General features: G+C 41.5%; 2 protein-coding genes and 1 pseudogene across 3 annotated transcripts; all 3 read left to right on the plus strand.

Moving 5' to 3' along the window:
- The first annotated feature begins 15682 nt into the window (after positions 1 to 15682).
- TMEM35A (transmembrane protein 35A) lies at positions 15683 to 28509 on the plus strand. The gene is made up of 2 exons (XM_081114983.1): positions 15683 to 15979; positions 26861 to 28509. The coding sequence occupies exons 1-2, from the start codon at positions 15860 to 15862 to the stop codon at positions 27263 to 27265; spliced, it is 525 nt and encodes a 174-aa protein (XP_080971109.1). The 5' UTR covers positions 15683 to 15859; the 3' UTR covers positions 27266 to 28509.
- Positions 28510 to 30051: 1542 nt separating this feature from the next.
- CENPI (centromere protein I) lies at positions 30052 to 107037 on the plus strand. The gene is made up of 21 exons (XM_081115025.1): positions 30052 to 30137; positions 31843 to 32081; positions 34380 to 34517; positions 41501 to 41619; positions 42117 to 42224; positions 56203 to 56251; positions 56529 to 56575; positions 70240 to 70326; positions 70890 to 71018; positions 71246 to 71413; positions 71531 to 71651; positions 73528 to 73619; positions 75488 to 75605; positions 75693 to 75757; positions 88249 to 88343; positions 93745 to 93880; positions 94757 to 94881; positions 96383 to 96431; positions 96566 to 96784; positions 105235 to 105276; positions 105891 to 107037. Exons 2-21 carry the CDS (start codon positions 31856 to 31858, stop codon positions 105990 to 105992), a joined length of 2235 nt encoding a protein of 744 aa, XP_080971151.1. The 5' UTR covers positions 30052 to 30137; positions 31843 to 31855; the 3' UTR covers positions 105993 to 107037.
- Positions 72591 to 73140, plus strand: LOC308510873 (large ribosomal subunit protein uL22-like; annotated as a pseudogene). The gene has a single exon. The product of its transcript is annotated as a large ribosomal subunit protein uL22-like (transcript).
- Positions 107038 to 144179: the final 37142 nt, after the last annotated feature.

Below are 144179 nucleotides of genomic sequence, written 5' to 3' on the forward strand. Positions count from 1 at the left end.
CATAAAAATCCCTGGAGGGCTTGTTAAAACAGACTGCTGGGTCCTATCTCCAGAGTTTCTGATTTAGTGGGTCTGGGGCAGGGCCTGAGAATTGGCATTTCTAACAAGTTTCTAGGTGATGCTGATGTTTCTGGAGTAGAGGACCTTCACTCTGTACTCCATGGCCTCCAGTCAAGGGCAAAAAAGACTACAGGTACAATGAAACAAAGCAGGCTTGCTCTCTCCTCATGGCTCAGTGCTCAGGGATCCTGGCAAAGATCTGACGTTTGGGTTTCAGTTGCTGCCTCTGCCTCTCCAGGAAGACCAGACAACTGGCTAGAAACTCCACCATGGGAGAGAACACAGCACATAGGCAGTGCTCACAGAACATAATATATCTAGAAAGGGCTGGACATATCTGGGTTAGGCTCAGATTCCAACATAGTCCTGACAGCTACAAAAAGCTGATGCATGTACAATATGATCTTGTTTTTCTTTTGGAAGCAACTCAAAGAGTTAAAGTAGAAGAACAGTATTTTCCTAGTATAGCTGCTTGTCAGTTGGGATTATGATACAACTGACACATTCAGTCTGATGCCATGTAGGGTCTGAATTAGCACTACCTGTGAAGCTGCGGAAAGAGCCATTGCCGTGCAAACTCTCCTCAGATAGTGTTATTCAGACTTACCTTATAAAGAACATATGTTGCCTTCATCAGACAGAGAGAGGCATAAGTAGAGCATAAAACTCACCCCACCATAAACTTGTTTCTCTCACTTTTCACTCATTTCCCAGCATGTACCTTGTATTTCCCTGAGATACAGCTGAGGTCGCTGAGTTTTGAGGCAACAAAGCAGATTGCAGTGTTCATTAGTGTGGCTGCACATTAGAATCACTTGGAAAGCTTTTAAAAAATATAAGTGCTGGTCACCCTACCCCAGACCAATTAAATCAGAATCTCTGTAGATAGGCCTACTTATATGCATTGAAAACAAATTTGCAGGTGATTCTGTCAGGCAAGGTTAAGAATCAATAATGGTACAAAAAATAGGCTCTGCTGTTGTGCACTCATTTTCTACCTCTGCCCCTAATGAGAAGATGACATTGGGCAAATGGCCTACCCTCTCAAAGCCTCAATTTTCCCATGGGTAAAAATAGGCATAATAATAGAACCCATTTGACTTGTTTCATATTGCTGTCTTTGAGGATTGAATGGGCTGGTGTATGTAATGCATTATAATTGTACAATGCCTAGCACAGAATGATCACTCACTAGATGGTAGCTAGTGATAAAATTAAAGCATCCCACTTTAGCCTACATAGATCTCACAATCTTTCGGTTAGATTTTAGAATCACTATGATAAGGTAAATGACTCTGCAGAACATCTACCTTGCAAACCTCTCCCATAACAAATGTGAAAAATGATGCTTCTTTGGATAAGACAACAAGTAAAAGCAAACCAAAAACAAAGTAACCCTAATACTCTAAGAGACCAACCCACAAAGTGCCTCAAGGAAATAACAGACCACTTGGGATCCTCAGACCACATTTTGACAACCACTGAAGAATGCAAGATGGTCTGCACTGTAACTGGCGGCCTCATTAGCTGTCACCAAGAATTTCTAGAGTATTCAGGGGTCACAATACAAAAAAAAAAAAACCCTTAATATCTGTTGCCTATTACCTTACAGGATTTACATGTTTATATTAACTCTTTACCTTCTGGTGGCATGTGAGTTTGTGACGCCTGGTACAGAAACCACCCAGAGACCTTTACAGTTGAAGCAAAAACCTACAAATATCTAAGTGGTAGAAAGGATTTAAGGAGAGAGATGTATCAAGAACAGAATTTCTGCCCTGGCCCGGTAACTCAATTGGTTAGAGCATCATCCTGATACACCAAAGTTGCAGGTTCAATCCCCAATGAATGCATAAATAAGTGAAACAACAAATCTCTCTCTCTCCCTCTCTCTCTCTAAATATCAATAAAAATTTAAAAGAAAAGAAAAACAAAGAACAGAATTTGTCAGGACCTAAGAGACATCAAAGAGGGCTACCTCTTTGAGGGACCAGATATTAGATCTCAGTATAGTTTCAAGTTAAGTTTAAAAATCTAGTATTCTATCTTACCTCCAGAGCCAAATAAAGATAAAATTGCAATCTCATGGTGAGTCTCTGCTAGTAGCCAGAGATAAGGCACATGAGAGTCACATTCATTACATCCTGGGCAGTATCTTTCAAAGGAAATCTAGTTTATGTCTATAAGCGTAATTCTTTAATGTGATAATAAAATGGTCCAGGGTGAATGTAGAGCCTCCAGTTGAGGGAAGTGCAGAGGGGAAATGAAAGGAGGCTGCCGGAGAAAGGACAAGGCACTCACTTCCATCCCCAGCTGCTTGTTGAATGGGATTCCCTTCTGTTCTTATAGAACAAAGGCAGCTGTACAGATCTCCACCCAATACAGGACCCCCCCTGCATTCCCCCCATATCCTCCCACCCCTCCATTCTTGTCCCAGCATGTGGTCTGAGCCTGGTGGCTATAAACAAAAGCATCAATAGCACCAGGGCCACACCATCTGTCACCTCCCTCACACATGCACACACCACTTGGATGCAAGGAACTGCAGGATCCAGGGGTGAGCCCTGAAGACCCCAAAGCACCAAGGGTTTACCTTTACCCAGGTAGAATTTTTTTTAAAAAAATTATTTGTTATTTATTTATTTTCATTACCATTTATCCCCTCTTCCGCCTCCACCTACCCCTCCCTGCCCCCTGCAATTACCACACTGTTATCTCTTGCCCTATGTACTTGAAACAAAAGGCCATGAAGGTTTGTGAGTTATGCTGCTGCTGAGGTCAGACACTGCTTTGATATGCAGGGAGAATTTGAGAAGTGCTTAGTAAGAGAAAATAAATTGATTTGTCAAGTTCTTTCTCTCTCAATAGCGATAAATTCTTCCATAATATTGTTTCCCAGTACTAACAAGCATTGGCTTTCTTGCTTCTCTTTGTGTTTTAAGTCATGGTTCCTTGACAATATGGTAAGTGGGCCTCCATTTTTCACTCTTGCCCCAGGCCAAGCACATGTTAGAAGCTGGCCTGTAGCTAACACAGTAAGATGTGAGAAAAGGAATGTGGTATAACTATTGGAAGGGAGACAAAATCATCATTATTTGCAGCCGATTCAGTTGCCTATACAGAGAACACCCAAGGGAACCAACTGAAACACTCATAGATTTAACAAGAGAGTTCAGAAGATATAGCAAAGTGGCTGAATACCAGTCAATAATTTTCCTGTAAGCCAGCAGCAACCAGTTAGAGATATAATAGATAAAAAATCCATTCATGATTTTAAAAAATAGCATAAAGTCCCTAGGAATAACTTTTTTAAAATGAATAGACTACAAAGAAAAAACAAGGATATTTGTACATCTCTCAGCAACCAAGCTTTAAATAAATGAAAATTGATACCATAATTCTGGATGGGAAAACTGTATTTTATAAGAGAGCAACTTTTAAAAAATTACATGTTTAATTCAAGCTAGTCAAAATTCAATGTTATTTTACCTTGATAAAGTGATTCTAAAGTTCACCTAAAAGAATAAATAGGAGAGAATGGCAAATAATTTTTGAAAAAGAATAATAATGATGGAAGACTTGGATAGTAAAAGGTATACTAGGCAAGATAGTACAATGTATACATAGTTGTAATGTCTAAAACATATTAGTGCTGTAACAAGAATCAAAAAAGAAATAAGCCCTAACCGGTTTGGCTCAGTGGATAGAGCATTAGCCTGAGGACTCAAGGGTCCCAGGTTCGATTCCAGTCAAGGGCATGTACCTTGGTTGCAGGCACATCTCCGGTGGGAGGTGTGCAGGAGGCAGCTGATCGATGTTTCTCTCTAATCAATGTTTCTGACTATCTCTCTCCCTTCCTCTCTGTAAAAAATAAATAAAATATATTTTTTAAAAAAAGAAAGAAAGAAGTTGGACAAAAAAAAAGTCTTTGGATTGATCTACTAAAAAGATAAGAACCTGATATACAATAACCGAAGTATCACAAACCAATGAGGACTGAATTAGTCATCAGTATTAAATGTAAAAAAAAAAAAACACAAAAAAACCCCCACATAAGACAACTTTAATGAAATATAGGCAAATGTTTAATCCTGAGACTGGGAAAACCTTTCTAAGCATAAAAACAATGGAAAAAATCATAAAAGCATTGCTAGAGTTGACACCATCAAATATATTGGCAAACACAAATGGAAAAATATTAAAAGCATGATTGATGTTAGTATACTAGAAAGAGCTCTTATGAATCAATCAAAACCACCAATACAAAAATGGAAAAGGACATAAACAGAAGAGATACATATAACTAATAAGTATATGAAAAATATTCTAACACACTAATATTTTATGAAATAAAAATTTTTTTTAATCATAATTTATTTATTTATTATTATTTTTTTATTTATTGTTTAAATATTACAAAGGGTATTACATATGTGTCCATTTTATCCCCCCGACCTAGACAGTCCCCTAGCCTCCCCTATCCCCCAGTGTCTTATGTCCATCGGTTATGCTTATATGCATGCATACAAGTCCTTCAGTTGATCTCTTACCCCGCTATCTCCTGCCCCCCAACCCTCCCCGGCCTTCCCGCTGCAGTTTGACAATCTGTTTGAGGCAGCTAGAGCTGTCCATAGTATTTTTTAACAATCATTTGTATTTCTGTGGGGTCTGTTGTTATTTCGTCTCTATCGTTTCTGATTTTGTTTATTTGGGTCCTCTCTCTTTGCTTCTTGGTGAGTCTGGCTAGAGGTTTGTCAATCTTGTTTATCCTTTCAAAGAACCAGCTCTTGGTTTCATTGATTTTCTGTATTGTTTTTTTGGTCTCTATGTCATTTATTTCTGCTCTAATCTTTATTATCTCCTTCCTTCAGCTCACTCTGGGGTTTTCTTGTTGCTCTCTTTCTAATTCTTTGAGTTGTAGAGTTAGATGATTTACTACCATTTTTTCTTGTTTTTTGAGATAGGCCTGTAGAGCTATAAACTTCCCTCTCAGGACTGCTTTCATTGTGTCCCATAGGTTTTGGATTGTTGTGTTTTCATTGTCATTAGTTTCCAGGATGTTTCGAATTTCTTCTTTGATTTCATTGGTAACCCAATCAATATTTAATAGCATGCTATTCAGCTTCCAGGTGTTTGAGTATTTTGGGTTGTTTTTATTGTAGTTTATTTCTAATATTATACCATCGTGGTCTGCGAAGACGCTTTTTATGATTTCAATCTTCTTGAATTTGGGGATACTTTGCTTGTGACCCAATATATGGTCTATTTTTGAATATGTCTTATGAGCATTTGAGTAGAAGGTTTATTCCGTGGCATTGGGGTGAAGTGTTCTGAAGATGTCTATTAAGTCCATCTGATCTAGTGAGTCATTTAGGATTGCTGTATCTTTGCTGATTGTTTGTCTAGAGGACTTATCCAGTGCTGTCAGTGGTGTATTAAAGTCCCCTACTATGATTGTATTGTTGTCGATCTCTCCTTTGATATCTTCCAGGAGTTTTTTTATGAATTTGGGTGCTCCTGCATTGGGTGCATATATGTTTACCAGGGTTATATCTTCTTGTTGTATTGATCCCTTTAGTATTATGAAGTGGCCTTCCTTATCTCTTGTTATGGCCTTCACTTTGAGGTCTATTTTGTCCGATATAAGTATTGCTACCCCAGCTTTCTTTTCCTTTCCATTTGCTGAAAGATATTTTTCCATCCTTTCACTTTCAGTCCGTGTGAGTCCCTTCTAATGAGGTGGGTCTCTTGTAGACAGCAGATGTATGGGTCATGTTTTTTTATCCATTCAGCCACTCGATGTCCTTTGGTTGGTGCATTTAGTCCGTTTACATTTAAAGCTATTATTGAAAGGTACTTGTTTGTAGCCATTTCTTTTTGTGTGTGGCTGTTTTCTTTCTGAGCTTTTAATTCCTTCTTTTTATACTAGTCCCTTTAGCATTCCTTGCATTGCTGGCTTGGTGGTGATAAACTCCCTTAGCCTTTTTTTGTCTGTGAAGCTTCTTATTTCCCCTTCAAGTTTGAATGCTAGCCTTGCTGGATAGAGTATTCTTGGATTCAGTCCTTTGCTTTGCATCACTTTGTAAATTTCTGTCCATTCTTTTCTGGCCTGATGTGTTTCTGTTAAGAAGTCATTTGACAATCTAATGGGAGATCCCTTGTATGTAACTTTCCGTCTCTCTCTTGCAGCCTGTAAGATTCTCTCTTTGTCCTGAACATTTGCCATGGTAATTATGATGTGTCTTGGTGTGGGTCTTTTCGGGTTCACCTTGTTTGGGACTCTCTGGGCTTGTGTGACTTTTTTCTTCCCCACCTCAGGGAAGTTTTCTGATATTATTTCTTCTAATAGGCTTTCTAATCCTTGTTCATCCTTCTGTTGTTCTGGTACCCCTATTATTCGTATGTTGTTTCATTTCATGTTGTCCCAAAGCTCCCTTAGGCTCTCCTCCTGTCTTTTAATTTTTTTCTCCAATTGCAGTACATTTTGGGTGTGTTTTGCTTCCTTGTCTTCTAATTCACTAATTCGGTCCTCCGCTTCTCCTAGTCTACTGTTGATACTTTCAATGGAGTTTTTCATTGCAGCTATATCACTCTTCATTTCTTCTTGGGTCTTACTTAAGTTGTTGATTTTTTCATCTGTTTCTTCTAGCTTCTTCCATATGTTATTGATTTTTTCATCTTTTTCTTCTTGCTTCTTGCAGAGGTTATCGATTTTTTCCTCCATCCGGTTTATGCACTCTAGGACCCTTATTCTGAATTCTTTTTCTGTCATGTTGCATGCCTCTGTATTACTTAGCTGCTTTTCTGGAGAGTCCTCCTTCTCTTTCCTTTGGGGGTTTCTTTGTCTACCCATGTTTGATCTCACTGACATATCTAGACGTTGAGTCATTCAGTGGTTGCTCCCTTGGTGGCAGTGACTCCTTGGTCTGTGGTTGCTCTTCGAGCGGTTGCGGTAGCAGCTGCTCTTCAGTTGGCAGCAGCTCCTCTGGTGGGTGCTGTTCACAGCTGTGGTGGCTCTTCTGGCTGGTGGGGCTAGGTTTCACGTACAGGTGCTGTTCCTCAGCAGAAGGTGTGGTGCTCAGGAGGTTGCTGTTGCTTGGATCTGCTGCGTTGATTTAAAGGCACAAAATACAACACAGCAAGGCACCACGTACCAGGCACTATACACAAATATATTCACAATATTAATAACCCCAAATAAAGGTGACCACTCGAATTAAGAGAATTGGGGGATAAGGAAGAAGGAAGAGAAAAAGATAAAAGAGAAAAAAGAAAAGAAAAGTAGGAACCAAAAAAAGGAGTGCAAAAAAGAAATTGGGAAAAAGGAGGGGGGAAAATAAAAGCGAGAAAAGAAAAGAAAAAAAAAAAGAGCGAAAATAGAGAATGAAGTGGAAGAGGGGAAGAGACTTTTTATATGAGGAGAATACTCCTATAGAACAGCCACTAATCCCAACAAATTCCAGCAACAGCTCCCTGGAGATGAATGCAAACTAGAAACAACCAATAATATAACGATGAAAATAGAATGGAGAACACTAATCCCAAAATAAAATAAAGAGAAAATAAAATGGCACTTTAGAAAATGGTAAAATGGTAGCAGTAATAATACTGGTTAAAAATAAGAAGGTAGTAATTAAAAGGGTAAAATCAGGTGATGGGAAAAGAAGAAAAAAAAAAGAAAGAAAAAAAGAAGAAGAAAAAAAATTGGTTTCTTAGTTAAAAGGTGAAAAAAGAAAAAAAAATTGCAGTAGTGAAGGTCCTTCGGTTCTTCTATTCTTCAGTGTGGCTCGCCTTAGACCTGCCAGGTATTCAGGAGAGTGTTGAGTTTCCCTGCGATACACTGTTCCTCTGTGTTGTAAACCACAGTCCTTATTTTAAAGCAAGCCGCATTTGTTTCCCAGACTGCCTTATTATGTGTTTAGCAAAGAGTCAGTTTGTGGGTCAGCCTCTGGGTGGCAGTGTTCTGGGGTTGGCCTCTGCGGCTATAGGGCCTCTCTGTCCAGTGGAAGTTCACTGCCCAGAGCTGGCTGCGTAATAGTTAGTTACCGGGGCTGTGTTGTTGCTGGGATTGAAAATCCCTCTATAGGCCAGACCCTGTTAACTCCCAGGGACTGATCAGGTTATTTTAATCCTTGATCTCATACAGGGTGGAATCTGGGTGTAGCTGTGCTCCTTGCCTGGGGGCTGGTGGGAGGAGTCTCACTCTCTGGAGAGAATGGCTGCCCCAGTCCTGGGCTCAGGGGTGTCTCAGCACTCAATTAGCTGCCACCTCTCCCGGCCCCCCTTCTTTCCTCAGTCTCTCCCCAGATTCCACTCCTCTGCACACTGTCCCTCTCTTCAGCACAGGTGAGTGTCTGTATCCGAAATGTCCCATGAACAGGATTCCGTGAAAACAAACAAACAAACAAACGCCGGCCGTGGAAACGGGGAAGGCTTGATTTCTGTAAGCTTCTTCTCTTACCGGGACTGCATGGTCTGGTCAGCTCTTCAGGCTGCCCCCTTTAGGCTCAATCCTCTTTCCAGAGGAGTTCTGCTCTTCCCGGCTGCAAACCGTCTCACCAGCTGAGCAATTTCGCCATTTCGGTGTGGGTGTTATTAGTTTCAGCTGCTCACTCCATTTGCTCCGGGACACGACCTGGGACGCGTCTGCCTATATCGCCACCATCTTCTGTCCTCTGCAGAAGACAAAATCCACCATAAGATTTAAATGAATGCTAAAGATTAAAGTGTTGCCTGGATGATGCAGTTCAGTGGTTGAGTGTTAACTCATGAACTAGGAGGTCATGGTTAGATTCCGGGTCAGGGCATATCCCTGGGTTTTGGCCTCAATCCTCTGGTAAAGGGCATGCAGGAGGCAACCCATCAATGATCTCTCTCATCATTGATGTTTCTATCCCTCTCTCCCTCTCCATTCCTCTCTCTGAATTCCATAAAAACATATTTTAAAAAATATTAAAGTGTTACCACTTCCAGGGATATTTGCATTTAAATTCATCAATTTTTCTAACAAAGATTAATTAAGATGTGGCACACAAAAGGTGTTGCTCTAGGTACTATGGGGGATATATAGAAGTTATTCCTACCTATTAAATGGCTGTAATCTAAACTAATTGTGGAGTAGATTTGAAAGGCAGAAGAAGCAAGAGGAGAACTACACTGAGTGGCCACATTATTATGACCACCCCATCAGTACTTCATTGGGCCACCTTTTGCCTTCAATACTGAGGTGATTCTTCCTGGCATTGACTCCACGAGATGTTGAAAGGTGATGTGAAGACTCTGACACCATGCCTGATGAATAGCACTGTCCAGTTGTGTGAAATTTGATGGTTGTGGAACCAGTTACCTGATGGCTCTTTTAACTTAGTCCCACAAATGCTCAACTGGATTGAGATCTGGTGATTGTGGGGGCCACCTAAGCAAGGTAAAGTATCCCTCATGTTCTTGAAACCACTCCTGCACAATACGAGCACCATGGCATGGCGCATTGTCTTGTTGGAAGAAGCCATCTCCATTGGGATATACCATCAACATGATAGGATGAACTTGGTCAGCAACGATACTTAGGTATGTTGTGCTATTCAGACATTGTTCCACATGAATTAAAGGGCCCAAATCATGCCAGGAAAACATGCCCCAAACCATAACACTGCCCCCACCAGCTTGAAGGGTTGTACTCATGCATGTGGGGTACATGCTTTCATGCTGTTTCTGCCAAATTCTCACTCTGCCATCTGCATGATGCAACTGGAAATGTGATTCATCAGACCACATGACTTTTTTTCCAATACTCAACTGTCCAATCCTTGTGTTCCTGTGTGAATTGGAGATGTTTTATCTTGGTAACTGCAGACAGCAAAGGTGTTCGAACAGGCCTTCGGCTGTTTTGCTGATACTCGCTCCATGGCTCTGAGTGCCAACAATCATCCCATGTTCAAAGGCTGTTAAATCACGTTGTTTACCCATGTCTTCAGAAAAAAAATCACTTCTGCTATCGTGGTAAACAACCTGCTTCCCTATTTATAATGGTCTGGCCTTCTAGCAACTTCAGTGCAAAATTATAGCTAATTTGCCTACAAACGTCAGGTGGTCATAATAATCTGGCCACTCAGTGTATATCCATCAAGGAATCACATGTTAGACACTTGCTAGGCAATTGACTTACATGTATGAAATTCTTACAAAAAGCCTTTGAGGCAGAATTTTTCCCCATCCTATCTAATAATAGACAAAAATGGTAATTAACCATACCTCCGACATTCTTACCATTGGCTAATCAGGGCGATATGCAAATTAACTGCCAACCAAGATGGCGGCCGGCAGCCAGGCAGCTGAAGCGAACAGGAGGCTTGCTTGCTCCAGTGATGGAGGAAGCCAAGGTTCCATGCCTGCCGCTGCCAGCCCCTGAGCTGCAGTCTAAGCAACTATGTTGCAATTATAGAAGCTAAACAATCTCCAGAAACCTGCTTTCAGCCAGCTGGGCCTCAGAGCTGGAGTTGCAACAGTGTTTCAATTATAGAAGCCAAACAAACCGAGGTCTCAGAGCTGGAGCCGAGCCTCAGAGCTAAAGCTGGCTCTCAGCTCCAGTGACAGCCATAGAGGGTAAATAAATCCCAGAATAAAAAAATAAATAAAAAAAAGGAGAGGTTGGGAGTTTCAGTCACCTGCCAGCCTGAAAACAGCCCTCAGCCCCTCTCCCAGACTGGCCAGGCACCCCAATGGGGACCCCCACCCTGAAGGGGGTGTGACCAGCTGCAAACAGCCATCAGCCCATCATCCAGGCTGGCCAGGCACCCCAGTGGGGACCCCCACCCTGAAGGGGGTGTGACCAGCTGCAAACAGCCATCATCCCCTCATCCAGGCTGGCCAGGCACCCAAGCAGGACCCCCACCCTGATCCAGGACACCCTTCAGGGCAAACCAGCTGGCCCCCATCCATGCACCAGGCCTCTATCCTATATAGTAAAAGGGTAATATGCAAACTGACCCTAACAGCAGAAGGACTGGGAAAGACTGTTCGCTATGACACACACTCACCACCAGGGGGCAGATGCTCAATGCAGGAGCTGCCCGCTGGTGGTCAGGGCGCTCTCACATGGGAGGAGCTCTGCTCAGCCACAAGCCAGACTGATGTCTGCCAGTACAGTGGTGCTGGTGGGAGCCTCTCCTGCCTCCTCAGCAGCGCTAAGGATGTCTGACTGCAGTTTAGGCCTGCTCCCCGCTGGCAAGTGGACATCCCCTGAGGGATGCTGGGCTGCCAGAGGGATGTCTGATTGCCATCTTAGGCCCAATCCCCGGGGGAGCGGGCCTAAGCCAGCAGGTGGTCATCCCCTGAAGGGTCCCAGACTGTGAGAGGGCACCAGCCAGGCTGAGGGACCCCCCTTCCCCCCCGAGTGCACAAATTTTAGTGCACCGGGCCTCTAGTCTATATATATAAAAGCCTTAGCAACTGGCTAATCAGCTGACCAGTCAATTGGCCAGTGGCTACGACACCCAATGACCACCAGAGGGCAGACGCTCAATGAAGGAGCAAGAAACCACAGGCATGGAAACATGGAACAGACTGATGAATCTCAGAGGGAAGGGAGGAGGGGGTTAGATATTAACCAAACATCTTATATGCATACTATAGGCCTGGTGCACGGATTCGTGCACTGGTAGGGTCACTTGGCCTGGCCTGCCGGGATCAGGCCAAAACTGACTCTCCCACATCCCTGAGGGGTCCCAGATTGCGAGAGGGCACAGGCCAGGTCGAGGGACTCCACCAGTGCACAAATCCATGCACCAGGCCTCTACTCCTATCTAATAAAAGAGAAACATGGTAATTAGCCATACCTCCACTACCCTTCCCATTGGCTAATCAGGGCGATATGCAAATTAATTGCCAGCCAAGATGGCAGCCAGCAGCCAGGAAGCTTTAAGAGAACATGAGGCTTGCTTGCTTCAGTGACAGAGGACTCCAACGTTCCCCGCCTGCCACTGCCGGCCTCTAAGCTTGCAGTTTGAAACATTGTTACAAATATCGAAGCTAAACAAAACCCCAGAAACCTGCTTTCAGCCAGCTGGGATCTCAGAGCTGGAGTTGAAACAGTGTTGTGATTATAGAACCCAAACAAACCAGATACCTGCTTTAAGCAGCGGAAGCCTAAGAGCTGGAGCCAAGTCTCAGAGCTAAAGCTGGCCAAGAATAAAAAAAAAAAAAAAAGAAAAAAGGAGCAGTTGGGAGCTTCAGTCACCCGCCAGCCTGAAAACAGTCCTCAGCCCCTCACCCAGACTGACCAGGCACCCCAATGGGGACCCCTACTCTGAAGGGTGTGTGACCAGCTGCAAACAGCCATCATCCCCTCACCCAGGCTGGCCAGGCACTCCAGTGGGGACCCCCACCCTAATCCAGGACACCCTTCAGGGCAAAACAGCCAGCCCCCACCCATGCACCAGGCCTCTATCCTATAGAGTAAAAGGGTAATATGCCTCCCAGCACCGGGATCAGTGGAGCCACGAGGCCTCCTGGCACCAGGATCAGCGTGACAGGGGGCAGCACCCAACCCCCCCCCCCCCCCCGATGGCCCTGCGGCTCTGTGTGTGGCAAAGGGCGGGGCCACAACCTCCCTATCCGCCCTTCTCTGTTCGTGACAGGGGAAGGCGCCCCAACGCCCTGATCAGCCCTTCTCTGTGCCTGATAGGGGGAAGCTCCCCACACCCCTGATCGCCCTGCGGCTCTGTATGTGACAGGCTGCAGTGCCCCAACCCCCTGATCTGTCCTGCTCTGTGTGTGACAGGGTGCGGCGCCCCAACTCCCCCCCCCCCAATGGGTCCTGCTCTGTGTGACGGGATACAGCCATAACCTCCCCATTGGCCCTGCCCTGAGTGTGAGAGTGGCGGTGCCCCAACCCCCTGATCGGCCCTGCTCTGTGGGTGATAGAGGGCGGCACCCCAACTGCCCCCCATGGGCCCTGCTCTGTGTGTGATGGGGTAGAGCCATAACCTCCCCATGGGCCCTGCCCTGAGTGTGACAGGGTGCGGTGCCCCAACCCCCTGATCCTCCCTGCTCTGTGTGTGACAGGGGCGGTGCCCCAACTCCCCTATCGGCCCTACTCTGTGAGTGACGGGGGGGGGGAGCTCCTCAACCCCCTGATCGGCCCTGCTCTGTGCATGACAGGGGGGAGCTCCCCAACCCCCTGATCAATCCTGCTCTGTGCATGACAGGGTACGGAGCCCCAACCCCCCTGATGGGCCCTGCTCTGTGAGTGACAGGGGGCAGCGCCCCAACCCCCTGATTGGCCCTCCTCTGTGCCTCACAGGGGGTGGCGCCGCAACCTCCCCATCGACCCTGCCTTGAGTGTGACAGGGGGCGGTGCCCCAACCCCCCAATCGGCCCTACACTGAGCATGACTGAGGGTGGCATCGCAACCTCCCAATCTGCCCTGCTCTGTGCATGACAGGGGGTGGCGCCCCCACTCCCCAATCAGCCCTGCTCTGAGCCTGACCAGGGGCTGCACCTAGGGATTGGGCCTGCCCTCTACTACCCGGGAGCCGGTCTAAGCCAGCAGGTCATTTTCTCCTGAGGGTTCCCAGACTGCGAGAGGGCACAGTTTTGGCTGAGGGACTCCCTCCCCGCCCCACCGAGTGCACAAATTTTTGTGCACAGGGCCTCTAGTCTTATATAATAAAAGGGTAATATGCAAATAGACCAAACGGTAGAACAACCTACCAAAGCATAATATGGTAATGATATGCTAAGGCCATTCAATTGCTCGCTATGACATACACTGACCACCAGGGGGCAGATGCTCCGACCAGTTGGTTAGCTTGCTGCTGGGGTCCAGCCAAGATGGGTCAAACATGCCCTAGAGCCCTCCCGCAGTCCATCCCTTGCCCGATCATGCACCAGTGGGGTCCCTCAGCCTGACCTGTGCCCTCTCGCAATCCAGAACCCCTCGGGGAATGTTAGGGAACTGGTTTCAGCCTGATCCTGCAGGCCACTCGCCTTGGGAGGGTGCCAGACACAGGGCTCAAGCCTGTCAAGCACTGCTGCAGCAGCGTGAGCCTCTCCCAATCAGGACTGATTGGGTATGTGCCTGTGGCAGGCACAGTGGGGCCAGGATGAGCGGGAGCTGCAGGTAGGAGCTGCAGGCGGCGTTGGACTGCGGGTTTCAGCCAAATCCCTGCAGGCCACCTAGAGGGACCTCACCTGTGCATTATTTGTGCACCAGGCCTCTAGTATTTTATAAATGTGGAAATGGCCCAGCTGGAATTGCTCAGTGGTTGAGCATTGACCAATGAATCTGGAGGTCATGGTTCAATTCCCGGTCAGGGCACATGACTGGGTTTCAGGCTTAATCCCCAGTGTGGGGTGTGCAAGAGGCAGCCTATCAATGATTGTCTCTCATCATTGATGTTTCTATCTCTCTCTCCCTTTCCCTTCCTCTCTGAAATCAATAAAAATATATTTTTAAAAATGTAGAAATCAAGGCTCAGATAAGTTATCTGTCACAGAGTTAATGGCAGACCTGGGATTTAAAACCTTGACCTTTTAGGTCTGACTCCAGACTGCTGACTCTGGAACACTGCCTATCAAATAGGGTGTGTGTGTGTGTGTGTGTGTGTGTGTGTGTAATTACAGTGCTAAGCAATATCAAGTAAGTGCCATACTGATTATGTAAATTATTATATGGAGAGGCAGTAGAGCAATGGTTAAGAACTCAGGCTCTGGAAATAGCTGCCTAGGTTGGAATTCTGGCTCTCCATTTACTAGCATATACTCTTGGGCAAGTTACTTAACTTCCTTATCCTTCAATATTTCATACATAAAATGGGAGCTCATACCTAGCTCATGTTATTGCTGTAAAGATAACTTAGTTAATACAAGTAAAGGGTAGTGTCTAGCACTTTCAATAAATAAACAGAAAACAGCCAATAAATATTGGTTATTATAGGAAATCAGAGGAGAAAGAAATAAAAATCCAGCTGAGAATGGATCAGGGAAGTCTTTATGAATGAGGTGACATTGAAGAAAAGATTGAATGTTAGTGAAGAGTGAGGGAGTAGTGAAAGGGAATGTAGTGGAGATTGGAAAGCTCAGGTGGTATGGGGCCACGAGTAGAGAGGAGATGAAGGGTGGCACCTGGCAGTGGGAGCTATTGGAAGATAAGCCAAGGATCTTGAATGAAAAGCTTAAAATTCTGGAGTTAAACCACTGGGCAATGGGAGCCATGAAAGGTTTTAGAGGAAGATAAAGAGAAAGTCTTCTTTGGCAGTAATCAAATGTGACAACTTTGCAGTTTTATCCTTGAGTGTTACCAACTGCAGAAAACAGCAACTCTGGGGACTGATGATTTGACTGAGAGAAAGGAAAGGGGAGAAAATGAGAGAGGTTGAAAAAATGAATGACAGAGGACTATAGAGAAGAAAAGTGCGCCTGGTGGGACGTGGTAGAAATGAGGTCATTCCTAATCCTCAGTCTAGAGGCAGCTCAGGAACTGAGTTTGAAGCCTAACCTACTTTTCCCCCATTTAAGACTTCAAGTTTCCATCTCAGTTTAGGGCTTCTTTTAACTTTGAGACTGTGCTTTTGGCCAGTGAGGAGCTGACGTAGGGCATTAGGACCCAGCAATTGTTGTAGTGAGAGAGGTAGAATCTGGATCTCAGTTTTTCTCTCCAGCTCCCTCCTCTCCCTTTGTCATTCTAGCTGCCTGCTGCCTCTGCAGCGTCCCTCTTGTTTTCTCTGTGTTAACTGCCAGCGCTTTAGACACACAGGGTGCGCAAAGCAGAGGATTAGTTGGGACCAGCCTTGGTGACTCCATGGCATCCCCCAGAACCGTAACTGTCGTGGCCCTCTCAGTGGCCCTGGGACTCTTCTTTGTTTTTATGGGGACTATCAAGTTGACCCCCAGGCTCAGCAAGGATGCCTACAATGAGATGGTAAGTGAAGCAAATGGGAGATGAAGAGCCCACCCGCAAGGGATAGCGAATTCCTCTCCGGGTATTTTCTTCCTAGTCCTCAGTTCCATCCCCATAACCCCCACCCCACCCGGACCCTCCCGTCTTCCCAACAACTTTACAGCTTGGAAGAAGCAGCTGGTCAGCAGAGATTTTATTTGTGGGCTAAGCTGAGAGCAACTGCTCTTCAGCCACTGAATGCCTGTTGGGGGAGGGGTTACCCAGTGAGTACCCCTCAATCCCCAAGCAATCCAGAAGACTGAGACCTGCCTAACACCTGTCACCAGCAGGAACCCTTCCCTTCTTCCAGCACACCCAAAGTCGGGCAACCAGTCTGCAAGTCTGATTCCTCCCCTCGGAGCTAAGAGTTTAGCAAGCAGGAGAGTTTATCTTTGGGAAGAACAAAGGGGAAGAAGGGAAAGAGCTGGGAGAGAATGGGCTACTAAAACAAAATTTTAGGGGCGGGAAAGGTATTCCTCATTGCTAGCAGAGAGCTGATAGTATTCCCCTAGCAGCCTGGGCGTGTGTCTGTATCCTTGAGACAAAGCAGTCTTGGCCCAAATAAAGGTCACCAAGAGCTTGCTTCTTCACCTTCTCTCAGGGGAGAGCTGGATGTTTTGTTTTATTTTGTTATGTTTGTGGGCTAATCTGCACAATCTGCGAAGTCTGCCTTTTCTCTCCTGCAATAGTCCTTAATCCCCACCTTGCCTCCCTTGGATGCCCAGAGCCAGGCCCTCTGAAGGTTTTCCCCTCTGCAGAGTTGGAATCACAGAAGGTGACTGGCCAAAACATCTCTGCAACCTGGGGGCTGGGCTCGCCAGTTCGCATGAAGAGGACTTGTTCTTCTGCCTTAGAGAAGGAGGAGATGGCAGGGGATGTTTCCAGCACTTTCAGTTTCTGGCCTCTCCCCCTGTCACTTTGACTCTTTATTTCCCAGCCTCAGCTGAAGAGAAGCTGGTTCTCACTTTTTCTTTTTGCCAGACTGCCAGAAATAAGAGGGATCCCATTACTGGGTTCTCAAGGTCAAGAAGGAAAGGAGCTTAGAGAAGGAATAAGGAGAGAGAGAGAGAGAGAGAGAGAGAGAGAGAGAGAGAGAGAAGAGAGGCAAGAGGGACTCCTCTTTAGGGCTGTGGCAAGGAGGAATAGCCCCACAACTTGATAGGAATACATAGCAATCCTGGAGTCCACTGTGGAATCTTCCAGGGCCCCTCAGCGCAAGCTGCATGTGGATGGAGACTGGCAAATAAATTGTAGATGCTCAGAAAATGTTTGCAGGTAGCTCTGGCTTCTGTCTCAGGGTTAGAGCTGGTGCTTTCCATGTCTCCCTCACCACAGGATCACCCTGGGATGGGGAAGGGTAGCTGGTACTCAAGGGCCTGGGTCTAGCCCCAGTGGCAAATTCTAATAAGTTTCTCCTTCTTCCTTCCCCTCCTCCCAACATGTTTGACCAGATTAAATTAAAATCAGGTCAGAGTATCCAAGGCAGCCTGCAGAGGAGAGATGAGGTAGCAAAAGCCACTAAAGGCAAAGGAACTGGGTGGAGGGGGAATGCCACTACATTTTTGTCTTGGCAGTAGTAGTGTAGTGTTAGATCACAAATAAATGAATATGCTCTTGTTTTTCTTTACTTTGCATATATTTATATGTTTTTGTGCACCTTAGGTATTTTAAGCTTTCCCTTTCCTTGGGGACACAGTACCCTTCTTCAGTATACTCCCTCTCTCCCAGACCCTGCTCAGCTGCTTTCCAGCCCCCCACTCCCTAAGTTGCACTCTACGTACAGTGTTAGGTTCTTCAGGCAATCCAACTAAAATGGAGTCACCAGGAAGCTTTCTACCAGCTTGGCAGGAGCTCATGAGGAGGAGCAGCCACAAATGGGTTTACAGTAGGTTTCTTCCTAGGGAGTGGAGCCGTCTATTGCAATCTAATGAAAGGCAGAAGAAACAAATGTGAAGATTTCAAAGGAACATATTCAAATAGATATAATTTAATACAGCAGTACAGAACCATTGTGTGTGTGTGTGTGTGTGTGTGTGTGTGTGTGTGTGTGTGTTTACACATAATTCTGTGCTTCTGTGCTCAGGGGTACCTGGAGCGAATGGAAGAACTATATCTAAATTAGCTGGAAGATAGACTTCACAATAGTATTAAGCTTGGGAGGGATTTTTAGATTGTCCTTTTTCAGAGCCCCCTCCTGCATTGAGCACTGGGCCCCAAGCTGGAGATGGCTGTCTGAGGTAGGGCCCACTGAATAGTGCCTGGACTGACCTAGCTTTATTCTTGAACCCATAGGAAATGGGGGAAATTCAGTTATAGTACAAAGAAGGTGCTTAATTTATATTTGTTGAATGGATGGATGAATGAATGAATCACTGTAGCACTGTCTTGGCTAGTTACCATCCTTCAGATTTCTCTCTGATTCTCAATTATACCGTTTAAGAGCTATTTCCTGATTCTTAGAAGGGAGCTACAGCCCCTCAGGACCCCAACCTTAGATCAGCTGAGATGATTATTTGGGATTTTTTGTTTTCAATTTAGAAATGATTCCTCTGCATCAATGGAGTTAGTCTTATATTGACAGTGGTGGCCTTTATTGATAAGATCTCAAAATATTGTTGCTGCTGTTGTTTTAATATTATTTGTTCTTTAAAACAACTCTGAAATGTTTTAATATTTATTATTATTTTCATTATTATTATTTATTCTTATTTTACTGATGGATAACTGATCCAAGATCATAGGGTAAGCAGATTCCGTGATTCAGTACTCTCAATAGAGGAGTCATTAAATGGATTCTCTCTCCTTTTTCTGTATAAATTTGCATAAATTCAACTGCCACAATTCATACCTTGGGGTTTCATTTCACTTTGAAATCAATTTTTCAAATTCAGATTTTTTTCTTTTCTGCCAACTTCTTTTTATTGTTCTAAAGTCATTAGTGCAATGCTTAGGTGTTATCACCTCTCTGAAGAATCACTGCTAAAAACCAAACAGACAAATGACTATGAACTTCCTTCCTGTCTCTACTAGGGAAGCCAGGAGAAATTAGTGGAAAGAGTATAAGTTTTGAGTCATATAGTTTAAATCCTGAGTTAGTGCCCCAATTTCCTGATCTATAAAATGAGGATAATAATACCTACCTCAGAAGATTGTTGTAAATATTAACTGAGATTACATATGGAAGCATCTGGTACAGTATTGGGATATGATAGGTGTTCCAAAAATGTTCTGAGTGAGCTGATATTGATAATTGATTCTATTTAATGCAGTGATTTCCTCAATTGAGGAATTCCTAAATCGAGGGGTTAAAATCAGGCATATAGAAGAGCAAGATGTTATTTTCATTTGCCCTGGTGAATAGACTTTAAGCAATCAGCTAATATTGAAAAGTCCACACTTGCTGTTGGGTAATGCACAGTGGATCCCATGCAGAATTTCCAGGTGCCTTTCTTGAATAGCCCATGTTGTGCATGTTGTCCTATACCTCCTCCAGATTTAGGAAGTTGTCATTATGAAGTATTCTAAATCCCATGGGAATTTAACATGACCAACCACTCCTCTGACCAAATGCCTTTATTAATTCACTTGAAATTGGAGAGCGCACTCACAAATGCTGCTAAGCAGCTATCTGTGTAGGGATGAGGAAAATATGAATGGTTGACTTGCTGTACATTCAGCTCCTTATAGCAGAGGTTCCATCCTGTAAGCACAAGGGGCCACATAAGAAATAGTAAAAGAAACACCAAAAATCCTTTCACAATGAAGCCACGGGATTTTGGCCTTTAGGAAGACAGGGCAAGTCTCTGCTTCTTTACATCCTCTCATAGGGAAGATTTGTTGATTTGAGTTATATGCTTATCTATAGTTAAGTGCTCTCCTATTTGTGTAACCCTGGGCAAACACTCCAGATATGTTTGGGCAGTTTATTTAATGTCCATAGGTAATCTTTTATGCTTCCAATCACTGCCATTCATTGCTTTCTAACTAAGCAATAAGACAGTAATTCACTGATGTGACTGCTCTCTGAAGTGGCACAGTACGTTTATTCCCTCAGAGAGGAAGGTGACCCTGAGCTGTAAAATGACTTTGCTTAGTTCCATAGCTAGCCATCCCAAGCTAAACTACAATGGAGCTTATGCCAGGGAGCTTGTAACCTCTCAGTGGCCAACAATTGTGCTTGTTTCAGAGTGACTTTTGACTGAGAGTAGAAATCAGACTCTTTTGCCCTAAAATGCAATCAGGGAAGGATCCACCTTTGTTAGTAGGACTAGGGTTCCCAGCTTCCTCTTTAGGTGAGCATTCTATGAAGTGGTTATCTTATTTAATAATAGACAAACATGGTAATTGACCATACCTTTGCTACTCCTCCCATTGGTTAATCAGCGAGATATGCAAATTAACTGCCAACAAAGATGGCGGTTAATTTGCATATGTAGGCGCGAAGTGGTGGAGCGAAGACTGAAGGCAGCTCCGGCTGGAGCAGCGAAGGCTTGAAGGAGGCTCCGGCCAGAGCGAAGGCCTGGGTCCCGGGTGCCAGAGGAAAACCAGTGCTGGCAGCCAGGGGAAGGGAAGGCCTATTGCATGAATCTTTTCATGCAACAGGCCTCTAGTATATTATATTTATTATATATTATATTTTATATGTAGTGCTTAAAATGTGTTTATCCTTCATGTGGATATTTGGCAATTAAACATATAATGGCTTTTTATTGCATTTAAGAAATGATCTGTGATCCACATGTGGCATTTTCTCCTACAGGGATTTAGGTAAATCATATTTGAGTCAGTAAATTTTGCAGCATTTATATAGGCATTATGGTGTAAGATAGCAACCAGACTGAGATTTCTTTTTAATTAATGAGCTTTATTTTGGGGAGGGTTGTAGGTTACAGAAAAATTAAGCAGAAAGTACAGAGTCTCCATATATCCCCTTTCCCTTACTTTCCCTATTATTAACATTTGTATTAGTGTGCTACATTTGATACCATTGATGAGCCAATATTTATACATAATGATTAATGTCTATAGTCTTCATCAGGTTCACTCTTTGTGGTGTACATAGCATGGGCTTTGACAAGTATTTTTGTCAGTATCCTCGTCTGCTTTCATATAGTTTCTTCCCTGTATATTTTATTGAAGTATAACATACATACTAAAATGTACACATTAAGTGCAAGGAATTTTTACTCCTATGTAACCAGCACCCACATCAAGAAACAGAACATAACCAGCACCTCAGAAACTGCCCCTCATGGCCCTTTCTAGTTATTACCTCCCCAAGGGCAATTGGTATACTAACTTCTAACAATATAAATTAGTTTTACCTGCTTTTGACCTTTATATAAATGGGATAATGCAGTATATCAGCCAAATTATTTTTTCTTTTACTTAATTGGCATTGGTGAACTAAAGTGGACCAAAACACTTGCTCCATATTCCTATTTTATCCTAGTATCTGGCTTGGATCTGTTGTTAATTGTAATTAAAGATGGATATTATTAGACATTTTTGAGCTGTTCAAATTTAATGTCATTAATATGAGATCATGGACTGTGAAATACTGTGAAGAATAAATGACAAAAAAAGGTATGACTAAAGGAAAACTACATAGGCTTTTGATTCATAACTGAGTCATATCTCCCCATATGACAAGAATGGATCTGCTTGATTCAACACTATTATTATTAAAATAATTACTGTGGTTTGTAAATTTACGGATTTCTAATGGTGTAGTTCATTAATGTGTACCTATGGCCCTTGGTTGATGCTATGATGCTATGATTCTTTGACTAAATCTCCAAAATGCTTATTTAATTTACAAAATGGGAAACTGAGGTAATAAAATACTTAGCAATTTTCTCCAAGCAATCTAGGGACAAAAGGGAAATTGGAATTTAGCTTATCTTAAGAATCCTGGTCCAAGGATATTGCTGAATGATTGCCTTTGATTACGGGATTTGAAACATTCTCTTTCTTGCTCCCTTTCCCTAATAGGAAACTGTGATTACAGTGTCTGGGTCATTGCAATGGAGAGAAAATGGACCTAACACAGTGAATTGCAAGAGTCTTTTGGGAGAGTCACTCAGTCAAGCCTCTTTATTCCTACAACAACCCTCTTTATGATTAATGTTAGAACTGAGGTGGCCTGGACTAAACATTGATGGGACTGGCAATCTTTTGATATCTCCATCCTATTCCACAGAAAAAAAGAATAAAACGCTTCCTATTATATCAAGACCCTATCTAAGTTTAGTTCTATTTCTAACAAATTAAGTACTCCTGTCTGGAGTCTTGGAGAATAGATGCTGTCTGTACCTATTCAGCTTTGAACTAATGATTTGATGACATAACTTACCCAAATACAGTTTCTTCTTGAGAAAAGGAGGAAAGAAAGAGACAACAGCTGCATAAAAATATCTACAGTTGCAGTTTAAGAGGTTAGATAAACAACTGAAAAAGTAATATGGAGTTACGCCAAGTAGAGAGAAAAAAAATCACTGAAGTCACAGGAACTTGATTTAAAGGCCTGGAATTTGGCCCTAGGATACAGATTCCACTATAGTGTAGATCAGAATCTATTCTTGAATAATGGGTGGTTAGCCCTAACCAAAAAAGGAGCGCTTTGCAGAAGCCACTCAGCCAGCATCTGGAAGGTTTGATTCTAAAATGATGGTAAGAAATTCTTCTTCGCTACCGTGTTCATCATGCCAGAAGCTTACACTTAGGAATTAGTAATTGCCTCCTGGAAAGCTTTGTGTTACTAATAGAAATAGTCTTATTTAAAAGTGTTAAGCAAACCTCTTCGGTCTAGATTTCTTTCCCTAATGTACCCCTACTACAGTCACCAGAATGCAGAGGGGGAGAGAGTGGGCAGGTGGCATCTAGATTAATAGTGAGGGGAAATGGGCAGGTTTCTCCTCACCACTAGGTGACCTAACCCTCAGCTCTGCTCTGTTCCATGTGGGTCTGGCTCAGTTCAGCCCAGGGTTTTACTCTCCTACAGGTCAACCTCTCTCCTAATTTTTCTCTGAAAATCTCCAATTTAAACTAAAATGGAAAGAGGTAGGAAGACTAACACCTTGTATTTTCTTATATGCTCAGGAGCAGAGTAGGGACTACGGTACGGTGAAATTTTAAATAAAGACAGGATCATACAGGAATGGGATTAGGAAGAGGTGAGTGAGGCAGGGTTGTGCAAATGTAGAGTTGCATCCTGCCTTTATTTAAAATTTTGACTTTTTTGTTATGGATATTATTTACCTTAATCAATTAGTATTTTTGGTACTCTCTTAAAATTTTTACTCAAGGTAAATAGCCTCACTTACTTAACCTTAGTCACAGCCCTACTAAGAAAGATGAGGCTCAGAGAGTTCAAATAATTTGCCTATGGACACACAACTAGAAAGAGGCAGGGATGGGATTTGAACCCAAGCCTGTTTGAATCCAAACCCATGCTTTTTTAACTATGCCATCTGTCTTTTAACAGTCCTCATAGGGGGTTATCTTGTACCACTCATGGTAATTCATGAAATAAGGGTGCATTCACTTGTCCAGAAGTGAGAGAAATGACTTAACATTTGTTTGAAACCTAGAGAGTATGAACACTATTCTAAGTGCCAGATGCTTCTGAGAGGTCAAGTTGGCTTTCTGCCGAATTCTTATAATACTTGTCTTGCATCTGGTGCTTTTGACTATCATCTTCCTTTTTCTATTTTAATTTTTAAATTATTAAAGTATTGTTGGCATACAATATTATATTAATTTTAGGTGTACAATATAGTGATTCTACATTTTATACCTTATAATTTATCAGCACAATAAGTCTAGTAACCATCTCTCACTGTACAAAATTATTAACAATATTATTGTCTATATTCTTTGTTCTAGACACTATATTCCCATGGCTTATTTATTTTTTAACTGGAAGTTTGTACCTCTTATTCCCCTTCTCCTTTTTTCAACCATCCCCCTCAACCTCCCCCTGGCAACAATCAGTTTGTTCTCCATATCTATGAGTCTGTTTCTGTTCCACATATAAGTGAAATCATATGGTATTTGTCTTTCTCTGTCTTACTTATTTCACTTAGCATAATAGCCTCTAGCTGCTAGCATAAAAGCATAGTATCCCAAATGGCAAGATTTCATTCTTTCATATTGCTGAGTAATATTCCGGGGGTGGGGGTGGGGGAGAGAGAGAGAGAGAGAGAGAGAGAGAGAGAGAGAGAGAGAGAATGTGACATCTTATCCATTTATTTATTGATGGACACATAGGTTGCTTCCATAACTTGGCTATTGTACATGAACTTAGGGGTGCATATACCTTTTCAAATTAGTGTTTTTATTTTGCTGATAAAGGTGGAGAATAGGGGACCCTTATTCACTGTTGGTGGGATTGTAAATTGGTTCAGCCACTATGGAAAACAGTATGGAAGTTGATAAAAAATTAAAATAGAACTGCCATATGACCCAACAATTCCACTTCTGAATGTTTATTTGACTAGTCTTTTCTTAAAACTCCTCTTGGCCCCCATGACCCTGTCTCTGCTAGTTTTCCTCATACTTTTCTGACTATAGTTTCTTCTGTCTACTTTGTGGACACTTTTCCTCTCCCCATTTCTTAAATGTGTGTCACACAACTTTTCCCACTGTATACATTCTACCTGGACACACTGACGACTATCCATTCTTTATTTTTACTGCAGACCTTTCTTACTGACTGCTTTATCAAATGTCTCCACTTAGATGTCTTAGAGATACTTCATCTCAGAAAAACCCAAATTAAATTCCTCACTCCTTCTTGCCCTCTGCCACTCCCAACCAGTTCCTCTATGTTCATTCCCAAACTTCTATCCAGGCACCCAAGCCAGAGATCAGAGAATCTTTCTTGAGTTATCTTTCCCTCAGTGTCCACATCCAATAAGACATCAAATTCTGTTGATTTTGCATCCGAAGTATCCTTGACTCTGTTCCCTTCCCTCTATCTTTACTGTCATTACTCTAGTCCAGGTCTCTACCTGGTTTCCTTGCTTCCAGGCGTACCTCTTGTATCCATCCTCCACATTATTTCCAGAGGCAGCTTCCTTACAAGCAAATTATATTACTCCCCTTGGATTATAGGATAATGTCTAACTCCACAACACAACATATGTGATCTGATTCATATCTATCTCCCCAACTTCATGTCTCCCCTCCATCCACCAACCTATGCTGAACTGGGGAAGTATGCACAATACACCAGTCTAATTTGTTTTTCAGGGCCTTTGCTCATCCAGCTTCCCCTGCCTGCAATACACTTTCTTTATTGATCTTACAAACAATTGTTCTTTTAAGATTCTACTCTAGCTTTTCTCAGTCCTCATCTAGGAAGACTTGACCATTCCCTCAGGTGTACCTCCACTGTACCCACTTACATAATTTTATTCAGCACCCATAATACTTTTTAAAAAAATATTTTCATTGCTTTTTTAGAGATAGAGGAAGGGAGAGGAAGACAGAAAGATAGAAACATTGATGAGATCATCTGCCTCCTGCATTCCTCCTACTGGGGATCGAGCCTGCAACCTGGGCATGTGCCCCGAGTGGGAATCAAACCAATAACCTCTGGGTTCATGGATCAATGCTCAACCATTGAGCCACATCAGCCAGACTCACCCATAATACTTTATTGCACTTATGTATTTGCATAACTATTCTTTGTCTTATAAACTCAAGCTTCAGGAAGGGAGGGCCTTTGAATAATTAATATCTCTATCCAGAGTACCTAGTCCTGTGCCTAGCATAAGGAAACAATAAATATTGAATGAACTAATGGATACTTAATGAAAACAAAGCAGTGGGCAACCCCAATGAGACACAATAAAATCTTATCAATTTACTCTGAGGATCAGGCCACTATGAATAGTGAAAAATATGATTATCTATTAGGCTAAGGTCAATATAATTATATTACTTTGTAATATATCCAGTGACTCCCTCCTCTGTCCTATAATGTCTCCTTTTGGGCTACAATTAGACATTGTGCAGACCTCTGTTATATACCACTAACCATGCTGCTTTATAATGCTCTTTATGTATCTCTTTCCCCCCACTAGACCAAGAGCTTCTTGACCCTGTCTTATTCATCTGTATATCTCCATCGAATAATCCATAGTAGGTGTTCAATAAGTATTTGTTGAATTAAAATTAATGAAGTTGGACCAAGCTAATCAAAGGAGTGTCTTGTAAAGGCCTGGGGATTTATCTCAATGACCATGAGAATAATTTTAGTCTTACTATATTTTAAAGATACACAAGGGACTGACATTTACAGACATTTAAATTTTCTACTTGCTTTAGCACAGACACATTTTTTTTTTTTTACCAATGTCACAAATATAAACTCCAGCTCAGCTGAAGTTTCTGAATTATCATAGATTTCAAATTAGGAAGTCCAAATTAGTGAGGCTTTACTATACTGTGCCTTGCCTTGTTTCATTTTTGTTGCTATTCATATGCATCTGGGTTTGGACAAGGCAGGCACTTGTGGATGTGACTAATCTGTACCAGTTTTTATGGACCTGATGAATTTTCTTTTAAATTCTTAATGTTGTTTATGATTTATAATTAGAAAAAAAATTAAACTATAAAGCCAAATTCTCTTACTTTCCATGCTGTTACTACAGTTTAAATCATTTAAATTACAGGGATCTCAGCAGATCGCTTGCTTTTCTTCTTATCTTAATTACAAAGCTTTTGTCTTGGGGAACAGTAAAAAAACATGGGATACCCTTGGCTGGTGTGGAAAGGGAATGGTGGGGAAGGAGGACCTTTCTTGTGTTAACTTCATAGGTAATGCGGTGATTTCCTTATGGTATTCCACTTTAGAAACGTGCTTACAAGACCTATGTCCGAGCACTTCCTCTGCTGAAGAAAATGGGAATCAATTCCATTCTCCTCCGTAAAAGCATTGGTGCTCTTGAGGTGGCCTGTGGCATTGTCATGACCCTTGTGCCTGGACGTCCCAAAGATGTGGCCAACTTCTTCCTGCTTTTGCTGGTGTTGGTTGTGCTCTTCTTCCATCAGCTAGTCGGTGATCCTCTCAAACGCTATGCCCATGCCCTGGTGTTTGGAATCCTACTCACCTGCCGCCTGCTGATTGCCCGAAAGCCTGAAGACCGGTCTTCTGAGAAGAAGTTCTCACCCCAAGGAAACATAGGAAATGCGGGGAAAGCAGAGGAGCAGCCCTCCTTATATGAGAAGGCCCCTCAGGGCAAAATGAAGTTGTCATAGAAAAGTGGAAGTGCAAAAAGTGGACCTTCCAGGCAGTTGCCTCCATGACACCCAGGAAGATGTCACTGTGTGTTTTTCATTTGCTTTATTTATCTGGGGGGGGGGAAGGGAAAATATAATCTACAAGTTAATGGCCCTGTTAGTTTGTGTACACCTATACCCTAAAATGACCTCCCCACATAGACAGACATATGTGCACCATCTTTAATCACTCTGGGGAACTCTCACATCTTGCTGCATGTACATGTATATGGCTAACTACTGAAGTGTTTTTGTGAGATGGACTCCAGCAAGCATGTGACTGTGAGACTGTATGTGTGGGAAAATGTATTTACTGTGTGTGTGCATGCACATGCGGAGGAAAAGGCTCTGATCTTGAACTAATCCTGCATAGGTATCCTTCCCTTTATAAACCCAGTTTAGTGAAGACAGAATAACATAAATCTCCTATAAAGAGAATCTACTTTTGGTATCAAACAAATGATGTATTCCCATGGGATGGAGGAATCCCTTGATAAATTAAACTGAAAACTTAAACCTACCACTTAAAGAAAAAGGTCGTTCAATTTAAGGCACTGAGTTATATGTAAAATTAATTTGCCTCTACTTTTAACAGTTGTTTAAATTTTAAATACTCCATATTGAGTTTAATTAAAATAAGGAATATATGCAGTCAATAGATAATCTAGTTCTTCAAGTGATGAAATTGGAAGTATTATTCTCAGCAGCTAACCAGGATTTGACAGCTTCTCCACTGTTGTGGCTGAGGGAGCAGGGATTAGTCCTGTTAGAAGTCTGTGAATCTCAAACTGTTCTCTGAAATCATGTGAAATTTGACCAAAGAGTTGTACCCAGTGTTTTCCTGACAAATAGATTCACTACTCCTATTGAATTTTCATTGAACTTTGCTAGTGTAAGCAGAGATCTAAGTTACCCCCAATGTTGTCGCCTCTGCACTTCTTTATTATTCCAGTAGGTGGAGTTTAGTTGAGGGAAGGACATTTGATATGGGTTAGTTGGATCCAGCAGTATGAAAATTTGCTTTCTTCATTACATACTGATGTTTCCTCTTGTTAGATGTGCTTTGATGGTTTTGATATTATTGTGCCAGGAATGGGAAAAGGGGTGGGGGTGTTTTGTGTGTGTGGAGTAAATTATTGTATTTCTTCAATGTCATTGTTCTTATTAATTGATAACTCTCTGTCTTATTTCTCCCATTCTTTCAAAATAAAAAAATTGAAATGTGGAGGAAACCGTTGGGACAAATATTGAAAATCTGGAAAGTAAGGGTAATATCAAGGGATTTGGGCTCTTTTTTTGCCTGGATAAGGGAGAAGAAAGAGAAGGGGATGTATAGTCACTTAATATATTAAGATTACCAATTTTCCAATCTCATTAAGTTCCTCCACACCTCTGTGATCGAAAGCTATAAAATTAGGATCTCAATGCAATTTCCAGATTTGGGGAATTCTGCTTCATTAGGTGACGTCAGGGGAAAGTAGAAGAATGATTTCAGAGAAAATTGCAGGTATATTAAATAAAGATGAACCAGTTTCTCTCACTATATGTGTCCACGAAGTGGCACAAGTTCCAGTGCCACAGACTTGTCACATTAACCAAGTTATTTCCTCACTCAAGGCCCCAGTTTCATCATCTACAAAAAAGAAGGGGGATTGAAAGCTTAAAAGCCCTTTCAGTTTACAACTGAGCCTATGAATTGATTAAAATGACTCTTGAGAAATGTTCAGTTTTAGTAGAAAAGGAAGAATAGCTACCATGGAAATATTGGACACTCATTTCTCATGCATTATTAAATGAGTTCATTAAAGTGCTCTGAAAAACCATACAAATATAAAATGTGACAAACAGTCATTTCTGCTGTAATCTCCCAAATACATCAACTTAACTTCCTTCTACAGTTTTACCTACAGTTTGTAGATATGTTTTGGCTTCAAAAAAATCAGCGACAGTTTATATCTGTTAAGTTTATATCTTTCCTCTCTGATTCCTAGTCTAGTAATAGATTAAACCAGGGACTACGCTCAGGTCTCACACTAAGCCTTTGTTGCTATTTTAGCCAATTTCTTTAAGGTCCATCACTCCTCAAAGTTAGGAATTTTTATGTGTAGACTTGGCTGGTTATGTGCAAGGTGCCACATCTGGCCCAGGACACGTTTTTAGCAAACCCTTGAAGGTATGGGTACCCATCCTCGGTAAAAGGAGGGTAGACCCAGCCTCCCCCGCCTTCCTTTCCACCTCCTAGTTTCACATGGGGAAAATGATAGCTATAGCGGTCACAGACCCTTTAACCTAAGTCTCTTGCCCAGCATAGGAGAGGCAGTCTTTACTGCAAAGTTTGCAGTTTCATATTTTCCCGCCAAGTCGCGACGTTTGGGGTCAATCTGGGCAAAGCCATCGCTATAATTAATCTTGTTAAGTTCAAGAATTCAGATGCTGATCTGTTTTAGGCAAAATAAAAGAATGTGAACATTATTAGGACAGCGGAAACGCCAGCCAATCAGTTTGCTCCTGTCCCCACGGCCCACTCACCACAAGTACCAGGGACCTAGTGGGTGGGGCGAGCGACGCACCGAATTGGGTCAGCGTCAGCGTCAGCGTCAGCGTCAGCGTCAGCGTCAGCGTCAGCGTCAGCGTCAGCGTCAGCGTCAGCGTCAGCGTCAGCCCCAGCGCGCGCGCCGCCTTGCGCTGTAGAGCTGAAACCCAACCAATCAGACTTCAGCAGAGCGCAGCCGCTCCGCCGGGTCGCCGCCTGCGTCTGCGCGGAAGACTGTGCGCAAGGCGGGGCTCGCTCATTTGAATCCTGGAGGGGATGTTTGAACTCCGGAGGTTCGGGGACAAAAGAGTGTATTAGGTAAGGTACTTTTAAATACCGCGTGAAAGGGGGATTCCGAGATCAGAGAAGCTCCTTGACTTCTGAGCAGGACTATCCTGCAAGATGTGGCTGGGGTAGGGTTTTCCCCGAGCCTGGGAAGCGGGCGGTGGGGGGTGGGGAGGCGCCGGGGAAGCCTTGGGAAGATACGGGATCGGTCAACCGGGTGGGGTCTGAAGCTGTTCGCTTGCCTTTCTTTGAAAGGCACATAGGAAACAACTCGGAACTTGGACTCTCCCACAGGTTTAGACACGCATATTGCTCTCCTGCTCTGGTCTCATCTGCTCTAGGGACGTGGGGTTGAGTGTCATTCCGACCATTCCCTTAGTTTTTGTCATTTGAAGCCAAAAATTCAGAAGTCTTCTGGGTTCCTCTCTTTCCTTCTCCCTACATCCAGTATTTTATCATGATCTTGCCCAGCCTATTTCCAACACTTATCACGAACACAATTATTTTCTACCTTTTCCACCGCTGTACATTAGACCTAGTTCAGGCTACAGTTACATCTCTTCAGGACTTCTGCAAGACTCTTTTAATTGCCCTGTTTCCACTCCTTGACCCCTAGCATTCTATTTTTCACACTGCAGCTAAAGTGGCCTTAAAACATAAATCAGATGGCATCATTCCCCTCTCTAACACTTCTCCCTACCCGATAGTTGCCACTTAAAAATCCAAACTCCTTACTCTAGCATACACGTCCCAGTATGGTAGTCCCTGGCTGCCTTTCTGACCTCATCTCCCACTACCCTCTGCCTCTTTCATATCACTACCCCTCCCTTCCCAACTGGTATTGCTACTGTTTTCCTAACAGACAAAGCTCTTGCTTCAAGGACTTAGCAAGTCTTAGTTTTGCTTTTCCATGAAATACTCTTCTAGCACATCTTCACAAAGCTGTTTCCTTTCTGGCATACAAAAGTCAGTTTAAAGGTCAATCAGGGAGGCTTTCTGTGAACACTTATTCCAAAGTAGCTTCTCACTTCCACCTCATTTCTATCACATCACTGTGTATTATGTTCACTATTAGCTATATACTTATTTATTGACTCTCACACCACCACCCCCATAAGTTTCATGAGAGCAGAGACCTTGACTATTATATGATCTTGTCCCTGGTAGCTAGAACTGTGCTTGGAATATAGATGATGTTCAGTAATTACCTATTGAATAAGTGAGTTAATTAATGGGGAATTTTTCTGTTCTGATAATCCTTAGTTTGCACACCAGTTTGACTTTTGAACTATGCAATTTTAACTTAGCACTGATAAAGTAGGGAGCATAAAAGAGGAAAAGTAAAATTAAGGAGAGGTGGAGAAAAATAGAAGTGATTGGAGAAAGTAAGATTGAGTTCATAAGATGGCTTAATTTTGGACACACTTATGTGATATAGCCATTTGAAGAAAATTGCTATGTTACCCGTATTCTTTTCCTCCAGGAAGGCCAGTTCAGCTGGTCAATGTTAACTTGGAGAGTTGTTTCTCTCTGTTCCTATTTAGGTCAAGGACTTTCTGAGAAAGCTAACCTGTAAGTTTTGTTGCCCAGATTTTTGTCAGTTTTTTATGGTATACTTGTTGTATGTTAGGTAGTATGTACTAAATGTTTAGAATACATTCAGATGTGGTTCTTGTCTTTGTGGAGTAGAAAGGGACAGTTTGGTTGGTTAATGGTATTGACACTTGTTTCTGCATAGAACATGTGCAGTAATGTCAGCTCGAAAGAGAGTTAAGAGCTCTCTGGCACCAAGAACTTCACAACATAGAAATAGTTATCAGACTAATCTCTTGGCTTGGAAACTTAAAGAGGACCTAAGCAACTCAAGGAGCACCTCGAAACATGGACAAAACAGTCCAGTGGAAGATTCTGAACAAGCTGATGCTGATGAGCAAGCAGAAGATGCTCTGCAGATAGCAGTAAGATACTTTGAGAAAGGTAAGACAGATGGTTTTTCCTTATGAAAGTTCTATTTCTATCAAAATATTCTAGACTTCTTTGTTGAGGAATTATAAAGGAGAGCATATTTTTGCTCATTAATGTTTTTCTCTGCTTAATAGACATTTATTGAGCTCTTACTACATATGGGTATGCTAGGTACTAGTATACAACAGCAAAGCACTTTCCTGGCAGAGCGGTTTCCAAACTGCTGCACATTGGAGTCACCCGAAAATCTTTAAAACACACTGATGCCTGGCATCTATTCTTAGTTTGATTTTATTGGTATGGGATGCAACCTGGGCATTGGGACTTTTTAAAGGCTCCTAACATGATTTCAAAGTTTGGGAATCATGCCCTAGTACTGGAACAACTTATAGTCTAAAATCAGTGCTTTTAGTTTAGAGCAGAGATGCCAAGGCATGATTTAGTTTTCCTTACTGAAGGTGCTGTTGCTGTTAAATATTCTAGAGTTTGATCCCTTAGGCCACTGCCACCACCATGCAAATACAAGTAGGATATAAGGGAGCGAATGCCTGGGTGGAATGGATTAAATATTCTGTACGCGCCCTAAATAAAAGCGACTGTTACGCTTGCGTGGCAGGAAGGCTAGAGGCCCAAGTGGTCCCATTTTCATTCGGATGGACCTCAGACCGTAACCAGATGGAATGTGTGCTTGCCCTGTGTCAGGAGGAAACCACTTGGGAAACGCTTCCTGTAAAACTCTCTCCTTGTTGAGGTAAAGAGCAAGGGTCCCCAAAACAATCTGGTCCCCATTCTCTGATGTAAACTATAGCTCCTGCCTCTCAAGGTGTGGGGGGAACAGTACTTGGAGTTTATGGGAAATTTATCCAGATGTGTAAATGGCTGAGTATCCTCAGAAGCCAGTCATGGTGCACTGTCAATACCCTGTGCTGATGTCTGGTGGTGTTATGGGGGACCTTGACTTGGGCCTTGCCCAGCAAATGGAGTGGAACTTGCGCTCTGATACAATTGGGTATCCCTTCCACTTTGGCATATCGTAAACCTTTTTCAATGGACAGACAGAGTAGGAAGAAGAGAGAGAGTCCAAGGGCTTCTTTGATCCCCATGTACACACAGATCAGATTGCTGCAGGGTTAGAATCTGTCCTGTTCTGGTGGCCCACTGTAAACAAGAATGTGGATTGGATTAATTATATTTACTGTAACCAGCAAAGGCTTGTTAACTATACTCGAGATGCAGTTAAAGGGATAGTGAACAGCTAGATGTCACCCACAGGGTGACATGGGAGAATAGGTTGGCATTAATATGTGTAATTTTGGGGGTTAATGTTATACATTCATCTCTGACAACACAGCCAAACAGAACCGTCACTGAGGCCCCACAGGGATTGCCAGCTTTGAGTTAGCTGAGAATTCTTAAATTGAGGATGCTTTCTCCAATTTAGCAATGGTTCAGAGAATGGAAGGGAATGATAGAGGTGGGATGTTATATTATCTCTCATGTATGAGAGGTCTTATCTAAAGGTTAATTGAAACCTCATTGACCAAACAGCAAAATAATCTTCTAGACATTGCAGAGCATGAAAATCAATGAATATTAGCCAAGTTTGAAGAAAAGAGTTAAATAAGAAAAGGGGGAATTGTGAGAATAAACAAGTAATCTTTTCTGTCAAAGAAGGGAGTTTAGGCAGCCACCACTTTAGCTTCAGTGGCTTGCAGCTCCTCTGGAGGCCACCATTTTGAAACGGCAAAGGTCAACCCCTTCCTTTAAATTAGCCCATCATGCAAGACTGGGTGCCTAAGCTCTTCCAATCAAGAGTGAAGGACAGGAACAAAAGCCTTAGCAGACACCTGCTCAGTGTGCATGTGCTCCCATACCATGTGTGTGTACATCCTCCTGCAGGAGTAAAGATATTTGCCTTGCAAAAAAAAATATTCTAGAGTTTGAAAAGCTTTGAAGGACTTTTAGGAAGATACTTTATGCATAAAGCTATTCCTTTAAAGCAGCGGTTCTCAACCTGTGGGTCGCGACCCTTTGGGCGTTGAACGACCCTTTCACAGGGGTCGCCTAAGACCATCGGAAAACACATATATAATTACATGTTGTTTTTGTGATTAATCACTATGCTTTAATTATGTTCAATTTGTAACAATGAAATTGGGGGTCACCACAACATGAGGAACTGTATTAAAGGGTCGCGGCATTAGGAAGGTTGAGAACCACTGCTTTAAAGTATCCCAAATTGTAATTGTTGAGGCTAGAGACTGAAAGAATTTTAAAGGCCCCACTATTTAATATGGTTCCTTTTTCTAGGTCCCTTTAAAACTTCCCGGAGTAAAGATAAAACCTTGGAAAAACACTTGAAAACTGTGGAAAGTGTGGCTTGGAAGAATGGGTTAGCTCCAGAAGAAATTGACGTCCTATTAAATGTGGCACTCAGTGGCAAATTTGGTATGTCAAGAGGATAAATGAGTTTGCTGTTAGTTTTGCCTCCCAGACTTTGAATTAGGTTGTTCTTTGGAATCAGTTGCAGTTCTTTTTTTTTTTTTTTTTTTTTTACTATTCTCTTCATAAAATAAAAATTGTAATTTCTTACATTCCAATAACTTTATGAACCAAAAGTTTCTATGTAAATATGTTGAAATGCCTAGTTATCACATAACTTGACAAGTAAAATGTATATACTCTTCTTAACCAAATACATGGGAGCCATTTTCAGTATTTCTCTTAAGAAGAATACATATATGCCCTAACTGGTTTGGCTCAGTGGATAGAGCATCAGCCTGCGGACTCAAGAAGAATACATATAATTTAAATGTTGCTGGAAGGCACCTTAAAAGATAATATGGTCTACTTTATTGCCTTTGGGTTCACTTATCTATGACAAGTCCCTGTTGATGCTATTTCCATTCCAGCATCTATGACCTTAGCAGTCAAGATGCTTTTTTTTTTATTTTTTATAAATGCTTCCTTTCCTGTTCTAAGTTCATTTGGAATGGACGTGGGAGTGGGGTTCTTAGAAAGAAATAGCATCTTCCCAGTATTCTTTTTATTTGAGAAAAATGTTTTAACCTACTCTCATTTACATTTAGACTTGGAAGGTATTTTAGACCCTGTACATCTTCATTTTAAAGGTGAGGAAATTGAGGCCCAGAGTCATTATAGAGATTTGCGTAAATGTCAGAGCTATCACTGGAGAATTCAGACCTCCTAACTTACCTTCTAGGGTTATTGCTATCGGTTTTTCTACCTGTTTTTTCTTGTTTTTGAGAATTAAGACCACTATCCAAACTGGATACTTTTTTTTCTATTTCCTGGCCCTTGCATATTGTAGTCCTTTGTGTATACACTAGCATCATGCTTACAAGGGTGTGTGTATATGTGTATTGTAAAGCAACAACATATTACTAGCTGAATTCAATATATGACTCCCAGGTATTTCAGTTCTTGGCTTTTACTTGATTAGTTCTCTGTGTTTTCCTAGAAAGTTAAATTTGACCTAATAAAATTGTCTCTTAGCCCAGCTGGTGTGGCTCAGTGTTTGAGCGTCAACCTATGAACCAGGAGGTCATGGTTCAATTCCTGGTTAGGGTACATGCCCGGTGGCGGGCTCGGTCCCCCGTGGGGAGCATGCAGGAGGCAGCCAATTGGTGATTCTCTCTCATCACTGATGTTTCTATCTCTTCTATCTCTCTCTCCCTCTCCCTTCCTCTCTGAAATCCATAAAAATATATATTAAAAATATCTCTTTAAAAAAAGATTTTGAAAAAATAAATTGGCTCTTTTTCTCGTAAGTGGCTTCAGATTGTTGTTTCTAATATCTTTTCATGAATCTGTGGTTAACTGATTAGTGTCAAGAAAAAATCTCTCTCTACCTTCTGCCCTTAAAACATATATAGAATGTACAGATATTTTCTATTTTGAAATTTCTCTTTTCTTTTTTGATATATCAGAAATTAATGCTTAGAAGGCTTTTATGACATTTGCCAGGCCTTATGGCAGATGCATGCCTCTTTCAAAATGCATGCCACAGACTTAGAAACTTTTATATATTATTTATTTTTTTAAATATATTTTTACTGATTTCAGAGAGGAAGAGAGAGAGAGAAATATCGATGAGAGAATCATTGATTGGCTGCCTCCTCCACACTAGTGATCAAGCCTGCAACCTGGGCATGTGCCCTGATGGGGAATAGAACTGTGACCTCCTAGTTCATAGGTTGACGCTCAACCACTGAGCCGCACCGGCTGGGCTATATATGATTGGAAAAAACAATCTCTAGCTTCTTAGTCTAACTTTTTTTTGTTAACCTGGAATTTTGTGATGTCAAATGTGGCTTCCTTAACTGCTTTTTCCCTTTTTAGTTATATCTATGATATCCCCCATCACTATTAGATCTTTACATGTAGCTCTTTTGCTCAGTTGTAATGTGTATTCAGGGACAGGTGTGATACAAATGCCATAATTTGGTGCAAAGAGACTTTAATTTTAGACTCTAGAAATTAATTTCAAAGTCATTGGGATGTCAGAATAGTCTGTAATGAATAACCCCTTTGAATTTGGTACATGTGTAAAGTGTTAGTGGTTAGACTGTTTTAAATTTTAGAAGGGTTAGGGGATGGGAGTGAGGGAAAAAAGAGAAATAAAAACAAGGAAACACAGAGTGGAAAGCAGGTTTTTATTCTTGTGATTCATTATCTGCTATTACTGCTTTCTTCTCCACAGAATGATGTGGTAGAAATTGATAGAAATGTATTATTGCAGTTAGGATGAATAAATCTAGAAATCTAATGTACTACATGATGACTATCCTATATAATAAAGAGGTAATATGCAAATTAACCATGCTCTCACAAGTTGACTGCCTATGACCAGGCTAGCTGGGGGGTTAGTGAGGGATGAACAAACAACTGAACAAGCAGGCTGTGTGGGGTGACCAGGCCAGCAGGGGGGGGGCAGTTGGGGGTGATTAGGCTGGCAGGGGGAGCAGTGAGGGGCAACCAGGCTGGCAAAGGGAGCAGTGAGGGGCAACCAAGCAGGCAGGCAGGTGTGCGATTAGAAACCAGCGGTCCAGGATTGTGAGAGGGATGTCTGACAGTTGGGCATCCCCCGAGGGGTCCTGGATTGGAGATGGTGCAGGCTAGGCTGAGGGGACCCCCCTGCCCATGCACAAATTTTGTGCACTGGGCCTCTAGTAGTTAATAACACTTGAAATTTGTTAAGAGTAGATTTTAGGTGCTCTTACCACACACAAACAAATGGTAGTTGTGTGAGGAGATAATATGTTAATTAGCCTGACTAGTTGTTATTTCACTATGTATATATATCATATCATCATGTCATACATATTAAATATATACAATTTTTATTTAAAAAAATAGAGGTCTTCACCCTCGGAAAAAAAGACACGTGCATAAGATGTTTCTGAGAATGCTACTTGCAAGTGAAGTAAAGAACAGCCTTATTTCAGTGAATGGATGTGATCACCATGCTATAATGCATATAAAATTGTTTAAAGACATATGTAAGATATTTCTAAGAATGCTACTTGTGGGAGAAGATGAGAACAGTGTTATTATAGTGAATGAAGGTGATTGCCACACTTTAAGGCATTTAAAACAGTGGTTAAAGACACATGCATCCAAGATGTTTTTGAGAATTCTACTTGCATGAGAAGTTGAGAACAGTGTTTTTTCACTGAATGATTATGCTCACCACACAAGAATGTGAATAAAACAGTGTTTAAATACAAAAGAAGAAATTAATGAGATACCTATTTAATTCTTAAAGCCTTAATAAGCAGAATTTAATATAGGGTGTATACAAAGCTTTTTGCAAAATCACTTATCTTGCCAGATGGGAGGATATCGTGGAAGCCAGAGAGTATTATGGAAAAATTGGACCAGTTTAGAATATTACTGCCATCTAATTCCAAGGATAGCTGTTCATTCTGCTGTCCTCTCCACTTTTTTTGGGGGGGGGCGGGTGGGGAGTGGAGTATACAAATATATTTATTTATTCTTAAATGTAGCAGCCCATGTAAGATGCCTGTCAGTAGCTTTAACACTAGATTGCCCAAGGAAGTCATTTTGACTGCTTTTTAATTTCAATTAGAAAAACAATTATGTATATAAGGACACAATGTCTTAGAATTTTGTGACTTTTTGTACAACATATAAATGCGTTTATTAATAATTGTAGTTACCTCCATCCTCCGTCATTTCCGGTATATATATATATATGTGTTATACCTATATTGCCCAAAAGCAGTCATTTTGACTGCTTGGGGAAATTTTAAATAATCAAATGACTCTTATTATTGAATTGAGTAAATTTCTTATATGACCAGTTCGGCTCTGTATTGAAATAACAGTTTTCATTTTTTTTCGATTACCGTCACATGATAACATACAAGTACATGATAAATTGTCGATACTTGATAAGTTGCAGTTGCTCAATAAGCTCAACTAGTACTTGTTATTCGAATCTTTATGCAATGATACTTGTTCTAATAAGTTGTTTATTTTATTTCTTTTGCGCCCTAAATTCATGAAAGCAATGTCGAATAGAAGTGAGTCATTGGAAAAGCTAAGGAACATAAGTGAAGAGTGCTCCGATATTATTCTTTCACAATGCAGTCATTTTGACTGCTTTTGGGCAATATAGGTATATACTAAGTTTCAGTCTTTCTAGTGTTAAATAAACCAGAGTCTATTGTGTCATTAAAAATAATAACAAAAGAATAATCATTGAAATTCTCTGCTGAGTACTTCTTTGAGATATAATTCACATACCATAAAATTCACACTTTTGAAGCATCCAATTCCTGGTGGTGGTTGTTTTTTTTTAAAAAAAAACAAAAAGAACAAAACCCACATTCACAGGTTTGTGCAACCATCACCACTCTCTCTAATTGCCAAACATATCGTCACCCCCAAAAGAAACCCTGAACTCATCCTCCCTTTTCAAATAGAAACATTAGAGCCAAAGAATTTGCTTTATAATCTACTTATATAAAAACCATGGGTGGTGTTCATCACATACAGATGAACAGCCGTGACTGAGCAGGAGGAAGTCTGTCCTACAGGGGTTGTCTTGGCAACGGCTGTACCCTCCCACAAGCTGTTTCCTGGAGCTGTTTCCTGTAAGGGCGGGGTTTGAGGCAGGAACCCGCCCTGGGAGCATGGAGGCAGATCTTTTTAAAGTGTGCTGCATGCCAGCATGGCCAGGGGTGAACCTGAGTGGGGGCGGCTGAAAGGCTTAGAAAAGACAGACAAGAGAATGAAAACTGGGTCTTGGTGGGCTGCTGCTTCTCTGAGAGACAGAGACCATGCCCACAGCCACACCTTTATTTTTATTATTTTTTTTAAAATATATTTTATTGATTTTTTACAGAGAGGAAGGGAGAGAGATAGAGAGTTAGAAACATCGATGAGAGAGAAACATCGATCAGCTGCCTCCTGCACATCTCCCACTGGGGATGTGCCCGCAACCCAGGTACATGCCCTTGACCGGAATAGAACCTGGGACCTTCCAGTCCCCAGGCTGACGCTCTATCCACTGAGCCAAACTGGCTTCGGCCCCACCTTTATTTTATAGCAGATGCTACGAGGCAAAGTAAGGGCGTGACCAAGATATTTACAAACATTCTCCTGGTTTTCAATCCTACTCAACTACATGCACCTGAACTCTATCAAGCCCACATCACTCAGGCACGTGGGGCCACGTGTTCGGACCAAAGGTTCAAGCTTACAACTACAGCTGTTGGCTGTAATTGTGCTGGGAGGGCCCTGCCCTCCAAGCTGGGACTTGCACGTGGTAATGAGAGGACTGTGCCCTCTCATCAGACCAAGGCTTGAACCTGTCCAAAACACTGTAGCGGCTCCCCACAATAACGTTTTAATTCTGACCCTAACTGGTTTGGCTCAGTGGATAGAGCGTCAGCCTGCAGACTGAAGGGTCCCAGGTTCGATTCCGGTCAAGGGCATGTACCTTGGTTGTGGGCACATCCCCAGTGGGGGGTGTGCAGGAGGCAGCTGATCGATGTTTCTCTGTCATCGATGTTTCTAACTCTCTATTCCTCTCCTTTCCTCTCTATAAAAAAAATCAATAAAATATATATAAAAATTATTAAAAAAAGTTTTAATTCTGTTTCTTTGTTACTGATGTTGTGGCCCCACCCCATAACAAAGAAACAAAGGAAAATTTTCCCATCGAATTTCTTAATAGTATTACTCCTTTGGGAATGCCGTGTCATAAATTAAAATTGAAAGTGGGTGCAATCATCATGCTATTGAGAAATCTCAATGGTAAATGGGGTCTTTGTAATGGTACCAGATTTATTATCAAAAGATTACGACCTAACATTATCGAAGCTGAAGTATTAACAGGATCTGCAGAGGGAGAGGCTGTTCTGATTCCAAGAATTAATTTGTCCCCATCTGACACTGGCCTCCCATTTAAATTGATTCGACGACGGTTTCCCGTGATGCCACCATTTGTGATGACTATTAATAAATCACAAGGACAAACTCTAGACAGAGTAGGCATGTTCCTACCTGCTCCCATTTTTGCACATGGTCAGTTATATGTTGCTTTCTCTTGAGTTTGAAGAGCATGTAATGTTACAGTTAAAGTTCTAAGTACTTCATCACAAGGGAAATTAGTCAAGCACTCTGAAAGTGTTTTCACTCTTAATGTGATGTACAGGAGATATTAGAATAAGTTTAATCACTTTATCAGTCATTGTTTGCATCACTTGTTTTTATATCATGTTTTTGTTGTTTTCATATCATGTTTTTGTCGTTTTTATATCATGCCTCTGTTGTTATATCCTTTTGTTACTGTTTATTTATTAATAAATTTATATATTATTTTCATATACATTTTACTAATTTCCTTTCATCTCTCACATTTCTATTATAGAGAAAGGGCAAATAGCAATGTTAAAATATATCTGCTAATTAATTCCCCTTTTAAAAAGATATATTTTATTGATTTTTTTACAGAGAGGAAGGGAGAGGGATAGAGAGTTAGAAACATCGATGAGAGAGAAACATCGATCAGCTGCCTCCTGCACACTTCCCACTGGGGATCTGCCCACAACCAAGGTACAGTTGTAGAACATAGGCAGTGACCCGAATTGAACCCAGGACCCTTGAGTCCTCAGGCCGATGCTCTATCCACTGAGCCAAACCAGTTAGGGCAATTAATTCCCTTTTAATGTGCGCGAATTTCGTGCACTGGGCTATATATTAGAAGGTATAGGTACATTTTTTTTAACTGTATTTTATAATGATAATAAGAGATGTCAAATATTATTCATGTTTTTTATTGTGTTCATTATAAAGTGAGATTTTTAGGACCAAGAGTGAGTAAGTAAAGTATCAAGATACTAAAATGAAATTTAATTTAGAGTTTGTCTGCTTTCCAGGGAGTGCTGTAAACTCTCGGATATTGAGATGCATGATTCCAGCAACTCTAATATCAGAGGATTCTGTGGTTAAGGCGGTCTCCTGGCTTTGCGTTGGCAAGTGTTGCGGTAGCACCAAGGTAATCTTTTTAATCACTTTGAAAATAAGTCCTTCAGAACCACTTAAGGCAGTGGTTCTCAACCTTGGCTGCACATTAGAATCACCTGGGAATCTTTTTAAAATCCTGATTTCTGGGCCTCATCCTCCGGAAATTCTGTTTCTTTGTTATGGGGTAGGGCCACAACATTAGTAACAAAGAAACAGAATTTCCAGAGGATGAGGCCTAGAAATCAGGATTTTAAAAAGATTCCCAGGTGATTCTAATGTGCAGCCAAGGTAAGGGTTGGCAAGGACGAGCCACTTATGGAGTAATGGTACTGGCCTTTTGTGCAAAGCCTATGGTTTTGGAACAATATAGCTTGATGCAAGGACGCTGTTCAAACAGAAATTTTTACTGAGGGATAAAATCTACCAACTGGCTTTGTGCTAGAGGCTTCTAAAACAGCCCTGAGGGGGGAATTAAGTTCTTCTGTGCCACTTATATTTCTCTAAAGATAAGCATTTGTCTTTCAATAGGTACTTTTTTATCGTTGGCTGGTTGCAGTGTTTGACTTCATTGATCACAAGGAGAAAATTAACTTGCTCTATGGCTTCTTTTTTGCTTCATTGCAAGATGATGCACTGGTAAGTAAAAATTGAAGAGCATCATGCATCAATCAAATGGCATGTGCTTGTATATTGACGTACCACATGTGCTTCAAAGTGCCACACAATGTGTTTTTCCTTATTTGAAAAGATAGCAAACATAGAAAAGTATAAAGAATAACATTACACCCTTGCACCTGTCTCAGAGTAACAAGTATAATTTTTTTTACTGTATTTGCTTTATATCTTCTTTTAAGGGAATACAACGTTACAAATATAATTAACTCCGCATTGGAGTCTCTTTGCTGACCGAGAGCAGTGATTGCTATCTTTTCCTTTTTAAACCACTTACATGGTGTCCTTTGGGTCATTTATTCTACATTTTCTTGATTAGCACTGCAAAATCTTCATCAGAATTAATGAGAAGGAGAGGGTTGCTTTTCATGAGATGCCAGTAGACTGATTTTGTTTAAATAGCATAATTACTCCCATTGAAAACATGAATAATTCTAAGAAAACAATCTACTGTCCACCTGGAAGACTTCAAAGACCATGTGAACCATTCATCTAACCAAATTCCTCTAATTTTTAAAAATTGACATTTCTACTGTGTTCATTGCATTGAACTAGGCAGTGCAGAAGATTCAAAGTTTAGCAGATGGTTTCTGTATTCCAGGGATTTATAATTCATTCGGGGGATTAAGGAAAGCACATAAAGTTAAATAACTCAAGAACTAAATTATCAAAGACAGTATATAATAGTGTGAAGAGAATAATTGATGCGATATTTCCTGGAAGGCAGAGAAAACTATACCAAAGTGATTAGACAAAGTATTATAAAGGGTTTGGGTATTGAGCTGTGCCTTGAAGATTGAATAGGATTTGAGATTTGATAAAAAGAAATGATGTTTGACAGGACTATTCCAAGCAAAGTTGTGAGATGTGTAGATTGTGTCTAAGATAGGAGACCTTAAGTAGACTGACTGATTTACACTTGGTGTGAGGCGGTGGTGGGTTGTAAGGCTTGAAAAGTTGAGTGAGGAGAGATTGTAGAGATTTCTGAATGTGATGCTAAGGAATTGAACTTTATCCTCTATCCAGTGGGGAAATCATTGAAAAAGTTTGGGCAGAACATGTTGAAAGGAACATTGTAGGAAGCTGTATCTAGTTATGCCAAACAGTATGAATTAGGAGGGAGGTTAGAGTTAGGAAAACTATTTAGGGGACTAATGTGGTAATCCAGGTACAACATGACGAAGTTGTAGACTGGCAATTCTTAAATGTTTTGTGGTCTCTTTGAGGCTCCCTGAGACCTTTCAGACCTCCTGAAAATTATTTTCATAGCAATATCAAGATGTTATGTGCTATTTTCACTGTGTTTGCATTTGCACTGATGGTGCTAAAGCAATGGTGGTTAAAACTGCTGGTGCCTTAGTCCAAATCAGGACAATGGAGCCAAGCTCTGCTAGTGGTCATGGTATTCTTCACTGCAGAAAAAAACAAGAATGCTAGTTTCACTTAAGCATGTCCCAAATGAAGTAGTAAAAATTAACTCATTAGTTTTATTAAATTTCAACCTTTAAAATATGTCTTCAATATTCTGTGTGATGAAATGGAAAGCACAAATAAACCTCTTCTGCATACTAAAGTACAATAGGTGTTTTGAGGAGAAGCACTTGTATGATTGAGTTGTGAGCTAAACTATTAGCCTTTTTTCATGAAATACCATTTTAAATTGAAAGAATGACTGACATATAAACTATGGTTATTTAGTCATGGGCATTTGGACAGATGGTGAGACTGTCATTTCAAAGAAAACAAATGGCAATATTTGTTGCCAGTGGTAAAATTTGAGCTTTCAAGTAAAAATTATAAGTTTAGAAAATTTGTATCTGCCATTGTAAACTTTACAACTTACATAAAGACTTAGAGAGCCCTAGCTGGTTTGGTTCAGTGAATAGAGCATCAGCCTGCGGACTGAAGGGTCACGGGTTTGATTCCAGTTAAGAGCACATGCCCATGTTGTGGGCTCAACCCCCAGTAGGGGGCGTGCAAGAGGCAGGTAATCAATGATTCTCTGTCATCATTGATGTTTCTGTCTCCCTCTCTGAAATCAATAAAAATGTATTTTAGCCAGAACCGGTTTGGCTCAGTGGATAGAGCGTCGGCCTGCGGACTGAAAGGTCCCAGGTTTGATTCCGGTCAAGGGCATGTACCTTGGTTGCGGGCACATCCCCAGTAGGGGGCGTGCAGGAGGCAGCTGATCGATATTTCTCTCTCATCGATGTTTCTGGCTCTCTATCCCTCTCTCCCTTCCTCTCTGTAAAAAATCAATAAAATGTATTTTTAAAAAAAAAAAAAAGTACCCACCTTTAAAAAAAAGAAAAAAAAGAAAAAAAAAGTATTTTAAAAAAGACTTAAAGACGTTTCAGATGAGATTGGTAGTTGCAGTATTAATGAATGTGATTTTTATTTGTTAAGCATTTTTGTTGTTGTTAATCCTCACCTAAGGGTATTTTTTTCATTGATTTTTGTTTTTTTAGAGAGAGTGGAAGAGAGGGAAGGGGAGGAGAGAGAGAAATATTGATGTGAGTGAGACAGACCGATTGGTTTCCTCTTGTGCCACCCGGCTGGGGTTCGAACCTGCGACCATTCGGTGTGTTAGTCAATGGTTTAACCACTTAGCAACACCAGCCAGGACATGAATATGATTTTTATTTTTTTTAACTTTAAATTTGATTTTATTGTTGATAGTATTACAGATATCTCCCATTTCTCCCCTCCTTTCCCCCTTCCTTCAGCCCTCACACCCCGCCCCAGGTCTTCACTACCCTGTTGCCCGTGTCCATGGGCTATGCATATAAGTAAATAAATTCTCTTCTCATCCTCCCAACCCCACACTGAGATATGTCAGTTAGATATTGTGTAATTAAATATGTCAATATCTGGAACTCAGTGAACCAATGTATTCTAGATGATATAAAATCATGCATGTATAAAAAGTTCATTCAAAATGCAAGATATATCAATGAATTTTAATGGAACAGAGTAAATGTTCATTGATAAGGTTTCAGAATCCACATAGCCACTAACCTTTAAGAAACTACTTTTTTTTTTAAAATATATTTTATTGATTTTTTACAGAGAGGAAGGGAGAGAGATAGAGAGTCAGAAACATCGATGAGAGAGAAACATCGATCAGCTGCCTCCTGCACACCTCCTACTGGGGATGTGCCCGCAACCCAGGTACATGCCCTTGACCGGAATCGAACCCGGGACCCTTCAGTCCGCAGGCCGACGCTCTATCCACTGAGCCAAACCGGTTTCGGCAAGAAACTACTTCTTAATCAAGTTTTTGTATAGTACCAAAGACTAATATTCACGATTTTCTGAAAAGGCTATTAAAATACTCCTTTCTTTTCTAACTACATATCTGTGTGAGGCTAGGTTTTCTTCATGTACTTCAATCAGAACAACATGGCTTTTTTAACTTTAATAATTTTTTATTTTTCAATTACAGATGACATACAATGTTTTATATGTTACTAAGTGATCACACCAATAAATCTAGTACACATCTGACACCATACATAGTTATTACAATATTATTGACTATATTCCCTATGCTGTACTTCACATCTTCATGACTGTTCTGTAACTACCAATTTGTACTTCTAAATCCCTTCACCTTGTTCACCCATCTCCCTGACCCCCTCTTATCTGGCAATAGTCAAAATAGAACAGCATATCTTAACATGTTCAAGGAAGAAGCAGAGAATCTAACTGTATTCTATTAAGGCAGAAACAGTGAAGGAATTTGTAGAAATGTAAGTCTGTGCCACTCTAGTCAATTTTTTGTTGGGAAAATATAGTTATTTTTCACAAAATGTCATTTATGTTAGCATGTATTGGGTTTATTATTTTTCATGAATAATAAACATTTTAAAGTTTCTAATATAATGAATATTGATAGATATCCATATAAATGAAAGCTTTTGGGGAAGGGGGTCTCTAATTTTTTAAGAATATAAATATGAGACCAAAAAGTTTGAGACTCACTGTCCTAGACCAAGGTGGTGGCAGTGAGAATAAAAAATGAAAGGATGTATTTTAGGGGAAATTATAATGGAAGAATTGACATGAGCTGGTACTTAAATTGGATTAAGGGAAGGGTCAAGAAATAAAGATCTGTGTTTTTTAAGTTAGCATGACTCAACGATGGTACCTTTGATACTAAAAGGAAATTTCTGAGAAGGGGATAGTTTGGAAGGAATATATTAAATATAAACTATGTCAGGTATTTAACTAGTATTGCAAATACAAATATAAATAAGACATAATAGTTAACTCATGTGAGGATTATATGCCAGGCACTAGGTGATTTATATGTAGATACAGTATTTCATGAACTCTAAGATACCTTCAGTTGTAAGATGCATCATTATCTTACGGACCACTATGAAAGAATTCTACCATTAATATTGTCACATAACATTGATGACAGAATTAGTCCTATTTTCAGAGATGTTAAAATGTAAAAGAAAGAAATGTTAGAAGACTATGTAAAGTATTTCTTTCTGGTTCTGAGAGTCTGAAACTTCTTTTTTTCCCTTACTTCAATATTCTTATTTTACTTGATTTTGAGACAGAGAGAAAGACATCAGTTTGTTGTTCCACTTACTTATGCACTCATTGGTTGATTCTTGTATGTGCCCATGGCATATTGGGACAGTGCTCTAACCAACTAAGCTACCTGGCCAGGGCCTTACTTCAATATTTTTTTTGTTTTTAAATATATTTTTATTAATTTCAGAGAGGAAAGGAGAGGGAGAGAGAGAGATAGAAATGTCAATGATGAGAGAGATCAGCTGCCTCCTGCACGCTCTCCAGTAGAGGTGGAGTCTGCTACCCAGGCATGTGCCCTCACCAGGAATTGAACTGTGACCTCCTGGTTCATAGGTCGATGCTCAACCACTGAGCCACACAGGCCGGGCTTACTTCAGTATTCTTGGGGGCAAAACATTTATTGAGTACCTGCAATTTTTGTACTTCTGCTGTCCAATACAATAGCCACTGACATAATATGATTAGTGAGCACTGGAAATGTGGCTAGGCCAAACTGAAATGTGCTGTAAGTGTGCAATACATACCACTTTTATTCCCATTTTAGAGATGAGGAATCTGAGGCACAGAAAAGTCAAATAATTACGTAGGGTCACATGACTAGAGCAAGGATTTATGGAAAATTATATCATTTCCATTTTAGAGATGAGACAACTGAGTCCTGGAAAGTTAGGTAGCTTTGCTAAGGAAAGCCACTAGTATGAGGCTGAGCCTAGAAGGTCTTTACATTTAGTAAGGGAAAAGATAAGTACAGCATGATGAATCCTGTGATAGTACCCATAGGGTTCTATGGGGGTTTGAGGAGAGGTATCAGAATAAGACTAGGGATCAGGGTTAGAGTTACAGAAATTTGTTTTCAACAGGGAGAGAGATACCTCTCCTGACAATAAGCAAAAAGGATAGGTGTTGGTGCTAACAAATTTGTGGGTTAGTAAGTGACACGAAGGAATTCCTGACTGGTGACCTTGGTGATTTTTCAGTCAAGTAAGAGGCAAGGTCTTCTGTTGAGAGTGAAGAGGGGGAAATAGAATATAATATTTAAGGAGAGAGTGTAAATTTTGAAATAGCTCCTGATGGAAATGGGCATAGTAGATGATTAGAGATGCAGAAATTTTGAAGGACCAGATGAGGTTACAGAGTACAAATTTGTAATGTTACTAATATGCAAGGGTAGATAATTTGTCCAAGGTCAGACAAGGAGGCAAGAGAGTGATTGAGCTGATGGACTAGGGGGTCTAGAGAAAAAAGGGGAAGACGGTAAAGACAGAAGACTGCAGATAGGGAGCCCACACAGCTAAGGTTCATGATACCTTAGTGACATTCAAAACGTGTATTGGGATTAAAAACTGGAATCATAGGAAGTATCATTGGAGTTGAAGATTTCAGCCTGGCCCGTGTCGCTCAGTGGTTGAGTGTCGACCTATGATCCAGGAGGTCACAGTTCGATTTCTGGTCAGGGCACATGCCCAGGTTTTGGGCTCAATCCCCAGTGTGGGGCGTGCAAGAGGCAGCTTATCGGTGATTCTCTGTCATCATTGATGTTTCTCTCTCCCTCTTCCTTCCTCTCTGAAATCAATAAAAATATATTTTAAAAAAAGATTTCAGGAGGAGGTGGTTCACTGTGTTGACCAGACTCAGAGTTATCATGGGATGAGTTGCTGAAGTAGAGTGAAGGAATGGAGTTTTTTGAATTGGAATTTGTTGTCGTTACCCATCTGTCAATTACTGAATAAGGTTATGGTAAAAATCTCCCAGTATGAAGGCAAAATTGTCAGTTTTTCCTTAAAGTTCTGCCAATTTTTGCTATATGTATTTTTAGTCTATTAGGTGTATGCACAATTATAGTTTTCATATTGTCCTGTTGAATCTAACCTTTTATCATGAAGTAACCCTTTGTTGTAAGAAATGCTTTTTGTTTTAGTTTATTTTGTCTGATATTGACACTGCTATTCTGACTTTATTTTGGCTGGTAGTTGCTTGGTTTATTTCTATCTTTTGGTTTTTTAAAAATCCTTTTTTCCCCCACATGCCTTAGATGCCTCTTTTAATATCTTTATGTTTTTTTTATTGATTTCAGAGAGAGGAAGGGAGAGGGAGAGAGAGAAATATCAATGATGAGAGAATATCATTGATTGGCTGCCTCATGCATGCTTTCCACTGGGGATCGAGCCCACAAGCCAGGCATGTGCCCTGACCAGGAATCGAACCTCGATATCCTGGTTTATAGGTTGACACTCAACCTCTGAGCCACACTGGCCAGGCTTTAGCTGCCTGTTTTAAATAGCATATAACTAACTAGGATTTATTTTTAAATCCTTTTTGATGATTTTTTGCTTTTACCTAGATAATTAGTTTATTTACCTTTGTAGTGATTATTGATATAATAGAAATAAGTTCAAATATCTTATTTTTAACTTTCAAAATTACCTATGATTTTCTGATTATTTCCCTCTGACTCTCTTATTTTGGATTGATTATGGTGTTCCTATTTATGTTTGGACATTAATACATTCTGTGTGTGTTCTCTAGGTGTTATTGTACCTTTATTAACATGCATATATAATGTAAAATGTAAAACAGTCTCAATCTTTTACTATTTTTTCTTTTTTGGAATATATTTCCTAAAATACATCAGTTTGCATATAATAGATTTATTATTTTTAAATATGTTTTGACTTTAGAGATTGAGGAAGGGAGAGGGATAGAGAGAAACAGCAATGAAAGAGAAACATCATCAATTGGCTGCCTCCTGCATGCCCCCTTCTGGGAATTGAGCCTGCAACTCGGGCATGTGCCTGACCTGGAATCAAACCATGACCTCTGCCCTAACCGGTTTGGCTCAGTGGATAGAGCATCCGCCTGCGGACTCAAGGGTCCCAGGTTCGATTCCGGTCAAAGGCATGTACCTTGGTTGCGGGCACATCCCCAGTGGGGATTGTGCAGGAGGCAGCTGATCGGTGTTTCTCTCTCATCGATGTTTCTAACTCTATCCCTCTCCCTTCCTCTCTGTAAAAAATCAATAAAATATATTAAAAAAAACCAAAAAAACCGTGACCTCTTAGTTCCTAGGTTGACTCAACCACTGAGCCACACTGGCCAGGTGGGTTTATTTTTTTAATGAATTAAACATTTTAAATGTTTCTAAACTTTAATTTTTAATGTTTTTTCCCTTTTTAAAAAAGATATTTTTATTGATTTCAGAGAGGAAGGGAGAGGGAAAGAGAGAGAGAGAAACATCAATGATGAGAGAGAATCATTGATTGGCTGCCTCCTGCACATCCCCTACTGGGGATCAAGCCTGCAACCAAAGCATGTGCCCTTGGCTGGAATCAAATATGGGACACTTCAGTCCACAGGCTGACGCTCTATCCACTGAGCCAAACCAGGTAGGGCGTGTTTTTTATTTTTCCTTAAAGTTTAAAGCCGGGGTCCTCAAACTTTTTAAACAGCGGGCCAGTTCACTGTCCCTCAGACCGTTGGAGGGCCGGACTATAGTTTTAAAAAAAAAAACTATGAACAAATTCGTATGCACACTGCACATATCTTATTTTGAAGTGAAAAACCAAAACGGGAACAAATACAGTATTTGTATTTGCATGTGGCCCGCGGGCTGTAGTTTGAGGACCCCTGGCCTAAAGGTAACCATTATCTATACCTTCATCTTGAGTGCTACCAGGACCTTAAAATGCTTTAACGCTGATTATACTCCTCTCAGATTACATGTTATTGTCTGGTTTTAGTTCTAGTTCATTTTTCTCCATCCTCTTCATATACACAAAAGTAGACATTATTCTTATCTTCATAGTTGATATTTGTTTAGATTTGTCTACACATTTACCAATATCTTTGCATCACAGACCTCTTAAATAGCATATATGATTCTAGATCATTTTCCTTTTTCTCAAAAGTATATCCTTTAGACTATTCTTTCAATGAGAACATTTTGATGCTAAACTTTCTGTCTTTGTTAGAAAATGTCTTTTACTATGCCCTTGTTCTTGAAAATTGGTTTTGGTGTGTGTAGAACTCTAGCATTAAACTCTTTCAGAACATTGACAATAGTATTCCATGGACTCCTTTCCATTCTTTTTGAATCAGTCTAATTGTAATCTGTGTTCCTTTTCTCTCACGATACTTAAAAAAAATCTTTATTGAGGTATAATTCACATACAATACAATCCATCCTCTTAAAGTAAGGATGCTTTTTAATATGTTCACAGATATGTGCAACCATGAGTATAGAAAATTTTAAAACATTTTCATTACCCCGGAAAAACCTATTACCTTTAGCTATCACCCCCACCTCCCTATTTAGGGGTTCCTAACAACTCTTGTCTATTTTTTGTCTTTAGAGATTTTCCTATTCTGGAAATTTCATAGAAATGGAATCATTTACAATCTTTTTGACTAACTTATTTTACTTCGCATAATGTTTTCAAGGTTTATCCATGTTGTAGCATGTATCAACACTTCATTTTTTAACCTGTTATATTTTACTAGAGGCCCAGTGTGTGAAATTTGTGCACTGGGCTGGGAGCAGCCCTCAGCCTGGCCTGTACCCTCTCACATTCTGGGAGCCCCACAATCAATTGCCCCCAAAGAGGTAGGCCCCACCCACCTGGCCAGGGCTCATGGGTTGGTGGCCTGGGCCTCCCTCTTTGGGGCGATCATGGAATCCCCCAATTGATTGCCCTGCTGGCCAACGGCCTGGGCCTCCTTCTGCAGGTCTATCTGGCTATTGATTACACCCCAGCAGAGGGAGGCCCCGCCCACCCACTGCAGCCCGCTGGTCGGTGGCCTGGACCTCCCTCTTTGGGGTGATGGTGGAGGCCCCCCCCCCAATTGATCGATTGCCCCTCCCACTGGTGGCCTGGGCCTCCCTCTGCAGGGTGATCATGGGGCAATGGCCGGGCCCCCAACCAATTGCATAACACCCTCCTTGGTTGGCCTGGCACCAGTAGGTATCATAGCGTGGTCATCCGGAAGGTTGTCCGGGCGGTCATTCTCCTGTTCGGTTGTTTGGTCAATTTGCATATTATATTTTTATTATTATAGACTAAAGGCCTGGTGCGTGAAATTCATGCACTCTGTGGAGAGGCATCCCTCAGCCTGGCTTGTGCCCTCTTGGAGTCTGGGAGCCCTCGGGGGATGTCCAACAGATGGCTTAGGCCCGCTCCCCACGGGGAACGGGCCTAAGCTGTCAGACATCCTTAGTGCTGCTGCAGAGGCGGGAGAGGCTCCTGGCCGTGAGCTTGGCTTCTGGCTGAGTGGTCCTTCCCCTGTGGGAGCGCACTGACCACTAGGGGGCAGCGCCTGCATTGAGCATCTGCCCCCTGGTGGTCAGTGCGTGTCATAGCGACTGGTTGTTTCACCATTCGGTTGATTTGCATAATTGCCTTTTATTATATAGGATAACAACAGTTTTTTAAAAATATATATTTTTATTGATTTCAGAGAGGAAGGGAGAGAGAGAGAAACATCAATGATGGGAAAGAATCATTGATCGACTGCCTCCTGCATGCCCCCCACCAGAGATCAAGCCCACAACCCAGGCATGTGCCTGGACTAGGAATTGAACCATGACCTCCTGGTTCATATAGGTCAACGCTCAACCACTGAGCCATACCAGCTGGGCCTATGATAGTTTTGAGTATTCTTAAATATATAATTCTTTAGTTTCAGTTATATTCACAGTGTTGTATAATATCACTACTATTTCCAGAGCTATTTCATTACCCTAAGCCAGTGATGGCAAACCTTTTGAGCTCAGCGTGTCAGCATTTTGAAAAACCCTAACTTAACTCTGGTGCCATGTCACATATAGAAATTTTTTGATATTTGCAACCATAGTAAAACAAAGATTTATATTTTTGATATTTATATTATATATTTAAATGCCATTTAACAAAGAAAAATCAACCAAAAAAATGAGTTCACGTGTCACCTCTGACACGCGTGTCATAGGTTCGCCATCACTGCCCTAAGCAGTAACTTTCCATTTATCCTCCCTCCAGCCCCTGATAACCACTAATCTACTTTCTTTCTCTGTGAATTTGCCTATTCTAGTTACCTCTTATAAATGAAACCATATGATATTTGTTCTTTTGTGTTTGGCTTCTTTCACTTACCATAATGTCTTCAAGGTTCATCCATGTTTTAGCGTTTGCCAGAACTTTATGGCTGAATAATGTTCCATTGCATGTATCTGCCACATTTTGCTTATCCATTCATCTCTTGATAGATTCTTGAGTTGTTTCCACTTTTCAGCTAACATCAACAATGCTGCAATGAACATTGGTATACAAGTTTATGTTCAAGTCCCTGCTTTCAGTTGTTTTGGATACATACCTAGGAATGGAATTACTGTATCTCTTATGTTTAGAATTTTGATAAACCACCATACTGTTTTACACAGTGGCTACACCATTCTACCTTCCCACCAGTAGTGTACCATGGTTCCAATTTCATCACATCTTCACCAATATTTATTTATCTGACTTTTTGATACATCCCTCCGAGTGGGTATACAGTGATATCTCATTGTGGTTTTTATTTGCATTTCTCTAATGATTAGTGATGTTGACCGTCTTTTCATGTACTTCTTGGCTATTTATATATCTTTGGAGAAATGTCTATTCAGATCCTTTGCCTATTTTTAAATTGAGTTACTTGTCTTTTTATTATTGGGTCATAAGTGTTCTTTCTATATTTTACATAGAAGTCCCTTATCAGATACCTGATTTGTCTGGGAGGTATAACTAAGCTAGAATCACTTTAAATTCTTTGCTTGAGGTTTTCTTGGTCATATCAATAGTGTAAATTCAAACTGCAGACCTACATAGGGCCCAGCTCATGGTTATAAATTCTTGGGAGAGGCTTGTCCTGTGGTATGTAAGAGTGGATGAATGATGATTAGTATGTTTGACTCTCCCTTACTTTTGACATCATGTTGGTTTTGTTCATAAACTGAACTAATTGCAATATGAATGAATTTTTACACATACTTTGTAAAAAATGGGAAATAATAAAGCATGTTTTCCCCTTTCTTATAATAATTCAATAGACTTGAGTTCCAGGCAGGAACTGAACCTTTTATAACCCAAGTATTCGGTAACACAACATGGCACATAGATTGTGAACTTCATAAGAACAGACCTTTTTGTCTGTTTTATTCACTGCTCAATAAATATTTGTTGCATGAGTGAATTAATAAATAGGAGGAACTACTCATAAATGTTTGTCAAATCAATTGTGATATACTTGAGTAGTTTTTATGATTCTGACTAGAGAGTTTCTTGCTCAGCTGGAGGGAGGGAAGGTGGCCTACTTTTTTTCTTTTTCTTCTATATTCAAAAAAATATTGTCCTAGCCCTAACCGGTTTGGCTCAGTGGATAGAGCGTTGGCCTGCGGACTGAAAGGTCCCAGGTTCTATTCCGGTCAAGGACATGTACCTTGGTTGCAGGCACATCCCCAGTGGGGGGTGTGCAGGAGGCAGCTGATCGATGTTTCTCTCTCATGTTTCTAACTCTATCCCTCTCCCTTCCTCTCTGTAAAAAATCAATAAAACATAAAGAAAAAAAATATTGTCCTAGCCAGTTTGACTCAGTGGATAGAGCGTTGGCCCGTGGACTGAAGGGTCACGGTTCGATTCTGGTAAAGGGCACATACCTCGGTTGCAGGCTTGATCTCTAGCCCTGGGGTACGTGCAGAAGGTAACTGATCTATGTGTCTCTTTCACATTGGTGTTTCTCTCTCTATGTCTCTCCCCTTCCCTTCCACTTTCTCTAAGAATCAGTGGAAAAAATATCCTTGGGTGAGGATTAAAAAAAAAAAAAGAAACTTACAAAATAGAAAAAAAATTTATTGGAGTACAATTACATATAGAAAATTGCCTGTATCATAAGTGATTAGCTCAATAAATTTTTATAAACCAAATGCATTTGTGCAAATATCACCCTGATTAAGAAATCAGGAGCCTAACTTTTAAAAGCATTACTTCAGAAAAGTCATTTTCATGTAATTTGGTGGGAGCCTGACTCTGGAGTGACTCAGATGGTGGTTAGGTATTTGCCAGAAAGGCAGTTGTAAAGTCCTAGGTACATCTAAGTTTTTCCTTTCTAGATGGGATGAAGGGAGTATGTCAGATGTCAGGTTTCCTATGCTGTTTGTGCCTAGGGCAAGTGATTGTGTGACACTTGCTTCTGTTTCATACCCAATATGATAGTGTTACTAATGTATCATATTTTAGGGGTGTGAGATAATGAGGGTTTTTTTTTTACTGGAAGTTATATTTTGTCGAATATGGCATATGTGATCATAATATGTATTCTTCCCTTAAAAAAAGGATCCTATATCTAAATTCATTCTTCTTACAGGTATGTCCAGAGTCTTTCTGAATCCATTGCTAAGAGGCAATATGTAATGTCATATTTTATTTATGTTTTTTTTTAAATTTCTTTATTGATTAAGTTATTACATTTGTGTCCTTATCACCACATTCCCCCCCATCCCCTCCACTCATGCCCTCACCGCCCTGTTGACTGTGTCCATTGGTTAGGCCTATATGCTTGCATATAAGTCCTTTGGTTGATCTCTTCCCCTTCCCCCCACCCGCCTCTACCTTCCCTCTGAGGTATGACAGTCTGATTGATGCTTCTCTGTGTAATGCCATACTTTAGACTTTACACTTTAGAGTTATGACTACAAAAATACAAGTTTGTTTTTAAAAAGTTTGTTTTTGTTACCTTCCTCAGTCCCATTTAATAATTTATTTTTCAATTTCCTAATGGAGTGTGGCTCCGTTCCAATAAAGTTGATTTACAAAAGCAGGTGCACTAGAGTTTGCTGACCCTTCATCTAGAATAAAACCTCAAAAAGTGGACACTCAAAGGGAAATGGTATAAGGGAACCAGTCATTGAGTAATTTAAGTAATAAATTTATTGAGTGTGTGCTATTTGACAAACTTTGGACTAAATGGTAAATTAAATTATGGTATTATATCCACTCACTGGAATATTAAGATCATTGAAAATGATCATTTTGAATATCAAATAACATGAGAATTCAGGATAAAATTTTTGTATCTTAATAAATATTGGCTTTTAGAAGGAATATATGAATTTTTGTTAGGTAGAAGGAGTTTTTCTATTTTTCAGACTGCCTGCAGTGTTTTTATATACCAAAAATAATTTTTTTAAATGGCATCATGAGATACAACTTAAAACTGTTGTCTTTAATCACTACTGTATAGTATGATAAAGAGAAGCTTTATTGTTCAGTGATGTCCTTTTTACTTAATTAGTATAAGATCTATGTTTGAGGAGACTGTATTGCTGTCCTGTTCAAGATGCATTGTCATTTCTCTCTTTTTAAAAGTTTTTTTCTTTTAACAGTGCCCTTATGTCTGCCATTTCTTATATTTACTTACCAAAAAAGAGAATGGTGAGTATTTTTATTACAGTTATATTACATTCACTCTGTGGAATTAGCATTTGTATTGGTCTTTATAAAGTTAACTGTTAGCATTAGTTCTACGACATGATTTTGTGGGAATTGCTTTTTAGTACTTTTATCTAAGAGCATCTGCTTAATGGCTTAACTGAACAGGGTGTTTATATTCTTGATGTGTTGTAAGAAGAAGCTATATATATGAGCCACATGGGTCCTGTTTATTCTGAACCACATACATAATATTTCTTTTTTTTTTAACCTTTACTAGTCAAACCATTTCGTGTGCGAAAACTGCTTGATCTTCAGGCAAAAATGGTGAGTACCAAAAAGACCCAAAACTAGCCAGTGTATTCTGTGATAGGTATTGGGCTAGGCTTTGGGGATATAAAATGGAATGAGTTATTACCTTCAAGGAGCTTTTTGCCTAGGCAACTCAGTCAACAAATAAAACTGGGGTCAAGGAGGAGTGGTGATACTTGAGAGAAATTTTAATGGATGAATAGTATTTAACTAGGCCAAGAAGGAAGAGCAGGACACTCCTGACAAAAGGAACAGCATGAGCAAAGATGTAAAATAGCAGAAACTGTTTAGGGAACTGGGTTGGTATGGCTGGAAAATAAGTGTCAGGGAGTAGTAAGAAACAGCTACTTTATTAGTTTACTTTTTGTATGGATGTGATCTAGGAAAAAGCATTCTTTTCTGGATACTTAAACTTCAGTATATTCTCTGACCATTATCTTTTGTCCTTACAGCCCTCTTGCATTGTTATTTCCACTATACCTTCCAGGTAACAGAAATCTGTAAAGTTTTGGGTATAACACAATAGGAAGTTGTAGTGCCTATGCCTAACTGCTACAACCTGCATGACCTACCCGAGGGCATTCAAATTTAATGAAAAACACAAACACATGTGCACATTCATGCTTCTCTAGTGTGAGGTTTCCTATTAGTACAATTCAATGATTGTTCTTGTTTTATAGTTTCCAGTTTTGCTTCTGTGGGTAAAATATCTTCTCTTAGCTCTGTGAGGATATTAATGACAGTGTTTTTTGTCCAAATCACATTTCACTTCACATTAAAGAAATTGTGAAGATGTACTTTTTCCATGTCAGCAGCAAAACATTTCAACAGAATAACAAGATTCTTACCATTAAAATCTTGGTGATTTGAATTAATTGAAATGGTTTATGGTCAAGTGTATGATTTAGTACATGATTGTCTAAAATTTTTAAAAAAACATTAATTGTATGGCTTCATTATTAGCATTCTATACAGTATATTACTAAGTTATTCCATTATCAATGCCCATTTATAAGGATGCATTCATAAAATTGTTTTGATTAGCTGGATTTTGGTAAATTTGTTCAAGTCCAATAATATGAAGCCTAGAAGACATAGCCATGCTCACATGTAGCCAAACATATACGCAGAATGATAATAGCCATAATTAGCACATGAGAACAAATACATTGGATATGTAAATTTCTTGAATTTCTAGTTCCTATAAAGACCTATATCCCTTCTATATCCACCCATGCCCCATAACTCCTGATCCACAGAGGAAGCAAAATGCAGAAATAGTCTTTCTGGTGGCAAGCATGAATGGTGGGATTTGGAGCAGGCCTGTTGTTATTTTTTTTTCTTTTAATTAAATCTTTATTGTTCAGATTATTACATTTGTTCCTCTTTTTTTCCCCCCATAACTCCCCTCCTCCCAGTTCCCGCCCCACCCTCCGCCCTCACTCCCCACCCACTGTCCTCATCCATAGGTGCACGATTTTTGTCCAGTCTCTTCCTGCATCTCCCACACCCCTTTCCCCCCCAAGAATAGTCAGTCCATTCCCTTTCTATGCCCCTGATCCTATGATAATCACCGGTTTATTCTGTTCATCAGATTATTTATTCATTTGATTCTTAGATTCACTTGTTGATAGATGCATATTTGTTGTTCATAATTTGTATCTTTACCTTTTTCTTCCTCTTCCTCTTCTTAAAGGATACCTTTCAGCATTTCATATAATCCTGGTTTGGTGGTGATGAACTCCTTTAGCTTTTCCTTATCTGTGAAGCTCTTTATCTGACCTTCAATTCTGAATGATAGCTTTGCTGGATAAAGTAATCTTGGTTGTAGGTTCTTGGTATTCATCACTTTGAATATTTCTTGCCACTCCCTTCTGGCCTGCAAAGTTTCTGTTGAGAAATCAGCTGACAGTCCTATGGGTATTCCCTTGTAGGTAACTGAGTTTCTTTCTCTTGCTGTTTTTAAGATTCTCTCTTTATCTTTTGCTCTTGGCATTTTAATGATGATGTGTCTTGGTGTGGTCCTCTTTGGATTCCTTTTGTTTGGGGTTCTCCACGCTTCTTGGACCTGTAAGTCCATTTCTTTCACCAGGTGGGGGAAGTTTTCTGTCATTATTTCTTCCAATAGGTTTTCAATATCTTGCTCTCTCTCATCTTCTGGCACCCCTATAATTCTGATGTTGGTACGCTTGAAGCTGTCCCAGAGGCTCCTTACACTATCCTCGCATTTTTGGATTCTTTTTTCATTTTGCTTTTCCGGTTGGGTGTTTTTTGCTTCCTCGCATTTCAAATCATTGACTTGATTCTTGCGCTCCTCTGGTCTGCTGTCGGGAGTCTGTATAATATTCGTTATTTCAGTCCGTGTATGCTTAATTTCTAGTTGGTTCCCCAATATAAGATCGAGGGTCTCATTAGTTTTCTTGTAGATCTCATTAAGTTTATCGGCGGCTTCTAAACAGTTCTTGAGAGACCTTAAAAGTGTGGTTCTGAACTCTATATCTTCCATTGACAATTTTGTCCTGTTTCTTTGTCTCCGCATTTTGTTATGCTTCCTTAGTGCACCCCCTAGTGGTCTTTGTGCGCAGTCTTATAAACCTTGATTGTTGTAGCTAATACCAGGGAGGGTTTGACCTCCAGGCCAAGTGGCTATGAGAATCAGCTGTGTCTGCAGTGAGAGAACTTCTGTCCTCTAGTGTGGTGCTAATCTAGCCTTTGCCTGAGGCTATCCGGCAAATGCCTCTGTGCAGGGCTTGGGCGGGGCGGGTCGCACAGGATCAACAGGGTGGGCCGGAGAGAGCAGTTATGGCAGCTCTCAGTCCTGTCCCCAGGGGCTCTGCCTCTCTGAGTCCCAGCACCCGCTGCAAACCTCGGAGAGAAAGCTGCACTCGCTCTGACTGAAGCTAGACAGTCCCGCTTCTCCCGTTTGAGTGTGGGTCCCTAAAGACTTGCCCGTATCTGGAGCTCAGAGTCTGCGACTCCCTCCCGATTGAAAACGCCAACCGCGCCCTCCACCGCCAGCCCGCTCCGCGCACTCCGCACCTCAGAATTTGACTTCAGCACTGCGCCTCCTCTGAGTGTCCATATGCGTTTCTCTTTCCTCCTAGTTGTAGGACTTCCACTCAGCCAGCTTTCCTGTGGTTCTGGGTGATGTCCCTTCTGTTTTTTGGTTTCACTTTTGAAGTAGTTGTTCAAAGCAGCAAACTCCGGCGTTAACCTATGCCGCCATCTTGGTTCTCAGGCCTGTTGTTATTTTAAAAGTACAAGGACCACCCAGCCAGTGTGGCTCAGTGGTTGAGTGTTGACCTATAAACCAGGAGGTCATGGTTTGATTCCCAGTCAAGGCACATGCCCAGGTTGTGGGCTTAATCCCCAGTGTGGGGTGTGCAGGAGGAGCCAATCAATGATGATGTTTCTCTCTCTCTCCCTCTCTTTTCTTCTCTGAAATCAACAAAAAAAAATAATATTTTAAAAAAAGCACGTGTGCCTGTTGAGAATGATCTTTGAAACAGGAAGGGGGAGTTAAGTCTCATCTTAAGGATTGGTGAGAATGGTTTCTGGGATTCTTCCTCTATCATGCATGAGCTTGTGTGACTGAGGTTGTTTTTTTTTTTTAAATATTCTCAGATTTGTTTCCTTAGAGTTTCTTTCTTTAGTTTTTTTCATGGTAGAGGCTTTTCTCTAATGCCTGGTAAATGATGTTTATTCATTGGTAATAATAAAGCACTAAAATGGTGATTGGAAACTTGTGTGTGTGAGCAGGATTTGTTCATTGTCAGATATTGATGTTTCTCTTATTGGGGAGCCCCGTAGATGACTGTGTCATTTTTCCCAGAGAGGAATTCTATCTTTCCTGCCTATGGGGTGTACTAGGCCTCTCCAGAGAAACAAAACCAATATGATATGCATACGGGGTGGGGCAAAAGTAGGTTTACAGTTGTTTGTATTGAAAACAATGCAGTAATTAATAAATAATGCAAGAATAAACTGTGTATTGCATACTCACAACTGTAAACCTACTTTAGCCCCACCCTATATATATATATATATATGTGTATGTATATATTTAAATAGATTTCTTATAAGGAATTGACTCACATGATTATGGAGGCTCACAAGTTCAAAATCTGCAGAGTAGGCCAGAAGGCTGAAGACTGATGTTCTAGTTTGAGTCCAAAGGAAGACTGCTGGAGAATTCTCTCTCTTGTTTCAGGGAGGTTGGTCCTTTTATTTTATACTAGGAGCCCAGTGCATAAATTCGTGCACTTTGAAAGGAACTGTGGGCCACGAGGCTGCAGTGGGCACAGGGGCGGGTCTGGCCCATCCTCCGTGCCCCTGCCTGGCCCCTCCTGCCATGGCACCCGGTCCCCTGCCTGCTGGCAGCCCCACTCCCACCACCACCGCTCCCATGTGCTAACGGTGCAGAGTGATTGGGGCCGGCACTGGCAGCGGGTGCAAGCGGGGCTGGTGCTAGCAGCAGGTGTGAGTACTTGTCAGGACCACGGCACGCGGGAGCAAAGAATTTTCAGTAACCACCAGAGGCTCGCTCTGATGACAGCGACTAGCACCTCTGCTCACCTGCTCCACCATCCTGCCATGGCTGACGCCCATGATGTTTCATGTGCTCCCCCTGGTGGTCAGCACATATCATAGTGACCGGTTGTTTGGTTGTTCTGCCATTTGGTCTATTTGCATATTAGACTTTTATTATATACTAGAGGCCCGGTGCACAAAAATTTGTGCACTCGGGGGGTAAGGGGTCCCTCAGCCTGGCCTGTGCCGTCTCGCAGTCTGGGACCCCTCGGGAGATAACGACCTGATGGCTTAGGCCTGCTCCCGGTGGCAGAGGGCAGGCCCAATCCCTAGGTGCAGCCCTGGTTGGGCTCAGTGCAGGGCCGATTGGGGAGTTGGGGCGCCGCCCCCTGTCATGCACAGAGCATGACAGGGCGATCGAGAGGTTGTGATGCCACCCGCAGTCACGCTCAGGGTAGGGCCGATTGGGGGGTTGGGGCACCGCCCCCTGTCACACTCAAGGCAGGGTCAGTGGGGAGGGTGTGGCGCCACCCCCTGTCACGCACAGAGCAGGGCCCATCAGGGGGGTTGGGGCTCCGGACCCTGTCATGCACAGAGCAGGGCTGATCAGGGGGTTGGGGCGCTGCCCCCTGTCACGCACAGAGCAGGGCCCATCAGGGGCTTGGGGAGCTCCCTCCTGTCATGCACAGAGCAGGGCCGATACGGGAGTTGGGGCACCGCCCCCTGTCACACTCAGGGCGGGGTGGATCAGGGGGTTGGGGCGCCGCCCTCTATCACCCACAGAGCAGGGCCGATCAGGGGGTTGGGGCGCCGCCACTCTCACACTCAGGGCAGGGCCGATGGGGAGGTTATGGCTCTACCCCGTCACACACATAGCAGGGCCCCTGGGGGGCAGGGGGTTTGGGGCGCCGCACCCTGTCACACACAAAGCAGGGCGGATAGGGAGGTTGTGGCCCCGCCCCCTGTCACACACAGAGCTGCAGGGCCATCAGGGGGTTTGGGCGCTGCCCCCTGTCACGCTGATCCCGGTGCCGGGAGGCCTCGCTGCTCCGCTGATCCCGGTGCTGGCAGGCATATTACCCTTTTACTATATAGGATGGAGGCCTGGTGCACATGTGGGGGCCAGCTGGTTTGCCCTGAAGGGTGTCCTGGATCAGGGTGGGGGTCCCCACTGGGGTGCCTGGCCAGTCTGGGTGAGGGGCTGAGGGCTGTTTTCAGGCCGGGACTGAAGCTCCCAACTGCTTCATTTTTTCTTTTTTTTTAATTCTGGGACAGCTTTAGCTCTGAGGCTCCAGCTCTTAGGCCTCCGCTCCTGAAACCAGGTATCTGGTTTTTTTCGGTTCTATAATCGAAACTCTGTATCAACTCCAGCTCTGAGATACCAGCGGCTGAAAGCTGGTTTCTGGGGTTTTGTTTAGCTTCTATATTTGTAACAATGTTTCAAACTGCAGGCTCAGGGGCCGGCAAGGCAGGCGGGGAACGTTGCAGTCCTCCGTCACTGAAGCAAGCAAGCCTCATGTTAGTTTCAAGCTGCCTGGCTGCCGGCCGCCAACTTGGCTTGCAGTTAATTTGCATATCTCGCTGATTAGCCAATGGGAAGGGTAGCGGTCGTATGCCAATTACCATGTTTCTCTTTTGTTAGATAGGACTAGAGGCCCGGTGCATGAAATTCGTGCACAGGGGTGGGGGGGGGGGTTTCTTCAGCCTAGCCTGCACCCTCTCCAATCCAGGACCCCTTGAGGAATGTCCAGCTGCCGGTTTAGGCCTGATCCTGGAAATCAGACATCCCTCTCACAATCTAGGACCGCTGGCTCCTAACTGCTCACCTGCCTGCCTGATCACTCCTAACTGCCCCCTCTGCCAACCTGGTCACCCCCAACTGCCCCACTGCCATCCTGGTCATCCCTAACTGCCCCCACCCCGCTAGCATAGTCACCCCTTACTGCCCCCACCTCCGCCGGCCTGTTCGCCCCCAACAGCCCCCCTCTGCCAGCCTGGTTGCTCCCAAATGCCCCCCTGCCAGCCTGTTTGCCCCCAACTGCCCCCCTGCTGGCCTGGTCACTCCCAACTGCCCCGCTCTGCCAGCCTGGTTGCCCCTGCAGTCTGCCGTTCAGCTGTTCGGTTGCCCCTCAGTGCCCCCCTTGCTGGCCTGGTCGCGCCAGGCAGCCTGCTGTTCAGTCGTTTGGTCGTTCCTCACTAACCCCCCTGCCAGCCTGGTCGCAACACACAGCCTGCTGTTCAGTCGTTTGGTCGCCCCTCACTGCCCTCTGTGCTGGCCTGGTCACCCCACGCAGCCTGCTGCTCAGTCATTTGGTCATCCCTCACTAACCCCCCTGCTGGCCTTGTTGACCCACTCACCCTGTTTGGTCATCCGTTTGGTTGTTTTGGATGTGAGGGCCGCTGGTCTTTATATATATACTAGAGGCCTGGTGCACAAAAATTTGTGCACTCGGGGGGGAGGAGAGGGTCCCTCAGCCCGGCCTGTGCCCTCTCGCAGTCTGGAACCCCTCGGGAGTTAACAACCTGCTGGCTTAGGCCTGCTCCCGGGTGGCAGAGGGCAGGCCCAATTCCTAGGTGCAGCCCCTGGTTGGGCTCAGAGCAGGGCTCATTGGGGCGTTGGGGCGCCGACCCCTGTCATGCACAGAGTAGGGCAGATCAGGGGGTTGGGGCGCCGTCCTTTATCACCCACAGAGCAGGGCCAGACAGGGGGTTGGGGCGCCGCCACTGTCACACTCAGGGCAGAGCCAATGGGGAGGTTATGGCTCTACCCCATCACACACAGAGCAGGGCCAGTGGGGGGGGGAGTTGGGGCGCCCCCCTCTATCACGCACAGAGCAGGGCCGATCAGGGGGTTGGGGCGCCACTGCTGTCATACTCAGGGCAGGGCCGATGAGGGGGTTATGGCTCTACCCCGTCACACACAGAGCAGGGCACATGGGGGGGGGGAGTTGGGGCGTCGCACCCTGTCACACACAGAGCAGGGCCGATCAGGGGATTGTGGCGCCACACGCTGTCACACAGAGAGCCGCAGAGCGATCAGGGGCTTGGGGAGCTCCTCCCATCAGGCACAGAGCAGGGCTGATCAGAGGGTTGGGGCGCCTTCCCTTGTCACGAACAGAGCAGGGCGGATAGGGAAGTTGTGGCCCCGCCCCCTGTCACACACAGAGCTACAGGGCCATCGGGGGGTTTGGGCACTGCCCCCTCTCACGCTGATCCCAGTGTCAGGAAGCCTCGAAGCTCCGCTGATCCCGGTGCTGGGAGGCATATTACCCTTTTACTGTATAGGATATAGGGCTGGTGCACGGGTGGGGGCCGGCTGGTTTGCCCTGAAGGGTGTCCTGGATCAGGGTGGGGGTCCCCACTGGGGTGCCTGGCCAGTCTGGATGAGGGACTGATGGCTGTTTGCAGCTGGTCACACACCTTTCAGGGTGGGGGTCCCCACTGGGGTGCCTGGCTAGCCTGGGTGAGGGGATGATGGCTGTTTGTAGCTGGTCACACACCCTTCAGGGTGGGGGTCCCCACTGGGGTGCCTGGCCAGTCTGGGTGAGGGGCTGAGTTCAGGCTGGCAGTTGACTGAAGCTCCCAACTGCTCCTTTTTTCTTTTCTTTTTTTATTCTGGGCCAGCTTTAGCTCTGACTCCAGCTCTGAGGCCTCTGCTGCTGAAAGCAGGTATCTGGTTTGTTTGTGTTCTCTAATCGAAACACTGTATCAACTCCAGCTCTGAGATCCTGGCTTGCTGAAAGCAGGTTTCTGGGGTTTTGTTTAGCTTCTATATTTGTAACTATGTTTCAAACTGCAAGCTCAGAGGCTGGCAGGGCAGGCGGGGAATGTTGGTTTCCTCCGTCACTGAAGCAAGCAAGCCTCATGTTAGTTTCAAGGGGCCTGGCTGCCTGCTGCCATCTTGGCTGGCAGTCAATTTGCATATCACCCTGATTAGCCAATGGGAAGGGTAGCGGAGGTACAGCTAATTACCATGTTTCTCTTTTATTAGATAGGATATATAGACTAGGGCCCCGGTGCACAAAATTCGTGCACTGGTGGTGGGGGGTTCCCTCAGCCCAGCCTGACCCCTCTCACATACTCGGAGCTCTCAGGGGATGTCCTACTGATAGCTTAGGCCTGCCCCCTGCTCCCCTTGGGGATAGGGCGTAAGCCACAGTCTGGCCTCCCTTTGTGAGAGGTGACCGGGCTGATCAGGGGAAGGAACCACCCCCATCACCCCGCTGCTGCAGCCACTGCCAGTCACATAGCCACCAAGGTGTTTTCATCAACACGGACTCCAGTCCCGTCACCATGAAAAAATGACAACTTTCTTTATGCATTTTCAAGATGTGTCTTTCATATAATAATAATTTCTTTATTATTTTTTTTAATCCTCATCTGAGGATATGTTTCCATTGATTTTTAGAGAATGTGGAAGAGAAAGGGAAAGACAGAGGGAAACATCAAAATGAGAGGAACACTTTGATTGGTTGCCTCCTGCATGAGCCCTGACCTGGGCCCAGACCAGGGAGGAGCCTGCAACCTAGGTACATGCCCTTGGTCAGAATTGAACCCAGACCCTGCCATCGGCAGGCCAAGGCATTATCCATTGAGCCAAACCGGCTAGGGCAGGATATGACATTTCTTAGCCCCTCCAGCAGCCAACCTTCATTTTTTTTTTCCAGGAGTGTGGTGAAAAACCCTAGATCACCTTCTTGTATTCTTATTACCCAAGTTACTAAGAATATTACCAGTGGCCTACAGGGAGCTTAGCCAATGAGCGGTCTGAAAAGGTATTTCCTCTGTAGCTCACACCAATCCCTGGCTCGGCCCCTGCTCAGGCCTAAAGCCTTAGGCCAGGTGTTAAGCCTGGGCAGGGAACCCCCAGCCCTGTGGTATCACAGGCTCCACCCCTGCCTAGGCCTCAGGAATCTGACTGGGGCCTTAGGCCTGGAAAGGGGACCCCCAGCCCGCTCTGATCGCCTGCCCAGGCCTAAGACCTCTGGCCAGGGCATTAGGCCTGGACAGGGGACTCCACCCTGCTCCGATCGCCTACCCAGGCCTCAGGCCTGTAGCTGGGGCGTTAGGCCTGGCAGGGGACCCTCAGCCCACTCTGATTGCAGGCTTTGACCCTGCCCAGGCAGAGGAGTGTTAGGCCTGTGCAGGGGACCCCTAGGCCGCTCTGAGCACCTGCCCTGGCTTAAGGCCTCTGGCCTGGGCCTTAGGCCTGGGCAGCGGACCCCCAGCCCACTCCGATCGCAGGCTCCGCCCCTGCTCAGGCCTCTGGCTGGGGCATTAGGCCTGAGCAGGGGAACCCCAGCCCGCTCTGATGGCCCACTCCACCCATGTCCAGGCCTCAGGCTTCTGGCCAGGGCGATTGCTGGCCTCCCTGGTTCCTGATCTGCGGCCTGGATCCCGCAGGTGGCATCTGGCACTGCCCGCCCCACCTGCAGTATGCAAATTTAACGGCCATCTTTGTTGGGTTAATTTGCATACTCTTCTGATTGGCTGGTGGGCGTAGCAAAGGCACGGTCAATTAGCATCTTTGTCTTTTATTAGTGTAGATAGGATAAGTTTCTGATTGAATGAGCTTACCTACATTATGGAGGACAATCTGCTTTACTCAAAACCCATTGATTTAAAAGTAGATCATCCAAAATACATTCACAGAAACACCCAGAATAATGTTTCACCAATTACCTGGGTACCCCATGGCCAAGCCAAGTTGACACAAAATCAACAATCATAGTGATGGTAACCTGGCTGCTAGAACTCTGGGGCATAAACTGTGGAAAGGGGTGGATAGAGGTCCTGGTTACACCCTCCCTCTGTTGTGCCTGCTATCTGAGTCCAGTTTCATCTTCAGAGAGTAAAACCCTGATGTTTGCCTAAAAGTGTAGTGAAGGAATTTGGGGTCTACCTGCTTCTCATGTAGGCTTTCAGCCAATCCTGTTTCTTTCCCCTTTTGCAGTTCCACTTTTCAGAGATAATCTGGATTCACAAATTCCTGAGTCTTTCTGGGGGTTCTCAAGCATGAATATTTTGAGGCATTTTTCTGTTGTTGCCTTAGGCTTCATTTTCTCTGTTCTGTTAAGTTGGTTACTATTTTTTCATCTTCATTCTAGGTTTCAAAATCTTGTTGAGATCTCTGATTTCCTGTTGTCTCCTCTCTTGTTCTCTTTGAACTTGTGCTTTAAGCCTTTTTCATTCCTTTACTTTTTAGTAAATGGGGCTTTGGGAGGACCCAGGGTTAAACACATATGTTCAATATGCCATGTTTAACTGAAAGTTTCTTTTTTTTTGGAGAAGAAAGTGTTAACTTTTTAACAACAAAGATAGGTTTAGTTAAGTAGGCAATAAATTCTAAAGTTCTCCCTACTAAATATTTGCTCTATCAAAAAATATTTAAGCTGAAAGCAAACGCTCTGATACTAATTGATATGAGTACATGCACGGAGATCAGAAGATATTTCAGCATAGAAAAACTGGGCCATTTCAGTTTTGTTAAAATAAATTTAATTTGAAGAAGCTGTTATAAAATAGGAATACTGTATTCCTAAGCCCCATTTTCTGCCTCCCTTATTTTATACAGTATTTGATTCAATAAAATTATACTATGATAAAGCATTTTGGTTATTTCCTTGGAATTCATTTTAGTGGTATGCTAGCTCTGGGTAGTCAGATATATCTAACACGTGTATCCAGCAGTAATGACTCCTATCATTGTAAAACTAATGGTTTTGTTAGGACTTAGTTCAGTTATAGGAAGCAGCTTGGCTGCTGCATACCAATTGTTAGATTTCCTAATCAGTTTTTTTAGGAATTATGATAATCCTATCTAATAAAAGAGAAACATGGTAATTAGCTGTACCTCCGCTACCCTTCCCATTGGCTAATCAGGGCGATATGCAAATTAACTGCCAGCCAAGATGGCGGTTGGCAGCCAGGCAGCTTGAAGCGAACATGAGGCTTGCTTGCTTCAGTGACGGAGGACTCCAACGTTCCCCACCTGCTGCTGCCGGCCTCTGAGCTTGCAGTTTGAAACATTGTTACTAATATAGAAGCTAAACAAAACCCCAGAAACCTGCTTCCAGCCAGACGGGATCTCAGAGCTGGAGTTGAAACAGTGTTGTGATTATAGAACCCAAACAAACCAGATACCTGCTTTCGGCAGTGGAGGCCTAAGAGCTGGAGCCAAGTCTCAGAGCTAAAGCTGGCCCAGAATAAAAAGAAAAAGAAAAAAAGGAGCAGTTGGGAGCTTTAGTCACCCGCCAGCCTGAAAACAGTCCTCAGCCCCTCACCCAGACTGGCCAGGCACCCCAGTGGGGACCCCCACCCTGAAGGGTGTGTGACCAGCTGCAAACAGCCATCAGCCCCTCATCCAGGCTGGCCAGGTACCCCAGTGGGGACCCCCACCCTGAAAGGTGTGTGACCAGCTGCAAATAGCCATCAGCCCCTTACCCAGACTGGCCAGGCATCCCAGTGGGGACCCCCACCCTGATCCAGGACACCCTTCAGGGCAAACCAGCCGGCCCCCACCCATGCAGCAGGCCTCTATCCTATATAGTAAAAGGGTAATATGCCTCCCAGCACCGGGATCAGCGGAGCAGCGAGGCCTCCTGGCACCGGGATCAGCGTGACAGGGGGCAGCGCCCAAACCCCCTGATGGCCCTGCAGCTCTGTGTGTGACAGGGGGCGGGGCCACAACTTCCCTATCCGCCCTGCTCTGTTCGTGACAGGGGAAGGCGCCCCAACCCCCTGATCAGCCCTGCTCTGTGCCTGATAGGGGGGAGCTCCCCAACCCCCTGATCGCTCTGCAGCTCTATGTGTGACAGGATGCGGCGCCCCAACCCCCCCCTCCCCATGTGCCCTGCTCTGTGTGTGATTGGGTAGAGCCATAACCTCCCCATCGGCCCTGCCCTGAGTGTGACAGTGGCGGCACCCCAACCCCCTGATCTGCCCTGCTCTGTGGGTGATTGAGGGCGGCGCCCCACCCACCCCCCATGGGCCCTGCTCTGTGTGTGACGGGGTAGAGCCATAACCTCCCCATTGGCTCTGCCCTGAGTGTGACAGGGTGCAGCGCCCCAACCCCCTGATCCGCCCTGCTCTGTGTGTGACAGGGGGCGGTGCCCCAACTCCCCTATCCACCCAACTCTGTGAGTGACAGCGGGGAGCTCCTCAACCCCCTGCTCAGCCCTGCTAAGTACGTGACAGAGGGTGCTCCCCAACCCCCTGATGGACCCTGCTCTGTGCGTGACGGGGGGAGCTCCCCAACCCCCTGATTGACCCTGCTCTGTGCATGTCAGGGTATGGAGCCCTCACCCCCCTGATGGGCCCTGCTTTGTGAGTGACAGGGGGCATCGCCCCAACCCCCTGATTGGCCCTGCTCTGTGCGTGACAGGGGGTGGCGCTGCACCCTCCCCACTGACCCTGCCTTGAGTGTGACAGGGGGCGGTGCCCCAACCCCCCAATCGGCCATACCCTGAGCGTGACTGAGGGTGGCATCGCAACCTCCCGCTCCGCCCTGGTCTGTGCATGACAGCGGGCGGCGCCCCAACTCCCCAATCAGCCCTGCTCTGAGCCAAACCAGGGGCTGCACCTAAGGATTGGGTCTGCCCTCTGCCACCGGGGAGCAGGCCTAAGCCAGCAGGTCGTTATCTCCCAAGGGGTCCCAGACTGCGCGAGGGCACAGGCTGGGCTGAGGGACCCCCCTCCCCCCCAGTGCACAAATTTGTGTGCACCGGGCCTCTAGTGTATTAATATTTCCTTTGCTCTATTTTCTTGGCTTTCCTTCTTGTCTTCCGTCTTCTTGTTCAAATCAAGAGTGAGTAAACTTTGAGTCATGAATATGCTACCCCTGAGAGTAAGCTGTGCTAGCAGGCATCACTGGTAAGCTTAAGGCATGGGCAAAGAAGAAGAGAGAAAATATAAGGAAGAACTAAAATAGCAGGATAAGTCATAAAAGAGAAGACAACAGGTTGGCGAGGGTTGTTTTATGACAGTTGATTTAAATTCCTGGTTATTCATTTCTTGATTTTCTATAGCATCTTCATGTAGCATACATAGTAAAATTAGTATCTGAATATATGCCCAATCTGTTTATTTTATTGTTACTCTTTTTTCTTACCACAGAATTGAAAATTGAAAACTCTTTTATTTTATTTCAGGGAAGGCAGCCTTATCTCCATGCTTTGTTGTCGCTGTATAAGTTCTTTGTTCCCACTTTGATTTCTGTATCATTGCCTTTGAAGAAGGTAAGGGATTAAGGAGTGATAAATCATATTGAGATTGAAATATTTTTTTTATTAATCTACAGATTTGGACTTAAATGTTTACAGCATACTGTTTTTTAAATTTATTTTTAAAATATTTTTTATTTTTATTTTTTACAAACACATTTTTATTGATTTGAGAGATGAGAAGAGGGAGAGAGAGAAACATAGGTCAGCTACCATCTATATGCCCCCTACTGGTGATTGAGCCTGCAATCTGGGCTTGTCCCCTGACCAGGAATGGAACCGGTTACCTTTTGGTGAACAGGATGATGCCCAACCAGTTGAGTCACACTGGCCAGGGCAGCATACTGTTTAAGATCTAGTATTATAGTGTTTCTGTGAAGTATTTTTAGGGATTGGCACTTCAATCCCATTTGATGTATTTGATAGATTCTTGATAAGTAAAAAATCTTTTAAGTGGATTTGCATGGGTGCAAAATATTTTACAATCAATCTACTTTAAATTAATGAAGAGTTTTAGATTTTATGTTGCTTCAACTTATGGGTACTTACTCTTATTTACTTTACATCCAAATTTATAGATCTATTTTAAGAATTCAGAGAATCTGTGGAAGACAGCTCTAGTTGCTGTGAGGCAAAGGAATCAGGAACCTTCTCCAGAACCTCTGAAGCTGATGTTAGGTCCAGCTACTATCCATCCTAGAAAAAGAGTAAGTATCAAAGACCTCAAATGATTTTTTGAAGACTTCTTTTATTAAATCCACAAATAACCATTCAGATGTTGGAAGAGATTATAGATATTTAAATATGTTTTCATTACCCAGGATTCTATGCAAATCACATTCAAACTCCATTCATTGAACCACCTTAACTACTTTTACATTTATAGTTTGTAGTCTGCTTAGCTCATTGATATTTTATTGTCTTTCTTCTTTAGAAATGGAATTCTCATTCACTTATACCAGTGCTAAATTCCAGTAGCCACAATAAAGAATATGGAAAAAAAGGGATGCGTCTTTCTGATTATCTCAGTAGGAATAGAGCATTTTCAGGAGAACAGCTTAAAAGCTTCCCTCAACTCTTACAGAACATTCATTGCTTAGAGGTATGTGACTGGACCATGTGCTGATCTTTTTGTTATGTATTTCTTATCTGATGATTTACTTGTTGCCCTGACCTACTTTTTACATACTTAAGTTGACTGATTGCTCTGTCTTTGCAGCTGCCTTCTCAGATGGGTGCAGTGCTAAACAACTCTCTGCTACTTCACTATATTAACTGTGTCAGAGATGAATCACTTTTACTGAGGCTCTATCATTGGTTGAGTCAAACATTACAAGAAGGTAAAAATTGATGCTTAAAAGTTGGATGATTAAGGAAGGAACACGATAGTTTACAAATGGGTTTCTTTTATAAGGGTGCCAGATTCTCGACAGGGGAAACCTTCATCTGCTATCATTATTTCTTGGATATTAATCATATTCACAGCCTGAATGCCTCCATTTTTGTAATTTTAAGGGCAGTAAGAAAGGAGGTATGTTGTTAAGGAAATACTCCCTGGTGGCCACCAAAATCCATTGAGTGGCTCCACTTTGATGACCATTACAGTGCAAGGCCTCTGCATCTTTGTATGTTCAGAAACTTGCCTTTAAGTCCCCAAAACGTACAGATCAGTGCTAATAAAATCCAGAGGAGACTTTTGCCTTATTATTTCCTACTAGAAGTGATTCTGGTGACCAAAATGTTCATTTTTGCCAACTAGAGTATCTCCTCTCTGTTATGAGTATACATTGGAGCAAAATTAGTCATTAGATTTCTTAATTATAGAATTGAAGGAAAGGGCAATGAGGTAGTTTTTCATATCGGCCATAGTAAATCCTGATAATTTGATTCCTCCAAGTGAGTCTATTTCTCTAGAGATAATACTTTGTTTGCTAGATTGTTTTTTTTCCTGAATAGGCAACTCCTGACTCTTCAAGTCTTTAAAAGTCCATTTTAGTTGGTTCCAAGTTAACACACCTTGCTCTACTTGGAATTTTTCTTTAGGTAGGGCATGATACAGTTATTAGATTTATATGTACTAAAGTTCAGCTCACCCTAATTGAAGTTTAGGGCATTCATAAATTTACTTATTTAGTTATTTATTTGAACAAGTGTTTTAATGTTTTAGATAATACTTGGAACTGTGGTTGCTTAATAAATAGAAGTTTTCATATAAAAAATAATACTAAGAATTTTAAATTTTTACTCTTCCCAAAAGCAGCCAGGGGTGACCTCTGAAAATGGTTCTCTATTCATTTGACCCAGAAAACCCCACAAAATCATGCAAATTGAGAGGTTCAAATCTTCGTGTTCACTTTGAAACACTCATGAAACTGCCCAGGCCACCAAGGGTATGCATATTTGAAAAGCCACCAAGTATGTGAGGGTGCCAGTTTACAGAAGCAATGTGTGCCATTCCATCGTTATAATGGTGGCGTTCATAGGTGTGCCCAGGCCAAACAGTGGGGTTGGACACAGGGTCAGTGGCCCAAAAGGAGTGCTGAATTTTTGCTGCACATGCTTACAAATGCAGAGAGTAATGCTAAACTTAAAGAGTTAGATGCAGATTCTCTAGTCATTAAGCGCATCTAGGTGAACAAAGCTCCGAAGATGCAACACAGAACTTACAGAGCTCATGGGCGGATTAACTCATACATGAGCTCTCCCTGCCACATGGAGATGCTCCTTACTGAAGAAGAGCAGGTTGTTCCTAAACCAGAAGAGGTCGCACAGAAGGAAAAGATGCCCCAGACGAAACTGAAGAAACAAAAACTTATGGCCCAGGAGTAAATTCAGCATGAAATAAATACTAATAAAGTAAAAGCAGAACAAAAAGAATTTTTAAATTTTGAAAGGGTTTAAATAATTAGTAACCAGTCATGGTTTTAAAATTCAAACAATAGAAAAATGAGAGTATCTTAGATCATTATGTGACATAAAAGCTAATCACATTCATATATGTGAATTTTTTCACTATAGGCTTTCCCCCTGTATTAGTGAAGAACATCTCACTATCACCTCTACATAACTGTTGCAATCTACAGCTGTGTAGAGGTGTATGAGACTGATTGCTTGTGTATATTTGTCATTTATTTATTTTAGAGTTATGGTAATTATGTTTTATGTAGTTTTTATTGCTGTACAGCCTGATGCTTATGTTTAATATTTCTGCTGCAGAATGTATTTGGTACCAGGTGAATAATTATGAATGTGAAAAAGAATTTACCAACTTCCTGGACACTATTATCAAGGCAGAGTGCTTCTTACAAGTAAGATTCCACTTGTATACACTCCACCGCTTCTTACTAAAATATATTTGGTTATCTATTGAACACATTTCACAATATTTGCTCAATTCAAAACTCATTATAAATGTGGCCGAGTGACATTTGTCTTTGTACTGTTTGATTTGAAGAAAATTATTTGTTAAATTATGCAAATAAGAGAACAAACTGAAGATGTAATTGGATGTGTTCAATTAATTGAATTAGCTGGTAAGATAAATCTCTTAGCATCACTACTTGTATTATAATCAACAAACGTTTTTATTTATTTATTAAATATATTTTATTGATTTTTTTTACAGAGAGAAAGAGAGAGGGATAGAGAATTAGAAACATCGATGAGAGAGAAACATCGATCAGCTGCCTCCTACACACCTCCCACTGGGGATGTGCCCGCAACCAAGGTACATGCCCTTGACTGGAATCGAACCTGGGACCTTTCAGGCCGCAAGCTGATGCTCTATCCACTGAGCCAAACCGGCCAGGGCATCAACAAATGTTTTTAAAATGTCGAATATATTCCACCAATTCTTTGGCCTGGATAGTCCTGAATTATACTTTAAGCTGCAACTCAGGTGTCTTTGGGAAACCTTTACCTAACACTAGTTTAAATGTTTGCTCTATGTGCTCCCTTAGCTCTCTTGTGTTTACTTGTATCATGGCACTTTCAGCATCTATTTTGCTACACATTATGAGCACCCAGTGAGTTGGAACCATGTCTAAATTTTTTTCATGTACAGGTTTTCAGGTTAGTACCTGATACAAAAGAGATGCTCAATAAACGTTGAATACATCTTAAGGATTTGGCGTGAAACAATGGAATTGGAAATTGGGTTTGGATACTGGTGAAGATAAGGGATAAATTTAGGTTGACTTTAGGTTTCCTGCTTGAAAGGATGATGATGGCATTCAGGGAGAAAGGGAATACAGGAGGAGCAGGTTTTGAAGGAAAGATAAATTTGATTTAAAAGATGCCTGTGGGACATGTAAGAGGTCATAAATAGTAGGCAGTTAGATAAGAATTCTAGAACTCAGGAATGAGACTTGGGATAGAGGTACAGATTAGGACTCCTCATGGCATAGATGGTGGTTTTAGCTATGTTATGGATAAGGTTGTCCAGAGAATTCATGTTATCAAAAGAAGGTCGAGAATGGAGTTCTAGTGCACACTGCTATTTTTTAAAATATGTTTTTATTGACTTTAGAGAGAGGAAGGGAGAGATAGAAACATCAATGAGAGAGAATCATTGATTAGCTGCCTCCTGCACACCACCTATTGAGGATTAAGCCCCAAACCTGGTCATGTGCCCTGACTGGGAATTGAACCATGACCTCCTGGTTCATGGTTTGATGCTCAGCCACTGAGCCACATCGGCGGGGCTGGTGTATACCACTATTTAAGGCTCAAGGTGACAAATGGAAAAAGGAAAGCCTTGGCTACTCATCTTGGTGGAAACGTAAACAGCCTAGATGGAGCTGCCTAGAGTTTGGATTTGCTCTCTGATCTCTAATGAAATTCCAGCCTTGTATACATTTGGTTGACTGCTTAAGTGGCTGCACTTCAAAATAATACAATTTTATTTTTTAAAATATTCTGTAACTTTTTACCTTCTGTCCAATCGATGAAGTTTATATTTGAAAACGATGTTGATAAAGATGGCAGTATATCCAAATATTCATCATCTGATCCTTTTTATGGGGAAGTTTGGCTTTTAATTATATTGATGACAAAATTAATCTAAGGGTAAAATAAATATATCACAGAATAAACTGGTTGCTTAGAGAGCACTTTAGACTGAAGAGTTCCATAAAAGAGTTCCATAAGAGTTATTTATTATCAACTTGTGTTACAGGAGGGATTTGATTCCTGTGAAGCATTCCTGTATAAGAGCCTTCCTCTCTGGGATGGCTTCTGTTGTCAATCACAGTTCCTTCAACTTATGAGCTGGTTTCCTTTTAGCAGCTTCTCTGGTATGTATTATGAAAACTTGGAATAATATGTAATTCAATGTAATATTAATGAAAAGGATTCTGAATACTTTTTTTTTTAATTCCTAGAGGTGAAACCATTTATTTTTGACTATCTGGCACAGCTCTTCTTTACATCAACCATTTATTTCAAGGTAAAAACCCCCACTATCTTGACTAGATTGAGTAAGGAATATTATCCTATGGCCAGTGGTATGATTCCAAGCTCACATTATGGTAATGGTTTTCTAACAGGATTCTGTTGGACCTGGACTTGAGGTTCTACATTACTGAAATAAAAGTTAATGCATAATTTTCTGTTTTTAAGATTTTGGTTGCATACAGTTTTCTTAAACTGTTTCTTCTTATAGCAGAAAATAAAGTGAATGAACAGGTTGCAAATAAGTATTAATAAAAAACAAACTGGGAAATACTTAAGCGTATTTAGTTTGATTGTTGTCTTCAATATTTTTGTAGATACACTTACTCATTTCACCATTACTTATTGAGCATCCACTATGTGCTAGACATCCTTTTTGGTACTGGGAAAACTGTAGTGACCAAAGCAAACAAAACTCCCTGTGACACTCATACTATATATTTATAATATTGTCGTTTTCTGCTAATAAAATTGTAACAACCTTATATGATAACTTGTGTTACTCGTTTGGAGTCTCCAAAAGGACTACTGTGGCTTCCAGGAGTTTTACCTGAGTTTGAGAGCCACATTCTTATAGAATGGTTATTCCTGTTCCAGAAGAGTGACAACATAAATAATATTTCTTTTATAACTTTTCTTCAACTTAGTTCACCCACTGTTGGCCACATTTACAGGAAAAATATGTTATCCTAGAATTTGTTATAATCAAATGGCATTTTATTAATTACCTATTACATTAATTTGGATTTGAAATTTATTTGTATTATTTATAATTTATTACTAGACCAATATCATTTATATGACAATACACACCACTTCCAGCTAATGTATTTTCAGGAACTTCATTTTACAGCTTTTTGTGATTCTCTTCTGACCTTCTAATTTGGTTATTTATTTCTTCTCTTATTCCACCAGTCTAGAGAGCTACTTATCTATAAATATTAGGTTGAACCATTATTTTATATGAGGGATATATTTGTATTTGAGAGTGGGAGATGAGGAGAGGAAAGGATTGAGAAAGGGAAATAGGCAGTGGGCTAAGGATAGAATTCAGATATACTTATTTAATTCTTAGCTAAAAAGGAGAGTCTATGAGGGAACCTTTTCAAGAAGCATTAAAATATAATGTTATTAACCAATGTTGTAAATTTAATTTGTAAAAAATATGAAAAGAATCCGGAAAACAATAGTGCCAAGAAAATAAACAATACAGGATATCAAGGAATGAAATAATAATATTGCCATTATCCCAGGAAGGTCCAGAAAGATAAGGACGAAAAAATTGCGGGTGGGGGGGAGGGTTGATAATTCAGAGATTTTAGCTATCTTTGTGAACAGTTTCATTGGAGTGTGGTAGAAGCCAGATTGTAGAAATTGAGGAGTCAATGAGAAGCAAAAATAAGACAATAAGTATAGCTATGTTTCCAAAAGTTTAGCTGAAAAGAAGAGGTAGAAAGATAGCTATAGTAGGACTTTGAATCAAGGGAATATTGTGGTGGATTATTTTGCTTTTTGTCTCCAGAATGAGAGAAACCTGAGCATGTTTATAGTTAGAATAGAAGGAGCTAGTTAAGAAAAGGGAGAGGTGGAAAATGGAGGGAGGATGGGAAATAATTGATGATGCAGGGTTTCAGATGAAACATGAAGGTACTGATTTAAGACTATATAAAGGGATTTGCTTGAGTGGATGTTGAGGGTTGGCATGTACTACTTATTCTTTAAGACTGGGACAAGGATATACACACACACACACACACACACACACACACATATATATACATACACACACAGTTGGAAGAAAGGACAAGAAATTGAAATACTTTGTGACTAAACATGTTAAATTTCTCAAAATAAGTGCGTTGTAGAGAATAGAAATGAATAGGGGGGTTCAGTGCCTAGAACAGCCACTGACAAAAATAAGAGACAGAGCTAATTGAAGAGAAATAAAAGGATTATTGAGCTTCATTTGGGTCCCAGATGAAATTGGAGACCATAAATTTGGAGTGGTGCCAATCTGTATAGTTGTGTGTTTTTCTTTAGCTTAGATGTAGGAGTAAAGTGAGTGATGGGGTTGAATCAATTAGGATGTTGCTGGTGGAATGGAGTGAAAGAGACTTTTGAATTATCAACAGTGTGGTCTACTGTAGATAGGTAGGTGAGGCTAAGAGAAGGCGAAAAAGAATAAAAAGTAACATTAAAAAGGAAGAATCAAGGGATTGAATGTCTCTGAAGTTAAAGAGCAAGAATAACTAGTTGGAGTTGGTGTGAGAAAACTAGAAGAATAGGAGGTCATAACAAAGAAAGAATAATAGATTTTGGTTGTGGTTCAGTTCAGGTTATGGTAAAGTTTAATGTGTGGCTGTGAGTAGGTAACTAAGGTAGAGTGAAGGTGAAAATTACTTGGTTTGAGGTCAAGGAACTGTGAAGCTAAAGTATTAGGTTGACCATCTTCATGGACACTGACATGACTGAGGTGTTGATGGCAGGACTTGAGGCAGAGGGTGCTAAGGTTCTCAATGAATGTAGATTAGTTTCCAGGAGGTAGATAGGAGAGATACAGAAAAATAATAAGTAAAGGTAGTGTACAACAAAAGAGAAAGGTTTTTTATGTAAGAAAGGTGGAGTAATAGTTTGGAAATAGTGTTGAAGATAGATAGCTTTTGAGTTGGGTTAAAAAAAACAAAGAGTAATCAAATTCATGAGAAAAACTGACTACAGCAAAGTGAAATCTGAAATATAGGGTCTTTGATCTTAGCCTAACAAATTCAGCTAATGTTACTGCTAATGAGGTTCTGTAGCTCAGCAAACATTTGTAAATATTCTAAAGCTAGGCAATTTTTTCCCCCCTGTGGTACCTGATTAAATAGAACATCCATTTGTTTTCGTTCTTTTTTTTTTTTTGTATGTGCCTCAGGCATGAAACAGCTCTGGCCACCAACACAGGCATCAAGCTAGGATGAACTAAGGACTGTACATCTGCTTTGCCCCTGATTGATATAAGGGCAACAACACCGATCAGGTGTCTCCTTGTCCATTACCAGGGGGTCATTTGTTTTCTTTATATCTTTTTAAAGCTCCCTTTTTAAAGGGAGATTTATTTCTGATTTCATATTTACATTCTAAAAGAAGGGGTTTACATTCTGTTCCCATTATTAGCAGTGAGGAGCTGGGGCCATGTTACCTCCAAGTGTTGAAGTGGAATAGGGAAATGTATTTAAAGGAAATAGTACCTTGGCTGGGAGGAGAGGGAGAGCCAAGATTTGATGAGTGTAAGAAGACAGAGAAAGCATATTTTGAAGGTATAGGTTTAGATTACCATGGAATAGAGCAGGGGTCCTCAAACTATGGCCCGCAGGCCACATGAAAATACAAATATTGTATTTGTTCCGGTTTTGTTTTTTTACTTCAAAATAAGATATGTGCAGTGTGCATAGGAATTTGTTCAGTTTTTTTTTTAAACTATAGTCCGGCCCTCCAATGGTCTGAGGGACAGTGAACTGGCCCCCTGTTTAAAAAGTTTGAGGACCCCTGGAATAGAGGTTCTGGAAACTGCAGTTGAAAGATTTGGGAAGGAAGGTGTCAATGAAAGGGCAAAAGAAGCACAGAGAAGTATAGAGTACAAGAAAAGATAGTTGACTACTAAAGGGGCTTTTATTTATACCTGAAAGTAAGGTGTCAATTTCTTCTTTTTAAGGTGTCAATTTCTTACTGAAAGTTTCAAACTTGTAGAGAATTTTTTTTTTAATATATTTTATTGATTTTTTAACAGAGAGGAAGGGAGAGGGATAGAGAGTTACAAACATCGATGAGAAAGAAACATCGATCAGCTGCCTCCTGCACACTCCCCACTGGGGATGTGCCCACAACCAAGGTACATGCCCTTGACCAGAATCGAACCTGGGACCCTTGACTCTGCAGGCTGACGCTCTATCCACTGAGCCAAACCGGCCAGGGCTGTAGAGAATTTTTTTAAAATATATTTTGATTTTTTACAGAGAGGAAGGGAGAAGGATAGAGAGTTAGAAACATCGATGAGAGAGAAACATCGATCAGCTGCCTCCTGCACACTCTCCACTGGGGATGTGCCCGCAACCAAGGTACATGCCCTTGACCGGAATCAAACCTGGGACCCTTGAGTCCGAAGGCCAACGCTCTATCCACTGAGCCAAACCGGTCAGGGTGAACTTGTAGAGAATTTTTGTAAAAGTTTATTTGAGCCAAACTAATGACAAGATCTCAAATGCTGCAGAGAATAACAGTTTTGCAGTTTCTTTTATGCATTGGAATTCAGGAAGGTTATATGAAAACTAGAAGCCCAGTGCATGAATTCGTGCACATTGAAAAGAAGTATTTTAGAGGCCAGGGAGGGACTGCAGGAGGTTGGCTCTAGGGCGTGTCCAGTCCATCACACCCAGTCCCCATCGCGGCTGATCAGGGCCAGCTGGCTGGGGAAGGACCACAGGAGGGCTCCACGGCATGTCTGGCCCATCTCTCCCAGTTCCAATCAGCCAGACCCCAGCAGCAAGCTAACCTACTGGTCAGAGCATCTGCCCCCTGGTTGTCAGTGCGCATCATAGTGACTGGTTGAGTAGTTGACCAAACGGTCGAACACTTAGCATATTAGGCTTTTATATTTATAGATGGGAGAAAGCAAGACAGGATTGTACCTCAGGATAGTTGACAAGATTATGAGCTCCCTTAAAGGTGGTCTGGAAAGATTACTTTTGGCATTTCAAAGGAGTAACATAGATGCACAAGAATAATGGACAGTACTTGCTGAGAAACCTTTTTTTTCCTATTGCTTAAAGTATTACAAAAAGTATTACATATGTCTCCTTCCCCCCCCCCCCCCCCGCCCTTGACAATCCCCTGGCCTACCCTACCCCCAAGTGTCTAATGTCCATTGGTTATGCTTATATGCATGCATACAAGTCCTTTGGTTGATCTCTTACCCACGCCCCTCCTGCCCTCCCACCCTCCCCAGCCTTCCTGCTGTAGTTTGACAGTCTGTTCGAGGCAGCTCTGCCTCTGTATCTATTTTTGTTCATCAGTTTATGTTGTTCATTATATTCCACAAATGAGTGAGATCATGTGATATTTATCTTTCTCTGACTGGCTTATATCACTTAGCATAATGCTCTCCAGCTCCATCCATGGTGTTGCAAATGGTAAGAGTTCCTTCCTTTTTAGAGCAGCATAGTATTCCATCGTGTAGATGTACCACAGTTTTCTAATCCATTCATCTACAGATGGGCACTTAGGCTGTTTCCAGATCTTAGCTATGGTGAATTGTGCTGCTATGAACATAGGGTTGCATATATCCTTTCTGACTGGTGTTTCTGTTCTTTTGGTATATATTCCAAGAAGTGGGATCACAGGGTCAAATGGGAGTTCCATTTGTAGTTTTTTGAGGAAACTCCATACTGTCTTCCATAGTGGCTGCACCAGTCTGCATTCCCACCAGCAGTGCACAAGTGTTCCTTTTTCTCCACATCCTCTCCAGCACTTGTCGTTTGTTGATTTGTTGATGATAGCCAGTCTGACAGGTGTGAGATGGTACCTCATTGTTGTTTTGATTTGCATCTCTCGGATGATTAGTGACTTTGAGCATGTTTTCATATGTCTCTTGGCTTTCTGAATGTCCTCTTTTGAAAGGTGTCTATTTAGATCCTTTACCCATTTTTTGATTGGATTGTTTATCTTCCTTTTGTTAAGTTGTATGAGTTCCCTATAAATTTTGGAGATTAGGCCCTTATCAGATATGACATTGGCAAATATGTTTTCCCACACAGTGGGTTTTCTCGTTGTTTTGTTGATGGTTTCTTTTGCTGTGCAGAAGCTTTTTATTTTGATGTAGTCCCATTTGTTTATTTTCTCTTTAGTTTCCAATGCCCTAGGAGCTGTATCGGTGAAGAAATTGCTTCGGCATATGTCTGAGATTTTGTTGCCTTTGGATTCTTCTAGTATTTGTATGGTTTCCCGTCGTATATTTAAGTCCTTTATCCATTTTGAGTTTATTTTTGTATATGGTGTAAGTTGGTGGTCTAGTTTCATTTTCTTTCATGTATCTGACCAATTTTCCCAACACCATTTATTGAAGAGAATATCTTGACTCCATTGTATGTTCTTGCCTCCTTTGTCAAATATTAATTGAGTGTATTGGTTGGGGCTGATTTCTGGGCTCTCTATTCTATTCCATTGATCTATATGTCTGTTCTTGTGCCAGTACCAGGCAGTTTTGAGAACAGTGGCTTTGTAATACAGCTTGATATCTGGTATTGAGATCCCACCTACTTTGTTCTTTCTCAGGATCGCTGCAGCTATTTGGGGTCGTTTTTTGTTCCAGATGAATTTTTGGAGAGCACGTTCTAGGTCTGTGAAATATGCCATTGGTATTTTAATGGGAAGTGCGTTGAATTTATAGATTGCTTTGGGCAGTATGGACATTTTAATGATGTTGATTCTACCAATCCAAGAACATGGTATGTTCTTCCATCTCTTTATGTATTCCTCTATCTCTTTTTTCAACGTCCTGTACTTTTCTGAGTAGAGGACTTTTACCTCTTTAGTTAAGTTTATTCCTAGGTAGCTTAATTTTTTTGGTGCGATGGTAAATGGGATTGCTTATTTAGTCTCTCTTTCTGCACATTCACTATTGGTGTATAGAAATGCCATAGATTTCTTGGCGTTAATTTTGTATCCTGCTACATTGCCGAATTCTTTTATTAAGTCTAATAGTCTATTGATGGAGTCTTTAGGGTTTTTTAAGTATAATATCATGTCATCTGCAAATGAGGACAGTTTTACTTCCTCTTTTCCAATTTGGATGCCTTTTATTTCTTCTTCTTGTCTAATTGCAATGGCTAATACTTCCAGTACTATGTCGAACAGGAGTGGTGAGAGTGGGCATCCCTGTCTTGTTCCTGTTCTTAGGGGAAATGGTGTTAGTTTTTGTCCATTGAGTATGATGTTGGCTGTGGGCCTGTCATATATGGCTTTTATTATGTTGAGGTATGATCCTTCTACTCCCACCTTGCTGAGAGCTTTTATCAAAAATGGGTGTTGAATTTTGTCAAATGCTTTTTCTGCATTAATTGATATGACTATGTGGTTTTTTTCTTTCAATTTGTTTATGTGATGTATCACGTTTATTGATTTGCGGATATTGTACCATCCTTGCATCCCTGGGAAAAATCCTACTTGGTCGTGGTGTATGATCTTTCTGATGTACTGCTGGATCCGATTTGCTAAGATTGTGTTGAGGATTTTGGCATCTATGTTCATGAGGGATATTGGCCTGTAATTCTCTTTCATTGTGTTGTCTTTACCTGGTTTTGATATTAGGGTGATGCTGGCTTCGTAGAATGAGCTTGGAAGTGTTGGTTCCTCTTGGATTTTTTGTAGTAGTCTGAGGAGGATAGGTTTTAGTTCTTCCTTGAATGTTTGGTAAAACTCCCCTGTGAAGCCGTCTGGTCCTGAGCTTTTGTTTGATGGAAGCTTTTTGATGACTGTTTCAATTTCTTCCATAGTTATTGAGATTTTTAGATTCTTCCTGATTAAGTTTGGGAATGTTGTATTTTTCTAGGAATTTGTCCATTTCCTCCAGGTTGTCTAGTTTGTTGGAGTAGAGTTGTCCATAGTATTTTTTAACAATCATTTGTATTTCTGTGGGATCTGTTGTTATTTCGCCTCTATCATTTCTGATTTTGTTGATTTGGGTCCTTTCACTTTGCTTCTTGGTGAGCCTGGCTAGAGGTTTGTCAATCTTGTTTATCCTTTCAAAGAACCAGCTCTTTGTTTCATTGATTTTCTTTATTGTTTTTTTGGTCTCTATGTCATTTATTTCTGCTCTAATCTTTATTATCTCCTTCCTTCTGCTCACTCTGGAGTTTTCTTGTTCCTCTCTTTCTAATTCATTGAGCTGTAGATTTAGATGATTTACTACCATTTTTTCTTGTTTGTTGAGATAGGCCTGTAGAGCTATAAACTTCCCTCTCAGGACTGCTTTCATTGCGTCCTAAAGGTTTTGGATTGTTGTGTTTTCATTGTCATTTCATTAGTTTCCAGGATGTTTTTAATTTCTTTGATCTCATTGGTAACCCAATCAATATTTAATAACGTGCTATTCAGCTTCCAAGTGTTTGAGTATTTTGTGTTGTTTTTATTGTAGTTTTTTTCTAATATTATGGCCTTGTGGTCTGAGAAGATGCTTGGTATGATTTCAATCTTCTTGAATTTGGGGAGACTTTGTTTGTGATCCAATATGTGGTCTATTTTTGAAGATGTCCTATGAGCACTTGAGAAGAATGTATATTTTGTGGCTTTGGGGTGAAGTGTTCTGAAGATGTCAATTAAGTCCATCTGATCTAGTGAGTCATTTAGGATTGATGTTTCTTTGCTGAGTTTTTGTCTAGCGTATTTATCCAGTGATGTCAGTGGTGTATTAAAGTCCCCTACTATGAATGTATTGTTGTTGATCTCTCCCCTGCTATCTTACAGGAGTTTTCTTATGTATGTGGGTGCTCCTGCATTGGGTGCATATGTATTTATCAGGGTTATATCCTCTTTTTGTATTGATCCCATTAGTATTATGAAGTGGCCTTTCTTATCTCTTGTTATGGCCTTCACTTTGAGGTCTATTTTGTCTGATATAAATATTGCTACCCCAGCTTTCTTTTCCTTTCCATTTGCCTGAAAGATATTTTTCCATCCCTTCAATTTCAGTCTGTGTGAGTCCCTTCTAATGAGGTGGGTCTCTTGTAGACAGCAAATATATGGATCATGTTTTTTTATCCATTCAGTCACTCGATGTCTTTTGATTGGACCATTTAGTCCATTTACGTTTAAAGTTATTATTGAAAGGTACTTGTTTGTAGCCATTTCTTTTTTTTGTGTGGCTGTTTTCTTTCTGGGCTTTTTAGTTCTTCCTTTTACACCAGTCCCTTTAGCATTTCTTGCATTGTTGGCTTGGTGGTGATAAACTCCCTTAGCCTTTTTTTGTCTGTGAAGCTTCTTATTTCCCCTTCAATTTTGAATGATAGCCTTGCTGGATAGAGTATTCTTGGATTCAGTCCTTTGCTTTGCATCACTTTGTAAATTTCCGTCCATTCTTTTCTGGCCTGATGTGTTTCTGTTGAGAAATCATTTGATAATCTGATGGAGGATCCTTTGTAGGTAACTCTCTGTTTCTCTCTTGCAGCCTTTAAGATTCTGTCTTTGTCTTGTACATTTGCCATCGTTATTATGACGTGTCTTGGTGTGGGTCTTTTGGGGTTCATCTTGCCTGGGACTCTCTGTACTTGTGTAACTTTTTTCTTCCCCATATCAGGGAAGTTTTCTGACATTATTTCTTCAAATAGATTTTCTAATCCTTGCTGCTCTTCTTGTCCTTCTTGCAGCCCTATTATGCGTATGTTACTTCGTTTCATGTTGTCCTGAAGCTCCCTTAGGCTCTCCTCCTGCTTTTTAATTCTTTTCTCCAGTTGCTGTTCAGATTGAGCTTGTTTCTCTGCCTTATCTTCTAGTTCACTAATTCGGTCCTCTGCTTCTTGTAGTCTGCTGTTGAAACTTTCCGTGGTGTTTTTGATTGTAGCTATATCACTTTTCATTTCTTCCTGATTCTTCCATAGGTTGTTGATTTTCTCATCCATCCAGTGAATGAATTGTACAACCATTATTCTGAATTCTTTTTCTGTCATGTTGCATGCTTCAATTCATTAGTGTCCTTTCTTGGCGACTCTTCATTATCTTTCCTCTGGGTGTTGTTTCGTCTCTTCATTCTGATTATCTCCGGATGGTTCAAACGTCGAGTTGCGTGGGCCTGGGCCGTGTGCAGTGGGAGCCTCCCACCACCCTAGTGTCACTGAAGAGCTCTGACACTAAGATGTGTGGTTGTTGTGGGTTGGTGGGAACCAGGCTCGCTCAGAGTCAGTGTTGGCAGCGCTCAATGTGGCCTCGTAGGTGCCCTTAGAATCAGGGACCCTGCCTACACCGTGCTGAAACAGAGACCCCCCTGAAGCGTGTTGAAAACCAGAGCCCTCTAGCGTGCGCCAGGAGTCAGAGTTCCCCAAGAATCCAGTATTAGAGTCTCTGTTGTTTCGCGGGACCTTGCCTTGAGAATCAGGGTCCCTGTGTGCCCTTGCACCAGGAATTGGAGTCACTGACTCTTAGTATGAATGCACAGGGAATCAGGATCTCAGGCACAGGTGATTAGAAACACAGTCAAGTCACTGGTGCTTGGTGCTGCCTCCTGCCCAGAGAATTGGGGTCCCTTGGCCTGTGATACGCAGGACAAATTCCTGGTGTTCGCGAGATTGCTCCCAGCCCAGGACTCCTGAACCTGGCCCTACGTGGGATCAGTTCCAAGGTGCTCGCGCACTTCCAGGCTAAAGTTTCTGGAGCTCTGAGGCCCCGGCAAGGGGTGGGTCTATCACTTAGTTACTCTGGCGCTGCCTGCAAGCCTGTGGGAAGGGGGGATGGGCTCTGTTACTCACGGATCTGCCTCGGGGATTTCTGAACTTTTGGTGTCCGCAGATCTGTAGCTGTGGTCACAGGTCTCTGTCCCCAGTGGCTGCAGGGTCCTGGTATGCATCTGAGATCAGACTGGGTGGTGCTGAGGCCAGGATCGTACTCTCAAGCAGCTCTGATTCCCAAGATGGCGTGTTTGCTGTGCCTGTGCTGGCCGCCCAGGAGTGTCCGTGCAGGGAGCGGGACTCCGCCGCCTAAGACTGTCTGGTTTAGCAGCCCCTTAGAAGACCTGCAGAATCTAACTGTCCCTAGCTCATACACACACACCACACACGTCCACACACTCCTTTCACACTTCCTTGCGCTCTCACACTCTCTTCCTCCCTACCTTCCTGCTGGTTGCCATTTTGGAAGCCCCGAGAAACCTTTTTTTAAAAAAATTTGATATTTAGAGAGAAAAAGAGAGAGGAACATCGACATGAGAGTGAAACATTGTTCTGCTACCTTCTACATGCCTCCTATGGGGACCGAGCCCACAACGCAGGCTTGTACCTAGACCTGGAATCCAACCAGCAACCTTTTAGTGCATGGAATGATACCCAACCAACTGAGCCACACCAGCCAGGCCTGGTTAAAAACCTCTTACTAATGAAGTTATAGGCCTGGGGTGTGACTGTCCATTATGACCTGCCCAGTTAGGAATTTATGATCAGATCACCATGTGAGGTTACTTCAGTCACTGAACTTACACATACCCCTTTTTCATTCACATCCTGAAAAATATTAATTGAACTGTTTCTGTGAGGTAACAGTGAGGACCCTATCATTAGAGTTGTTCAGATAGTATCTAAGCCATTATTTATTAAGAATGTTTAAGAAAGCTTTACTGGCCCTGGCTGGTGTTTTTCAGTGGTTAGAGCATCTGCCATCACACCGAATAGTCATAGGTTCGATTCCGAGTCAAGGACACATACCTGGGTTGCAGGTTCAACCCCAGCCCCAGTCAGGGCCATGCTGGAGGCACCAATGGATGTATCTCTCTCATATTCATGTTTTTCTCTTTTTCTCTCTCTCCCCTCCCTCCCTTCTACTCTCTCTAAAAAATCAGTGGGAAAAATATCCTCAAGTAAAGATTAGCAAAAGAAAAAAAGAAAAGCTTTCCTGTATTTGGTTTTGGGGTGATATGGATTGCTTTCAAATTTATAGATAATATGAATCATTCTCATAGATGCCCTAAGCACACTTCTGTCAAATTTATTTGTGTATGTCAATGAGGCCCTGGAAAAATCAAGGAAAGGCCTGAGAAAAGAAAAACTGGAATTGTTTGTTTTCCACTGTCACAGAAGACAAGATAAATTTTATCACCATGAACAAGGAGTAAATTGTAGGTCTAGACCAGTGGTCGGCAAACTGCGGCTCAGCAAACCACGGCTCGTGAGCCCCATGCGGCTCTTTGTCCCCTTGAGTGTGGCTCTTCCACAAAATACCAGCTCTTCCACAAAATACCGATGTCTGCGCATGGGCCACGAAGTTTCAGTCGCACTGTATGTTCGCGCCCGCACGTGGTATTTTGTGGAAGAGCCACACTCAAGGGGCCAAAGAGCCACATGTGGCTTGTGAGCCGCAGTTTGCCGACCACGGGTCTAGACAGAAGGTGAAAAGGGTGGGAAACTATAGCAACCTCAAAGGATCTGAAGTGAGACCATAGTGGTGGGTGATGTTGTATTTGATGATGTAATATATGTTGTAAATGAATGTAATTTAGAGAAACAAGGGTTTGTTCCTGGGCTGATAAGCTGGGATCAGTCCAGTAGAGAAAATGGCAAAATAAACTTGTACTTGCACTCATCTGTCTCCTGGAGACTGATCAGGTTGGAGCGGCAACAATTGGATTCTGAATTGGATGCAGTCATCTTCATGGTCCCTTCCACTTCTAAGTCTGTGGTTTAGATGGTTAGTTTTCAACACTATGGTATGTCTGAATGTTTTTACAAATGATTTTTTATTTTGCTCCCTCAGTGTAGTGTTCTTGAGAACCTGAAAGAGCTACTGCAGAATTGGCTGTTGTGGCTTTCTACGGACATCCACCTGAAAACTGTGATGGACAGTTCTCTGTGAGTTATCTTACAACCCTTAACAAGAGATGTATCTGTATAAAAATATTTGCATATGGAGTTTTAATAGTGTGGCATGAGACTGAATTGTTTTTTGTAAATGTTTAGTCATAATTTTCTGAAATATATATATGTATGTGTATAATATATGTATATGTATGTGTATACATACATACACACACACACACTCACACTCTAGAGGCTTGGTGCACGAAACTCATGCACAGGTAGGGTCCCTAGGTCTGGCCGGCCATCAGGGCCTATTGGGGCCTTCTGGCTGCTGGCTGGGGCCTTCCTTCCCTGGCTGCCAGCTGCTGACCAGGGCCTTCCTTTGCTCCGCACTGCCCCCTGGTGATCAGTGCATATCATAGCAAGCTATTGAACTCCTGGTCTGCTGGCTGAACTCCTGAGGGGACACTTTGCATATTAGCCTTTTATATATATAATATATATACTAGAGGCCCAGTGCATGAATTCATGCACCACTGGGGTCCCTTGGCCTGGCCTGTGGGATTGGTTCGAAATCGGCTCTCCAACATCCCCCAAGGGGTTCCGGATGGCGAGAGAGTGCAGGCCAGGCTGAGGGACCCCCACCGTTACACGATTAGGGCCCGGGAGGGATACTGGAGGTTGGCCAGCCAGGGAGGGACCGAGGGAGGGCCTGTCTCGCTCAGTCCTGATTGGTCGGACCCCAGCAGCAAGCTAACCTACCAGTCGGAGCATCTGCTCCCTGGTGGTCAGTGCTCGTCATAGGGACTGGTCAACTGTCTGCCCCCTGGTGGCCAGTGCACATCATAGCAAGCAGTTGAGCGGCCTTAGCATATCATTAGCATATTACACTTTGATTGGTTGAACGGCTGACTGGACTGGACACTGAGCGTATTAGGTTTTTACTATATAGGAGATATCTACACTAATAAAAGAGAAACATGCAAATTGGTGTCACTCCGCTACGCCAGCCAGCCAGTCAGAGTGACTATGCAAATCAACCCAACAAAGATGGAGGTTTATTTGCATATGCAGGCATGGAGCAAAGACTGAAGGCTCTGGCTGGAGTGAAGACTGAAGACTGAAGAGGCTTGGCTTCTCCGCTGTGGCTGGACCAAAGGCCTGGGTCCCGGGTGCCGGAGGAAAATCGGTGCCAGCAGCCAGGGGAAGGAAGGCCTATTGCGTGAATCTTCATGCAACGGGCTTCTTATATATATATTTACTTTTCACTCTTCTTTCTTCCCCACAATCCTGTGAGGAGGGTTAATTCTTCAAGTTCTAATATATAAATCAGAAAGTAAATCCTAAGCATCTAAGTGACTTTCAAGAATTAATATAGCAAAACATTGTGGAGCTGACATTAAAACTTGCAACTTTGGCTTTAATTCAGTTTAGCTCGCTTTGTAAAATGTATTCTTTTTTTTTTTTTTTTTAATATATTTTATTGATTTTTTACAGAGAGGAAGGGAGAGAGATAGAGAGTTAGAAACATCGATGAAAGAGAAACATCGATCAGCTGCCTCCTGCACATCTCCTACTGGGGATGTGCCCGCAACCCAGGTACATGCCCTTGACCGGAATCGAACCTGGGACCTTTCAGTCCACAGGCCGATGCTCTATCCACTGAGCCAAACCGGTTTCGGCGTAAAATGTATTCTTATATATAAGAAGTCAATTTTGATGCTGGCTAGGAAAATCTGTAATTATGTTGTACAGTTTTGTTTTTTGTTTCTCTGATGTATTTTGGTTATAGATATGAATTTCCATTATGATGGTCATTGTTAACAATGTGTGCTTTACCCTTAAAGTGAAAGTAAAAGGCTGAATTTCAAGGAATTGCCTAATTAGGTTGTTACAACTCTACCTACAACCTTTGGCGTCTCCTATGTTCTGTTACCTTCCACATTATTTTTAACATTGTTTTGAAAACTTTGTATTAAAGGAAATTACAAACATAAACAAAAGTAGAGAAACTAGCATGATGTTACCCCAAGTACACACCATCCAGCTTCAAGTTAATCAATACATAGTTAACGTTTTTCATCTATAACACCTCTCTTTCCTCCTCCATATTAAAGCAAAGCCCAGACATCATTTCAACTGTTGAAAAAATGATACTAGTATAACACCTAAATATTAATACAGTGGGGCCTTGACTTACGAGTGTCCCGACTAACGAGTTTTTTGAGATACGAGCCGTCTCTCAGCCGATTTTTTGCTTTGATTTGCGAGCTAAAATTCGGGTTACGAGCCAGCTTCAGATACCCCACCGCTAGTTGGTGCAGCGAACGTCACAGTGAACGACACAACATCAGCCCAGCATCACGTGTCTCACTCGTTCACTTTTTGATTTGACATACGAGTAATTTGAGTTACGAGCTCCATCAGGGAACGAATTAAACTCGTAAGTCAAGGCCCCACTGTAATTCTTAATATTTTAAAATATCTAATCAGTGTTCAAATTCCCTATATTATCAGTCACATTCTTTATCAGATCAGGGTCCCTCAGCTTCAGTTGCAAATAGCTGGTGATTAGCTTAATTAAAAGATAGCCCAGACCTATTTTTTTGTATGTCCCTATTCTTATAGTGATCTCCCATTCTGATAGTAGAATAAAAAAGAGAAGCTTCTTGGCAGTAGCTTGGGGAAATTGTTTTTAATTCTTCATATTTATTACTGCAATGCTTCCATATATCATGTATCACTTTTGGAAGGAAATAGAGCATTTGTGGGTAGTAAAGCTGTGCTTCTCAAAGTGTGATCCCTGGAACAGCACCATCAGCATCACTTGGAAACTTGTTAGAGATTCAAATTCTCAGGCTCTACCCTAGACCTGCTAACATAAACCCTGGAGGGAGGATCCAGTAGTCTGTGTGTTTAACAAATGCTTCTAGCAATTTTGGTGCAAGCTAAAGTTTGAGAACCACTATCATTAAGAAATTTCATTTAAATGCTTAACCTTTTTGAACACCTCAATTCTATTAAGAATAGTATGTTTGCATCTATAATCTTTGGCCAACTTGCAGGGTAAGTCTTAGGCATGCTCATCTCGGTACTTTACAGTTTCTATATTTTCTTTCCCCAATACTAGGATCCTTTTAAAATTAGTGTCGTACATTTTGGGAAGGCATTTAAAAAGGAGCTCTGCTTTCTAAAATTCTTAAAACAAGTAAGTGGACATAAATGTAGATTATGCCCAGCTGGCGTGGCTCAGTGATTGAGTGTCAACCTATAAACCAGGAGATCACTGGTTTGATTTCCAGTCAGGGCACTTGCCAGGTTGTGGTCTTGACCCCTAGAAGGGGGCGTGTAGGAGGCAGCCGATCAACGATTCTCATTGATGTTTCTTTTTCTCTATACCTCTCCTTTCCTCTTTGAAATCAATAAAAATATATATTTTAAAAAACAATAAAAATATATATTTTAAAAAATGTAGATACCTTTGCTAGTTGTAATACTACTTGTCATTATATAATATAGCTCTTATAAGTTTTCAGTAATTCCTGCTATTTGGGGGGTAAGGGTATAATGCCATGTCTCCATCATATGACCATATGCCATATGACTATCAAAAAGGGAGTAAATTGTAGTTGTGAATCACGAGGAACAAAAGGTAGGAAAACATTCTCAGCAATGTTCTCCAGGGGGGGCATTGTTGGTTGGCACAGTGACTGGAAAGAGGGTGTTCCCATCATTAGTACATAGGAGCCAGGGATATTAAACAAGCTGCAGTGGGTGGGGAGTAGGATATAGTCCCTAACATCAAATTGTTTCATCTGAAATGCCAGCAGTGTCCTGTGGAGATACACTTTGAAGGATGCTTTTCTAAGCAATCTCCATTGTTCAAATTTATTTCACCTGCATTTACCAAGTGCTGCCAAAAATCATAGTTAAAATAGTTTTCCAAATGGCTGACTGACTATATGGATGCCCGCTTATTTGTTGTTTTTCCCCCCAATCACAATGTTTCCCCTCTATGTCCTATTCCACCTCCATCTTTTTCCTCCTTCCCCTTCCCTGGCAATCACCACACTGTTGCCCATGTCCATGAATTCTCTGTTTTTCCTTTTTTGCTCAAACCCTGCACCCCACCCCACCAATACCACCCTCCCCACCAGACCTGTCTGCCTGCTCTCTATATATGAGTCTGTCTTTATTTTGCTCGGTAGTTCAGTTTGTTCATTAAATTCCACATATGAGTGAAATCATGTGGTACTTGTCTTTCTCTGACTGGCTTATTTCACGTAACATAATGTTTTCCAGGTCCATCTACGCTGTCACAAAGGGTAAAATTTTCTTCCTTTTTATGACAGAGTAATATTTCATTATGTAAATGTAACATAACTATTTTTATCCACGCATCTACTGATGGACACTTGAATTCCCGCTTATTTGGGTGGTCTCCTAATCTTTCCTTGCTTTCCTGGCAATGAACTATCATGATGGTGGGAAATGGTAGAGTCATTATCATCTCTCAAGTTCAAAGACTATATACTATTCCTTTTTCCATGTGTATAACCATTGTTGGCTACCTGGATCAGAGGGTAAAGCTATAAAATCACATTCCTAGATTTTTTCCTAATCTGCTCAACAGTAGATTGAAGGACAGAGGTAAGTAGATGGATGAATTGAACCAATTATACCCATGATTTAAAGAGATACAGTTCAATGATTTGGGAAGAATGTAAAATAGGCAAAAATGTTTTTTTACTAAAAGGATGAAAAAATGCCAAAAATTTTACTAATTCTGTTTTAGGAATGAATTAGATTCCAGTTAAAGTGAAATATTTTTTAATATATTTTATTGATTTTTTTACAGAGAGGAAGGGAGAGGAATAGAGAGTTAGAAACATTGATGGGAGAAAAACATTGATCAGCTGCCTCCTGTACACCTCCTAATGGGAATGTGCCCACAACCAAGGTGCATGCCCTTGACTGGAATTGAACCTGGGACCTTTCAGTCTGCAGGCTGAGGCTCTATCCACTGAGCCAAACCAGTTAGGGCTAAAGTGAAATATTTTTAACGGCATTTTAGCTCAGGAATTCAGACAAAACTGGGTTTTGATTTGTGTGCTTTGAAACTAATTTGCTGACTGCTGTGATCCCTGGACAATAGATATTAACTACTTTGGTTATTATCTAAAGTCTGTTTGGAACTTAATCCTTTATTTCTCTGATATTTACTAGTAGAGTGATTGCTGAGGCTATTATATGAATTGATCTTAATGGTTTCCTAGAGTGCTGTGTAGTTTTATGGTTAATCACTGTGGTTTTAAAAAAGTGAATTAAACATTAGAACACAGATCATTTTCTGAAATACCTAACAACTTTTGCTATATTTATTCAGCTTTAGCTTGGAAATTGTGAGGAATTTTACTAATATGTATCTGATTGTCATGTTTTCTTATTGCAGAGAGACAACTTTCAGTGGATCCATGCAGTCTGTGTTTGAACTAATTCACTATGTAGGGTGGCTGTCCACTAATGCATTGCGCTTGGAAAGCAACAGTACTTTCTTGCTGCACTTTGTTTTGGATTTCTATGAGAAGGTGGTACACATCCTATTTACCCTATTTAGACTTTTGTGATGGCTTTCTGCTTTAATCACCTGTTATTTCAATTTTATTTATAATCATTAAGTTGGACTATGACCTTGTTAGCATAGTTAAATAAGCTATGTATTTTAAAGTTAATGATTATATTCTCACATGAATAAGTGACTTTCATAAAACAAAATGGAAAAACAAATGCTTTTTTTGAAAATTCCAGGTACCACTTTATTAGACATTCTCCTGAATAATGCTGGCCTTAGACAGAAGTCTGTCTCTAGCATCACTTTTTGCTCATCCTTTATATGTCCCAACCCTTGGCAAAAATTGAAAGTACCTTCTTGTTTCTTCAGCTCTTTGCTCCCATCTTTCAACAGCTTTATTTCTCCCAGCACCTATGATTCTGGTGCTCTTGTATTGTTTATGTCACCTGGACAGAACTATTATTCAGGAAGTAGTCACTATTTGTTTTCCTGGCTTCTTCCCTTCCCCAACACCTAGCTGTCTTGTATTAAATTTGCTTAGAAGCATATTCCTTTTTTTTCTAGGTTGACAGCTAGCTAATATATGGATAAGTCAGTATTCATGGAACTTAAGGAGAAAGAAATGCTTCCTTTCTCACCAACTCTGAGATCTGTCCCTAGAAAAAGAGAAAGATTTTAATGATCTTCTGAATATAATCCTCTATGATAATGGTCAGTGTTTGGTGAGGTACATTTTTAAGTAGGCTTGAGGCTACCTATTCTATTGATGGATCAGGAACGCCCCAACTTGATGGTATATTATTGCTTATTCTCTACTGATGATTCTTTGGATGAACTTGGTTGAGGGTTCTGGGGGATAATCTATATACTAATGTTATATTCTCTCCAAAAGGTGTGTGACATATATATAAATTATAACCTTCCATTAGTGGTGTTGTTTCCTCCTGGGATCTTCTATCTTGCACTCCTCAGTCTGGATTCCAGTATCCTAAACCAGCTCTGTTACATTATGCACAGGTACGAGGCCTTTTTACTGTTTTATGAATTAGTAAATTATAATTTTATCTTCATTTTTCAATTATACAGTAAGTTATAATTTATTAATATACTATATAATAAATTTATTATATATAATTTGTAAAATATTTGTAAAATTATTATCCATTTTATGCCAGGGCCCATGAAATAGGAAACATGGCTTTCTATTGGAAATGACCTTGTGGTATGAGGCTATTTTAATTGTGTGTTTTATTTAAATGTTACTGTAAGGTATAGATTTTTAAAATTTATAGTAACATATTTTATGCAATGGTACTGCTGCACTCAGCATTGTTAATTCTTATTGCTGTGGCTTAGAGAAAAAGTAGTTATTTGCTGACAACTGGTTTAGGTCTACATAGTTTCTCTGGTGAAAAGAACATTTTTCTGGGAGGTTAGGGGATCTGTTGCCAGTTATATGAAACTGTAAGTGTTATTTCTGATCCCCTCTAATTCTTTCATTTATGGACTGAAATTTCTCTTTTTAGTCCTTAAGTGTAGACTCTTGGTATAACTTGCAGGACTATGCCAAGGTTAAAATGTTTAAAGACTAATTAGATAATATTTCTCAGGCTCAAAGGAAAAGATTACATTTTAAGTGTACCCTTTATCTATCTGCACCTTTTTTCCACATTAATAAAATAGGTTCTGTATTAGTAACTGACTGCTTTTGAGTCTCTATTTTTTTTTCCTCTCTTTTTTTTTATTTTTAATTTAGTGCTTAAAGTATTACAAAGGGTATTACATATGTGTCCATTTTATCCCCCCGCCCTAGACAGTCCCCTAGCCTCCCCTATCCCCCAATGTCTTATGTCCACTGGTTATGCTTATATGCATGCATACAAGTCCTTTAGTTGATCTCTTACCCCCCTACCTCCTGCCCCCCAACCCTCCCCGGCCTTCCTGCTGCAGTTTGACAATCTGTTTGAGGCAGCTCTGCCTCTGTATCTATTATTTGAGTCTCTATTTTTAATAGTGAAACATTAAAAGCATTTTCTTTATTTTTTCCTTTTTATTGAAGCATAATTTACATACAGTCAAAGTGCATATCTTAAATCTACAACTCAATATATGAGCCTCTGATTTTTATTCCTTGAGGAGAATGTACCATAAAGGATTTAAAACCTTAACTAGATAGCTGGATATTTGTGTATGCGCACATCTGCATATCTGAAATGTATACTTTTGCCCCACTGGTGTGGCACAGTGATTGAGCTTCGATCTACGAACCATGAGGCTCAATTCCTGGTCAGGGAACATGCCCAGGTTGTGGGCTCGATCCCCCAGTGCAGGGTGTGCTCAGGCAGCCAATCGATGATTCTCTGTCATAATTGGTGTCTCTCTCTCTCTCCCACTCTCTTCCTCTCTGAAATTAATAAAAATATATATTAAAAAAGATTTGTTTAAATGTGCAGTTGTATGTTTACATTTCAAAGACATTTAATGTTAAGCATTTCATTCCATTTGTTCATCCTTTTAGATACCGAAATAATTTGACAGCTGCAAAGAAAAATGAGTTGATACTAAAGGTATGGATGATAAACCTCTGTTAAGTCACCATTGTTTAAAAATTGAGTGTAGATATACTGGTATATGATCTGCTGGGAATAAGAAGGGAAGGGAGAATAGGTGATGATGACACTTTTTTTTTCTTTCCCAATAGAAAAAATCAGAGTTCATATTCAGCAGCAAGACCTATCAAGAATATAATCACTATTTGACAGCCATGGTTGGTTGCCTGTGGACATCCAAACCCTTCCAGAAAGGATCGTATTTTGATCCCGAAGTCTTTAAAATGATTGGAGTAGCAAAGTATAAAACCAGTTTAAATTTAGTCCATCACCCTGCTCTATTGAGTTATGCTATTTCCTTTTTGCTAAAGGTAAGGATAGTTAAAAGATTTTTAGATTTTATAGAGAATACCATAATGGTAGAAATAGAAAATGCCATATATTTATTGTGTCTGAATTGCAAAACATGTTTAATCATTCTTTTTTTGAGTACCAGCTACATTTTGGATATTGTGCTAAGCTCTGTAGATCAATTTGTTATACTATTGCCATCTTAACGATGTTATATCTTCTAATCTATGAACATATTATGTCTTTCCATTTATTTAGGTCCTCGTTAGTTTTTCTATAGTTTTCAATTTATGATTTACTTTTGGATTCCTAAGTATTTTATTTTTTTTAATATATTTTTTATTGATTAAGATATTACATATGTGTCCTTATCCCCACGTTGCCCTCCCCCCCTCCCCCTCGCTCATGCCCTCACCCCCCTGTTGTCTGTGTCCATTGGATAGGCCTATATGCTTGCATATAATTCCTTTGGTTGATCTTTCCCCCTTACCCCCACCCTCCCCTACCTTCCCTCCAAGGCCCGACAGGCCAATCAATGCCTCTCCGTCTCTGGATCAGTCCTTGTTCATCAGTTTATGTTGTTCATTATATTCCACAAATGAGTGAGATCATGTGGTATTTATCCGCTCTCCAGTTCCATCCATGCTGTGGCAAATGGTAAGAGTTCCTTTTTCTTCTTCCTCTTCTTAAAGAATACCTTTCAGCATTTCATATAATGCTGGTTTGATGGTGATGAACTCCTTTAGCTTTTTCTTATCTGTGAAGCTCTTTATCTGACCTTCTATTCTGAATGATAGCTTTGCTGGATAAAGTAATCTTGGTTGTAGGTTCTTGCTATTCATCACTTTGAATATTTCTTGCCACTCTCTTCTGGCCTGCATGGTTTCTGTTGAGAAATCAGCTGACAGTAGTATGGCTACTCCCTTGTAGGTAACTGACTTTCTTTCTCTTGCTGCTTTCAAGATTTTCTCTTTGTCTTTTGCCCTTGGCATTTTAATTATGATGTGTCTTGGTGTGGCCCTCTTTGGGTTCCTTTTGTTTGAGGTTCTCTGCGCTTCCTGGACTTGTAAGTCTATTTCTTTCACCAGGTAGGGGAAGTTTTCTGTCATTATTTCTTCAAATAGGTTTTCAATATCTGGCCCTCTCTCTTCTTCTGGTACCCCTATAATTCTGATGTTGGTACGCTTGAAGTTGTCCCAGAGGCTCCTTACACTGTCTTCATATTTTTGGAATCTTTTTTCTTTCTTCTTTTTCGGTTGGATATTTTTTGTTTCTTCGTATTTCAAATCTTTGACTTGACTCTTGGGATCCTCTTGTCTGCTGTTGGATCTCTGTATATTATTCTTTATTTCAGTCAGTGTATGCTTAATTTCTAGTTAGTCTTTTTTCATATCCTCCAGGGTCTCACTAAATTTATCGGCGGTTTCCATAAAATTCTTGAAAAACCTTATAATATACGTGGTTTTGAACTCTATATCCAGTCGTTTGCTTTCCTCCATTTCTGTCATGTGTGACCTGTTTGTCTCCGTATTTTTTATGCTTCCCTGTGTTGGTAGAGTGGTTTTGTGTGCTAGGTGTCCTGTAGGGCCCAGTGGCTCAGCCTCCCCAGTTACCTGAGGTGGACACTCTTGGTGCACCCCCTTGTGGGCTTTGTGCACAGTCTTGTTATAGTTATTCCTTGATTGTTGTAGGATCACTGGGAGGAATTGACCTCCAGGCCAATTGGCAGTGAAAATCAGCTGTGTCTGCAGTGGGAGAACTTCTGTGCTGAAGACACCCTTCTGGGGCAAGACTTGCTTTAGTGGGGCTTTGGTGCTCACTGAGTCTGCCCCCCTGAGTGTGTCCCTTATGGATCTGAGGAGTTGTAATCTGGATGGTCCCCCTCTGACCACTGGGTACACTGGCTCTTGGATCTAAGGAGGTGCTAATTTAGCCTCTGCCTGAGGTTACTCAGCAGGAGCTACGAAGAGAAGTGTAGATTCCCCTTCCTTTTTTGGAGTTCGGAGGTGCCCTGATGAGGCCCAGCTGTGAAGCAATGCAAGCTGCTGTGGGGCCTTTGGCCTTCTCTTGGAAGTTCTGGGTCTGTCTGGCCCAGCTGCAATTTGTTAGGTAATTTTCAGGTTGCAAAGGGCCAGGGCATTCATATGCAAGAGCGTCTGCCGCAGTCTGGGTGGAGCGGGGTCTCAGGGAATCAAAGGGCGGAGCAAGCAGCTGTGGCTGGTCCTCAGCCCTGCCCTAAGGGGCCACACGCGTCTCAGTGTCCCGATAATTGCTGCAAGCACCTCTGAGGGGAAGCCGCCCTCAAGTTCAGAGTTCTGCCTGCTGCCAGACAGTCCAGCTTCTCCCTGCATGAGTCCTGGGTCCCCAGAGACTTCCCGGAACCAGAGTTCAGAGCAGTCGGGAGCTTGTGACTCCCTCCCGATTCAAAAAGACAGCTGCGTCCTCAGGTACCAGCCCCTTTCCACGCGCGCTCCAGCCTCCGTACCTTTGCACTTTACTTCCGCAGCTCCTGAGTCTCAGTGTGCTTTTCTCTTTTCTTCTAGTTGTAGAATTTCCAATCAGCCAGCCTTCCTGTAGTTCTGGATGATGTCCTTTTTGTCTTTTCGTTGTATTTTTGAAGTTGTTGTGGGAGGCAGCAATTTCCTGGTGTTTATCTGTGCCGCCATCTTAGTTTCTCCTCCTAAGTATTTTATTTTTGATGTTATTATAAATGAAATTGTTTTATTAATTTCATTTTCAATTGCTTATTGCTGCTATATAGAAATGCAATTAATTGACTTGTGAATATTGATCTTATATCCTGAAACTTTGTTGAACTTATTTATTAGTCTTTATAGCTTTTCATTGGGTTCTTCAGGGTTTCCTGCAAACAGATGATTTTCTTTCCTCCTTTAAAATCTGGATGCCTTTTTTTTTTCTTGCCTAATTGCATTCCTTATAGCCTTGGGTACAATGAATATTGAAGAAAAGTGACAAGAATGGACAGGTTTATTTTTTTTCTTGATCATGGGGAAAACAGATTTTTGCCAGTATGATGTTAGGGGTTTCCATGGATGCCTTCATGAGGTTACCCATCCAGTTTTAGTTTGTTGAATGTTTTTTATCATGAAAGGGGTCTTAGATTTTGTGAAAGGCTTTTTCTATTTCTACAAACATGATTATGTGGGTTTTTGCCTTTTATTCTGTTGACATGGTATATTCCATTAATTGATGTTCAGATGTTTAACCAACACTACATTCCTGGGATAAATCTCACGTGGTTATGGAGAACGATCTCTTTACATGTTGCCAGATTTGGTTTCCTAGTACTTTGTGGAGGATCGGGGATATTGATTTTTCCTTGTGATGTCTTTGTCTGGACACTTTTATGAAGAAACAACCACTCGCAGTTTCTTGAATATCCTTCTAGAATCATATTATACATTTCTTTGTAAATTATATTTTTCAACACTATACTATACTTTTCTGCTTCTTGATTTTTTATTTAATATCTTGGCTTTTGTTTCATATTTGTACATAAAGGGCTTCCTCATTCTTTGTGATGTCTCTATAGTATTTCATTGTATGGATCTAACATAAGTTAAATATATAACTTATAATTTGAGCATTTAAGTTGTTTCTTAACCTTGTTATTAAATTATACTTTAGTGAATGTTCTTAAACTATATGCATCATTTCAAACGTATGTAGTTGTGTCTGTTGGATAAAATTGCCCCAAGTGGAATTGCTTTTAAAAGGGTATATCTTTTGTCCTGGCCAGTGTGGCTCAGTTGGTTGGCGATTCATCCTGTATATTGAATGGTTGTGGGTTCAATCCCTAGTTGGGGCATGTACAGAAGGCAAACAATCGATGTTCTCTATTCTCTCTCACATCACTGTTTCTTCCTTTCTCTCTCTCTCTCTCTCTCTCTCTCTCCATCCCTTCCCCCCACCTTCCTCTCTCTCTAAAATCAGTATGAATATCCTGCCTAGATGGGGAGGCTCAGTGGTTGAGCATCAACCTATGAACCAAGAGGTCACCAGTTCAGTTCCCAGTCAGGGCACATGTCCGAGTTGTGGGCTCAATCCCCCTAGGTGGCATGCAAGAGGCAGCCGATCGAAGTTTCTATCTCTCTAGCTCTCTTCATCCCCTTCTCTGTAAAATAAATAAAAACATATTTTAAAAAATAAGAATGTCCTTGGGTGAGGATTTTTTTAAAGGGTATATCTTTTTAATTTTATTAGGTATTGTCAAATTGCTTTCAGTAGAAGTTATACCAATTTACATTATTGCTAACAATGAATGAGTGTCAGTTTCTCCATACCCGTTAAACACAGTTGAATCCAATTCTTATTTGGAAAAGCATGTAATGAATCATAGATAGAGCAGAATTGCTTTTCATAAGTCAATTCTTTTTTTTCTTTTTGAGTGTGTGTGTGTCTTATAAGACTCAGTCTCTAAAGTAGTAAATATCAAGTTGGACATAGATAAGCAAAGTTGTTTTGGGTGATTAGGAATTGATATATTCCTTTAAATCAGAAAATGGTTTTTAAAATGTTTAAGGTAGGTTGGTTCTGAAAGGAGAAATTCTAGTGGCACAGAGCACATGTAGGAGAAGGTGAAACTCCCATTTTTGTAATTGATGTTTCTGTATGGTTCTGAAAATAACGAGGCTTTAATGCCAGTCTTTCTTTTAAAAGAGTGCTTTTTGAGCCCTGATTATCACCAGCTAATGATTCACTAAGTATCTTACTTTTGAGGTGGAAAAAATAATCTCTGGTACCATGTTAGTATAATTGAATTCTGACAGTTTTACTGAATCTTCACATTGTAAATATTTCAAATTAGCCAAATTTTTATAAGTAATTCAGTGAATTTAATTTGACCAATCAGTTCTCAGTATCAAAGAGCACAGCTCACGTTTTTTCTTAAATGAGATTCTATTTTTTTAATGTTTGTATTGATTTTTTTATGGTTTTTATTGATTTTAGAGAGGAAGGGAGAGAGAGAAACATCAATCAGCTGCCTTCTGCACGCCCCATACTGAGTATTGAGCCTGCAACCCCAGCATGTGCCCTGACAGGGAATCGAACCACTGACCTCATGGTTCATGAGTTGGCTCAATCATTGAGCCACACCAGCTGGGCTGCAGCTCAATTTTTGAGTTGAAATATATTTTGAATATTTTCAGAGCCTACATTTCAGGAAATTCTGAAGTTCTAGGCTTTCTAATCATAAATTACCTTTGAATTAATAGCTATTTGTTTCTTTGTTTATTCATTTAATATTTATTTATTTATTTATTTATTTATTTATTTTCCACTGTGCTTCTGGCACTAGGGATACAGTGATTAAGAAGACAGATACTGCCTCGCTAGCATGGCTCAGTGGTTGAGCATCGACCTATGAACTAAGTGGTCGCAGTTCGGTTTCCGGTCAGGGGACATGCCCGGATTGTGGGCTTAATCCCCAGTGTGGGGTGTGCAGGTGGCAACCGGTTGATAATTCTCTTTCATCATTGATGTTTCTATCTCTCTCTCCCTCTCCCTTCCTCTCTGAAATCAAGAAAATGTTTTTTTTAAGGAAGATAGATACCATCTCTGCCGCAATGGAGTTTATATGCTAATGAGAAGAAACAATAAGCAAGCAGTGTAATAAGTAGACATAATTTTTTTAAGTTTTGAGAAAGGCTTTGTAGGACATAAGCAGGGTGGGGTGATAGAGTGACTTGAATGTTGTCAGGGATGGGTGTTCAAGACCTTTTTGAGGAGGTGACATTTGATCTGAGATTTCTTCCAAAAGATGAGAATAAGCCAGTATATGAATATCTGGATGAAGAGCATTCCAGGTAGTAGGAACAGTAAATGGCTCCAGGGTTTCAAGGAAAAAAGGAAGGCCAGTTTGATTTAGAGTTTAAGGAACAAGAGGGAGAATGGAATGAAATAAGGTTGGAGAAATCCAGGGACTGTTTATCTTACAGGTCTGTTAGGAGTGTATGTTAGCAGTTGAAAGATTTTTAAATAGGGTTGTAGTATGGTCTGAGTTGATCTTTAATAGAGATCACTTTGGCTTTTTCATGGAGGATAGAGTTATAAAAGGAGGCCCGAGTGTAGTGGAGGCACCAACTGGGAGGCTATTGGAGTCTAGACAAGAGATACTAATAGTGATAGTGGAATGAAGAGAAGCAGACTAATTTGAGATATATTGCAGGGGTAGAATGACAGCATTTGATAACTTCATAGAAGTGGGAGTGAGGGGGGAAAAAAGGACTTTTGAGTTTTTTGAATTGAGCATCTGGGTTGATGGTGGCTCTATCTATACTAATAAAAGGGTAATATGATAATTAGACTGGGAGACCTTCCAGACATTCTGGACAAAGCCATGGTGGTGGGGCCAAGGCAGAGGCGGTTAGGGGTGATCAGGCCAGCAAGGGAGGGCAGTTGGGGACGATCAGGCCAGCAAGGGGGGAGAGGCATTTGGGGTGAGCAGGCCAGCAGGGGATGGCAGTTGGGGGTAAGCAGGCAAGCAAGGGGGAGGGGAATTGGGGTTGAACAGGCCGGCAGGGGGCGCAGTTGGGGAGCAGGCCGGCAGGGGGGAGCAGTTGGGGATGATCAGGCTGGCGGGGAGGGGTAGTTGGGGGTGACCAGGCAGGAAATGGGGGCAGTTGGGGGCAAGCAGGCTGGCAGGGGAGGGCAATTGGCGATCAGGCCAGCAGGGAGGGGCACTTGGGGGCGATCAGGCAGCCGGGGGGGCAGTTAGGGGTGATCAGGCCAGCACAGAGGGGCAGTTGGGGGTGATCAGGCTGGCAGAGGTGCAGTTGTGGGCAAGCAGGCTGGCAGGTGGGGGGCAGTTGGGGGCAATCAGGCGGTGGGGGGAACAGTTAGGGGTGATCAGGCCAGAAAGGGGGGTAGTTGGGGGCAATCAGGCCAGCAAGCAGAGTGGTTGGGGCAATCAGGCAGGCAGGCAGGTGAGCAGTTAGGAGCCAGCGGTCCTGGATTGTGAGAGGGACTAAATCGGCAGTCTGATATCCCCTGAGGGGTCCCAGATTGGAGAGGGTGCAGGCCGGGCTGAGGGAACCCCCCCCTCCCTGTACAAATTTCATGCACCAGGCCACTAGTTTGTTAATAAGAGGAATACTCATTAGAGAAGAGGAGAGGTTATTTGGTTTTGGGGAAGGGCAAGCTGAGAATCAAGTTCTGTTTTGACCTACTTAAGTTTAAGATGCCTGTGAGATATCTAAGAAGTGTTAAGTAGGCTATTTGAAATAGGGGCTTGGAACTAGAGAAATAAATATGGAATTCATTAGGATGGATTATATGTTATCAGTTCCAAAAACATACTTTTTCACTTTTTAACTTCTTAGAGATCAGGATGCTTCTTCTGATTGATGTCAACCAGGCAGCAATCATGATATAGTTGTCATTTGCTGTTTTGGAGTGTGTACAGGCAGACTGCCAGAATCAGACATTGCAGAATGGAAGGCGGCAGCTTGAGGGGAAAATTGGAGACTATGGAAACACTGTTTTAAGTCACAAAAAACAAATGACTTGGAGGAAGAGGGGAGGAAAGCAGTGAAACACGTTATAGACTTTTCTTGAAACAGGAGCCAAAACTTGCGTAGCTTTATGTAACTGGAATCCTGGGTACTGGTAGCTTTTAGTTCTTTTAAGAAATGTTGCATCATCAGCACTGTGGCACAGAGGGTGCTATTGTGTGAACAAACTTAGATATCCACAACTCTTGCATATAAAGTGATTGAGAAGAGTTGGACTCTGAATGTCAAATTTTAGAAATACTTTTGCCACTTAATTTTATATATATTTATCATTTCATGTTTATAAAAATGATATATGATCAAAATCTGCCTATATCTAAAACTCTTATAATCTTTATAAAATAAAAAATTCTAAGTGTTGAGAAAATTGTGTTATATATAGTTTATTAGGCAGTTTTTTCTTAGTAATGTATAAAATATATTGTTTGTTAGAATTGATGGCTTTTCAGTGAAATACAGTAGGTGATAGTTAAGGCCAGGGAATAAATGGGATCACTTAGGTCTGAGTTTTCATAAAAGAATTACAGAGCTTTATAGAATCTACTGTGTACACAGAGTGCCTCACCATACTTCCTCCTCATTCTTCAAGATTCTCTCTCTTTCTCTCTCCCTCCCCCTCTCCCCATCCCTTTCATTTCTACCCCAGTGGCTAAACACAGAATTTTTTAAAAATAAGGACATAGATTAGCAAAATAGTGCTCACTTTATCCACTGGTTTTATTTTCCTTCTGTTTATGCTTTTAGGAAGAAATATGGAAAGTTATAGTGGGTGTTTATTCAAAAGGAATCCAAGAGTGATGGTAGGAATAGAATGTAGCAAATAGATCAGTGAAGAGCTATCTTAATGTTCTGGTAATTTTTGCTAACTAAATATTTCCATCCTCAAAAGGCCCCACTTCTTTATTTTGTGTGTATGGTTTTTGTTTTTTTTTAAGGAATACCCAGAAGAAAGGACAGTAAACGTGAGCTCCATTCGGGTAAATAAATTTATTTTATCATTTTCAGGGATTTCATACAGCTTCATTTTATCAGAAGAATTTATATTTTCACTTTTTCCGAAATATTAAGTCTACTTCCTCCACAAAGTCAAAGTGAAGTGTTTACCTTCTGAATTCATCCCCATGACATTTATGTGAATTTATTGGCACGTACACTCTATAGCCTTCTCTGAAAATATAACTATTTGTAATTTGACTCTTGCTGTTGTGACCATGTTTCTCATTTTACAGTACAGTTGCATATATTCAGAATGTTATTATAAGGCTAATTTAACAAACCCAAACACAGTTGTCTCATTATTCTAGAAACTCTGCTGTGTACATATTTAATGTAGGCAGTAATATAATAATGTCTATTCCTGTGTTATCTAGTTTAGATGCTAAATTCCTAGAGCGTGGGAGTGATGACCCATTTCTATTTCACAATTCTTACTCAGTTGAACAGCTGATTTTTTTTGCCAATATAACAAAAGGAATGTTTAGCCCTTAAACTTTGGGTACTTTCTGGTTTGTCTGTTACTTAGTGAATGAGAAGGTAGAGAATAAGCATAGTAAATATTCAATAAGTAATCTTCCCCTTTTTGTGCCTACAGGGAAAGAAATGGAATGAGTATTTGGACTATTTATTTTCAGAGGGCTTACAAGGCTTGAAACTTTTCATACGAAGTAGTATTCGTCATTCTTCTGTCCCCTGACAGACAGCATAAACTCCATGATCAACATGAAATGAATGCTGACAGAAACAAACCAAGCATACTGGACTAAATTCCTTCCTCGTTGCCAGAGAGGCCAAAAGGCTCACTTTGAGTTTCCATATACTTTTTACTAACACACTGTCATCCTCAGGTAGTGCTTGGTCTGGCCTTTGATCATGGCTCAGGAGAGCTTTGATGTGGCTAGCTTTGCTTTTTGGGGTCTAGATTCTTTAATGCACTAGCGAAAAATGATTTAATCATCAGGCTCTATCTTTCACCAATTATATATAAAGAGATATATCCATTATGTGGTGGGATTTTTCACATTCTTGTGGAGTATAAGCTGCCTTGATGGATGACAGCAGATAATATATAGTAGCAGTTAAGCCACAGACATACTTATGCAAAATACTCTGCTGTCTCTCTGAAACCTGCATTGATACTGCCATTTTTCTGACTGTGAGCAATAGCACCAACACCAAGTTAACAAGTAGTTGGCTGATTCCTTGGTTTTCACTGGTAGCAACTTAATGAGAGAAAGAAGGAGAGAGAATTGTGGAATAATCAAGACATTCCTGCGTATTACGGGTTTGATTTCATGAAACTGCTCTATTTTGTGTGTATATATGTATATACCCCATTTTTAAGTGTTTAGGCAACTTTATTTTCAGGAATAATTCTGAAGCCTTTTTAAAAACTTTGTAATAGCTAGAATATCTTGCTGAAATTTTACTTTAAATTTTGCTTCAGTGCTACTGAATAACTCTCTCTTTTAATAAAATTCATATCATTTGAGAGAAATCAAGTAGGATTTTTTATTTTAGGGCTCATTTTTATGATTCTTTTTTCTTTTAAAGCAAAATCCTAAACTGTATTATTGGATAATGTTCAGAATAGAATCTCACTTATCAATTATTTTTTTGATTCAATACATGTTTACTGAGCATATTGTGTGCCAGGTGTTCTGTGTGCTGATTATAACAGCTGTCACCTACAAAGTACTTGCTTTTGTGGAATTTAGTATATCCCATTGGAGAAGACAGACAATAAAACAGTAAATAAATATATAAAATCAGTTCCTATAAAGAAAAAGCAGGTAATAGACACAGAATGTTGAGAGGATTGCTATTTTAGATAATGTGGTTAGAGAAGGCCTGTTTGAGAAGTGACATATGCAGAGGCCCTAATGAAATAAGTGTAGGAGCCAAGTGAATATTTGGGGAAAGCATTCTGGGCAGAGGTAAAGGCAAGTGAAAAGGCTTAAAAATATTAACTTTCTTGGCCTGTTTGAAGAATAATAGGCCAGTAAGATAAAAACAGTGATTAAGGAATAGGAATGGTAAGAAATGAAACAAGGGGAAGCCAGAGAATAGTTCATGAAAGTCCTTATAGCCCACAATGGATATATAATGGGAAGCCATAATTTGACTTACCTACTAGTATATGGAACTATAGTGTGAAGTTAGACTGAAGAGGATTTAGGGTGAAAGAGAGACCAGCTAGGTTATTACAGTGTTCCAGGTAAGAGTCTTAGATTAGCGTGGTTGATGAAGAGGAAATGTTTAGATATTGAATTCAGACTCACTTTAAAGGTAGAGAAGATATTGATCTGCTGATAACGGGCATAAGGAAAGGGAAAGAGATGGGTAAAGGATGACTGTTGGATTTTTGACTGAGCAACTGGGTAAATTCTGGGATGCAGAGAGGAGGCATACTGGAAGAAGAACCAGTGTGGAGGAGTGTGGAATCAGGAGTTCTGTTGTGACCATGTTAAGTTGCAGATGCTTAGTAGTCAGCTGAATATCCAAGTCTAGATTTCAAGGTGCAAGTTGGAATTGGCAAAATTAATTTGGGAGTTATTAGTGAATAGCCACAACAGTGGATGAGATCATTTACTAGAGCTGGAAAAGAGAAGGTGGCAAAGGACTGAGCTTTGGAGTGTGCCAATATTAAAAAGCAGAGAGGGGGAGGAACTGGCAAAAGACTTAGAAGGACCCTCCAGTGAGCTAGAAGAAAAGTCAGGGACTGGTGTGCTGGAAGCCAAGTGTAGAAAATGTTTCAAAGGAGTGTTTAATGGTGTGGAATGTATACCTGAAAAAAAGAAGCTTTAGCTGATTCGAAGTAAATGTGATAGCTTCCCCAATGGGTAACCTCATATAGAGAGGCCTCTTTTGTTTTTAAGTTTGTGCTCCAAATAACTTCCCATATTGTTTTTCAGAACATGGTATTTTGGTCTTTAAGATCATATAGAACTTTAATTATTGAAGGGATTTGATTATTTAACCCCTAATAATTGTCAGATTATCAAAGGAAGCTTTTCTAAACTTAACTTTATGTTCCAGAAGGAAAAAAATATTTTTCCTTAGGTTTGTCATTTGTTCAATAATTATCCCCTGGGTGCCCTGGCTGGTGTGCTCTTTCAGTGGTTAGAGTGCTAGCCCGTGCCCCGAAGGGTCCTGGATTCAATTCCCAGTCAAGGGCATGTACCTGGGTTGTAGGTTTGATCCCTGTGACATGTATGAAAGGCAACCAATCAATGTGTCTCATATCAATATCTCTCTCTCTCTCTCTCTCTCTCTCTCTTTTTCTTCTTTCCTCTCTCCCTCTTCTTCCCTCCCTCCCCCTCCTTGCTTATCTCCCTCCCTTCCACTCTTTCTAAAAATCAATGCAAAAAATATCCTCAGGTGAGGATTAACAAAAAAGTTATTATTATTGTTCCCTGGGCTCCTTTTTGCCTTAACTTTTCTTCTTGATCAGTGTTTTAATTCATTTAAAATTAGATATGGGGGACAGGAAGAGAATAACCAAAGAACTTATATCAGTGGTTCTCAACCTTCCTAATGCTGCGACCCTTTAATATAGTTCCTTATGTTGTGGTGACCCCTAGCCATAAAATTATTTTCATTGCTACTTCATAACTGTAATTTTGCTACTGTTATGAATCGTAATGTAAATATCTGATATGCAGGATGTATTTTCATTGTTACAAATTGAACATAATTAAAGCATAGTGATTAATCACAAAAACAATATGTAATTATATATGTGTTTTCTGATGGTCTTAGGCAACCCCTATGAAAGGGTCGTTCAACCGCCAAAGGGGTCGCGACCCACAGGTTGAAAACCGCTGACTTATATGCATATAAGCTCTGAGGTGGGGATGGGAGTGGGGAGGAGGGGGTAAATGGAAGAAAAAAAAGGGACATCTGTAATACTTTCAACAATAAAAATAATTAAAAAAATAAAAGATTAGATGGCCCTGACTGGTGTGGCTCAGTTGATTGAGCATCCCCCCATGCACTTAAAAGTCATTGGTTCCATTTCCGGCCTGGGCATATACCCAAGTTGTGGGTTTGGTACCTGGTCCAGGTGTGTGCAGGAGGCAACCTATCGATGTTCTCTCTATCTCCCTCCCTCCCTCTCCTTCTCTCACCCTCTTTCTGAAATCAATAAAAACATATATTTTTTTTCCTCATTTAACAGTCCATCATAGCTAACTAAACAGTGCCTTCTTTTTTTCACTAAATTGATTGGGGTGACATTGGTCAACATGAACATAAAGGTTTCAGATGTGGATTTCTATTTTACAAGATCTGTATATTGGACCATGTGCCCACCAACCAAAGTCAAATCTAATAAAAACATATTATAATAAAAGACTAGAGGCCCAGTGCACGAAATTCGTGGCGAACGGGCCTAAGCCAACAGTTGGAAATCCCTCTCACAGTCCGGGACCCCTCGCTCCTTACTGCCCGCCTGCTCACTGCTCCTTACCACTTCGGTTGCTGCTCCTTAGCGCTGCTGCCACGTAGGCAGTAGAGGCTCCTGCCACCACTACTGCCCTCAGCAGCCGTGAGCCCTATCTTTCTGTGTAGTTGTCTGTGGGCCATCTGCTCTCTTCCTTCTCATTTAGGGCGAGCAGCATGTGAGGGCAGAGCGTGCTTTCGTGGAACGCAGAGGGCTGCCTGGAGCTGAGGGGAGTGGTCAGGCCCACGGGGTGAGGTGGACACAGGATGCTATCTCACCCAATTGTGGGGCGGGCTGTCCAGCCTTCATCTGCCTGACCCCACCCAGGGAGGGGCCGAGCAGGGTGTCTGCCTCTCCATTCTCCATCCTTCTATCTGTGACACCTGCCACCCTTGCCAGGCCTCCCCCAAAGTGAGCTCAGCTCAATCCCTGAATGTAAAAGGGCTCAGGGGGTGGGGGTGGGTGGGAGGGGTTCCACTCCAGTGCCCCCTGATTCCCGCGACAGGACCTGGTCTCAGGACGGTGGCCACAGCTGCAGAACATAGATCTGTTTCAAGAAAAGTTGGGAATGCAGACTTTCGTATGAGCCCCTACTCCAAAAGGTGGCAGTTTATTCACATTGTGGCAAAGACACCTTCAAGAGTAACACAAGTGGGTAAAGTCAGGGCCAAACCCGGCCATTTCCTCATCCAATCTCTCTGAGGGTGCGTGGACAGAACCAAGTCTCAGCTCTTCGCAGGGCACCTCTGGGTTTTTTTTAAGCCTAAAGGACAGTAGCCTCCATTCTTATTCTTTGGGATTTTTTCATCGTCAGATGAAGGGTATGTACATTGGGTCAATCCTCTTGAGATACAATATTTTAGTTGCACCCATGTGACGATGACAGCGCCCCTCAGAGGGAGAGAGCCAACAGATGGGGAGCAGGGAATTCTGAGAACCAAAGCAAAGGTTCAGAACATGGAAGAAGTCCTTAGTGTTCTGCTGAGAAACTTGGACTCCTTCCTCTGCGGTCACACAACTGTCACATGCCAGCCAGTCAGAAATATTTTCGTATTGGCCAACTTATGGAATTCTCCCTTCTCTCCGTTCTCCTGAGCCGGACTCCGGATGTTGACTGTGGTATTCTCTTGGTCATCGTTTTGTTTTGTTGTTTTTTTCCAAAACGTTACAAAGTTTATATGAATATGATATGCAAGGATGCAGCCTCCTTTGTAGGAACAGGGAAGGAAGGGGTGGTTAAGTAAGGCACACGGAGCTGGAGCAAGCACCAGCTGTGGGGAGGGCCAAGGGGGAGAGGAGGTTAGCACTGGGGCCGAGGCCCTAGAGCTGTTGCAGGGGAAGTAGGGATGCCCTCTGAGTGCCACGCTCTGAGGTTGAACTAATTGGTCAAGCTGAGGCAGAGGTGGGTGGCCATATCAGCCATCTTTGGAGCTGTTTACCCTTTCCCACCCCAGCTCTGTTGTAAAAACCCCAGAGCCCTGGATTCCAAAGGCCCCATCCAGAGCAGAGGCCCTGGAAGGGCTGAGAGGAAGTGAGTAGGGTAAGTTTGAAAGCCGATATGCCTGTGTACAGAGGGATGGCCAGAGGCAGTGGTGAGAGGTAGCAGGGGAAGGGCTCTCATACATATCCTTCTGTGGGGGCCACAGGTGAAGGAGGCCAGGGGAGTAGGGTAGGGATGGGGCACCATGGCCCCAGCCTCTTAGGCATCCCTGTCTGTCCTCTGCAGTGTGCATGGAGGAAAGGGGCTGCCTCTGAGGAGGAGCCAGGCCAGGCCAGGTGACCTTCTTGAGTTCTGGCTGAGGTGTTGTTCCTCACCCTGAGATGCCTTCTAACTGGTGATGGACCCAGGCCTGACTCCCACTGCCTCCGCTGGGACCCAGGTGTTCGGTCGTCCATCCGGTCGTGATGGCCCTAGGCTATTACTCGCATAGATTAGGTAGCCTGGCAGGTGTGGCTCAGTGGTACAGCATTGAGCCATAAACCAGGAGGTCATGGTTCAATTCCCTGTCAGAGCACAGGTGGGGGGCGTGCAGGAGACAGCTGATCAATGATTCTCATCATTGATGTTTCTGTCTCTCCCTCTCTCTCTGAAATCAATAAAAACATCTTTTTAAAAAGATTATGTATATGGCTATACAAATAAGCCAAACCTAGTTATTAAAAAAAATTTTTTTTTTTAAAAAAAGAATCTTCATGGCAAAGTAAAACAAGATTTATATATAATAGTTATTTTGCTTTGGTGGAAAATATGTCTAGAAAAAATTAGAAAATTTTGTTTATCTCAATTGTACAAAAGAATACTTTGCCTAGTATTTGTGTAAAATTATTAACATTCTAAATATTGACTTAATGTCAATACTAAAGTTGTTACTAGATTTCTAACATCTTATTTTCCTTTTTATCATCACTTATTTTTCCTCTTTGTCTTTGGGGTGATCTGGAAAGAAAAGTAGATAAGTCTGTGGTGCCTCACATAACTTTTATTAACTTAGTAGAACTTCTCTCTTTACCTTTTAGATCAAAAAATGGTTTATTAGAAACAAACTATTTTCTAAAATTGGCATTATTTTTATTAAGATTTCTTCTCAATTGATACTACTTTTCACTTCATTAAATTTTTAGATTTTTATTTTTTATTTAATTGTTAATATTTTATTAAATACTAGAGGCCTGGTGTACAAATTTGTGCACCAGTGGGATTCCTTGGCCTAGCCTGTGGCATCAGGCCAAAATCGGCTCTCCGACATCCCCCAAGGGGTCCCAGATTGAGAGAGGGCACAGGCCAAGCCGAGGGACCCTACTGGTGCACTATCAGGGCAGGGAAGAGATGTGGGAGATTGGCCAGCGGGGAGGGACTGAGGGAGGGCTCTAGGGCATGTCCGGTCCGTGTCGCCCAGTCCCGATAGGCAGACCCTACCAGCAAGCTAACCTACTGGTTGGAACATCTGCCCCCTAGTGGTCAGTGCATTTCATAGCAGCTGGTCAACCAGTCAACCCTCTGCTCCTTGGTGGTGAGTGCATGTCTTAGCGAGCAGTTGAGTGGCCTTAGCATGTCATTAGCATATTACACTTTGGTTGAATGGTCAACCAGACTCCTAGCATATTAGGCTTTTATTATATAGAATGCTTCCAGAATATTTAAAAAATCTAGGATATGTATATGGCAATAATTATTTATTGATAGCATATTTTATAATGACTAGCAAAAAAGGGGCTCCCTTCTTTAAATATAAGCTTTTTGTTGTTTTGTTTTTTGTATTTAAATTATTGTTGAGCCGAAACCGGTTTGGCTCAGTGGATAGAGCGTCGGCCTGCGGACTGAAAGGTCCCAGGTTCGATTCCGGTCAAGGGCATGTACCTGGGTTGCAGGCACATCCCCAGTGGGAGATGTGCAGGAGGCAGCTGATTGATGTTTCTCTCTCATCGATGTTTCTGACTCTCTATCTCTCTCCCTTCCTCTCTGTAAAAAATCAATAAAAATATATTTTTTTTAAAAAAAAATAAATAAATAAATTATTGTTGAAAGTATTACATATGTTTCCTTTTTCCCCCATTGATCTCTCTCTGGCCACTCCCACCCCCAGCACATGCACTCACCCCCTACTGTCTGTGTCCATTGGTTATACTCATATGCATGCATACAAGTCCTTTGGTTTATCTCGTACCCCCCTCCCACCTACCCCAAGTAACACAAGTTACTTCCCTCTGGGGTTTGACAGTATGTTTGCTGTTTCTAGGTCTCTGGGTCTATTTTTGTTCATCAATTTACATTGTTCATTATATTCCACAAATGAGTGAGATCATGTGATACTTATACTTCTCTCTCTGGCTGATTTCGCATAGTGTAACGCTCACTGGGTCCATTTATACTGTTGCAAATAGTAAGCATTCCTTCTTTTTTACAGCAGTATAGTATTCTGTTGTGCAGATGTACCACAGTTTTTTAATCCACTGATCGGCTGATGGGCACTTGGGCTGTTTCCAAATCTTAGCTATGGTAAATTGTGCTTCTATGAATATAGGAGTGCATATATCCTTTCTGATTGGTGTTTCTGATTTCTTGGGATATATTTCTAGAAGTGGAATTACTGGGTCAAATGGGAGTTCCATTTTTAATTTTTGGGGGGAAACTCCATACTGTTTTCTACAGTGGCTACACCAGTCTGCATTCCCACTAGCATTGCACAAGGGTTCTTTTTTCTCTGCATCCTCACCAGCACTTTTCATTTGTTGATTTATTGATGATAGTCATTATAACAGGTGTGAGGTGGTACATTATTGTTGTTTTGATTTGCATCTCTCAGATTATTAGTAACTTTGAGCATATTTTCATATGTCTCTTGGCCTTTTGTATGTCCACTTTCAAAAAGTGTCTATTTAGGTCCTTTGCCCATTTTTTGATTGGATTGTTTATCTTCCTTTTGTTAAGTTGTATGAGTTCCCTATAAATGTTGGAGATTAAGCCCTTATCAGATGTCACATTGACAACTATGTTCTCCCATACAGTGGGCTCTCTTTTTGTTTTGTTGATGGTTTTTTTTTTTTTTTCCAAATCTTCTTTTTTTTTATTGCTTAAAGTATTACAAAGGGTATTACATATGTGTCCTTTTTTCCCCCCGCCCTTGACAGTCCCCTAGCCTCCCCTATCCCCCAGTGTCTTATATCCATTGGTTATGCTTATATGCATGCATACAAGTCCTTTGGTTGATCTCTTGCCCCCCTCCCTCCTGCCCCCCAACCCTCCCCGGCCTTCCCGCTGCAGTTTGACAATCTGTTTGAGGCAGCTCTGCCTCTGTATCTATTATTGTTCAAAAGTTTCTAATGGTCTCTATTATCCGTGAATGAGTGAGATCATGTGGTATTTTTCCTTCATTGACAGGCTTATTTCACTTAGCATAATGCTCTCCAGTTCCATCCATGCTGTTGCAAATGGTAAGAGTTCCTTCCTTTTTAGAGCAGCATAGTATTCCATTGTGTAGATGTACCACAGTTTTCTAATCCATTCATCTACTGATAGGCACTTAGGCTGTTTCCAGATCTTAGCTATGGTGAATTGTGCTGCTATGGACATAGGGGTGCATATATCCTTTCTGATTGGTGTTTCTGGTTTCTTGGGATATATTCTTAGAAGAGGGATCACAGGGTCAAATGGGAGTTCCATTTGTAGTTTTTTGAGGAAACTCCATACTGTCTTCCATAGTGGCTGCACCAGTCTGCATTCCCACCAGCAGTGCACAAGTGTTCCTTTTTCTCCACATCCTCTCCAGCACTTGTCGTTTGTTGATTTGTTGATGATAGCCATTCTGACAGGTGTGAGATGGTACCTCATTGTTGTTTTGATTTGCACTCTCGGATGATTAGTGACTTTGAGCATGTTTTCATATGTCTCTTGGCTTTCTGAATGTCCTCTTTTGAAAGGTGTCTATTTAGGTCCTTTGCCCATTTTTTGATTGGATTGTTTATCTTCCTTTTGTTAAGTTGTATGAGTTCCCTATAAATTTTGGAGATTAGGCCCTTATCAGATATGACATTGGCAAATATGTTTTCCCACACAGTGGGTTTTCTCGTTGTTTTGTTGATGGTTTCTTTTGCTGTGCAGAAGCCATTTATTTTGATGTAGTCCCATTTGTTTATTTTCTCCTTAGTTTTCATTGTCCTGGGAGCTGTATCAGTAAGGATATTGTTATGACATATGTCTGGTATTTTGCTGCCTATGGATTCTTCTAAGATTTTTATGGTTTTCCGTCTTACATTAAAACTAGAGGCCCGGTGCATGAAATTCGTGCACTTGAGGGTTCCCTCAGCCTAGCCTTCACCCTCTCACTGTCCGGGATCCCTGAGGGGATTTTCAGCTGACGGCTTAGGCCCACTAAGTCATCAGTCAGATGTCCTTAGCATTGCCACAGAGGTGGGAGAGGCTCCCACCACTGCCGCTGTGCTTGCCAGCCATGAGCCTGGCATCTGGCTGAGCAACACTGTCCCTGTGGGACACACTGACCCCCTGGTGTCTGCCCCCTGGTGGTCAGAGTGCATCATAGTGACCAGTCATTCCACCATTCGGTCATTTGCATATTAGCCTTTTATTATATATGGTACACTGTAGATGAGGCCCCCTAGAACCATAAGAAATGCAAAAAATTCACTGTTAACTCATTCTTTTTTAAATATATATTTTATTGATATTTTACAGAGAGGAATAGAGAGTTAGAAGCATCGAGGAGAGAGAAACATTGATCAGCTGCCTCCTGCACACCTCCTACTGGGGATGTGCTGCAACCAAGGTACATGCCCTTGACTGGAATCGAACCCGGGACCTTTCAGTCCCCAGGCTGATGCTCTATCCACTGAGCCAGACCAGTTAGGGCTGTTAACTCATTCTTGAATTGCCCCCACTTAACAGCAAATTGCCCCCCTGTGGGGCATGTGCTACACTTTGGGAACCACTGGGCTTGACACATTTCCTCTCTGAGCTTCATTTCTGAATACATACGCATATACCCTGGGAATTGTAATCTCTTGTCCGCCTACCTCACTGGGCTGTCATGAGGAGGTTCTGAGCTAATAAACCTAGAAAAGTTTCATCAAGTAAGTGATGTCTAAACCAGAAAGGATTGTTATTTTTAAGCTCATGGGTACCCTTGCAGGTAGCAGGTGCTGATTAGGGGAGGAGGGCATGATTGTTTCCTGGGACTGTAGCTATCGAAGCTTTGCAGAGGGTTCCGCAGGCCTTGGAGGGGTGAGCTCTGGCCAGCAGCCCTGTAGTGGTGGTCATCTCTGGAGGCGCTGGGCAGGGAGGGCAGCAGGGGGTAACTAGGAGGACGGCGAGACCGAAGGGGGACTTACTGTCAAACCTTCCTGCCTGGTGCCATTTTTAAATTGTGTGTGGCCTTTTAGCAGCTGTATGTGCTCAGGGCGGGACTCCAGTCTCCTGGAGTGGGGCAGGGACTGGACCAGGGTGGGGCCAGGCAGGCTAGGAGGGCGGGTTTAGCTGCCGCCCCTGGGCCCTCAGTGCATTTCCGCTGCAGAGATGGCATCCCTGCTGTCGGAGGGGTTGGGTCTGACCCTGGGGGGCCACTTGGGCCTTTCTCCACCTGGGGAGCCCAGCACCAGGAGAGGGGGCCCGGCAATGGCAGGCCATGGGCCCTGGGTGCCTCGGGGGTGCTGATGGGTCATCACCGGCGTGCTTTGCTGTGGGCGCCCCTTGTGGGAGTGGCAGGGGAAGAGATCAGGAATCGGAGGTACGGGCTGTGGCTACCCCCAAGGTTGGGTCTTCTCCCCATCCAGTCAGCCTCCCCATCCCCCTGGGTGTGCGGGGGCTGGGATACGGTGTCTGTGCAGAGGGATTGGAAGAGCTCTCCGTGGCTGCTTCCTCTTACTTTGCAGTCCGGGCTCCTGTCAGGCATTCTCCTCAGACCCCCGGGAACATGGCTCCAGCCGCCCTGCCCCTCTGTGGCTCCCTGCCGCCCCGCCTCACTCAGCTCTCCCCAGTCACCCACCTGTCAGGAGGCTGCCGAGGAACCCTGCTGTGGGAAGTGTGGTCCTGGGGCAGGGGGTGGGGTTGTGGGGAGATGCTCCAGTAAAGTTTAGTAAACCCCGGGTCCGTGTTGGATTTCTCTGTGGGGCCACGGGGAGTCTGCCTGAGCGGGACAAAATCACAGGAGACCTGGAGTCCCACCCCGTAGCCCCACATCCCATCCACCTTGACCAGTTGTGATATGAGGGTGTCCCGGATAATTTGCATAGTCCTCTATTATTACATCAGATCCTTTATCCATTTTAAGTTTATTTTTCTGTATAGTGTAAGTTGGTGGTATAGTTTCATTTTTTTGCATGTATCCAATTTCCCCAACACCATTTATTGAAGAGACTGTCTTGACTCCATTGTATGTTCTTGCCTCCTTTGTCAAATATTAAATGAACATAATGACTTGGGCCGATTTTTGGGTTCTCTATTCTGTTCCATTGGTCTATATGTCTGTTCTTGTGCCAGTACCAGGCAGTTTTGAGAACACTGGCTTTGTAATATAGCTTGATATCTGATATTGTGATCCCTCCAACTTTGTTCTTTCTCAGGATTGCTGCAGCTATTCGGGGTCTTTGTTTATTCCATGTGAATTTTTGGAGAGTTTTTCTATGTCTGTGAAATATGCTGCTGGTATTTTAATGGGAATTGCATTGAATATATAGATTGCTTTGGGTAGTATGAAATTTTAATGTTGGTTCTACCAATCCATGAATATGGTATATTCTTCCATTTGTTCATGTCTTCCTCTATCTCTTTTTCCAATGTCCTGTAGTTTTCTGAGTACAAGTCTCTTACCTCCTGAGTTAAATTTATTCCTAGGTATCTTAATTTTTTTGTAGCAATGGTAAATGGTTTTTTTTTTGTTTATTTGTTTTTTTTTTTTTAGTTTCTCTTTCTGTGAATTGATTATTGGTGTATAAAAAAGCCATAGATTTTTGGGTATTAATTTTGTATCCTACTGTATTGCCAAATTCACATATTAAGTCTAGTAGTTTTTTGATGGAGTCTTTAGGGTTTTCTATGTACAATATCATGTCATCCTCTAATAATGACAGTTTTACTTCTTTTCCAATTTGGATGCCTTTTATTTCTTCTTCCTGTCTAATCACTTTGGCTAGCACTTCCAATACTATGTCAAATAGGAATGGTGAAAGTGGGCATCCCTGTCTTATTCCTGTTCTTAGGGGAAATGGTTTTAGTTTTTGCCCATTGAGTATGCTATTGGCTGTAGGTTTGTCATATAAGGCTTTTATTATGTTGAGGTATGTTCCCTCTATTCCCACTTTACTGAGAGTTTTTATCAGGAAAAGGTGTTGGATTTTGCCAAATGTTTTCTCTGTATCAATTGATATGATTATGTGATTTTTGTCCCTCAATTTGTTTATGTGATGTATCACGTTTATTGATTTGCTGATATTGTACCAGCCTTGCATCCCTGGAATAAATCCCCCTTGGTTATGGTGTATGACCTTTATAATGTATTGCTGAATCCCATTTGTTATAATTTTGTTGAGGATTTTAGCACCTGTGTTCATCAGGGATATTGACCTGTAATTCTCTTTCTTTGTAGTGTCTTTATCTGATTTTAGGATTAGGGTAATGCTGGTTTCATAGAAAGAGCTTGTAAGTGTGCCTTCTTCTTGAATATTTTGAAATAGTCTGAGGAGGATAGGTTTTATTTCTTCCTTGAATGTTTGGTAAAACTCCCAAACTGTCAGGACCAGGGCTTTTGTTTGCTGAAAGTTTTTTGATTACTACTTCAATTTCATCAGTAGTTATTGGTCTATTCAGGTTTTTTGATTCTTCCTGATTGAGTTTTGGAAGATTGTATTTTTATAAGAATATGTCCATTTCATCTAGGTTGTCCATTTTGTTGGAATAGAGTTGTTTGTAGTATTCTTTTTTTACAATCCTTTGTATGTTTGTGGGGCCTATTGTTACATCTCCTCTTTTATGTCTGATTTTGTTTATCTGGGTCTTGTCTCTTTGTTTCTTGGTGTGCCTGGCTAGAGGCTCATCAACCCTGTTTATCCTTTCAAAGATCCAGCTCTTGGTTTTATTGTTCTTTATATCTTTTTTTTTTTTTTGGTCTCTATGTCATTTATTTCTACTCTGATATTTATTATTTCCTTCCTTCTGCCAACTATGGGTTTTTCTTGTTGCTCTCTTTCTAATTCTTTATGTTGTAGGGTTAGATAATTTAGTACAATTTTTCTTGTTTTTTGATGTAGGCCTGTAGAGCTATGAACTTCCCTCTCAGGACTGCATTCACTGTGTCCCATAGATTTTGGATTGATTGTTTTTTTCTTTTGTCATTTGTTTCCAGAATGTATTTTTATTTCTTCTTTGATCTCTTTGGTAGCCCAAGCATTGTTTAATAGTATGCTATTTAGCCTCCAAGTGTTTGATTTTTTTCATTTTTTATTGTAGCTGATTTATAATTTTATGCCATTGTGATCTGAGAAGATGCTTGCTATGATTTCTATGTTCCTGAATTTGAAGAGACTTTGCCTTTGCCCCAATATGTGGTGTATCTTTGAAAATGCCCTAAGTACACTTTAGAATAATGTATATTCTGGAGCTTGGGGGTGAAATATTCTGAAAATATCAGTTAATTACATCTGATCTAGTGAGTCATTCAAGATTGCTGTTTCTTTGCTTATTTTTTTGTTTAGAGGATTTATCCAGTGGTGTCAATGGAGTATTGAATTCCCCTACCCTGATTGTATTGCTGTGATTCTCTCCCTTGGTATCTTCCAGAAGTTTATTTATGTATTTGGATGCTCTTGAATTAGGTGCATATATGTTTACCAGAGTTATATTTTCTTGTTGAATTGTTCCCTTTAATATTATGAAGTGGCCCTCCTTATCTCTTGCTATGGCCTTCACTTTGAGTTCTATTTTGTCAGCTATACATATTGCTAACCCAGCTGTTTTTTCATTTCCATTTGCCTAAAAATTTCTTTTTACATTTCTTCACTCTCAGTCTGTGTGCGTCCTTTGTTCAGAGGTGTGTCTCTTGTAGACAGCAAATATATGGGTCATGTTTTCTTATCCATTTAGCTACCCTATGTCTTTTGATTGGAGCATTTAATCCATTTACATTTAAGTTTATTTTTGATAAGTACTTGTTTGTTGGCATTTTTATTCTTTATGCCTGTGTTCCTCCTTCCCTTTCTATTACCTCTTTTTACAGCAGTCCCTTTACCATTTCTTGCATTGCTGGCTTGGTGGTAATAAAATCCCTTAGCCTTTTTTTGTCTGTAAAGCTCCTGATTTACCTTCAATTTTGATTGATAGCCTTGCTGGGTATAGTATTCTTGGAATCAATCCCTTGCTTTGCATCACTTTTTATATTTCGTTTCATTACCTTCTGGCCTGATATGTTTCTGTTGAGAAATCATTTGATAGTCTAATGTGAGATCCCTTGTAGGTAACTTTATGTCTCTCTGGCAGCCTTTAAGATTCTTACTTTGTCTTTGATGTTTGCCAATTTAATTATGATGTGTATTAGTGTCAGTCTTTTCGGGTTCATCTTGTTTGGGACTCTGCGCTTTTTGGATTTGTGTGACTTTTCCCTTCCCCAAATCGGGGAAGTTTTCTGTCATTATTTCTTCAAACAGGTTTTCTATTCTTTGATCTGCTTCCTCTCCTTCTGGAACCCCTATTATGCGGATGGTGTTTTGTTTCATCTTGTCCCAATGCTCCCTTAGGTGCTTCCCCTGCTTTTTAAGTTTATTTTTCCAGTTGCTCCTCTGCTTGGTAATTTTTCTACGTTGTCTTCTAACTTGCTGATGCAGTCCTAAGCTTCTAGTCTACTGTTGGAACTTTTCATTGTGTTCTTTATTGCAGCTATGTCATTCTTCATTTCCTACTGATTCTTCTTTATTTCCTCTTGATTCTTACACATGTTATTGAATTTGTCTTCCATTTCAGCATCCTTATAACCATTGCTCTGAATTCTTTCTCTGACAAATTGCTTGCTTCAATTTCTTTTTTTTTCTTTTCTGTTGATTTCTCCTTTTCTTTCATATGGGGCTTTTTGCTTTGTTTCCCCATTTTTGCCCTTTCTTTGTGATTGTTTCTATTTATTAGATCAAAATTCTATGTCACCTAGATTTTTTGAGGTTGTCTTATATAGTAGATATTTTGTGGGACCCAGTGGTGCAATCTCTCAGGTCTTCTGGAATGGGTATTATGGGGATGCCCCTCCTTGGGATATTTGGGTTCTCTTGGTGTAATTGGGTCTTGAATGTTATTGTCCCATTCGTGGATGGAGTCTTGTCTCAGGGTGTCTCGTTATGTAGCTCGCTCTCTACCATGTTGACTGAATAACACAAAATACAACTTGACAAGACACAACATAAAGGGACCAAAACACATGTACTCATGACACTGATAACCCCAATAAGAGTGACTACAGAGAAAAGATAATTAGGCGAGAGAAAAGAGAGCAAAAATGATATCAAGCAAAGAACAAAAGGGAAGAGAGACAAGGAAAAGAAGAAAAAAAAGAAAAAGTATACACATGGGGAGAAATCGCCACAAAACAAACAAACCATAAAATGCAAACAACAAACACCCTGAAAAAGGGGGCTACAGAATCTGTAGAGGCAGAGATTATATACAGAAAGTAAAGTTAAGGAATTAAATGAATAGGGCAGTGATGGTGAACCTTTTGAGCTTGACATGTCAGCATTTTGAAAAACCCTAACTTAACTCTGGTGCTGTGTCACATATAGAAATGTTTTGATATTTGCAACCATAGTAAAACAAAGACTTATATTTTTGATATTTATTTTATATGTTTAAATGCCATTTAACAAAGAAAAATCAACCAAAAAATGAGTTCGCGTGTCTCCTCTGACACGCGTGTCATAGGTTCGCCATCACTGGAATAGGGGAAGGACTGTGATTCAGTATAGAGGAGGTAGAAAGAGAATGAGTGGATAAGAAGAAAAGAAAAGAAAAATAAGTAAATATATAAAAAGCTAAAACAAAAAAATTATTCATCTATTTTGGTAATGACGAATAGAGCAGAGAGCAGATATGCTTGAGTTAGTGAGTGAAACTAAAACAATTAGGAGAAGAAGAGAGGAGAAGAAAAACAAAAGCATAAAAAAAAAAAAAACTGACTAGCCAAAACCGGTTTGGCTCAGTGGATAGAGCGTCGGCCTGTGGACTGAAAGGTCCCAGGTTCGATTCCGGTCAAGGGCATGTACCTGGGTTGCGGGCATATTCCCAGTGGGGGATGTGCAGGAGGCAGCTGATTGATGTTTCTAACTCTCTATCTCTCTCCCTTCCTCTCTGTAAAAAATCAATAAAATATATTTAAAAAAAAAAAACAAAAAAAAAAAAAACTGACTAGTGAAGAGAAGGGTGCCTGGACATGGAGCAGGGCAGAGTATTAGGTGTACTGGTTAATAATTGGGATTTTGTAATCAAAGAAAACACGATAATTTCAAGAGAAGCATCAAAAGTGCTTTATTCAAAGTAATGTTCATCGCTAGCTACACATTTCCCCCATCTTTCAGGTAATTTGTGGATACCGTCCCAATAGAACTTTTCTTATTTTGAGGCAAACCATTCAGAGACCCAATTTTCCACTTCTTTGTACGTTTTGAAGTGCTGCTCAGAAAGTGCGTGTGTCATCGATCAGAGAAGTGGTAATCTGAAGGAGCAAGGTCTGGTGAATACGGCGGGTGGGTTAATACTTCCCAGGCAAGATCTTTTAACGTGTCTTTATCTGGTTTTGAAGTGAGTGATGGTGCATCATCATGAAGCAAAATTATTTTGCCGTGTCTTCTGGCACATTCTGGTCGTTTCACGATCACAGCGTGGTTCAAATTGATTATTTGTTGTTGGTAGCGATTAGTATTAACAGTTTCACCTGGTTTTAGAAACGCATAATACACCGCACCTTCCTGATCTCACCAAAGGCAGAGCATTGTCTTCTTCCCAAAGCAATTTGGCCTTGCAGTCGATGTTGATGGTTGACCTGGATCAACTCATGATTTTGTGCATTTGGAATTCTCAAAATAAATCCACTTTTCATCGCCAGTCACAATTTGTTGCAAAAAAGACTTTATTTAGTGCCGTTGAAGCAACAATTTACTGATGACTTTTTGGTTTTCCATTTGTCTTTCATTCAATTGGTGTGAAACCCCTTTTCATTCCTTTAAAATCTTTCCCATTGCTTGTAAACGATCGGAAATTGTTTGCTGAGCAACGTTTAATCTTTCTGCAAGTTGTTTTTGAGTTTGACAGGCATCTGCATCCAATAATGCTTGTAATTGTTGGTCTTCAAACTTTTTCAGTTGACCTGTATATTCTTTGTCGTTTGCTGGGGTCCAGTGACAGGGTCCAGGGGTTCCCAAAGGTGTGGACGGAGTCGGCGAAGAATGTTTTACACGGAGACAGTGTTCAGAACTCTCTAGCTCTCTTTAGTCTCCATGGATCTTCCTGTGCCTGGCTGAGGCCACAGAGAAATATCCTGAGGAAAGCTGAGCCTTTATTTTTATAGTCCAAGGTAAACAAGGTAGTGGTTACCAAAGTTACATTGTTCTTGTGAGTTTCACTTGTTTACACTGTTCTTGTGAGTTTCACTTGTTTTTGTTCTTGTTGCACTTCCCTAAGCCCATTAGCTTCCCAGGTAAGATCTAGGGAGCGTTATAAGGTCAAGCCTAATTATGCTTAAGAGGACTGTACCCTCTAAGCTGGGACTTGTTTGTGACTTTGCCAACAGGTCAGTCCCAGGTTTAACTCTATAGAGGCTCCCCACAGTCTTTCACATTGAAACATCACTTTTGAAACATTTAAACCAGTGTTCACAAGTATCTTGAGATGGAGCATGTTCACCATAAGCTTCCTGAAGTATTCAGCAGCACTTTTCTTCAAAATAAAGTAATGAATTAAAACTTCCCACAAATGCTCTTTTTTTTTGGCATGAAATTCAACATTTTTAAGCGTAAAAATGTCTATGATGTTAACACCTTCAGAAAATTTAACAAATGTAGTTTGGAAGCTTGTTGTCAATACAACAAAATAGCATACATATTGAATTGTATATATATCAACATATGTGTAAATCCATCTATTGAAAAAAATTCGCATTATTAAATGGTATACCTAGTAAATTAGATATGTGAGCAAGCCAACAGAGACTAAAATAATAATAATACATTAATAAAGCAGATAAAGAAGATCAATTTTTAACAAGGGGTAAAAGAAGAGAAAAACTTAAGTGGGGACAGGAGAAGAGAAAACAGGATGAAAAAAGGAGCAGTGAAAAACAAAAGGGTGGAAAAAAGAAAAAATAAGATAAAATAAAATAACAATAAAAATAGACAAAACCAAGAGCTGGTTCTTTGAAAGGATAAACAAGATTGATGAACCACTATCCAGGCTCACCAAGAAGCAAAAAGAGTGGACACAAATAAACAAAATCATAAGTGAAAGAGGTGAAGTAACAACTGACCCCACAGAAATATGAACGATTATGAAAAAATATTATAAACAACTCTATTCCAACAAAATGGGCAACCTAGATGAAATGGACATATTCCTATAAAAATACAAGCTCCCAAAACTCAAGAAGAATCAAAAAACCTGAATAGGCCAATAACTACCAAAGAAATTGAAACAGTGATCAAAAATCTTCCAGCAAACAAAAGCCCTGGTCCAGAGGGCTTTACAGGGGAGTTCTACGAAGCATTCAAAGAAGAACTAAAACTTATCCTCCTCAGACTATTCCAACAGGAAGGCACACTTCCAAGCTCTTTCTATGAAGCCAGCATTACCGTAATCCCAAATAGATAAAGACAACAACAAAAAAGAGAGCTACAGGCCAATATCCTTGATGAACACAGGTGCTAAAATCCTCAACAAAATTCTAGCAAATGGGATTCAGCAATACATTAGAAAGATTATACACCATGACCAAGTGGGATTTATTCCGGGGATGCAAGGATGGTACAATATCTGCAAATCAATTAATGTGACACATCACATAAACAAACTGAGAGAAAAATCACATAATCATATCAATCGATGCAGAAAAAAGCATTTGTCAAAATCCAACACCCTTTCTTGATAAAAATTCTCAGCAAAGTGGGAATAGAGGGATCATATCTCAACATAATAAAAGCCCTATAAGACAAACCTACAGCCAACATCATACTCAATGGGCAAAAACTAAAACCATTTCCCCTAAGAACAGGAACAAGACAGGGATGCCCACTTTCACCACTTGTGTTTGAAATAGTACTGGAAGTGCTAGCCATAGCGATCAGACAAGAAGAAGAAATAAAAGGCATCCAAATTGGAAGAGAAGAAGCAAAACTGTCCTTATTCGCAGATAACATGATACTATATATAGAAAACCCCAAAGACTTCATTAAAAAACTACTAGACCTAATAAATGAATTTGACAATGTAGCAGAATACAAAATTAACACCCAGAAATCTAGGGCCTTTTTATACACCAATAATGAACTCACAGAAAGAGAAATGAAAAAACAATCCCATCTACCATTGCACCAAAAAATGTAAGATATCTAGGAATAAACCTAAGGGCTTAAAAGACCTGTACACAGGACATTGAAAAAAGAGATAGAGGAAGACATAAATAAATGGAAGAACATACCATGTTCATGGGTTGGTAGAATCAACATCATTAAAATGTCCATACTACCCAAAGCAATCTACAGATTCAATGCAATCTTTATTAAAATACCAATGGCATATTTCAAAGATCTAGAACAAACTCTCCAAAAATCCATCTGGAATAAAAGAAAACACCCTGAATTACCACAATTATCCTGAGAAAGAAGGACAAAGTTGGAGGGATCACAATACCAGATATCAAGCTATACCAGCAAGCCACGGTTCTCAAAACTGCCTGGTACAGGCACAAGAACAAACACACAGACCAATGGAATGGAACAGAGAACCCAGAAATTGACCCAAGCCACTTTGCTCAATTAATATTTGACAAAGGAGGCAAGAGCATACAATGGAGTCAAAACAATCTCTTTAATAAATGGTGCTGGGAAATTTGGTCAGATACATGCAAAAAAAAAGAAAGAAAGAAACTAGATCACCAACTTACACCATACACGAAAACAAATTTAAAATGGCTAAAGGGCCTGAATGTAAGACGGGAAACCACAAAAATCCTACAAGACTCCATAGACAGCAAAATAGCAGCAATAATTCATAGCAATATCTTTACCAACACAGCTCTTAGGGCAAGGGAGACTAAGGAGAAAATAAACAAATGGGACTACATCAAAATAAAAAGCTTCTGACCCTGACCGGTTTGGCTCAGGGATAGAGCATCGGCCTGTGGACTCAAGGGTCCCGGGTTCGATTCCGGTCAAGGGCATGTACCTTGGTTGCATGCACATCCCCAGTAGAGGGTGTTCAGGAGGCGGCTGATGGATGTTTCTCTCTCATTGATGTTTCTAACTCTATCCCTCTCTCTTCCTCTCTGTAAAAAATCAATAAAATATATTTTAAAAAAATAAAATAAAAAGCGTCTGCACAGCAAAAGAAACCATCAACAAAACAACAAGAGAGCCCACTGCATGGGAGAACATATTTGCCAATGATATTTCTGATAAGAGTTTAATTTCCAAATTTACAAAGAATTCATACAACTTAACAAAAGGAAGATAAACAACCCAATCAAATAATGGGCAAAGGATCTAAATCAGTGGTTCTCAACCTTCTTGCCCTTTAAAGACAGTTCCTCATGTTGTGACACAACCATAAAATTATTTTCATTGCTACTTCATAACTGTAATGTTGCTACTGTTATGAATTAATGTAAATATCTGATATGCAGGATGTTCTTAGGCAACCCCTGTGAAAGGATCGTTCGACTGCCAAAGGGGTCGCGACCCACAGGTTGAGAACCGCTGATCTAAATAGACACTTAACAAAAGAGGACATACAGAAGGCCCAGAGACATGAAAACATGCTCAAAGTCACTAATCATCCAAGGAATGCAAATCAAAACAAGGAGATACCATCTCACACCTGTCAGAATGGCTATCATCAACAAATCAACAAAAGACAAGTGCTGGCAAGGATGTGGAGTAAAAGGAACCCTCCTGCACTTCTGGTGGGAATGCAGACTGGTGCAGCCACTATGGAAGACAGTATGGAGTTTCCTTAAAAAGTTGAGAATGGAACTCCCATTTGACCCAGTAATCCCACTTCTAGGAATATATCCCAAGAAACCAGAGACACTAATCAGAAAGGATATATGCACCCCTATGTTCATAGCAGCACAATTTACCGTAGCTAAGATTTGGAAATAGCCTAAGTGTCCATCAGCTGATGAGTGGATTAGAAAACTGGTACATTTACACAGTGGAATACTATGCCGCTATAAAAAAGAAGGAACTTTTATCATTTGCAACAGCATGGATGGAACTGGAGAGCATTATGCTAAGTGAAATAAGCCAGTCGGAGAAAGATAAATATCACATGATCTCACTTATATGTGTGATATAATGATCAACATGTTTTGATGAACAAGAATAGATACAGAGAGAAATGGTAAGGGAGGGGGTGTGAGAGAGCAACCAAAGGACTTGTATGCATGCATATTAGCATATCCCATGGACACAGACACTGGGGCGGTGGGGCTTGCCCATGGTGGGAATGACTGGGGAGGGGGGGTGTCAATTGGGGAAAAAGGAGACATATGTAAAACTTTAGACAAGAAATAAAATAAAATTAAAGTACAAATAATTTTAAAAAATAGAATGAAGAAAACAATACAAAAAAATGAAAGCTATTAAAAACAAAACAATAAAATGTAAAAAAACGTAAATAAAAGATAAAAAATAAAAATGTGAAGTATTGTTCATTTCAGCTGAGTTTCAATGCCCCATGGGGCCTGGTTTAAGACCCCACTCTTTCGTCTGCCACTTCTCAGTTTCCTGTTAGGTAGTGAATACTGTGTTGAAGTGATCCACCACTCCTCTGTGTCTGTCTTCACAGCCTTGGCTGCAAGCAGGTGGGACAAATCTGCCCACTTTGCCTGTCTGCCTGCTGTCAATCTTGATCACTCAGCATCTGTTTTTGACAGGGCTTTAGGTGTGGTCCTGTATTGCTTTCCAGACTGAACAGCCCATCCTCAAGCCAGTCCCCACAGGCTCTCTGGGGCTATTCAGAGTCTTTGTTTCCTGTGCAAAAGTATAGTCTGGGAGGAGTTAGCTCTTCAGGAGAAAAATACCTCCTTAGGGTTGGAGGGTCTGGGATGTGTCAGTGCAGCATTCCTGGATTACCTTTCCTTGCCCTGCTCCCCTCCATAGCCTTTCCGGAGCCTCCACAAATCTGCACCTCCACCTGTACCACAGCCTCGGGTGAGAGTTTGTAATTGAAAGGTCCTATGAACTGGGTTTAGTGAATATAAGCAAAGACAAAACCGGCACATCAACCACATGACAGTGAGTTTCTCTCCCCCTGGCACCACGTGGTTTTGGCAGCTCTTCAGGCCACCTTTCTGGGCTCAGCCTCTCATGGCTATGGACTTAGATCTAGATTCCCCAGCCCCAGCAGCCCTGTGGACTTCCTTTCCACAGTCGGATGTTATACCTGTCCCCAAGGGACATGGACTTGGTGCAGTGTAACTTCCTTCAGACTTTCTTGGCCCAGTGGTTGCGCATCTCTCTCCAACTCAGATCTCTGATCCTACCATTCTGCAGGCATCCTCTACCCCAGTGGTTCTCAACCTTGGCTGCATATTAGAATCACCTGGGAATCTTTTCAAAATCCTGATTTCTGGGCCTCATCCTCCGGAAATTGTTTCTTTGTTATGGGGTGGGGCCACAACATTAGTAACAAAGAAACAGAATTTCCAGAGGATGAGGCCCAGAAATCAGGATTTTAAAAAGATTCCCAGGTGATTCTAATGTGCAGCCAAGGTTGAGAACCACTGCTCTACCCTTTCTGGCTGCAAATGGTCACACCAGCTGTCTCTAATTTGCCAATTCTGGGTGGATGTTATTTGATTTAGTTGCTCCTTCTATCTGCTCTAGGACAAGGTGCAGGACAAGAACAAGGCACAGGACACATCTGCCTATTTGGCCATCATTTTTTTTCCTGAATAATGATTATCTTTTGTATAAAATATAATTTTAGAAAGTTTGTAGTCCTGAAATTATTTGCTTTTTTAAAATATATATTTTATTGATTTTTTACAGAGAAGAAGGGAGAGAGATAGAGAGTTAGAAACATCAGTGAGAGAGAAACATCGATCAGCTGCCTCCTGCACACTCCCCACTGGGGATGTGCCTGCAACCAAGGTACATGCCCTTGACCCGAATCGAACCTGGGACCTTTCAGTCCACAGGCCAACACTCTATCCGCTGAACCAAACTGGTTAGGGCTTTGCTTTTTTTTAATATCATACCTTGTCTTTATCCAGTCTAAGAAATTGTGAATATGCAAAGAGAATTGTATAGTGTGATTGTGCAGCTATCAAGAACTTTTCAGAGTTCTTAAAGGTAAATATCAAATTTACATATTTATTTGAGATCATTTAGAATCAGCAAGGCAAATAGATACACTATAAAAATTTTCTAAAGTGTAGATAAATAAGCAGAAGTAGGATTTAAAATTTTATGTGGATAAAAATTACTGTAATGTTATTTCTCTTTTTAATGTTTTTGAACAAATTTAGAGGCATTTGCATATATTTCTACCAAAAATAAAATACATAATGTAGCTATAATGGCTATAGTCAAGCAAATAAAGTACAACTAGATTTCTAACAAAATATTTAGTTAATTTTCTCTATTCTGAATTGAGGATACATCCAGAGTGAACATTTTAAATAGTATTTGGAAACTTTCATGTTTTAAATAATTGTAAAAATGTATTAATCTATTTAATATCAGGTGAGAATTGTAAAACTTAGGTCAGTTCAATAACTTAACCCAGTTTTTAAGATCCTCTATCTTAGTCATATTTAGAATTTCATGTTAATTGCAGAATCTAGGATAGCCTAACATCTCCCTCTGTTGGATATTTCCCCCACTACAAAGAAATAAGCATTTGACCTCTGCAACTTAGAGCCTATGCAAGTGCAGAGAAAGCTAGAGTAGGGAAAATGAGTGTGTTGAGCTGAATGGGGAGCTACACTACAATTCTGATTTTCTGCCCTTCCTGTTTTCACAGCTCTATTTCCCTTGCGTTTGGAAATGGATTGAGCTAAAAGAAAGAGCTTGAGGATTCTTGGCCTATGACTTAGGTTCTGCGGGTTGGACAGTAATTGTGTCTTCTTGTAATCTACACATCTTAAAAAAACCCTGCTCATATCAGCCATTTACATAAGAGTAGACATATTGACTAATAACTAACTACATTAGCTTTGTTTAGCCTAGATCTTGGATTTATCCTTGATGTTAATAACATTAAACTTTTTTCTTAACATTTTCCTTATTCTATCACCAATAGGTTTAACTTTGACTTCTTAAATGTTTCATATTTTGTATTTTTATGTTATTAAGTTTCTTCAAGCACTTTTAAGGCTAGTTTTAGTAAGATGACTCTTTGTTTTAAATGTTACTACGTGGTAAAATACACATAGCATAATATTTACCATTTAAACATTTTAAAGTTTACAATTCAGTGGCATTAAGTACATTTACAATGTTGTACAGCTCACCAATATCTAGTTCCATATTTTTTTCATGACACCAAATGGGAATTCCATACCAATTAGGCAGTCACTCACCAATTCCTCTCTCCAGCCCCTGGCAACCAATAATCTCTTTTGTCTCTACAAATTTGCCTCTTTTGACAATTTCATATCAATTGAATCATACAGATCTAGCTGGTTTAGCTCAGTGGATAGAGTGCCGTCCTGCAGATTGAAGGGTCCCAGGTTCAATTCTGGTTAAGCACACATGCCAGGGTTGCTGGCTTGATCCCTTGTGGGAGGGAGTGTGTGCAAGAGGCAGCCAATCCATGATTCTCTCTCATCATTGCTGTTTCTATCTCTCTCTCTCCCTCTCCCTTCCTCTCTGAAATCAATAAAAATATATTTTACATAAATAGATGATAGATAGATAGATAGATAGATAGATAGATAGATAAACTCCTACAATATATGGCCTTTTGTATCTGGATTCTGTCACTTAGCATGATAATTTTAACATTATTCAACATATATCAGTACTTCATTCCTTTTATGGCTGAGTAGTATTCCATTGCAAGGATATACCATACTTTGTTATTCATTCATCAGTTGATGGATATTTGGGTTGTTTTCAGCTTTGGCTATTATGGATAGTGCTATGAAGATTTATATATATAATTTTTTATTTGAACACCTGTGTTTCAGTTCTTTTAGGTATATAGCTGGGAATAGAATTGCAGGGTTATATGATAATTCTGTTTGACTTATTGAGGAACTGCCAAACTATTTTCCATAATGTCTGCATCATTAACATTCCTCACAGAAATGTATGAGGGTTCCATTTTCTCCACATTCTTGCTAGTACTTGTCATTTTAAAAAATTATAACCATACTAATGGGTCTGAAGTGGTATCTCATTGTGGCTTTGATTTTTATTTACCTAACTAGAGGCCCGGTGCACAAAAATTTGTGCACTCGGGAGGGGGGTGGGGTTGAGGGTCCCTCAGCCCGGCCTGTGCCCTCTCGCAGTCTGGGACCCCTCGGGAGATAATGACCTGCTGACTTAGGCCTGCTCCCGGGTGGCAGAGGGCAGGCCCAATCCCTAGGTTCAGCCCCTGGTCGGGCTCAGAGCAGGGCTGATTGGGGAGTTGGGGCGCCACCCCCTGTCATGCACAGAGCAGGACGGATCAGGAGGTTGTGATGCCACCCTCAGTCATGCTCAGGGTAGGGCCGATTGGGGGGTTGGGGCACTGCCCCCTGTCACACTCAAGGCAGGGTAGATGGGGAGGTTGCGGCGCTACCCCCTGTCACGCACAGAGCAGGGCCAATCAGGGAGATTGGGGCTCCGTACTCTGTCACGCACAGAGCAGGGTTGATCAGGGGGTTGGGGAGCTCCCCCCTGTCACGCACACACCAGGGCCCATCAGGGTGTTGGGGAGCTCCCCCCTGTCACGCACAGAGCAGGGCCGAACAGGGGGTTGAGGAGCTCCCCCTGTCACTCACAGAGTAGGGCTGATAGGGGAGTTGGGGCACCACCCCCTGTCACACACAGAGCAGGGCGGATCAGGGGGTTGGGGCGCTGCACCCTGTCACACTCAGGGCAGGGCCGAAGGGGAGGTTATGGCTCTACCCCATCACACACAGAGCAGGGCCCGTGGGAGGGGGGTTGGGGCGCCACACCCTGTCACACACAGAGCAGGGCCGACCAGGGGGTTTGGGTGCTGCCCCCTGTCACACTGATCCCAGTGCTGGGAGGCATATTATCCTTTTACTATATAGGATAGAGGCCTGGTGTACAGGTGGGGGCCGGCTGGTTTGCCCTGAAGGGTGTCCTGGATCAGGGTGGGGGTCCCCACTGGTGTGCCTGGCCAGTCTGGGTGAGGGGCTGAGGGCTGTTTTCAGGCTGGCGGGTGACTGAAGCTCCCAACTGCTTTTTTATTTTTTTATTCTGGGCCAGCTTTAGCTCTGAGGCTTGGCTCCAGCTCTTAGGCCTCGCTGCTGAAAGCAGGTATCTGGTTTGTTTGGGTTCTATAATCAAAACACTGTTTCAACTCCAGCTCTGAGATCCCGGCTGGCTGAAAGCAGGTTTCTGGGGTTTTGTTTAGCTTCTATATTAGTAACAATGTTTCAAACTGCAAGCTCAGAGGCTGGCAGCGGCAGGCAGGGAACATTGGATTCCTCCGTCACTGAAGCAAGCAAGCCTCATGTTCGCTTCAAGCTGCCTGGCTGCCGGCCGCCATCTTGGCTGGCAGTTAATTTGCATATCGCCCTGATTAGCCAATGGGAAGGGTAGCGGACGTATGGCTAATTACCATGTTTCTCTTTAATTAGATAGGATGACTATGATGTTGAGCATTTTTTGTGTCTTGTTGTCCATTGTGCATCTTTTGTGGAGAACTATTTGAGTCCTTTGCCCAATATGTGTCTGGCTGTGTCACTTAGCATGATAATTTTAGCAAATGTTAGACATAGTTATATATTCTGAATACAAGATGTTTATCAGATATATGATTTGCAAATAGTGGGTTGCCCTTACACTTTCTTAATAGTACCCTTTAGTACACAACATTTTTAAATGTTGATGAAGTCTAGTCTAAGTCCAGTGTTATGTCTAGGACACTGTTGTCTAATTCAAGGCCATGAAGATTTACATCAACATTGTATTTGGAGTTTTATAGCCTTAGAACTTTTATTTAGATACTAAAGGCCCGGTGCACGAAATTCATGCACGAGGGAAGGGGGTGTGTCCCTCAGCCTAGCCTGCACCCTATCCAATCTGGGATCCCTCTCACAATCTAGGACTGCTGGCTCCCAACCGCTTGCCTGCCTACCTGCCTGATTGCCCTTAACTGCTTCTACCTGACAACCTGATCGCCCCCTAACCACTCTCCTGCCAGCCTGATTGATGCCTAACTGCTCCCCTGCCAGCCTGATTGCCCCTAACTGCCCACCCCTGCTGGCCTGGTTGCCCCTAACTATCCTCCCCTGCAGGCCTGGTTGCCCCCAACTGCCCTCCCCTGCTGGCCTGGTCACCCCTAACTGCCCTCCCTTGCCAACCTGGTTGCCCCTAACTGCCCTCCCCTGCCGACCTGGTTGCCCCCAACTGCCCTCCCCTGCAGGGCTGGTCCCCCCCCAACTGCCCTCCCCTGTAGGCCTGGTTGTCCCCAACTGCCCTCCCCTGCAGGCCTGATCGCCCCCAACTGCCCTCCCCTGCAGGCCTAGTCCCCCCCTAACTGCCCTCCCCTGCCGGCCTGGTCCCTCCCCACGACCCTCCCTTGAAGGCCTGGTCCCTCCCAACTGTCCTTCCCTGCTGGCCTGGTCACCCATAACTGCCCTCCCCTGCTGGCCATCTTGTGGTGGCCATCTTGTGTCCACATGGGGGTGACCATCTTTGACCACATGGGGGCAGCCATCTTGTGTGTTGGAGTGATGGTCAATTTGCATATTACCGCTTATTAGATAGGATTTTATCCACTTTGGGATAATTATTTTATGCAGTGTGAGTTAGAGGTTCAAATTCATTCCTCTCCATGGAGAGATATAGGTTTGTCCCAACACCATTTATTAAAAAGACTATTATTTCCCCCATTGAATTATCTTGGCATCCTTGTAAAAATCAATTGGCTATAGGTTTATCTGTAGACTTTCAAGTCTATTCTGATGACCTACATGTCTGTTCTGATATCAGTACCACACTGTCTTGATTAATATAATATTGTAGTAAGCTTTCAAATTGAGAACTGTGAATATTCCAACTTTGTTCTTTTTCAACATTGTTTTGGCTATTCTGGGTCACTTGCCTTTCCATATGAAGTTTAGGATTAGCTTGTCAATTTCTACAAAGAAAGGCAATTGGAATTTTGATAGGGAATGCATTGAAACTGTAGATTAGTTTTGGAAGTAATGCCATCTTAACAATTTTAAATCTTCCAATCCATGAATACCAAATGTCTTTCCAAGTCTGCTTTGCTTAATTTCAACTATTTTTTATAGTTTTTACTGTACAGTATTGAACTTCTTTTGTTAAATTTATTCCCAAGTATTTTATTCTTTTGATGCTATTGTGTTTCTTTAATTTCATTTTTATATTCTTCATTACAATTGTACACAAGAACAACTGATTTTATTTTTTATTGAAACTATGTATGCTTTGACTACTACCTCACCACTCCATTCCCTTCTGCCCCCAGCAATATCATCCTATTTGCTTTTATGAATTTGACTATTTTAAATTCCTTATATAAGTGGTATCATGTAGTACTTGTCCTGTGTCTGGCTTATTTCATTAAAAATAATGTCCTCCAGGTTCACCCATGTTGTTGCAAATGGCAGAATTTCCTTATTTTTAGGCTAATTAATATTCTATTGTACGTATATACCATATTTTTAAAATCAATTCACCATCAATAGACATTTAAGTTGCTTCTCTGTCTTGGTTGTTGTGAGTAATGCTGCAATGAGCATGGAAGTGTAGACATCACTTCAAGATCCTAATTTCAATTTCTTTGGATATATTCCTAGAAGTGGGATTGCTAGAAGATATAGTTATTGTATTTTTAATTTTTTGAAGAACCTCCATACTGTTCTATAGTGTCTACACCAAAGTCCATTCCCATCAACAATTTACAAGGGTTCACTTTTCTCCATATCCTTGATAATACTTATTGTCTTTTAGGATTTTTTAAATAATGGCAATTCTAATAGGAGTGAGATGATAACTCATTGTGGTTTTTTTACTTGCAAAAATTCCTAAGGATTAGTGATGTTGAGTGCCTTTTCATATACCTGTCACTAGACGTACATTGTTTCGTGGTTACGTCACCATCTCCCATTTATTTATTTTTAAAAAAGTTCCGTCATTTTGACGTATGTACATATGTGCTTTATGTTTTTTATTATTTATTTACCACAAGTAAAGGTCAGGAATTGTTATCTTTCCTTTAATTTTTTTTTTTTTTTTACTGTTTCACTTCATTACTGCTGTGTATGTGCTCCATGTGAGTGACGTAGGTGCTTATGCAGGTGGGTTCTGACTTACGGCAAAAATCGCGTTACGTCGTGCCATAGGAATGGATCTTTGACATAACCCGAGGACCTACTGTGTGTGTGTGTGTGTGTGTGTTTGTGTGTGTGTGTATAAATATACATATATATATTTGAGAAATGTCTGTTCAGTTTCTTTGTCCTTTTTAAAAAATTAGTGCCCCCCTCCCCCATGGAGTTGTAGCAGTTCCAAAACACAGCTGATTCTAGTATTTTGATTTTGTATCTTTGCTTAACTCATTTAATAGCTCAGATAGTTTATTCGAGGATTTATTTGGATTTCTATGTACAAGATTGTCATCTACAAATAGAGATATTTTTACTTCTTTTCCAATCTGGATACCTTTTATTTTCTTAACTAATTATCCTGGCTAATAAAACTAACAGGACAGTGGTGAATGGGAATGGGGCAAGAAGAGATCCTTTACTTGTTGCTGAACTCAGGGCTGGAGCTTTCAGCCTTTTAGAATTATGTAGGATGTTAGCTGTGGATATGTGGTAGATGCTCTTTAGGAAGTTTAGGAAGTTCCCTTCTGCTCTTAATTTGCTGAACTCTTTTATTATAAAAGGTTGTTGAATGTTGACGTGTTTTTTCTGTATCTATTGAGACAATCATTTGGTTTGGGTTTTGTTCTTTATTTTAATAACACTGTGAATTACATTGATTGATTTTTATATGTTTACTCAACATTGCATCTCTGGGACAAATCCCATTTGGTCATGGTATGCAATACTTTTTATATGTGTATGGTTTTGATTTGCTAGTATTTTGTTAAAGAGACAGATTAGAAATATTTAAGAAGTAGAATCAAGCCCTGCCTGGTGGCTCAGTTGGTTGGAGTGTCGTCCCATACACCAAAAGTTTGCAGGTTCAATTCTGGTCAGGGCACATACTTAGATTGCGGGTTCAACCCCCGAGTTGGGGCGTACAGGAGGCAACCGATTGATGTTTCTCTCTCACATCATTGTCTCTCTCCTCTCTCTCAATAAAAATATCTCCTTGAATGAAGATAATTTTTAAAAAGTAGACTTAATATAAGACTTTGTGATTGATGATATTGGAGTATGTTATCAGCCTATTATTCTTGGGTTTCTAACCTAAGCTACTAGGTAAATAAAAAGATGCCATTCACTAAGTTTGGTTTCATCAGAGTCCTTTAGTGGCAAATAGAAAATAAAATAAAAAATAAAAATACTCTAACTGACTTTAATAATAACAACAAAAAATACCTTAAAATTCAATGGAAGGCTATAGGGTAGGTCACAACTAAAGAAAGAGCTGAGCTACCAGGCCTTACAAAGGACAGGATCAGAGAGCAGCTATGGTTTTCTCTGCAGCAGGCAATTGTGGATGTCTCTTTAAGGTGCTGTCATTTGATATCTGAACCCTAGCCAATTTCCATCTTCATTTGCACTTGAGATTCAGATTTCTAAGAGAGAAAATCTGATCGTGCTTGGATCACATGCCCCTGCTGCAGCAGGGAAATAGAGGTACTATGATTCATAATTCCACAGGAACCAATGAAATGGAAGAGGGCCATTTTCCCCAAAGAAGCAGGGGCAATTGGATGTTAGGCAGACAGATATGTCTACTCAGGGGAGCAGGACGTGGGTGGGGGTTATATGGAAAGGATGAGCTATGGGGAAGAGGTATTCAATTTTAAGCCTGTTGAGTTTGAGATGCCTGTGAAATATGCTAAAAGTTATAACCAGTAGGTATATTTAAAATGTGGATAACAATAGTCGTCGCCTTGTTGTGTTGTGAAAATTGAATGAGTTAGTGCATGCAAAGTATTTAGAATGGATGCTGACCCATATAAGACTCCATAAATGCTAATTACTATTACATGGTCATCCTTCCAAAAAGTATTTATCAAATATTTACTGTGTGTTAGCTACTGCTGTAGATGTATAGTGTTGTCCTGAGAATGAAATAGGAGAATGCATATAGAGCACAGTTACCCTCTACCCTCAATTGGAAATAGGTAGAAGCCAAGAGGTAGAGAAAATATCTCTGGAATAGAGGATGTGCCCTGCTGGTTGGTAGGAGTAAGGAAAGAAAGAAGATAATTTTTTAAGTCAGCCAGAGCCCTGGCCAGTGTGGCTCAGTTGGTTGGAGCCATACACCGAAAGTTGTTGGATTTAATTCCTGGTCAGGGCACGTGTGGGAGGTAACCAATTGATGTTTCTCTCTCTCTCTCTCTCTCTCTCTCTCTCTCTCTCTCTCTCTCTCTCTCCCTCCCTCCCTCCCTCCCTCCCTCTCAAATTTAAAAAGTCATCCATGAGTTTAAATGTGTGATTACACTTATAAGATGACCTTTAGCAAATTTCTTAGCCTCCACCAACCTTAATTTTCTCATTGGCAAAATGGGATAATATGAAATACACCCTATACTTGTGGTTGAAAAAAATACTATAATAGACATATTGTATAGCACAGTAGGTGCTCAATACGTATTTGTTAAATTAATACATACTTTTCTAATTCTTACATGGCATTCCTAATGTTCTAAGTAAATTAAGAATGGAGGAAGGAGAATATGGTGATTCTCAGGAAAAGATATTTCTGAGACTCAGCCAGGGATATTGTGGTAAACCCTGGCAAGAAACCTCTCACTAGTCCCACAGAGAAAAGCTCCCATCAGAGAAAAATCCACCATCAAAGATCTATCATGTGGAGCCATTTTTTACTCCTATCTCTTCCTGAAGTCTTACTAGGCCTTATCTCTGAAAAATAGTAATTCCAACATAAATGTTAGGATCAGTCCTCATTCATTCAACAAATATTTAATGTTCTTGTACTCTGTGTATTAATTTACTTGGACTACAACAACAAAATACTATAGACCGGGTGGCTTCAACAGACATTTATTTCTCACAGTTCTAGAGTCTGAAAAGTCAAAAATCAATGTGCTAGCCAAGTCAGCTTCTTTTTATTTTTAATATTCTTATTGATTTTTTACAGAGAGGAAGGAAGAGGGACAGAGAGCTAGAAACATGGATGAGAGAGAAACATCCATCAGCTGCCTCCTGCACACTCCCCACTGGGGATGCGCCCGCAACCGAGGTACATGCCCTTGACCGGAATCGAACCTGGGACCCTTGAGTCCGCAGGCCGACGCTCTATCCACTGAGCCAAACTGGTCAGGGCAAGCTTCTTGTTTGTAGATGGCCACCTTCTCACTCTGTCCTCACATAGCCTTCTCTTGGGTGTATGCAGAGAGAGAGAGAGAGAGAGAGAGAGAGAGAGAGAGAGAGAGAGAGACCTGGCGGCTCTTCATTTTCTTACAAGGACACCAATCCCATTGGGTCAGGGCCCTACCATTATGACCTCATCTAATCCTATTCACCTCTGCAAAGGCCCTATTTCTAAATACAGTCACATTAGGCAGTGGTTCTCAACCTTCCTAACGCCGCGACCCTTTACTACAGTTCCTCATGTTGTGGTGACCCCCAACCATAAAATTATTTTCTTTGCTACTTCATAACTGTAATTTTGCTACTGTTATGAATCGTAATGTAAATATCTGACTTGCAGGATGTATTTAGGCAGCCCCTGTGAAAGGGTCGTTCGACCCCCAAAGGGTCGCGACCCACAGGTTGAGAACTGCTGCATTAGAGGTTAGGGCTTCAGCATATGAATTGGGGGTGGGGGTGGGGCAAACATTCAGTCTAGACTAGAGTTAGGAAGATAAAAAGAAAAGATCCCTGCCATGTTTATCTCCATAGCACACATATTAGTGTAGCAGAATGGTTTTGGACTCATGCAGGCTTCAGTTTCAGTCCCAGCTGTGTGCCCTTGTGCAAGTTGTTTAACCAATTTGTTTCTCATTTCTTTTATTTGTAAAATGAAGAAAACAATAATATCTATTCATTCATTTATGTAATGGGTGTATGTTGAGCAGCTACTATATCTAGATCTAAGGATTGTTGCAAAGCTGAAAGAACATAAAAATATGCACTGTGCTTAGCACACTATAAGTATTTTATTAATGTGAGTTATTTTTACAAGGCAGAGCTTCACTGATCATTGAATTTCAGGGCTAGCACTTCCAAGTCAACATGTCCAAAACCAAAGTCATAATTTCCTCCTGGTATGCCTCTTACCTCTTAATCTTCCTCACCCCAGACAGACAAAGTCTATTGTTCCTCCTGTGTTTGCTCTCTTTATTAACTTAACATCTAAGAAGTTATACAAATTAGATACATCCATCATCTTTAATTTCACTCTCCCTTTTCCCACATCTAATCAGTCACTTCGTAGTGATTTGCTAGCTCATATTGGCTCGAGAGAGCCAACTGAACACATCTCTTCCAAACTCCACATCCTATGATACCTGGTTGGTAGCTTGAAATCAGCCATGGGGAAGTATTTATATCATGGAAATCAACAAACTGTAAATCAAGGGTTTTTTTTTTTCCTTTCTTTTCTGGAGAGCCAGTTGTTTACCAGTACACCACTGCTTCTTAGTGTTGAGTCTATCACCTTTCAGTCCCTGCTACCACTACCCTAGCTATGGCTCTCATTTCTTATCTAGCCTTTTACTAAAGCCTCCTAAATGGTCTCTTTACTTTTGCCTCTAAGCCTCCATACTCCTACCAGAGCTCTCTTTGTAAACATGGATTGGATTGTGTTTCATCTGCTTAGAACACCCCATTGCCTAGAGAAATCAGTCCATCACCCCACCCCCACCCCTGCCTTAGTATGGCATTCTTCATAATCCATCCCACCCTATCTTGTTCTAGTCTCTTGGGAATCACTCTCACTGCCCTCATGCCTTTCACTGTAGCCCCATTCAGCTGTTCACTTGCATAACCCGAGCATGCTACTCTCTCAGTCTGGAATGCCCTTCTCTTCCTGGTGACCAGTTTAAATATTAGCCTCTCTTGGAAATCTCAGACTTTTCCCTTGATGTCAGGAGTAATTTCTCAGTTGCTATGGAATCAGGTTGAGCCACCCCAAGAGGATGAAATGGTGATAAAAGTAGTAGTAATATTTATTTTATAACTGGAAGTTAGTACCTCTTATTCCCACAGCACAGGAAATATCCATATATATAAAAAGGCAGTGACTGTGACGACCAAAACGACTGTTTGACCAGTCACCATGCAGTGCTAGCATAGATGCATAGGCACAGGTAAAGTCTATGAGTGAACTAAGAATGAACAAGACAAATGCTTGCCTTCACATACCTCGCACTGTAAGAAGGTTAGGTCAGGGATGAGATTTCAAAATTGCCACCAGCACAGACCTGAGGTGCCACTTCTCAGAGCGGCCAGAGATACACCCGGTAGCGGACTGGGGGCATGACTAAAAGGCTGGCACCAACATGAAAGCAGGGCCATTCTGGATTTCCCAGAGGAGCCAATGGCTACCTAGGAGGTGGAGTTTTTGATGCTGACTGTCATAGAAACTGACCAATCAGAACCAAATCTGGGTGAACTGTGAGGAGCCAATGACTGCGTAGGAGGCAAAGCTTTTGATGCTGACTGGCATAGAAACCAACCAATCAGAACCTAATCTGGGTGAACTGCGAAGGCAGAACCTAAGGTGGGGCTGAGGTGAGGTTTTAAGGGCAACAGCTGTTTGGTGTAAGGTGTAAGAAAGCGGTTCAATATTTTAATAACCGGTTTGGCAGTATAGTGCATATGGCTGGCTATCAGTCCAGATATAGGGGTTATGTATTTTTGTCTGCCAAGAGCATCTCCTCCTGATGAAAAAGCCCCCCCCCCCATTTAAGCAACCCTAGCCTATATAATCTATCTATACTAATAACAGGGTAATATGCTAATTAGACCAGGTAAACTGGCCATCTTCCAGATGTCCAACTTCCTTCTGGACAAAGTCATGGTGGTGGGGTCAGAGGCAGTTAGGGACCATCAGACTAGCAGAGGAGAGCAGTTAGGGGTGAGATCAGGCCAGCAGGGGGTTAGGAGCAATCAGGCTGGCAGGGGAGGGCAGTTGGGGGCAAACTTGTCTGCAGGGGAGGGCAGTTGGGGGTGACCAGGCCTGCAGGGGAGGGTAGTTGTGGGTTACCAGGGCAGCAGGGAAGGGCCATTGAGGGCGACCAGGCTGGCAAGGGAGGGCAGTTGGGGGCATTAGGCAGGCAGGCAGGTGAGTTGTTAGGAGCCAGTGGTTCTGGATTGTGAGAGGGATGTCTGACTTCCAGTTTAGGCCCGATCCCACAGGAATCGGGCCTAAACCAGCAGTCGGACATCCCCCGAGGGGTCCCGGACTGGAGAGGGTGCAGGCCGGGCTGAGGAACACCCACCCTGTGGATGAATTTCGTGCACCAGACCTCTAGTAGTAAATAATATCATAATAATAACTCTGCATGGTGACAGATGGTTACTAGATTTATCAAGGTGACCATACCATAAGCTATAAAAATGTTGAACTATGCCCGGATGGCATGGCTCAGTGGTTGAGTGTCGACCCATGAATCAGGAGGTCAGGGTTCAGTTCCAGGTCAGAGCACATGCCTGGGTTGCAGGCTCAATCCCCAGTGTGGGACATGCAGGAGGCAGCTGATCAATAATTCTTCTCATCATTGATGTTTCTATCTCTCCCTCTTTGTAAGTAAAAAATAAATGTTGAACTAGCCTGGCCAGTGTGGCTCAGTGGTTGAGTATTGACCCATGAACCAAGAGGTCATCGATTTGATTCCCAGTCAATGCACATGCCCAGGTTGTGGACTTGATCCCCATTGTGGGGTGTGCAGGAGGCAGCTCATCGATGTTTCTATCTCTCTATCCCTCTCCTTTACTTGCTCTAAAATCAATAACATTTTAAAAAAATGTTGAACTACTGTGATATACACCTAAAACTAATATAACATTATATGCCAACTATCTATATAAAACCCTAATATGCAAATCGACTGAACTTCAGAATGACCAGTGGAACGACTGGTCACTATGATGTGCACTGACCACCCGGGGGCAGACGCTCAACTCAGTAGCTGCCCCCAGCCTGCAGCAGCCAAGGCAGGTGTGAGTGGGGGCCCCAATCACCCTGCCAGTCACCCTGCACATTGGCCCTGATTGCTAGCTAGGCTTAGGGACGCTACCCATGCATGAATTTCATCCACCCGGCCTCTAGTACTTCAATTAAAAAAAAAAATTTTAAGTAGTAGTAATAGCAGTAGCAGCAAGCTTTCAATAAGCAGAGATTGTTTGAATAGCTTAGCACTTGCTAGGTTTGAGTAGAAAAAAAAAAAAAAAGAAAGGCTAGACAGTGTGGGTGTTAAACCTGGCTCATCTCTGTGGGAGTCAGGTAGTTTAACCAGAGATTCACATAGCTGAAACAGGCCATCTCTTTGCTGTCAACAGAACTACAGCTAACCCACCCCAGACCATGACCATCAAAGGAGAACTTTTAAATAATGTCTTATAAAACAGAAAAATAACCATAGAAAATGACTTGCCTTTGCCTGGTACCTCCCCCTCATTGTGAGACTTCTTACCCTAAGTGGGAGGTGCAAGGCACTTGGACGCAGGAATGTGGAGGGTGTGGGTTGGTAGTCCGTCAGTGCTCAAGTTCATTCTGCTCAGTCTGCCTTTGCCTTGGTTCCCTCACAATTAGATTGTTCACAAATGGTTGCTCAGCAGCCCACTGTTTCTGAGATTGAGCCCATCAGAAATAGAAAACAAAAACAGGGCTTCCAAATGCCAAAGGGACTTGAGAAAAAAAACAGCAGAACTAGCAGAGGATGTGAGCCCACTGTGTGTATGCCTGTTCGGGCCCTCTAGCCCTTCTCTGGGAGGAGCAAAGATAATTCACTGGCCTGGTTGCTGCTTAAAGACTATAGAATGTCAGTTCAATGAGAGACTAGTGCAGCAGGGAGCACAAACATAGAATTTTATATAGTTTTGGCTGCATTCCTATAACAGACAAAAGTGCCCACGCATGGGTTTCTGTCACTTTTTGAATTGAGTTCAAGAGGCCCTAACTCTAAGTTCTGTATGTAAAGTAAAAGCAATTAGTGCAGCTGTTACCATTGTGCTCTCTAATCTGGAATTAAGTGACAGGCAGAAAATGCAGAATATTTTCCCCACTTCAGTTTAATCATAGTTTGGAATCAGGAAGCTCATTTATTGCTTCTTTGTGTCCTTTGTACTGTGCACAGAGTAGACACTCGATAAACATGAAAACCACAATTGGGGTTAAAGATTCCTGCTTGATAGTCATCAGCATGGTCAAAGCAGTATTTTT

Source organism: Myotis nattereri (genome assembly GCF_964212035.1).
Source record: "Myotis nattereri genome assembly, chromosome: X".
Lineage (NCBI taxonomy): Eukaryota > Metazoa > Chordata > Mammalia > Chiroptera > Vespertilionidae > Myotis > Myotis nattereri.

What these genes read in the sequence shown, in the direction of transcription:
- CENPI (XM_081115025.1), top strand. Translation starts at nt 31,856, where the DNA reads ATGTCAGCTCGAAAGAGAGTTAAGAGCTCTCTGGCACCAAGAACTTCA. An exon ending in GGCACTCAGTGGCAAATTTG is followed by an intron (nt 34,518 to 41,500) that starts GTATGTCAAGAG and finishes TCTGCTTTCCAG; the next exon opens with GGAGTGCTGTAAACTCTCGG. An exon ending in CTCTGTTACATTATGCACAG is followed by an intron (nt 94,882 to 96,382) that starts GTACGAGGCCTT and finishes TCATCCTTTTAG; the next exon opens with ATACCGAAATAATTTGACAG.
- TMEM35A (XM_081114983.1), top strand. Translation starts at nt 15,860, where the DNA reads ATGGCATCCCCCAGAACCGTAACTGTCGTGGCCCTCTCAGTGGCCCTG. An exon ending in AGGATGCCTACAATGAGATG is followed by an intron (nt 15,980 to 26,860) that starts GTAAGTGAAGCA and finishes ATTCCACTTTAG; the next exon opens with AAACGTGCTTACAAGACCTA.